The 118,200-nt window shown below is 39.3% G+C and overlaps 1 protein-coding gene across 1 annotated transcript; it reads left to right on the top strand.

Annotated features, from left to right (window-relative positions):
- Positions 1-23,750: 23,750 nt before the first annotated feature.
- ANXA2 (annexin A2) lies at positions 23,751-85,973 on the top strand. The gene is made up of 13 exons (XM_043989626.1): positions 23,751-23,853; positions 37,851-37,909; positions 48,092-48,191; positions 66,233-66,327; positions 70,588-70,701; positions 74,884-74,974; positions 76,699-76,778; positions 79,939-79,998; positions 80,472-80,565; positions 81,770-81,865; positions 82,526-82,584; positions 83,641-83,763; positions 85,592-85,973. Exons 2-13 carry the CDS (start codon positions 37,862-37,864, stop codon positions 85,649-85,651), a joined length of 1,020 nt encoding a protein of 339 aa, XP_043845561.1. The 5' UTR covers positions 23,751-23,853; positions 37,851-37,861; the 3' UTR covers positions 85,652-85,973.
- The last annotated feature ends 32,227 nt before the right edge of the window (positions 85,974-118,200 follow it).

Genomic DNA, 118,200 nt, shown 5'->3' with positions numbered 1-118,200 from the left:
TTCGGATTAACAAACATGGTCAAGCACCTTCTATGTGCAAGGCATGGGGATTCAGAGTTGAAGAATGACAGAGTTCACTCTCAAGAACTTCCAGTGTAACAGGAAGGTACAGCACATTTACAAATATTTATGGGGTCTAAGTTCAGTTTTAACCCATTAAGCTTTTTTTTTTTTTTAATCCATTAAGCTTTAAATCTCCTCTGAGGTTTTCAGGATAGCCTGTATCATACAAAGTAGTGGAAGGAGCACAGGATTTGGAGTTAAGAATCATTTTCAAATCCTGGTTCTTCTTAGGATTACCTATGCAACCTCAAAGAAGTTACTTAATTTTTCTGGGCCTGTTTTGTCATCATATCAGATCTCCTCTAGATATCAAGAGCCAGGCAAAGCACAGAGTCAGGAACGTCATAATGGAATAAGACACATTTTAGTGAGGACTCGAAGGAAGCAGTGGACAACTGGAAATCCCTAGAGTAATGGATGGCATGAGAAATGGGAAATAAGAACAATGTAGTTTGGCTGGATTATAGAATACATAAAGGGAAGTAGTGAGGGGATTAGGTAAATTGGCACAAGATTTTCAATTGCACTGAAACTTTCTTTTGGTGGGTATTGGTTTTTTGAGTGGAAGTGACATGACAAGGAGGAAAGGAAGAACACATTGAATGCTTGTGGTGTGCCATTCACTGGGAGTACAAATAGAAAAGTAAGACAGTCTGTGCTTTTAAGGAGCTCGTGGTTTTTTTGTTGTTGTTTTTTTTTTTGGTTTTTTTGGTGAGGCAATTGGGGTTAAGTGACTTGCCCAGGGTCACACAGCCAGTAAGTGTCAAGTGTCTGAGGCCGGACCTGAACCCAGGTTCTCCTGAATCCAGGGCCAGTGCTCCATCCACTGCACCACCTAGCTGTCCCGGAGCTTGTGTTCTAATGGAAGGACAACACATAGAAACTTTAAGCTGCAACTCAGATGGAAAGGTCTCATGGTCTTTAGGGTATAGCAGCATAGCATGTGGTAATACATCTTTAATGGCCTTTCCACTGAGAAAATTACCAGTTTTGATGTTGGATCGTTCAACAGTACCAAGAACTTTGGTGGCAAAAACTTTTATTTCTGTGTCTTTGATAGATGTGGCCTCAAGCATATACAGAGTTGAAAGGCTGCATCTCCATAGGGTTTGCCATCCAGGATGTTGGCTGTGGGCAGTGGGCTAGAAGCATTGCTATTCTCTTTTCTTTTTTTTTTTTCCTTTGGTGAGGCAATTGGGGTTAAGTGACTTGCTCAGGGTCACACAGCTAGTAAGTGTTAAGTGTCTGAGGCCGGATTTGAACTCAGGTCCTCCTGACTCCAGGGCCCGTGCTCTCTCCACTGTGCCACCTAGCTGCCCAGCATTGCTATTCTCAAGGTTCTTGTGTTTAGGGTCCTAAGATGTCTCCATTGGGGTATGAGGGGAGATGGCTTTCAAAGTAATGATGGTGGTTTGACTTGCCTGGTTTCCCTAGATGATGTCTGTGAATGCTAGGCTGGAAGCTGGACCAGTAATCTGGGGGACGCTACCACTTCAAGAACTCTTGGGCTTGGGGGCAGCTAGGTAGCACAGTAGATAAAGCACCGGCCCTGGATTCAGGAGAACCTGAGTTCAAATCCGACCTCAGACACTTGACACTTACTAGCTGTGTGACCCTGGGCAAGTCAATTAACCCTCATTCCCCCCCCCACACACACACACAAAAAGAACTCAGGCTCATATGCCCATCTGTGGGAGGTGTTCAGTAGAAGTTGCTGATAGTAATGAAAAATATGAGCCCACAATGCTCCCTCCTTGATAGCGGTGCATTAGGTGACTCTGTGTGGTATGGTTTGAAGAGGGGATAGAAAACCTGGAGGTAAGAAGATCTGTCAGAAATCTGTTAAAATAGGGGAGTAGATCTGAACATTTGAGCTACGGTGATTGCAGTGGAACTGGAAAGGACAGAACAGATGTGAGAGAAGGTAGAAATAGCAGCACATGGCACCTGATCTTATGTGTAGGACAAAAAAGGGAGGAATAAGTGATTCCAAAATTGCTTTGTGTGTACTTATGTGTGTATATGTTTGGTTCAGACCTGAAATTTAATTTTGTGGGGAACGCTTGGCTTGGAGACCTTGACCAGTGTAGATGGTTAACTTGTCCATGACAGATTTGCCCAAGGGACTGAAAGGTTGCAACTGAACTTGCCTAAGGTCATAAAGTACCCAGTAGGCCTTCCAGCTTGAAGGCCAGCCCACTGCCATACTGCCTCTCTTTGATGCTAAGGTTATTAGCATTGAGAACTCTAAGAATGGTGATTCAGAAATTAGGTAAGGAGCGGCTTTCCTGGAGGAAGTTGATTTCAGTTTTAAACAAGGTGAGTTGGTGCCAGTGGGTCATAAAGGTGGAATAGATATCCAGTCAACAATTTGAAATAGAAGACTGGAGTTTTGGGAGAAAGTGTAGCAAAAAGATCTGGGAATTCAGAAGGCATCTGTATTAAAGTGGAGCCATGGAGGAGAAAGCCAAAGACTCCTTGATAGAACCTTAGGGAATGCTCATATTTTAGAGGAGGGAAAAAAATTGTATACAATAATTCATAGGGCATTACATACAAAATAACAGGATAGTGACTTGGCTCAGGTCTCATTTCTATCTGAACTCTATTGAGAAAAAATGCAAATGAAATTAAAATAAGAGTAATCATGTACTACAAATATGTATATAAAATAGAACAAAGTATGGTGAGAATATTAGAGATTGTAGTGTACACATGGAAAGCTTTCTCCATTTACAGTTATGCCCCTCACCTAAAATCCAAAAATCTTTTTCATTTAAACTGCTTGTTTACCTATGAAATAAGAAAAAAGTTATTTAATATGGTATTCGAGGCACTCCACAATTTAGCACTACCCTCCTTTTCCTGCCTGCTTTTAGAGAACTCGTCACATCTGCACTTTGAGCATGGCATTCCATCTCCCATGTTTTTGCGTTGGTAAAGGCTGTCCCCCATTTCTGGAATGTTCTCCTCTGCCTCTTGGGATCCCAAGCTTCTTTTAAAGGCCAGCTCAAACACCCCCATATGAAGCCTTTTCCAATTCCCCTCAGTTACTAGTATTCTGTGAGCCCCCAGTGCCATGATCATGGGCAAGTGACTTCTCAGGGCTCAAGGCAGTCCTCTAAGGCTTTCAGTTGCAGAGAGGGGCTAGATATGCATCTACAGATGCAGCATATATGTTGAAGGAGTATCCTCACCTCATAGTTCTTAAACAAATGAAATCAGGTCCAGTCTATTCCCAACACCTAGCTCAGAGCCTCACATAGAGAAGATGCTTTAAAATACTTGTCGATTGATATGTCCTACGATTCTGCCAAACATGACTACTCACTGACTGCTCCCAGATTTTGTCCTTTTTTCCTTTTTATGCCTGGACAGTTTCTTTCATAATTGCCTGTTGACATCTTAACCTCTATGGACTAGTTCAGGTGCCACCTCCTTCATGAATCATACCATTACTTCTTACCCAAAGTCTAGCATTTATTAGGTGCTTAATAAATACGAGTAGTGTGACATAGAGAAAAGCACCAGCCTTGCAAACAGGAAGACCACATTTCATGTCTCATCTCTGACACATACCATCATTGTGATCCTGGGCAAATTACTTAACTACTCAGTGTTCTAGGCAACACTCCAAGACTTTTTTGGGGGGTAGGGGGTAATGAGGGTTAAGTGACTTGCCCAGGGTCACACAGCTAGTAAGTGTCAAGTGTCTGAGACCGGATTTGAACTCAGGTCCTCCTGAATCCAGGGCCGGTGCTTTATCCACTGCGCCACCTAGCTGCCCTCCAAGACTTTAAGTTGCAGAAAAAGTGCAGACCTACATTTGCAGAGAGAGTTCCCTCACCTTATACCAGTGATATCTCTTAGTATATACTGAATTGAATTGGAATTCTCTCTATCCCAATTCTGCCTTGTCCTTTGAGATTCACCTTATGGATCCTTCTCAGATCACTTCAGCCATTGTTCATTTTGATTCCTCTCAAGCCATAACACAGACTATCATTTGGCACTTAAATTATTTCACTTTTTTGTTTGGCATGTGCATGTGTCTAGTCTCCCTGGTGAGATTACAGTAAACACATTGAGTTAAAAATGTTATAGACTCAAAGTATCTCCCCCTCATAACATTTAGAACAACGAATAAACATTTATTAAGTTCCTACTATGTGCCTAATGCTGTGGCAAATAAGTCCTGGACAATTCATAAATGTTTGATAAATTGAACTGACAAATTGTACTATGGAACATGTAATTAACATGTTTTCTGCTTCTCTCCAGGCCTTCCATTTTCATAAATCTACTCTCTCCTTCCTAAGAATTGGATGATGTTTGAGTGTTTTTACAGCTTTGCCCAGTGCATTTTTATGGAATTCCACTTGACTTAGAAACACAATTTTGCATTAAATTTAATAGCTCAGAAATGGCCATCTTTCAGTATTTCTTAAGAACAATATAATAGAAGCTAAAACCCTTTCTGGATAGGAATATATGGTCTGTCATTCTTCATTAGTTAACAGAAATATGCCTATCCCCTACTTAAGGCAAGGGCACACAGGTAAAGCTGCATCCTAGCATTAGCACTTTGGAAAGTAGTTATCTTCTCTGGGGGCAACCCAATACCTTTCAGTCATTGGATTTTTCCTTGTAGCCAAATGCAAAATAAATAAGAATGAAGTAACTTAGATTTCAAACTAGTGTTTAAACCAACCTCTGCCTAACACAGGCTCCTGGAAAAATCCCAATTCACTTTGGTCCAATGTTTGTTTGTTTTTTTAACTTGTCAACTGGAATTTGGGGGCCAATGAATGAGGGCAAATATATAATGAAAGCCCCCCCAAGAAGCATATAGTTCTTTATAATGGGTGTACAAAAATCTTCCAATTTTTATTGGGAGAGGGGAGATAGTGGGGATAGACACTGTAAATAAGCAGATGAATAGGAGAAATGGTCATTTTAATTGAACTGGAAGATTAAAATTAAAAATGCAACTAAGACTCACTGTGTGAACACCTATTTTGTATTTTATATGTTTTGACTATGCAGTTCCCAAGGATGAGCAAACAGCAGTTTTGCTAATATGAAAAATAAATAATTGAACACATTTTGCAAGTATAATGTCTGCCCTCTGCCCCACCACAAGTGATGCAAATTGCAGTTTGTCAAAGGCCCAAAAGTCGTTCTGTGCTGCCAGAAATAGTTTCTGCCCAATTCCAATATGCAGTCTCAGAATTGTGCAATGAGGGTCTTGTGATTTTTAAAAGGAAAAAAAAGGAATTGCAGGGCTTGAGTTTCTTTGTGCACCTTGTGAAGCTAATAAAGTGGTAAGTCAGTCAGTCTCTAATTCATTTTGGCTTCTTTTGTGCAACAGTCTTGCCACAGAAAACTTTCCCTCTTAAGGAGTAACTTAGTAACTGCCGAAGGCTAAAATGTCATTCCACATACAGTAGAGTGCTGAGTCTGCTGTCAGGAGGCTCTCACTGTGTCCCTAAAGGGGACTAGCAGTAGGCATAATTCAAATCCAGAACTAAGGAAATACATGCCTTCAGAATTTTCGGCTGACAGCTGCAGTGTGAGGAGAGGGCTCTGGGAAAGGCAGTACTTTACAGGTTAGCTGGCAAAGAATAGGAAGGTTCCTAGTGTGATCATTGAGTATGAAGGATCTGTCAGGATGGCTAAAGAAGATTTTGTCATCAGAGTTCTCTATGTGGTCTCTCAATTTTAGTGGCTGTCAGTCTGTTATTAAGCCATGCCCAGCAATGACATGAATCCTCATTATTAGTTCAGTCTAACTAAACACAGGAGACTAAGTAGCAGGCTTTAAAACGCTTTGTTTCTGTTTACCAGGTCAGTGGTGTCATCAAACTCAAATAAAAATAGGGGCCACTAAACATAGGGATCACTTAGGGCTACATATTAACTTAGAAAACTACCCATTTATATATTTTGTTAAATATTTTTCAATTACATTTTATTCTGGGTTGGACCGCACTTGAGAGTGTTGTGGACCTCATGCTGCCAACAGACCATGTATTTGATACCTCTGCACCAGATGAAACTAGCTTGCAATAATACAGCCAAGCCAGTGAGATAATATATATTTGGCAAAAGCAATCTTTGGAGCTGCAAAAGAGGAGATGTTACTTGTTATGGTTTAGGTTGAAGCTGTTCTTGGAACTGTAAAAATATATACTCACAAAACCGGTTAAAAAATGACTTCATAAGAATGAGATGTCCCTCAGGGGAAATCCTTTGGGTTTTTGTTTGATGTTTATTTTAATTTCATAATATGTTCTTGAGATGTCTTTAATTTTGAAGGTTCATTTAAAAGAGTGAGAAGTAAGAATCACCAAAAACCTTCTTTGATGAGATGGGAGTTAGAGGGAGAGGAGGCCAATAGGGCACTGGTTATTCTTACTACACCATTTCAATCTGGTTAAAATAAACAGGGATAACCTTACAGGGGAAGGTAATGACAAAAAGATGGTAAGACACAGTAAGTACAGCACGAGAGGTGAATGCTCTAAGGTGAAATGGAATGAGGGCTTTTCTGTTAGAGGATTGGACCAGGATTCAGTGGTTCTCATGCTTTTTGGTCTCAGGACTTTCTTACACTCTTAAAATCTATTGAAACCCCCTCCCCCCCTTACCCCAATCAAAGAGCTTTTTTCATATGTTATATCTAATTCCCACATTAGTCATTGGTTATATTTATCATAATAGAAATTAAAATATCAGCATTACTATGAAAATAGTTTTGACCCCAAGGATCTCCTACAAAGGTCTTTGGTACTTCCGTGGTCCCTACACCATACTTTGAGGACCACTAGGCTAGATGATCTCCGAGTTCCCTTCCACCTCTAAATTCTATCATCATAGTCCCACTCCTGTCACCATCACTGACATGATTGAAGCACTACTTCCAAACTAACCTTCTACACATCTGTATACATGTACACACATGCATACACAGCCCTATTTCCTGTCAGCTCTAGGCATATGATTCTTAGCAGAAGTCTTCACAAAGGCTTGGTGTAGTGCTTCAATTTTATCCTACCTTTTAGATGAGGCTGACACTTCCCAGGACCTCACTTTTCTCACCTTTAACATGAAATACCACTAAGGTCCCTTCCCAATGATCCTATGGTTAGGAGAACTTCTGAATTACAGAATTGCCAGATTCAAGAGTTTGAGAGCATGGAAATTACCTTAGTGAGGCCAACTTTGGCACCCTGAAGTCTGAGTATTTTCAACTGAGGGTTCCATTTACAACGTGCCTTTCCATTCCTCTTATCAGCTCCTTTGGCCAAGGAGTTCCAGATTATTCTACATGTGAAGTAAATTTATCAATTTGTTCAATAATTAGGATATATCTGGCAAGATGACAAGCATGTACCTTTGGGATGTGTTCTTCCTGTTCCGGGTGAGTCATTTTGAACATTTTTACATACATATCTTTAAATCTTTGTAACTAGTTTAGAGTATAACTTTAAAAGAAGTATAAAACAATCATAAAAATTTCCATGGGAGGGAGATAATTTCAAGTCTGGGATTAAAAATATATGTTATAGATAGCATAACATGTATATACATACACACCCATATATATATATATAGTCGATAAATATTTAATAAGCGCCTATGATGTGTCAAGCTCTGTGCTAAGTACTGAGTATACAAAGAAAGGCAAAAGATAATCCCTGCCCTCAAAGAGCTCACAATCTAATGGAGGAGACTACATACAAACAAGTAAAAATTTTTTAAAAGCTACATACAGGATAAATAGGAAATAATTAACAGAGGGAAAGCAATAGAATTAAAAGAGATTGGACAAGGTTTCTTCAGGTAAGTCAGGAGGCATATATGAGGAGGGAGAGCATTCAAGCATGTGGTACATGCAGCCTGTGAAAATTCTTGCAGTTGGAAGATGGAATATATTGTTCAAGGAACAGCAAGGATGCCAGTGTCACTGGATTGACGTGTATATCAGGGGAAGGGAGGGTCAGTGTAATATGTAAGAAGGCTGGGTGGAGGGCAGGAGGAGAGAAGGGACCTAGGTTATGAAAGGTTTTAATGCCAAATAGGATTTTGCATTTGATTGGGAGCCACTGGAATTTCTTGAGAGAGAGAGAGAGAGAGAGAGAGAGAGAGAGTGTGTGTGTGTGTGTGTGTGTGTGTGTGTGTGTGTGTGTGTGTGTGACTTGACTGGATCTGCATTTTAGAAAAAAGCACTTTGGCCGCTGAGTAGAGGATAGACTAGGGTAGGGAGAAATTAATGGCAGGCAGATCAAAAGCCAGATATTCCAATAGTCCAGGTGTGAGGTGATGAGAGCCTAACATCAGGGTGGCAGCAGTATCAGAGGAGAGAGTTGTTCCAGAGGAAAAGTTGACAGGCCTTGGCAACAGATTGGATACAGGCAGTGAGAGACAAGGAGAAGTCAAGGATGACTCCTGCGTTGTGGACCTGAGAGGGAATGGTAGGCCAGCATTATCTTCTGTAGTAACAAAGAAGCTGAGAGGGTGGAATGGTTTGGGTTGGAAAGACAATGAGTTTGGCTTTGGACATGTTATGTTTAAGATGTTTACTAGATACCCAGTTCAAGATGTCTGAAAAGCAGTCAGAGATCCAAGATTGGAGGTCAGCAGAGAGTCTTGGGCAGGATATTTAGTTTTGAGAGTCATCAGCATAAAGATGGTTATTAAATTCTTAGGAGCTGATGAGATCACCAAATAAAATCATATAGAGGGAGAAGAGAAGAGGGCCTGGGTCAGGGCCCTGTGGGATATCCACTTTTAGCAGACATGACCTGGGCCAGCAAAGGAGACCGAAAATGAGTGATCAGATAGGTAGAAGGAGAACCAGGAGAGAGTGGTGACCTGAAAACCTAGAGAGAAGAGAGTATCAAAGAAAAGAGGGTGATCTCCAGTGTCAAAGCATACAAAGAGGGCAAGAAGAATGAGAATACGTACATCTATAGCTTTATATCTCATATGTTTGTGTATATAAGATTATAAAGTAATGAAACTAATCTCCACGTGTGGTTTTTGGAATAGGTCTTGTTCATTTATACATAAAACTTGATTCAGTTTAACAAATATTTATCAAGTACTATTACATGCAAGCTACTGGGGAAGCAAAGATTAAAAAAAAAAAAGATAATTCCTACCTTAAAGAAACTTGCAATCTGGTTAAAGCAATGAGGCAAATACGGAAATAACTACAAAATGCACATTATGATGAGTTGCTAAAGAAAGGTCCAAATGAGGAGCAAAAGGGATTTAAGAAGAGAGATCACTTATAGCAGAGAGAATTAAGCATATGAGACCTGAAATGGCTCTTAATGGAAACAGGATTTCAACAAGAAGAGAAATGGGGAGAAAGCTTTTCCAGTGTGGGGACCACACATTTAGTCTTCGAAAGGACCTTAGTTACCATCTTGTCCATTTTGCAAATGAGAAGACCAAGGCTCAAAGAGGTTTACTTTCCTAAGGTCACATGGGTAATAACTAGCAGAGGCAAGATTCGAATCCAGGCATTTCCCCACCTTGCCACACTGCCTGGCAGAAGAAGACTGGGAATAAGTAGCAACTGGAACATAATGAGTGAAAGAGAGTACTATAAGTTAAGTTTGGTTGAACCAAGATTGTAACAGGCCTTGAATAACAGGACAAGAATTCTTTTATTTTATTCATCCAGCAGTGTCATAGGGTGGTTGTAAGGATCAAATTAAGTAATACTTGTAAAAAGCACTTAGCACAGTGCCTGGCATATAGTAGGTACTATATCAATGCTCATATTCCATTCCACTTGGGCTTATTACCTACCCAGGCCAGTTGGTACACAAAAGGACAACTTGGATAGCTTTCAAACCCTCTTACCTCATTCTTCTCAACTGAATATCCCCAAAACTTATTTCTAGTGAAATTAGGAAAAAACCAACCAAACAAAAAAACAAAATCTAGTGGAATTAGTGTGATAAAATTTTATTCACCTTTTCCCTGCCGTAGGACTCAGGTATTGGGCACACCCTATTGGCATAGCTTTTTGGTTTGGGGGGTGGGGTATAAGCAATATATCTCCTTTCAAAATATTTTCTGTCTAATTTCCTTCATTAGATGTGGGAGAATTGGAACACTAATGCGCTATTGGTGGAGTTGTGAACTGACCCAATCATTCTGGAGTGCAATTTGGAACTTTATAGCCCAAAGGGCCATAAAACTGTGTATACCCTTTGATCCATCAATGCCACTACTAGGTCTGTCTCCCAAAGAGATCATTAGAAAGGGAAAAGGACCCACATGTACAAAAATATTTATAGCAGCTCTTTGTGTTGTGGTAAAGAATTGGAAATTAAGGATACGCTCATAAATTGGGGAATGGCTAAACAAGTTGTGGTATATGAATGTAATAGAATACTGTCATGCTATAACAAATGACAAGCAGGTGGATTTCAGAAAAACATGGAAAGACTTACATGAGCTGACTCTGAGTGAAATGAGCAGAACCAGAACATTGTACACAGTAAAAGCAACATTGTGTAATGATCAGCTATGATAGACTTAGCTTTTCTCAGCAATACAATGATCTAAGACAATTTCAAAAGACTCCTGATGGAAAATGCTATCTACATGCAGAGAAAGAACTATAGAGTCTAAGCGCAGATTGAAGCACACTCTTTTCACTTTATTTTTTGTTTTTTCTTTCTCATGGTTTTCCCCTTTTCTGATTTTTCTTTCACAACATGACTAATGTGGAAATATATTTAACATGATTGTACGTGTATGATCATTATCAGATTGTTTGCTGTCTTGGGAAGGGGGGAGGGAAAGAAAGGAAGGAGGAAAATTTGGAATTCAAAATCTTACAAAAATGAATCTCTAATTTCCTTCTAATTCTCAAATCTTCTCCTTTTCTTAAAGGTCATGCAATTTACTCTCAGGCTCAGAGGAAACTCAAGAAAGCACTTCAGTCAGTCAAGAAGTAATGATGGGGGGTAGCTAGATGGCACAGTGGTTAAAGCACCAGCCCTGGATTCAGGAGTACCTGAGTTCAAGTCCGGCCTCAGACACTTGACACTTACTAGCTGTGTGACCCTGGGCAAGTCACTTAACCCCCATTGCCTGCAAAAAAACCCCCCAAAAACAAACAAACAAAAAATAAGTAATGATGACCCTTATTTCTGTGTGCCAGACTTTGTGGTAAGCACTGCAGATATAAAGAAAGAAAAAACAAACAAGCAAAGCAAATAGTTCCTGCTCTCAAGGAGCCCACAGTCTAAAGAGGGAGACAACATACAAATAACTATGTGCAAACAAGATACATTCTGGATAAATTGGAAGTAGGCAACAGAGAAAAGTCATTAACATTTGAGAAGATTGAGAAAGGCTTCTTGTAGAGGGTGGGATTTTGGCTGTGACTTGAAGGAAGCCAGAGAAAAGAGGCAGAAATAAAGAGAGTGGGAATTCTAGACATAGAGGAGAAAATGTGTGGAGTCAGGAGATGGAGTGTCTTGTGTGAGGAATAGGAAGGAGGGCATAGTCATTGGATCATAATGTACATGGGGATGAGTAAGGTATAAGAAGACTGGAAAGGTTGGGCTGGGGAGAGGTTATAAAGGGCTTTGGATGCTAAATAGAGGATTTTATATTTGATTCTGAAAACAAGAGGAAGCCCCTGGAGTTTACTGAATGAGAGGTGGGGGTGGTAACATAGTCAGACCTGCACTTTAGGAAGATTGACTTGACAGTTGAGTGGGAAGAGACTTGAGGTAAGGAGACGACCCAGTAAGCTACTGTTGTAGTTGAGGCTTGGAATGATGAGGGCCCATACGAGGGTAGAAGCTATGTCAGAGGAGAAACAGGGGTATGTACAAGAGATGTCATGAAGGAAGAGTCAACAGAACCTGCAACAGATTGAATACAACTTGGTGAGAAAGAGTAAGGAATTCAAGGATAACAACTAGGTTTCAGGCTTGGCTTATTGGGAGTGTGGTGGTGACCTTGACACTATTAGAAAACTTAAGAAAAGGGGAGGAAAAATAATGAGTCCAGTTTTGGACATGATGAGTTTAAGATGTCTAGAGGGAAGAAGCAAGACTGGAAACTGCTCTAGGTAACTTTGCCACATTATTCAAGCCTCAAGTCCTGTTACTTGTACATTTATAAAAAGTAATCTTGTGGCAGCTAGGTGGCGCAGTAGATAAAGTAGATAATCCTCCTGGATTCAGGAGGACCTGAATTCAAACCCGGCCTCAGACACTTGACACTTGCTAGCTGTGTAACCCTGGACAAATCACTTAACCCTCATTGCCCTACAAAACAAAAACAAACAAAAAAAAAAACCACAAAAAAACCCCCCAAAAGTAGTCTTGAAAAATATCCCTCATTTGATTCCCCTGCATGTTCTACTCTAGTTGTCTGTTTGTTTCTCCCTCCTATAGTTCTTAGTATCAGGTAGATGTCATTCAGTAGTTCAAGTTGAATGAAGTGACTATGTTATATATGTTTGAAGTTTAGTTTTAGTATTTTAGCCAATACTGCACAATGAGCTATAAAATGAAATATAGTCGTCATCCTCAGCTTTTACATCCATAGACTCACAGGATTATAGATTTAGAGCTAGAAGGGAATACAGAGTATATCTAGCCTACCCCCTTTATATTACAAATTAGAAAGTAAAACCCAGAGAAATTAAGTGATTTACCCAAGGTAACAAGGCAATAAAGCAAAAATAATTGATAATAAATTATTTTGAAATGTCTACTACTTTTCCATTATTAGCATATTACCAAGAATGGATTTTAGAAAAAAAGCATTATACCTATGTATGTAAAGATAGATAATATACAGTTTCTCTTTCATGCTTAAGCAATAATATGAAATAATCATGAAGGCAGCAAGCTAGATTGAAGGTCTAAATGCCTTTCTCAGAGTACATATGTATTTGTTTTGAGCTTTGCCTGATTTATGGGAACTGATAGGTGCTGACATTTCTTGGAGGGAAATTGGTGATCTGGACCCACAGAGATTTCCATCTGTAACCGGAATCAGCATTTTATCCATCCCATAGAAAGTGATTATAAAGCACTTTACAAACAGAAGAGTAGTATGTAATGGTTAAACAGTGCTAAAAGTTACTAGGGTAGAGAAATAGAAATTTCCAAGGCAATAACTGTGTTTGGAAGATTCCCCCCAAAGGACTCTTGGATCTCTTCTGTTCCCTTACAATTCCAGCAGTCTATCTACTCTCATTCCATTTGAGCTACATGTTTGTAGTGGAGACCTCTGTTGCCCCACCCTAGTTGCTATAGCTGATGATTCATAGAAATTGAAGAAGGAAAAGATCTATGAAGTCATCTGGTACATTCCCAAATTAAGAAGTGAGGGCAGCATGGCGACTGTGAAGATTATCTGGTCCCGACTTCATGTTTCAAAAAATAAGGAAAGAAGAAAAAGGATGAAAAAAAAATTTGGCCAGACATGTTTAGAGTAACTCAAGCATCTGGTTTGCCTTTTGTTCATAACATAATCCCAGACCCACCCAGTTAAAAGTACATCAAGCAATGGAATGTAAGACTGGGTCAGGAAATCCAGATGTCTAGGTGTTAGGGAGTTGAACTAAAATTTTGCTGACATAATAACAATGTTGTGTGTATGACTCTTCCACCAACTATTTTAAATGTTTAGATCATAACATAGAATCCTAGAAGGCTAGTGTTCAGAGTGGCCTTAGAGATTATTTAGTTCATTTCCTACATTTTGATAGGGGGAAGGTAGAGGCTCATTGAGGTTAAGTAAATTTCCCAAACTCACATAATTATTTCATGGCAGAACTAGGATGAGAATCCAGGTCTTCTGGCCCATGAGATAGGGTTCTATTATATTGATTTTCCTAGAAGTCCCATGAAATTTTAGATCATCAATCAGAGTTGGAATGGGCATTTTCTTTACATTATTAATTAACTGTAAATTTTTCTTTCCTTGATAGATCATACAAATGTGATTTGAGTAAACCTAGGATGAGGTAAACATAGGTTTAACTATTACAATTCCAAATTAGAGGAATCTCAATTTAATGAGATTAATAATGTAATATGATAGCATACACTTCTAAGAACTGATGTAGAGTAAAATAAGCAGAACTAGGACAACAAAATAAACAATGATCACAATAATGTAAATGAAAATAAGACAAAAATAACTGATTAATTTTAGTGACCAATCTCTATATCAGAGAATGGAGGATGAAATATACCGACCACCTTTTGGTGGAGAGGTGGGAGACTGACTCCATGTGTAGAACATGACATGTGCTTGCAGACATGGTCTCTGTATTATCTTGGCTTACCTTAACTTTTTTCTGCCACAAGATAAGTTTCAATGAGTGAGAATATATCAGGATATGACTATAGTATAAAAGCAAAGGACATTCATAAACCTTTTTTTAAATGTTGATAGCTCCTATTTCTATAGAGCTTTGCAATTTACAAAGTCTCTTTATCATAAAAACTCTGTGAAATGCATAATGTGAGTATTATTATCCCCATTCAATATCCGAAGAGACTCCACTCCAACATGTTCAAATGATGTGTCCAAAGTCATTTGGGTCCAAAGCTAGTGGAACTTTTAACTCCCAATCCAAGGACCATCCACTTTGATGCAGAAATTCTCAGGAAAAAGTTTCCTTTCTCTCTACAAGCTAATTTTCTCTAACCTTTATCCTTAACTTTAGAACTTATGTTCAGAGGCAACTAGGTGGCTCGTTGGATAGAGTGCTGGGCCTAGAATCAGGAATACCTGAATTCAAATCCAGACTCAGACACTTACTAACTGTGTGACCCTGCACAAGTCACTTCATCCTGCTTACCTCAGTTTTTTCACCTGTAAAATGGAATAGTGGTAGCACTTATGTTGAAGGGAGGTGAGGATTAAATGATATATTTGTAAAGCACCTGGCACATACTAGGTGCTATTTTAAAACTTATTCTCTGGGGGCAGATAGGTAGCGCAGTGGATGAAGCACCAGCCCTGGATTCAGGAGGACCTGAGTTCAAATCCAGCCTCAGACACTTGACACTTACTAGCTGTGTGACCCTGGTCAAGTCACTTAACCCCCATTGCCCTGCTTCCTCCCCCCCCCAAAACCCTAACTTATTCCCCACCCATCATGTGTTGTACTTATTTAAAGATACGTTAGGGGGCAGCGAGATGGCACAGTGGATAGAGCACCGGCCCTGGAGTCAGGAGTACCTGAGTTCAAATCTGGCCTCAGACACTTAACACTTACTTGCTGTGTGATCCTGGGCAAGTCACTTAACCCCAATTGCCTCACTAAAAAAAAATAATAATAATAAAAGATATGTTAGAGCACATTTTGATTTCAAGCTTTCTATAAGCAAGTAACAAACTTTCATGTCAATGGGTAATTAGGGAGGTAATTGATATTTTCATTTGTTACATACCTTTGTTCTTTCATGTTAAATTTCAGGGAGAGCAATGTAAAATTATGTTTGTAAAGGGGAAAACATTCCAATTTATACTTATAATAGGTTTGCAACCTTAGAGACTCCTTGATTCTTCCTCCTCTCCCATATCTAATCCTTTGTTAAGTCTTGTCGGTTCTACCTAGACATATCTCTTGCATCCTCCCCTTCTTTCCACTAGCAGAAATTCTGCCCTAGTTCAGGGCCTTTTCCACCCCTAAATTATTGCAGTAGCCTCCTAATTGGTCTTCTAGACGCTCTCCCTTCTAACCCAACCTCTATAGAGCTGCCATGTCACTCACCTACTCAAAAATCTTAATTGCCTCCCTATTGCCTCTAGGATAAAAAACAAAATCCGTTGACGGGTATTTTAAAACCTACACAATATTGGTATCACCTATTCTTCTAGTCTTATTTCAGATTACTCACCTTCATGCACCAAATGGTGCTGCTATTTTCCCAAACATGACATTCCACAGACCATCTTTGTGCCTTACACAAGTGTTCTCCTATATCCAGAATGTGCTCCTTCCTCACCTATAATTCCTGGCTTCCAAATCACAGGCCTTTCTCCCACTTAAAATGACTTTGTATCTATTTATCTATGCACTCACTGTATACCCCTAGTAGAATGTAACCTCCTACAGGGCAGGGCCTATTTAATTTTTGTCTTCATATCTCCAGGACCTAGCATAAAACTTCTCCCCCCACCTCCAATCTGGACCCGTCATTCTCGGGTAGGACTAACTGAGGCCAGTCCAGTGATTCAGGCTCAGGGTTAAAATGCAATGAGATTCTAGTTGACTCTAAAGAACTATAAAGGTGACTTTACTAATAATAAATGATAAAAAGACACAGTTCTTAAAGTTAAAAAGAATATTAATTCAGATACAATGGCTACTACCCTTCAACTTCCCATTCACCACAGCAACAGGCCACACTAGACCAGAAAGGCATATTTACTGGGCAGTAGAGAATCCCTAAAACCTCTAACACCAATTCCCCATGGGTTGGACTTTTTATCCCTCAGGTAGTAAGGAAGCCAAACCAATGATGATCCCAGGAACTGTTCCCCCATCCCCTTCAAGGGAAACCACCCCAACCTACATAAAGCAGGTTCCATTCCTTCTATTAGTATGGGAGAATTCCCATAAGGAAATGCCCTTCGTCAAGCTGATAAGTAACTGTTCTGCAATGTCCTAGTGCTTGAGGCTCTGAGAAGTTAATTGCCAAGTTAAAGTTATGTTCAGTATCATATAGCCAGCATATGTCAAAGGTGGTACTCAAATCCAGATTTTCTTAAATCTGGGGACTTCTTTCTCTTCTGTACACCACTGGTAGCAAACTTAAATAGAAATGGATCCCTGTAGACCTACATTTTGGCTTTAGAAAATCACAAATTAACATCATCCAGGTTGTATTGTATTTTTACTTATTGTATTAAATACTTCTCAATTATATTTAAATGCGGTTCAGACCATACAAGAGATTGACACCTCTGTTCAACCTTATACATAGTAGTTCCTTAATAACAATTTGTTGAATTGAAGTTCAAAACTACTAGTCACAACTCAGGAAAGATCTGGAAATCATTGGAATAAAGAATGCTTTCTGAGCTCTCCACCCAGTGCGGCTAAAATGGTCAATGGAATGCTAGACATCATTACAAGGGATTTTAGAAACCAAAGAGAAGGGCACTGTCCTAGTCTTTTATCAAACCATAGTTTATCCCTGCCTTGAATACTATAGTTTGTCCTTTGTTTTCCAAGAGGAGCAATGACATCACAGGATGATGTCTTGACTTTCATGTGAATTTGATTTAAGTGAGGCAGAGTTGCACTAAGTCACCAGCCTTACTTTTTTCGCCAGAGTCATCAAAGTCCAGTGGCAAGACAAAAGTCAAGACAACTGAAGATGGCCCAAGATGCAGTGAATGACCTTGGCTGCTGCTCTGTCTGACCAAGCACCAAGTGCTCCACAGCACCTACTTTAGCCTCCTTTATAGTCACTGGAACAACTTATTCTCATCCTCCCATTCCATTGGAAAATGTGTTCATGTGCTTGGGGTAGATATCTCCCTAACTCACCAACGGGTTTGAGGCCTAATGCTGGTTTGGTTTTGCTGGGGTGTGTCCTCTGCACATACCACAGCTCCTTAGAGCTACAGGTGAGAGTTGGGTGATAGGTGGACACCAAAGGTGGATGAGCAGCCCCAAAAAAGGGGTGGCCAGGCCCTCACACCAGAGGTGCTGGTCCCCCCTGAATACCCCATAGACCCCCTGGAATACTAAAGAAAGGTTTGATCCCACACTTAAAGCAATTCAACAAATAGAGTATTTAGTGTCTTTTCTATGTCCAGTAAAAAAAAAAAGAACCTGGTTTAACTGTTTACAAAGGATAAACCAAATATATAAAGAATTCTATGAGAAGCAGTTGGACAGACAATTCATTGGATGAAAGCAGACTAGATTGCCTTTAAGAAACTGTACCATGTTTTCAATGATCCTAGCTTCTCCCTGAAGTATAAGCCCATCTTTTAAATATCAATACCCTTCTGGCAATGGCAGAAAATCATGAAATAATACAGTCGCTATAATTACAGGCCATTCAATGGAAAGGTATATGGTGGGTATAATAGTCTAGAGCATCTTTTCAACAAGAAATTGCATAAAGGAATCAACATAGAAGATGCTATCTATTAATTCTATAGTTTTCTTTCAATTTTATTAATATCTCCTTTGATATTCAGGATTTCAAAAGATGCTATCTTAAAAAAATAAATGAGCTATAACAAATAGAAAGTCCATATGCTCCAGTACAAGAATACACCCAGCAGTTGCCTTTAAGAAGGCAGTTTCAACAGGGAGTAGTGAAAGGGATCAGATTTCATGGTATTTAAGAGGGATTGAGGGGTGATAAATTGGAGGCAGCTGAAACAGACCTCTTGTATAAAATATTTCACAGTGAAAGAAAGGAATGTGGGCCAGTAACTGGAGGGGTCGACAGGTTCCAGCAGCGATGGCATTTTGTTTTTTAAGATAAGAGAGCTCTGGATATGTTTGAAATCACACAAGAAGGATGCAGTGTTTGAAGGCTGGGATGGGTACAAGCATGGAAGGGACAGATATCGAAGATACTGGAGAAGGAAAGATAAAAGATTCAGAATGAGAAGAGAGAAAACTGGGGTACAGAGAATGAAGAGCCTTGCCTAGGTTGTAAGGCTAGTAGGCATCTGGGGAGATATTTAAACCCAGGTCTTCTGACTCCAAAGGTAGCCATTGCCCAACATTGCTTCTCAAACATAATTATAATCACATTACCTTACAGGGTTGTGCTGTCCTCTTGTAGTGGTGCAGGTCTACTTTGTGTAGTATCCTTCTCCCCTTTCCATCTCTTGCTAGGGATTGGATCTGAATAGGAAACTCTCTAGCAATGCAGGCTAGCCACTTTTATGTTGTTTATAGGCTTAGTTACGTGGAGCACTGAGGATATGTATAGTGATTTGCTGATGATCATATATCATTTGTGTCAGAAGCAGGACTTGAACCCAGCTCTCTGCTATGCTTAAGTGAAATGTTTCACATATGTTTATCCATCTGATCTTCACCACAACCCTATCATCATCCCTTTTATGTTGATGAAGAAATTGGAGCTGGAAGAGGTTGTTACTTGCCCACTCTAAGTGATTTATCTACTTAATCTGCTAGTGTTTTACCTACTACCTAAGACAAGATTTGAACTCAGGTCTACTTGATTCCAAGTCCAATATTCTTTCCACTGCAACACTTAGCATCTTGCTGGTCTTGAACTAGAGGATCCCTAATGTCCTTTCCAATCCTAAAATTCTCTGATGGATTTCATGAGAGATAATGCATACCAATGAATATAATATGAGGTCTGTTCTACTAAACAACTGTCTACCTCCAGAAAGAAACATAAAACAAAGAGGGATCATGTAGAAGGATTAGATATGTTCAGTTTGGTCCCCAAAGGCATAACCAGGAGCAATAGTTGGATGTTGCAGTCATATTTAGTCTTAATGTCAGGAAGAACTTCCTAACAATCAGAACAAACCAACAGACTGCTTCAAAATGAGGTCTTCATGAAGAGACTGAACGACCCACTTGTTAGGATTTCTTTTGGGGATGGGTTGGAGTAGATCAGTGGTTCCCAATTTTTTTTGTTGTTCTTGTACCCTTCTTAACACCAAGAAAAAGTGTTGTGAACCCACAGGATAATTTAATATACTTTTCATGGTATTCTTTTAGAGTTATCCCTTAAGTACTTATAATAACAATGTTAACTTTTGCCCCCAGGGCTCCAAGTTAAAATTTATATGATATAATTATTTTTAAAAATTTACTCTACCTTTAATTATGAAAGCTCTAAAATTTGAAAACTAATCATAAATAAATAAAATAATTATGAATAGATTCTGTGGTATAGTCTGTAAAAATTAAATTAGGTAATCCAGCAAGACCTCATATGCTTACTATAATATACAAGATTGCATGTTAAATTCATTTATTTTACAACTTTTGTTGGACATAAATTATACTTTACTGAAATAAGAACTTGGAAGATGTTTATAAAAATCAACTTAATTTCAAAACTGGACTTTTTTATTTGAACATATATTTGCAATTATCTCAACAGGAGATAAAGTGTTATATCTTGTTCTGCATTGAGTTTATTTCTGTATTTTGATTTAAAACAAGAATAAAGTAAAAATATTTGCTCATGCAAATGTGTTAGAAAATGGTAGAATAATTTTACAAGCTTTCTTGCTGAGAGACAGAAAAAATAATTTTAACAATTTTTAGCCACCATACCAATTTACGAAAATGAATAGCTAGTTATGATACAAAATATTTACTTTTCTACTGGTTAATAACAAGTGCTATATTAAATGATCAATATATTTAAAGTTCAGTTGCATATATTAGTTTGTTTTTCATAATATAAATCGCATTTAGCTATAAATAATTTAAGCTAACCTTTGTAAGGAAAGACTCTCTTCATACATGACTTCTTTCTCTTCTACCACTGGCATACCAGCTATATATCAGTATAGAAACTCTACTGAATGACTAATATTGCCAACCAAATAATTTGAAAATACACCAGAGAGAAGAATAGTAACAAAAGTAGAGGATAAATTTAAACTGAAAAGCAGCCTTGATACTGTGATGAGAAGCAATCTGGAGTTTATTTCTACAGAACATTTGTGATGGTCCATGATGCTTTCATGCATGCCTAGTGCACACTTTGATTTTCAAAACATTTAACATTTAGCTGTAACAACACAAGCATTCATAACACCTAGATCACATGATGATATAATTTATGATGTGATTATAGGGTAACAGAGCAGAATAAGAGAGCTACTCTGGTGAAATGTACAGAATATAGATGGGGAAATACACATGAGTCTGACCACATCTTGGGAACTGGTTTGTGCTTTTATGGTAGTTTGGAAACAATTTGATGACAGGTTGAGAAACTGAAAAAACACATAGCACTTAGAAGTAGGACAAATTTGATATAATCACTACATGAACAGCAAAATGTATACATGATCATGACAATCTCAAGTAGCTTCAGAAATAAATCTATAATGCTTCAAACACACACATTCTTATTGTTACAAAGAAAAATATTTTTGTGACATAACTGGGCAACAGCCTATTACTTAAGTTTATGTACCATTAAAGAATTTTTAGTACAAACTCCTTCGACAATCACAAACCACTAACAGGGAACCACTGGACTAGATGACTGATTCCTTTCCAAAATTCTATGATTCTATGTTTAAAAAATCCAAGAACTGACATATTGACAGGAACTTCCCAAATTAGTGATGTTAAGTAATATATCTCTATCCCTCCAACTTCAGGTCATCATTGATAAATCAGAGTTTGTTTAATTTGTTACATTTGGCTTTATATTTCAGATGGCCAAGTAAGTATGGATTAGACAAAATAATCAAGATATTATTTTAAGTCTTTGAAGTCTCAATACATGTTATATCTTCTGAATGAAATGCTTTCTTGATAGTACCTATCAACAACGCAATTGGAAGCAAAATTCTTTACCATTCCAAGGGACTAGAAAGGGCCTTGTGTCAGAGAAAGGAGACTCTAAATATCACATGTCTGTTATTTTATGAAAGTGATAGTGGCAGAGAGCTGACAGTCCTTATCTCAACACTACTTTTAGAGTAGGTGCATAAACACAGTCTCTGCCCTAAGGCCTTTCAGTCTAAGTTTCAGAGTAAAAAATGCAGTCCAGGAATTATATTAAAGCTATTCAGGTATCAGAGATGTGATCTTTATGTTTTCTTTTTCTTTATGTCTTTCAGTTAAAGTCTATCACAGATAATACCTCATGGGATATTCTGGAGGGATTTGAAATTTTTTAAAAAGTGGGAACCTTTGATATCTGGATAGAAGAAAAATACTTGAGGCATTAGAAGCCATGTGGGAAAAGACCTAGAAGTAAGAATGGTAAATGAAGACAAGAGACAGGAGGTCTAAATTATATATTAACTATATTAACTAGCTACACTGACCTTGTCCAGGTTACTTCAAGTCTCTCTTTCTGCATCTGTAAAATGAAAGAGTTGTTTTAGACCTTCTCTAAGATCTTTTTCAACTCTGACATTCTGTGATTCTAAGATATGGTTCCAAACTCATCTGTAAAGAAGGAAGGATAGATCTAGGCAAAATATAAGCAAGTAGGAAGGGATGATGAGAATGGAAGATCAAACCTTGAAGAAAAGGAAGAATGGCTTGAATATGAAAAGCTGGAAAGAAAAAAGAAGCATTCAAATGGTGGAGGTTAGTGACAAGACCTTTAATAATTTTACCAGAAGCTTTTTAGATAAATTGAGAAGAAAACTGGCTGGTTGCTAAATCAAACAAAAATGTTGTTTACTCATTGGTTGCCAAGTAAGGAGAAGAGTCCAAACAAAGTATTAATGGTGAGAGATGGTGTTTAGGGAAATGGGGGCAAAGTCAAGGGAGTGGGGATAAATGACTGGGAAATAACAACTGTGTTAAAAAATAAGGGAAAATGAAATCCAACATTGGAACTGGACTGACACTTGACACTAAACCAATGGCCAAATTTCGTAGACAACTTTGCAGGATCAACAGATCCTCCAAGACGCTGTAAATTTCAAGAATACATTGTGCATATATGGATAAAAATTGCTTGCCGAATCCACTGCACATACACAGAACTCAGAAACTTCTCAGGGAGAAGTGGAAATGATGATGAGTAAAACTTACTCTGTAGTAAAGGAGTTGCCTCTCATTTGGAAACTTGGCTTTGAGGTTTCTATTTCCAGTGAGCCAAGAACAGTTCTATTACCCACCCTATTCAAACTCCGGCTGAGTGCTGCAGTGATGTATTTCCAGGGCTTGCCCAAATGTGAAAATCTGACGTTTCTAAGCCTACGACGACTCCTTTCCATGCACTTCTTTATATTAAAGGGAGGGCTGGTATGCCAAGGACCTAGCGCTGCAGCAAGCTCATGGGATCATTCTGACAATGCATCGTGGCTTCTGGGAACTGCCTTGTCTAATGTTAAGCTAATAGATTCAAAGACAGTTATAGAAGAAGGGTGCCAGGAGCCTTAGCTTAGGGGAATAAAGATTTATGTTTCCTGGAACAACCAACCCCATTTTCTGCTTTTAACATTGACAACATCAAAAACATGAACTTATTTCAGCAAGCTGAGGGATAGTTGATTAATTAACAGCAAGCACACCATCCTCCACCCAGACCCCACACCCCCACCCTCTTCCTCCAACACCCCCCACCCCCACCCCTTTCCTCAGGTCTCTAAACTTGATGTGATATTGAACAAGGAAGAGGGTAAAGAAGGGAAGAATGGGTGGGGTATGAAATCCACAGGGTGGACCTTCGAAAAGCAGAAGCAGGAGAAGGGCTCTTCGGGCCTGATGTCTAATAATAGCTAGGAAGGTTTTGCTGGAGGGGTCACAACTTGGGACTCTGCCAGTTAACGTTGGGGCTATGGCTGAACCCCCGGGGAACCCCGCCCTTCTAGCTAAGTTTTTTGCACAATGTTTCCTGCCACGGTGTGTGTGTGTATGAGTCACTATGAATCAGGGGAGGTCCTGGTGAGGGGGAGAAGAGGAGAGGAGAAAGGAGGCGGGGCGGGGAGGGGCGGGGCGGGGACTCTACTACTGAGGATGTGGCACAGGATAAAAACCCCACCCAAGCGGTCCCCGGCTCTGCCTGAAGCCCGACTAGCTTCCTGCTCTTCTAGCGCTTGGCACAGGTAAGGAGTGGCCCTCCCGCTATTCCCGTCCCTCGGCTATAGCGGGGAGGGAGAAGTTCTTGAAAGAAAGAAAAAAGGCCATGGCAGAACCTCTGAGTTGTTTGGGGGCGGAGGGGGGTGACTAGGGAAATGAGCAGCAGAAGAGGGGCTGATCCCGCGCTAGAGGCTCCTTAGGTACGGGGCTCCCTCGCTCCAGTGGCAAGACTTCTAGGGATATCAGTAGTGTGGCTAGCGTTCCATCAGAGCCCCTTAGCCTGTGCGCAGGCCACATAGGTGGGGGTGACCCCCACCTTAAAGCTGCTGTGTGGGGCGAGGGTGATGGAGGTGAACAGCAGGGAGGGAAGGGTTCTTGCATTCCAGGGGCAAGGAATCTGCGGAGGGGAGGTAAGGGCGTGGCACTGATAGATGGCCAAGCCAGCTTCAAGAAGTTTCTAGCAAGTGGGGTTTTCAAAATGTATTCATTTTAAAAGCGCATAGACATTTCCGTAGTCAAATAATTGGCCTGAAATAAGGGTTCTATTAACTCCCTTCATACACCCCCCCCCCTCTCTCTCTTTACTGGAAGTAACTGGGGAGAGCTAGTCTGGTTGCATTACTGCATAATGAGGGAAACCCGACAGCTGGCATAGATTGCTATAGTAGCTTAAAGCATTCTGTTCTTGAGAGTCCTTTTCTTTTCTTTTCTTTTCTTTTCTTTTCTTTTCTTTTCTTTGCTTTTCTTTTCTTTTCTTTTCTTTTCTTTTCGTTTCTTTTGTTTTCTTTTCATTTCTTTTCTTTTCTTTTCCTTTCTTTTCTTTTCTTTTTTTTCCTTTTCTTTCCTTTCCTTTTCTTCTTCTCTTCCTTTCCATATCTTTTCTCTTCCCCTTCTTTCCTTCTATCCCCTTTTCTTCCCCCTTTCTTTCTTCTCCTTTTTCTTTCCACCTTTTTTTCTTCTGCGTGGTCTGTGGGAGTAGGAGGGAGCAGCTTTTATCAATGGATCCCAATATCCCGAGGAGCTCCACATCCATGCCCAGCACAGGCGTGCAGTGGGCAGGGTTGTGACCGATATTCACTGTAACAGGCCTAGTTTTACCTGCAGCCCGACAGGATGTTTCAGATGGCAGTAATGTGGGTAGGAAGTGCTATTGGTTTTAATTCAGTGGGTATATGAATTCAGAGAGGATAGAAAGGGTGTGGCCTTCCAAATAGATTTAGGCCCAAGTGGTTACTTCTGTGATGGTTCAAGTGAATTTATAACAAACCTGTGCTGGATGGATAGAATGGAAAGAGCAATGGACTTAGATTCCAGTAGCATCCACAAAACTTCAAAACAGTGGTTTCTTCATCTGTGAAATGGTGATGAAAATAACTGTTCTCCTTGCCTATTTGCCCTTGTCGTGGCACAATGGAATGAGTGCTACATTTGGAGTCAGAGAACCTGAGTTTAAAATCTGTCTCTGACTCTTAACTCTGAGACCCTAGGACTAGTCACTTCATTTCTTGGACCCTAGTTACCATATCTGGCAAGTGAGACAGTAGTATTAAATCATTTCTAAGGGCCCTTTTATCTCTACATCCTGTGACTTTAAGGTATAGGTTACACATTTTCTTTATGAAAGCACACCCTGAAGTTCATTTATTCTTTAATGGATTGTGAGTTCCTTGAGGACCAAAATTGGAGTTTCTACTTTTAAAAATGTCCATAGTTTTTTTTACAGGGTTGGGCCAAAAAGTTTATTTGTAAATTATCTTAGAAATAGGAATAGATTTCCATGAAGAAATAGCGTTAGAAATTGTGGTTTGGTTCCGAGGCTAGCTCACAAAAAAACATTTAAGTCATAATGTAGCCAAACTACATGTAGTTCTAACAATATTAATGTGACTTTTGACTGCTTGGAGTAGCAACACATTAATTAAAAAAGAAGAAAGAGATGGAAGAATTTCCTTGCCCTGAGCATAATTTTGATATAGGTAAAATTTGTTTCTGATATCTTCTCTTTCATCACCCTCCTGAGATTAATTTCAATTCAGCAAATATTTAAACATCTACAACATATTAGGTGCTGATGATATGTGTGTATATAAATATAAATATATATATTTTATATTATATATGTATGTACAAATGAGAACACAGAGATAAAAATCAAGTAGTCCCTGCTCTCAAGGAGCTTATGAATCCTATCTCCCACACCCCACCCTATTTCTCTTTACCCCTGTACCTTTCACCTTACCTCCTCCCCCCAATATATTTGTGCTACCCATACCTTCTCTCCAAAGTACTCTGGGCCCCCAAATATCCAATTTTCCCTACTCTCCCTTTTCCAAAATTCCTTTTTAAAAAATCTATATAGCTATCTCAGTGGAATAGTTGCAAGAATGCATTTCAAGAGTATAAATTTACACTAAAGTGTGAATGACTGATAACCCTTTAGCTATCAGAAATAGTTACATATTAAAAAATGGATACATATTCCAAATGATTCTCTAACCCACAGACTTTCAGACACTGTAACAAAGTGAAATAAAAATATTCAGGCAGTGTGGGTGATATTTTTGGTATGGGGAACTACCATATAGACTGACCTATTCTGTGAGAGAATCAGTCCTTTAAAAAAAGTTATTATTTTTTTTAAGCAGGCATTCCTGCTTTTCATAGTTTTTGCCCTTTTCTCCACTTATGAATTTAGGAGCTCTGAGGCTGTTTTTCACTGACCCCACTCTGCCCTTCCCTCCCCATGGTGGTAGGGGAAGATCTGTAAAGAGCTTTAGGAAGTTCATTGGAAGAACCAGCATTCAAACCTGAAGTCCTTCAATTTCAGAACAAACGGTTTTTCCACTGCACCATGATGACTCACTTGCCACACCAAGTGTGGGTGTGGCAGGGATAAAGTGGCAGCATGGATTCCTACAAGCTGAGGCCTGCCTGTCTGTACTATCTACCATTTTCTCCTAAAAGGCCTGTCCATAATAAAGGCTCAATATAAGTTGCTCATTGTTCAGGAATTTACATATGGATTGGAAACGCAATGTTAATGCACTGTGTCTTTGTGATACTAAAGCTGTGATTGATTTTTTTTTCCTGTAGTTATGACCCCTGGCTTCCTGTCTGATATTTCTATTAAATAGTCTTTAGGAAATGGTGTAAGGAGGAACAGACATTTCTTCCCTAATTGCTATTGATTTAAGGGGCTATGTGTTTTTCCTCTGGTAATGGATGTAATGGCACTAGTCCATTGGGTACCAGGTCTTCATTCAGGAGGCACAAATCCTCACAAATCTTACAGACCTGCTTTAGATGGTTACAAAGATCATTGTAAATAAGGATCATAGATTTAGAGTTTGAAGCCATCTTATTCCATGTGGGATCTAAAGAGGTCCTGAGATTCCAAACCTAGTACTCTGTAGCAGAACATTACTTAACACATCCCTTAATTAATTTTCTGTCACTGCCATAATTGATATGGAAGTAAAAAATGGGGTAAATGGCTCTTTAAAACAACAAAACTTGGGAGGTGATGGTTATACTGAGGGCTTCCATTTTAAACCAGTCAGATTTCACTGAAATAGCTCAGGTAGCCTGTTGTGGGCTTGTGTTGCTTAAAAGTTACCAGTACTTTGACCTATCTTCTGATGTCATTATCTGATTTAATTCGATAAAAGATTTGCTGTTTCTCCTTTCTATGCGTGGGGATCCCCATTTCCCCTGGTGCTTGAATGCCACCACACCCTGTTCCAGCAGCCTGCCACATCAGAAGGAATCATGCTCACTAAAAACTCCCCTCCTTTTTTTTTTTTTAGTGAGGCAATTGGGGTTAAGTGACTTGCCCAGGGTCACACAGCAGTAAGTGTTAAGTGTCTGAGGCCGGATTTGAACTCAGGTACTCCTGACTCCAGGGCCGGTGCTCTATCCACTGCGCCATCTAGCTGCCCCCAAACTCCCCTCCTTTCAATGAAGTTTCTCCCTTTTTTTCTTCTGAAGTAGAAATTTTGTACCCTCTGGGCAGATAGAGACTAGCTGAGTAGTCAGGAGGTGAACAGTCTTAGGACTTGTGAGCTGTTTTCCCAGAGTAGGCCTGTCTCTCTCCTGGAGAGCACCCTTAGGCAGCCACCCCACTTGCCCTCAGAATGGGCAAATTATTTCACCTCCTTGAGCCTCTGTTTCTCTATCCATAAAAAAGAAGAATTAGACTAGACGGTCTCTAAGGTCCCCTGCAAATTTAAATCCTGTAATCCGTAGTCCTGGCCTCCAAAATTCTCTTTGTTTACTCTGACTCAGTACTAACACTGGCTAATTTGTGGCCTGCCTAGGCTACAGAGAAGGGAGTGGTTGGGACTTTGGCTCTTGGAATCCAAATCCTTTCCCCTCCTTTGCCACTCCCAAGTAGTACACTCTTCCCCACTGATGAGAGGAAGTCCCAAGGCCACTTTAAATCATTTCCCACCAAGCCATTACAGTATTACCTCTAATGTTTCAAGGACCAGTAGGACCACGGCCATGTAATCTCTTCTTTGCTGCAGTGGTTCCCAACTCTTTTTATTCCTCGAATTCCTTTCATCAACTACAAACAAAAGGCTTGTTGTTACAGAGGGAAATATATTTGTAACATAATTGGGCAATTATTTATTGTAGAAGGTGCCATTAATGAATATTCAGCACAAACCACTTGGAACTTCATTGTGAAGTGCCTTTTGAACCATTAAATAGAAACCACTGGAGTGGTGTCCGAAGAGGCTGGTAGTGTCAGGGGCTGAAGAAGTTCTTGTCTTTCTAAACTTTTGTTTGGGGTGAAAAAGGTAGCCATATTGGTACTGAATTTCAATGGGACCATGATTTCTTCTATGTGGGTCTACAGAGGTACAGATTTCATTTCATTCACTCTCATTCTAGTATGGGGTTTGTATCTGCCTCCCCACCAGTTCTACATAGAAGATCTGTCTTTTTAGGGTTGGGGGGCAGGGTGGGGCTTGCTCTCCAGGACTTTTAACATTCCATAAGGTACACTGTAGCCCATGAACCATGTCTGTCTTTGAATCCATTCCTGGCTTGCCTCCTTTTCCATCCATTTTTTTGGATGAAATATTTTTCCTTTCTTTAAAAAAAAAGGGGGGCAATAATTTTCTGATATACTGCCCCACATTGAACCTTCTCTTTTAACAAAAGAAAAACCAATAAGCAAAACCAACCAAAGCTACCAAATCTCAAAGAATATTTTACTTTCCCAACTCATAGTCTCCTACCTTTGTACTGAAAGGCTCTTATATGGGTGTGTGTGTGTATGCATGTTGTATTCTCTGTATTTAGAAAAACACATTCACTAAGTTCTTACTTATTTGGAAAAACACATTCACTAAGTTCTTACTTAAGGAAACAGTTTACTGTAAAGCAGTCTTCCCTATGTGATATGATCATGAAAATATGGTGTATGGCTATAAATTACTAAAATTCAGTTGCCCCCTGAAGCTTTGAACAGCATGAATTCTCCAGTCCAGCACAGAACTGAAAACACAGCTTACTCCTCCAAGCCAGTGAAGTAGTTCCTTCCTGTTGGGTTTCTCCTGGACACCCACTCTAACCCAGTATCTTCTCTGGAAAACTGCAGAGGAATTGAACCAGAAGGGCCCTGACTTGTTCATAAGCTTTAAAAAGAACAAGTCAGAGGAAAACAGGTTATTTTATTTTTAAATGTTCACCCAGTCCTGCTCCTTCAGGGCTGTTTTGGACTTCTGGGAAGGACACATATATGCATATGATATTCATCTGGTGAATCACATGGAGGGCTTTCAACTTAGACTTTAATTAAGAAACTGTGAAACCAAGTAGAAAAGTCTGTACTTTGGAAAGAGATCTGAGTAAGGCTGAATCTTCCCTCTCCCAACTTTTATTGGTGAAAACTCAATAGACTTCATCATCCTGTTCTGACTGATTGGCATGGTGGTTGCTATGGTGTTGTTTTGTGGTAACCCCATCAACATTCCACGTGTAACTGCAATGTGGGGGTGGGGGAGTGGGGGTGAAACTGCTGGCAGGAATTCAAGTTTTGTTCTTTAGACTGGCCTCTTTCAATGTGGTTTTTATTTGCTCTTGAAATAAGCCTTTCTGTTAGTGCTTGGTGCCTTCTAAGACTGTCTAACTAAATCAGCATTATTCAGAGATTGTTGCTGTTGCTTTTTGTCCCCCAGAAGATTAATGTCCTTTGGGTTTAATTTAAAACAAAACAGCAACTTTTGCCCACCTGGTTATTGTTGTGGCTTTTCCTCTTTTTAGGATAATCAAGTTTCAAGTTACCTCTCCTGGAAGGTTTATTATTATTTTTTCTTTTTTTTTTTTTTTTTTTTTGTTGTGGGGCAAGACAAACTCCTCTTCAGAACCAGGATTAGAAAGAAAGGGGGAAAAAACTAACCTCAAACGACTAAATTATCTTTGAGATAATGTTTGTAATTTCTTTAGATAGCTTTCTTCCTCCTAAGAACTGAACAGATTTATGAAGTCTTTACTTTCTAAGCAGTTTGCGTGAATGCCCCTAGCCCATGGCATATGCAGGAGGTGCTTAATAAATTCTTTTTCATTGATTCATTACTAGAAGACTGAGCTTTGGTGGAAAGAGCACTGCATTGGGGAAGTTATGGGATCTTCCAGGCAAGAGCTGATGACTATAGTTCAGTCTAACCCCCCTCCTTTTATAGAAGTTCTGGGTATAAGTCTTAGCCTGTGAGCTAAAGGTAGCAATTTTGGCACCTGGGGCCAAGTAGCACCAAGGGTATTCTCAAAGCAATGTTTTTCTCTTTAAGAGAGATTCACTTGGAAGGGGCAGGGCAAGATTGGGAGAAAGACCTCAAATCTCAGTACAAAAGGCTTTGTAGGGGAGACTGCTGCCAGGAGAGGAAGCAGGAATACCCACCTGAGGGACAGCCAGCTTGAACTGGGGAGAAGTATTCCATCTCCTAGCTTCCTATTTATCTAACTGTTTTGGTTTAATAAGAGCTAAGCTGTTTTTACTTGCTGAGTGAATGCAGGTTTTATCAGCGCCTATTACGTATTGGCACCCTGTGGGAAAGCTCTGATAACCCTGCCTTAGGTACAGCTCTTTATCTCTGTAACTTAATATCTGTGCGACTTTCGGCAAGGCACCAAACATTTCTGAATTTCAGCTTTCTCTTCTTTAAATTGGATTAGATCTAATTGGACAAACCTTTTGGTACCATCCAGTGCAAAGTACTGCATGAAGTCCTAGGGAATTAAAAATGTCTAAATGATTTCCAAGCCCCTCCAGTTATAGTTTTCCCTAGTAAGAGAACTAACAATTTCTTATTGATACTTTGAAGTTCAGAGAAAATCCTCTTCACTTGCCCTGCTTGCATTAATGGTTGGTCGCAAGCCAGTTTTATGTAGGTGTGACTGCTTAGGGGCTAAACTAAATCCAAAGTATTTTTTTTAGACCATGAAAATCTCCGTGTTCTCCATCCGCCCAACCTGTTTCTGGGAACTAAAAGTTCAGAATGTGTCAGAGTGCTTATCAACAGGATGAATTTGCTGAAATGGCTTTCCTAAGCAAGTTGGGTCAAGTCAAGAATCTAGATGAGGTTGAGGGTTTGGAAATACTGAAAGGAAAGTCTCTCCTAGATTCCATGCAATGAGCTTGTAATATCAGGAGGGGAGGATTGGGAAGACCATTTCAGCTCTTAATATTAATGATAACTGTGGCTTTGAGCAAGTGACTCAATCTCCCTGGGGCTCAGTTTCCTCATCTGTAAAATGAGGAAGTTGGACTAGAAGTTTTTTGAGGTCCATTTTAGCCTTAGAGTCATGGTTCTGTGATTCTGTGAATGCAAGTAGTCTGGCAGATAGCGACTCATTCATCCTGCCTAGCCTTTGGACTTGGTTTAAATTTCTCAAAGCAATCATAATACAGCCTGTAGATATAGTCTTTTATGATTTACCAAGCGCTCATAACAAACTTGAAAAGTGGGTAGTACAAGTATTATCCCTATTTATAGATGAGGAAACAGACTCAGAATGTGAAGTAATTTTTGGTTGAGGTGAACACACAGGTCTTGTGACTCGAAATCCAGAACTCATTCCAATCCATTCTTGTCTTCCTCTATATTAAATTTGTAAAATAAAATAAATAAAAAGTTTTAAAAGTTGCAATTTTGGGAGGGGAAATGAATTTCAGTGAGCAAATATCAGTATTAAATCCAAACTCTGTCCAGCTTTTTAAGGTCTTCTGTAGTTGGGTCCCACTCTGCTTGTCTCTTCAACTTTCCTATCTCCTGTATATACTTCAGTCCCTCACTCCACAGCCCTCTCCTCCCTGTCCTCCTCCCTTTCATTAACTCAAATCCTACTTAGCCTTCAGGTTTTCTCTCTCTTCCATTTCTCCTTTTCTCTAACTACTGAATTACAGTAGCTCTTAGCCCTGTTGCTCTTGTGCCTTTAATTGTTCTCTAATTGTTTCACACCTCCGTTTTACCTCCCAGATAGAGTTCAAGTGTCTTGAGGTCAGGAACCTGCTCTTTTTCACCCACCCAAACAGTGTCATGAAAGATAGGAGAGTCTCATTTAATCTTTGTTAGCTGGTTGATAGAATATGTTCTTAGCTTTCTCTACAATTATAGGCTAATTCCAGTTTGTTTTCCTCTTTTGTCTGAAGGAAACTGGTATATGGACATATTCACATCAATCAAATGTACAACATTAAACTAATGTTTTTACAAGTAGCATAAGCAGGAAAGCTGACTCTTTCCCCTGGCAACTAATTAGTCATACAGACAATGGCTTTGTAACACTAGTAGATTTGATGGGAAGAAGAGGGGAAGATCCTGTTTTATTTCTAAGGTGAAAATGAGTTAACCTTTATCCTTAATGGTTTGTGTGTATGCACAGGAAACTAATTTTGGAGGAAGTTTTCCCCTTTCCCACCCTTAAATATGATATTCACCCCCAAATTATCTTTTCTAATTATAAGCATCTTAAAGACTGCCTTTTGTTTCATAAGATCATATATTTAGATCTGGTTTAACCCTCTCTTTTATAGAGGGGTTATCGGGTCTTACTCTCTCTTTTACAGATAAGGAAACTGAGGCCCAGGGAGATGAAATGATTTACCCAGGGTCCCAGAGTGGTAGAAGTAGGATTTATATGGAGTCCTTCTAAACCAACTCCAGGTTGAGTTCTTTTTTTTGTTGTTTTTATGTTTTTTTTAAAATAATATTTTATTTTTCTCTAATTACATGTAAAAGCAATTTTTAACATTCTTTTTTTTTTAAGTTTTGAGATCCAAATTCTCTCTCTCCCTGCCTTCCCTCCTCTGTACTCTCTCTGAGATGCCAAGCAATCTGATGTAGGTTATACATATGCAGTGATGCAAAGCATTTCCATATCAGTCCTGTTGTAGAAGAAAATTCAAACAACAATAAAAAAAGTGAAAAATAGTATGCTTCAGTCTGTATTCAGATGTTCTTTCTCTGGAGGAAGATAGCATTTTTAATCATGAGTCCTTTGGCATTGTTTTAGGTCATTGTATTGCTGAGAATAGCTAAGTCATCCACAGTTGTCCGTCCATACAATATTGCTGTTACCATGTACAGTGTTCTCCTGGTTCTTCTGCTCACTTTACTCTGTATCAGTTTATGTAGGTCTTTTTAGGTTTTTCTGAAATCATCCTGAGCACCATTTCTTATAACACAATAATATTCCATTACATTCATATACCACAACTTGTTCAACTATTCCTCAATCGAAGGGCACAGGATGTGTTCTTCTGAATCATCTTGCTTGTAGTTTCATTAATGATTTAAGTGTCCTGGTTTATAATATTAACAATAACAATAGTATTTATATAGGATTATAAGGTTTGCAAAATATTCTCTCAGTTTATGCTCATAACAACTTTGAGAAGCATGTGCCCCAAATTGCCCCCACTTTACAGATAAGAAAAGGAAGGCAGACAATGGTTAAGTGACTTGCCCAGGGTCAAGCTATTAATTGTGTTAATTAATTTCTGGATTGGAAATGAAGTCTTCTTGACTCCAATTGGGCCTATTGGTGTATCAGCATACCAAGGTGGCTGGGGGGAGCATTAAAAAAAATCCTTAAAAGTTTTATTAATGAAAGTACAAATGTATCACTAGTTTATTCAGGAATATGAATGTGCCTAGCTGTGTTGGTGTATAGTAGCCAGTTACAGGAGATGCAAAGATCAATGAGACAGTTTCTCTGATTCCCAAGAGCTTTCATTTGAATAGGGGAAATAAGACATGAGCAAGAATTGTTCCTGAGCAAGGCATCATAAGCTAACTTGTCTTTGAGTAGCATGAACAAAGTGCTATAGGAGTTGGGAGAGAGACCATTCTAGGCCAGGGTGTCCAGAGAAGGTTTCCTGGAAGGTGGGGCATGTAATGTCAGGGGACCTTTGAAAGTAGAAGAAAACTGGACTGCTATATGGGGGATGGATGGGTTAGAGAAGAGGAAGATGAGCAGGGAAGAGCACCCTTGGGAGAAGGAGCGGCCTGCGCAGTGGCTCAGGGTGTGTTGGAGGAGTAGCTGGTAGGCCAGCTTGACTGAAAAGTAGGTTTCAGTTGAGGAATAATGAGAGATATGTTTGGAAAGATAGTTTTGAGGCAGTTTGTAGAGAGATTTGAATGCAAAGTTAGTTTGGTATTTTTTTAATGCAATAATGAGCCAGTCAAATGACTTTGCACAGAAGAGTGAAAGGATCAGTGGAATGCTTTAGGAAGATTAATTTGATCTAGATTGATATGGTGGAAAATAGAAGAGAGGAGGAACAACAGCATGTATTAAGGCTCAGAACACAAGAAAATAGCATGGTATACACAGTGGAAAGAACACTGAATTTACGGTCAGAAATTCCAGGATTACATCCTGACTCTGCTCAGTGTTGCAGTATGATTTTGGACAAGTCCCTTCACGCCTCTGGATCTCTGTTTCCTTTTCTGTAAAATGGATGTTTAGATAAGGTTAAGCTCTAAGGTCTCTGATTCCATAAGAATGATATTGACTAAAACCCAAAGAGTTATAATTTCCTTTTTCATGTAGTGTGCCCCTTTCATATAATGTAACTTTGGAGAAAACATGTCATAGGAGACTACACTCAATGTACTCAATGTACTCTCATTGTAATTTAATTACTTCTTTAGTACTAGAATGCATATATGTTACATGTTTAGACAGCTGCCTACAAAACATGTGTCAGGGCTTGAAGAGCTCTCCATTTGTCCTTTCTAGCTTAAAAGGAAAGCTCTCTTCTCTTAGCAGATACATCAGAAGCATCACAATTGATTCTTCAGCATTTGATTTCCCAAACAAGTAAACTAATTGAACTCATACTTCTTTGTAAGGAAAGACACATCATTTTACAGTTCAGCTGTCTATCTCTTAGTATTTTCCCTCCCTTTATGTTTGCAGCAGGGAGTAAGTATAACCTGGATTGGAAGGTAAGAGGGTAATTTTGTCCTATTTTTATCCTCTATTGGTGGACAATAATCTAATTCTCTTTGCAAATATGGAGCAGGCTCATAGAGGCATGGCACAATGATTAGGATCTAGATGTTTTGGGAAGTCCATCCAAGATCTTAGTTATACTTTCTCTGAAAATTCCAGAGGAGACTGAATCAATTGTATCACTGCTCTTAGGGATTCTAGACTAGCCCTTTGACATCTGGTTTAGGCTCCTCTGACTATTCAGGCTAATTCTAACGCAGCCCCAAATCTATGGTTTTTTATCATAACTCAGTTGTACCTTACCTCTAGCTCAGATTTCTGTTCATCAGAACTGACTCAGGGTTGAAACTGGGACTAGGTGTTAAAAGGCTTGGGAGGTAATTGCTTTGGGTTCTTTGAAACTCATCTGTATTTGCCACAATTTCATCAGCTTTGGTTGAATAAAATGTGTAAGCCATAAAACAGACCAGGGTTAAGCTTTTACCAAGGTGCATTATTTCCGAGAAATAAGAGTCATCCTATTATCTTATCTCTCTCCCTCATTCCTCCTCCTTTAGATTATACCTGGAATTTGCTCAGTATTTTGTTATAACAAAGCAGGGATGACTTTCTCAAATACTCTTCCAGTTCTGTAATTCATGTCACCATTTTACCAGCAGACTAAAGGACACTGCTGAGTAAAGCAGAGTATTTCATTTGTGGGGGCAGTATTTCTCTGAACAAAGGGGAGTTAGAGAAAGCAAGGAGGGCCTCTGTGGGACCACAGATGGGCTCTGCAGCGACTAAAATGCCATGCTACATTTCAGCTCTCCATCAGAAAGCATGACTGTGTTCCATTTGGCCTTTGTTGGGAGTTTGGACTGAATGAACCCTTATTGCTAGGGATCAGATAAAATTTACTGCTAATTGTATGTCCCTTAGTGGCAGAGGCTGGTAGCATATGTTGTTCCCTAGAACAGTATGATTATAAGATTGGGTTAGCCAAACTTCAGTCTTTAATGTTGCATGCAGCCCAAGTAAGAACATAACTAATTATGAGCAGCTGGCCTGAATTCCAGCCATTTTATGTCTCAACATAAGGAATTTGGTTATTGTTGGTACCAACTTTTAATGTTTCAATGGGGGCTAGTTGCGTTCTGGATTTCTAGCAACCACAGAGGAATTTTTTAAATACTAGAAAAACCCATGGACTATTGTGCTTATGACTAGTTTGTTCACATCTTTGATTGAGGATGGTAATTATTAATAATAAATATGAGTAGTTGCTTAGGAAAATAACTATAAGTTAAGTGGTCTTGATTTGGAGCCACATCCATGCCTTACAAAGCCATTTCCAAAATGTTAATTACATTTTGGAAGCACAGAACAAACCATTTATTGGAAAACTTCATCGCTACTTTTTATGAGGAGCCAGAGACTTAGTTTTGGCAAATGGTTGTGTTGCTTAGATCTGCAGATTTTTTCAGATGCAATTTTGAAGTTTCTATTTTTTTTTTTTAAAAAAGCATGCTTGTAATAAATAATGAATGCAGAAAAGTAAGTGATTTATCAGAGCCTAACCTTTTGTCTTTAAAAAAAAAACCAACAAACTTTATCAATGAGGGGCAGCCTGGCACTGTGAGTAGGGTTTTAGATGTAGAGCCAGGAATTCAAATCGTTTTGACCCATTATTTGTTATTTAACCTCTCTGGGCCTCAATTTCCTCATCTACATAATGGGGATAATAGAACCTGAATTACTTACCCACAGGGCTGTTGTGAGTTTAAAACTGGAAAATGTGAAGCATTGCGAAGCATTGTGAATGTGAAATTGTGAAGCATTTTGCAGATTTGAAGCTCTATATAAGTGTCAGATATTATTAGTGGTAAAATTTAAAATGAAATGTCTCTTAAATAATTATTTGGTTCTCATGTTTAAATTGGGAAGACAGCAGTTGATGATAGGATAGTCTTCTATTTGGAGCTCAGGTTTTTGAAATACAGAACTGACGAGTTGTTGTTTTTTTTAAGATTCATAATTCTTGGGGCAGCTAGGTGGCTCAGTGGATAAAAGCGCTGGCCCTGGATTCAGAAGGACCTGAGTTCAAATCCTGTCTCAGACACTTGACACTTACTACCTGTGTGACCCTGAGCAAGTCACTTAACCCTCATTGCCCTGCAAAAAAAAAAAATTCATGATTCTTGTCAGCCTTGTGATTGATTTTATTGGGCTAGGGCTAGACTTGGACATTTTTCTGGCTTCTCTGTTCACTAATGGTATGTGGTGCAGTTTGTGTCTAAAGGATCCAATAAGATAATGCATGCAAAAAGCATTTTGTAAAGCCTTAAAGCACTTTTATAAATGAGTTGGACTTCTGGGAATGGGGGAAAGAAGGGCAAGGGAGATTTGTGAGCATAGGTGCCTTTCCACACCAAAGGCAGCTTAAAATCAAAATACATAATTGCAAAAAATGACTTAACTTCCTTAAATGAAAATATCCTAATGCACTTGTAACATTAATAAGGGAATCTTTATAAAGTCTTTGTGTATTCCTTTTTTTTGTTTGTTTCCTCAGCTTCTTTCAAGATGTCTACAGTTCACGAAATTTTGTGCAAGCTCAATTTGGAGGGTGATGTAAGTATCTCACTTCAATCTTGTATTATATTTTGAAAGTGGTTCTTTCAAATCCTTGTACTTCTTGCTTTTTCAATTTAATCATCTAGGTGGCACAGTGGATAAAATGTGGGAACTGGTGTCAGGAAGAACTGAGTTCAAATCTAACCATAGACACTTTGCAAGTCCCTTAACCTCTGTTTGCCTCAGTTTCCTCAGGTGTAAAGTAGGGATAATAATACTGGCTATTTCCCAGGATTGTTGAGTGAATCAAAGGAAATAATTTTTGTAGGGGGCTTAGCACAGTGCCTGGCACATAGTAGGCACTTAATAAATGCTTTTTTTCCTTTCTTCCTTCATCACCTCCCACTCCCAGTTCATGAATCTCTACTAGGTGTTCTTAGTGAACTTGTTTGTTTGTTTTTTTGGTGAGGCAATTGGGGGTTAAGTGACTTGCCCAGAGTCACACAGCTGGTAAGTGTTAAGTGTCTGAGGCCAGATTTGAATCCAGGGCCGGTGCTCTATCCACTGCACCACCTAGTTGCCCCAGTGAACTTGTTTTTAAAAAATATTCTGATAACTTTTAATATAATTGCTTTCCTTTGGTAGCCTGTGTATTTTATTTTGTGCATTTAAAAATGTTATTCTGAGAAGACTTCACCAGCCTGCCAGAGAGGTCCAGAATATGAAAAAGGTTCAACACTAGAGGAGCTCAAGTGTTGAATTCAGGTAGATATTTTGACTTCCCTTTCCCCCCATTAATTTCACTAATCCCAGTGGTTCAAAACCAAAGACGTTTTGAGTGATGAACTTCTCCAGTCCTTTTGTCAGGATGGGAAATACTAACAAATAATATTCTTGTGACCCTTCTTGAAGGACTATGTATTTTTTGGCCAAGAACCACCCTAATTAAGAGCAAAGAAACTCATCACTTCAGGGTGAAGAATTTTCTGGCTATGGCAACTCTTAAAGACCAAAGGCTTGGTCATAGAGGAGTTGTAAAATACATCAGTGGAGGGAATGACCATCCCAGCAAAATATCAGACCCTCATAGTATGTCCTCAAAGCAAATACTGTTATGATTAGTAGTCACATACTATATGGTATGTTAGTAATAATCACAATCATTATGTGATTTTTTTTTTGGTTGAGTAGTTTCAGTCATGTCAGACTCTTAGTGAACTCATTTGGGGTTTTCTTAGCAAAGATACTGGAGTGGTTTGCATTTCTTCTCCAGTTCATTTTATAGATGAAGAAACTGAAGCAAAAAGGGTGAAGTGATTTTCCCAGCGTCACGCAGCTAGTAAGTGTCTGAAGCCAGATTTGAACTCAGGAAGAGAAGTCTTTCTGACTTCTCCCACTGAACCACCTAGCTGCCCCCTTCAATATATATATATTTTTAAATTTTTTAAATTTTTTGGTTTTTTTTTGGAGGGGGCAATGGGGGTTAAGTGACTTGCCCAGGGTCACATAGCTGGTAAGTGTCAAGTGTCTGAGGCCGGATTTGAACTCAGGTCCTCCTGACTCCAGGGCCGGTGCTCTATCCACTGCACCACCTAGCTGCCCCCAATATACTTTTTTTTTTTTTGAAGGGCAATTGGGGTTAAGTGGCTTGCCCAGGGTCACACAGCTAGTAAATGTTAAGTGTCTGAGGCCGGATTTGAACTCAGGTACTCCTGACTCCAGGGCCGGTGCTCTATCCACTGCGCCATCTAGCTGCCCCGCCAATATACTTTTAATATGTATCACATCTTGGGGCAGCTAGGTAGTGCAGTGGATAGAGCACCGGCCCCTGGAGTCAGGAGGACCTGAGTTCAAATCCAGCCTCAGACACTTGACACTTACCAGCTGTGTGACCCCTGGGCAAGTCACTTAACCCTCATTGCCCCCCCCAAAAAATATATAAAATATTCCCCTTCTTATGTATAGAATGAGGGACAGATATTGCTCTTTGCTTAGGAGGAAGATAAGATGCTATGGAGATTGTACTTGAACATTAGGGTCTAATGAGATCTGTCCAGACTGTTCCTGAACATTACGGTCTAAGGAAAACTATTAATGGTAATGTGGTTTGCAACTTTATCTTATCTTACACCTAAAAATATATTTCCACTGAAATGATAATAGCAAAAAAAAAATCCACTTAGATGTAATTGACAGCAATTTTAGTATTACACAGAGCCATTGAATACATAATGTTAAAAGTTATAGTATAAAAATACTGGAGGAGAGTGGAAGTAGGTACATTTCACAACGATGGTTAGGGGGAGAATTTTTAATCAAACAAAGGATAGAGGTGATCATAAATAACAGACAATTTTAGCCACAAAAAACCCTAAAAAAGCTTTTGCACAACAAAATCAATAAGAGAAAATGTTCAGTGGAAAAAATTTTTGCATCAAATATTGCTGAATAAAAGTCTGATATCCAAGATAAATAAGAAATTAATATCAGTATACATTACCAAGAGCCATCTTCCAAGAAATAAGTGGTCACAGTATATAGAGTCTTCAAAAGAAGAATTACATCCTATCAATCATCTTATGAAAACATACTTCGAATCACTAGTAAAACAAAGCTGTACTTTCGATCTGTAAATTGGCAAAAATGACCAAAAACTGAAATAGTTGTTGAAGACCCTGTGGAAAGTCAGACACACTAATCTACACTGTTCATGGGGAGCTGTAAAGTGGTCCAATGTTTTTGGGGAAAATTTGGATTACGCAAGAAAAGTAACTAAGCTGTTTATACCCTTTGATCCAGTAATCTTACTACTGGTTTCATAGCCCAAGAAGATAACAAACAGAAAGGTCCAACACACAACAAAATAGTCAAAGGTACTTTTTTTTGGTGGATGTGAAGAACTAGAAAGGAAATGGGTGCCTGTTGATTGGGGAATGCTCTGAACAACTTACAGCATTTGAATGTAAGAGAATATTACTGTGCAGTAACAAATGAAGAATTCTGAGGATCATGGGAAAATTCACATGAACCAATATGTTGTCAGATAAGCAGTTAAATAATAACATACACAATGATCACAACATTGTTAATTAAAAGACCATGGGGGGCAGCTAGATGGCGCAGTGGGGTAAAGCACGGCCCTGGATTCAGGAAGTACCTGAGTTCAAATCCGGCCTCAGACACTTAACACTTACTAGCTGTGTGACCCTGGGCAAGTCACTTAACCCTAATTGACATCACTAAAAAAAAAAAAGTTCAGTCCCTTATTTCAGGGGCAGCTAGGTGGCGCAGTGGATAGAGCACCGGCCCTGGAGTCCGGAGGACTTTAGTTCAAATACGGCCTCAGACACTTGACACTTACTAGCTGTGTGACCCTGGGCAACTCACTTAACCCCAATTGCCTCACTAAAAAACAAAACAAAAAAAAATAAAAAAAGAAAGACCACTAAAAGGATGTTGAATTCTAAATAACAGGATGGACAATGAAAATACTTCCCTTCTAATTGTAGAGAAGTGGAGAACTACTAGGAGAGAATGTTGAATGTATTATGAGTGAGTACTTGTGTTTTTTGCTTATTATTGGTGTTTTTGCTTAATATTTTTCTTTATGTTAAGAGAGCCCTCCGGGGCAGCTAGATGGCTCAGTGAGTTAAAGCAACCGGCCCTGGATCAGGAGTACTGAGTTCAAAATCCAGCCTCAGACACTTGACACTTACTAGCTGTGTGGACCCTGGGCAAGTCACTTAACCCCCATTGCCTGCAAACCCCCCCAAAAAAACAAAAAACAAAAGCAAAACTAAAAAAAGAGGGAGCCTCCAGTGAGGGAGGGGCAGAGTCCAGAAATGATTTCGATAGAAAGACGAAAGGCAATAAAACATTTTTTAAAAAATTGGGCAGAGTACTTTATTACTTTCTATCGGTAACTTTAAAAAATAATGTTATTTGGCATTGGTAGGATTAATATTGTTACAGATTGTATGGTGTAATTAGACTTTTATTTATTTGTTTCAACAAAGTAGCATGTCCTTCCTCACCCTTCCTTACAATGCACTTTTCTGAAAACAGTTAAGCAAAACAATTTAAATAAAAAGAGGGCACACCGTTTTTCACTTTAGTCTTCTACAAATTTGTTAACAGAAGGGAAAGGTATGTACTTAAACGTCATAAATCGTTAGTGACTTTTTTTGTTGCATTTGAACCTTTCCTAATGTTGACCTTTAGCTTGTCTTCCTCTACATGACTGTTCTTATACTGTATATTGTTCTTTTGCCTCTGCTTCCTTCCTTTCCATCACTTAGAACAGACCTTGAGGTAATGCACGCAGGATGCAGAATGACATATTTTTTCTCAGATGTGGCCCCTGTGCAGATTTGGTTTTCTGGGACTATATGTATTTGTTAAAAGGATGGGCTCTTTATTGGGGTAGAGATGGTATAAGGCTGGAAAAAAAGAGCATCAGTGAAACACTTTTAAAATGCACAAAAGCAAATGAAAAAGTTACATAAGGAGATATAGAAAAATGGAGTGGTTTTGTGATTGCCCTGTTAAACCTAACATTAAATATTCTTCTTTTAAATAAATTGTAAATGGGGAGCAGCTAGGTGGCGCAGTGGATAAAGCACTGGCCCTGGATTCAGGAGGACCTGAGTTCAAATCCAGTCTCAGACACTTGACACTTACTAGCTGTGTGACTTTGGGGCAAGTCACTTAAACCCTCATTGCCCCACCGTCCCTCCCCCATGGTAAATGACAAATGTTCATGATACCATCTGCAAGCTTCTTATTCTGTTTTTTGTTGTAGATCAAAATGTTTGAGTTCCAGATAAATTCTGGATAAAAGAAAACAATCCTTGCCAGGTTTTGCTGAAATTCTTTCTATTTATTATTCTATATCGCACAGTCTATTCTGTCACTTTAGTACAACACAGTTTGTTCATCCATTCCCCAATCATTGCCTTTGTAGTTTATTTTCTAGCTCTTTTGCTATCACAAAATCATGCTTTTAGGAATGTTTTCATATATACAGGTCTTTTTTGTTGCTGTTAGCATTAATCTTCTTCGGATACAAACCTAATAGTGGATCTCTGAGCCAAAGGACATAAGCACTTTTGAACATTTTCTTGCATGATTTAAAATTGTTTTCCTACGAGGTCAGATAATAGTTTGTTTTGTTTTAAAAGAAACAGTTCTCAGTCACTGTTGTAATTTATGGGTACTCTGCCCTGCCCTGCCTTGCCCTGCCATTCCCTCCCTGGATCTCTGGAGTCTGATAAAATCATTTTTTACCTTATCTTGCCCCAACTAGATGAGAGTTGGCACCTGTGGTTCCCCTGATTAAAAAGCTAATAATTCACACTAGAGGTACATGCACACACATTGTATGTATACACATATATACATTTGCCCATGCACACACATGTATATGTACACAAACCCACACACCTATATGTGTACATACAATATGCCTATATGTTGTACCCTTCTCTGATTGTCTATGGATGAATCCCTGAAATTGAGTCATAGGCATAGAAATGGAAAGGATCTTAGCAGTCATTTAGTCTAGTGCCCTCCTTTTACAGATGAAAACGACTCAGGCCCAGAGAGATTAGGCTGACTTGTCCCACAGTTAAACAGGTCATTAAATGGCACGACATTAATTTAATCAAGCCCTCTGACTCCATAGTCCGTATTGTTCCATTACACCTTCTCAATTACCTCAGACCACAGGGAACTTCTAAGGAATCTTGGATTTGACTTTACAGCCTATTTTAAAGAAGCGTATCCAGATATTAATGTGCATTTCTGCCCAATTGTTGAATATGGAATTGATTTAAAGGCAGTATAGTGTGTAGCAGAAAGAACTGGACACTTGTAGTTAGGAGACCTAGGTTTGAAATCCTGTTGCTGGAGGTCAGTAGTCATGACCCGAGTTATTTATTTTATTTTTTTTTGTGGGGGCAATGAGGGTTAAGTGACTTGCCCAGGGTCACATAGCTAGTAAGTGTCAAGTGTCTGAGGCGGATTTGAACTCAGGTCCTCCTGAATCCAGGGCCAGTGCTTTTAGCACTGTGCCACCTAGCTGTCCCCTTCTTAACTTTTAAAGCCTCAGTATTCTCTTCTGAAAATGGGGATATTTGCATTCTACTGACTTCTTAGCAAGCATTGTTATTATGAGGAAATTGTTTTGTATGCCTTAAATGCAAGGTAAATGTGAACTCTTTCTTGCCAGGATTGTTAAAAAATATGCATTTCTTAGAGTTTTTCAATCCATTCATTATGATTTGTGATACATTCCTTGATGTGGAAATCCATGCATTCATGATGAGTATTGCATTATGTGTTTACACATACACACATATATGTTCACACACAGAGGCTCAGAGATTAGAGCTAAGTGGGACCTTAAAGGTCATCTATTTCAATCCCCTCATTTTACTAGTGAAAGAAGCTAAGGCTCAGAGGAGTCTGAGTTGTAATGGGATTTACCCCCATTTTAGAGGTAGGAAATATATCTAAGCAAGATGTGACCCCAAGTCTTTGCCTCCAGTTACAGCACACTGTCCACTGCCTCATGCCTCCTCTTGGTAGGTATACCTCTTGTATATGGGAGGATGAAATGGAAAAATCAAGCAGTTAATTGGATGCTTTAAGCAAAAAAAAAAGATGTCCCCCCCAAAAAAAAACCCAACCCAGCTAATTTAGTCAAAAGTGAGTCCCTTCCTCCCCCTGCCTCTGGGGGTTTATAGATAATTGCCTTTGTCTTTTTCTTCTTGCGTGAGTACAGTGACTGTTGACAAAACCTTTTTTGGAAAGAACATGCAGAATCTGAAAAAATAAGCCCTGTGAGATATAATTCCACTCTTGATTTCTGATGGTCTTTGCACATAGAAATAAATGGCAGTCTGGGTAACATCTAGGAAAAAAACATTTTCCTTTAACATTCTCGTCCTCTTTGGGGCAGCACACACGTTAAGGAATCATAGTTCAGGGATCCAGGATTTGGGGGATGTGGGTACACCTTTCCCTGATATACATTGCAACCCTTCTATGACTTAGTGGATATGCTTAGAGAGTTAATGAAGGGGCAGCTAGGTGGCGCAGTGGATAAAGCACCGGCCCTGGATTCAGGAAGACCTGAGTTCAAATCCGGCCTCAGACACTTGACACTTACTAGCTGTGTGACCCTGGGCAAGTCACTTAACCCCTGTTGCCCCACAAAAAAAAGAAGAGAGAGGTTAATGAAGCTGAAAAATTTACCCACGCTAGTAATAAGTCTCTCTGAAACTTAACTCAGCTAAATGAACAGACATAGAGTGTATCACTATGCCTGTACTTAAGCCTTTCCAGTTTGGTAGGGCCCGCTACACTTGCATGTCTCTGGCATTACAATCCAGACCCACACTAATAATGAGAAGTAACAGTAGGGTTTTAGTGGAGGTGCTTAGGAAATACAGACTTCAAAATAGCACTTAGTCTTCAACTTGGGAGAAATTCTTCACAATTTCCACCAAATGAGGAATCTTATCGAGTGGCCTTTACTGAAACATCAGAGCTATAAAAACCCAGTGGTTAGTACCTGGGCAATTCATTTGTGATTTTCAAGAGTTATAATTATTTCCTAATAACTATTTCTGGCCCCACCTTTTACAAATATTATATATATGCATATATGTATGTGCATATGCGTATATACACACCTACATATTCCTCCTGAGATCAAAATATGCTTCTCCTTCTGTTATGGGAACTGAGAAGCAGCAGGTGTAATAGAGAGCTGCCTTTGAAGACTAAGTTCAAGAAACTCTGCCTCTGATACATATGGCTGTGTGATCCAGAGCAAGTCACTTAACTTCTCTGTGTTCCATGCAATTCTCCAGGATGATAAATTGCAGAGGACATTTCCTCACCTGGGATTCTTTATTCCCATGTAACCCTAAGTCTAGTCACTCACCATTCCTGTCCATCTTGGTAAGCATGAAAAATGGCATCTCATCTCAATAACGTATTTGGATAATTCCTTGCTGATAACCAAGTAGCGTGGGAGCATTGGTCTTGTCAGCTATGTAGACAGAGTTAAGTCAGAGCACTCAGATCTCCTGATTCTACATACAAATGGGGCAAAGGCAACATTACCACATTATGAGTAATGGCTGTGGAATTTGCTCACTGGGGGAACTCAGGGTGGGGAGAGTTTGAAGGAAAGTAGGAAAGACTATTGCTCTCTCCCCAAAGTGTACTGTGCTTTTCTACTGTCCTTTCTTCTGCTGTCCTTTCTTCTCCTGTCCCTCCCCTGTATGCTTTTGAGGCTCAGTGGAGAGTAAGGGAGAAGAGAGAAAGAGAGGAGAAATTCTGAGGAGACTTACAAGGAAAACAACAATAATAGTTAACCTTTTCATAGTGCTTTAAGTTTTTGGAAACTGTTTCACTGATGTGAACTCATTTGAGCCTCATGACAACTCTACTATATTATTCCCATTTTACAGATGAGGAAACTGAAGCTCAGAACAGTAGAATCGTTCACTTGTTCAAAAGTGGGCTGGTGGGGGCAGCTAGATGGCACGGTGGATAGAACACTGGCCCTGGATTCAGGAGGACCTGAGTTCAAGTCTGGCCTCAGACACTTGACACTAGCTATGTGACCTTGGGCAAGTCACTTACCCCTCATTGCCCCACCAAAAAAAAAAGTGGGCTGGTGGTAAAGATTTAAATCAGGATCTTAAAGGAGAACAGGCTAGCAGCCCTGTCCATTCTCTTCCTTCCTCTGACCTCAAGCTAGGGTGAAGATGGAATGATGGAGAGAGGATATGGATTCACTTCAAGGAAAAGAAAAGACGACTAGGCATTTTAAAACAGTGGGAAAGGAAAAGTATACAAGAAAAATGCAATAGGAAAAGCTGAGTGCTGTCCAGAGAAAGCACAAAAGAATCTAGAGTAAGAAGGAGGAAAAGAACCAATTTGGCAAGGACAGTGGTAAAGCATAAAGAGGATGTGGATGGTATTGCTACATACCTTGATGCTGCTCTGGTGGCCCAAGCCAGTGTCTTTGTTGTTGAGGAGTATGCCTTTACTTTATTTTCTAGATGACCAGAGATAAAACCACTTAGGATTATCGCATTTTCTTTCCCAGTTGTGATCTCAGACATATAGATCTGATCTCAACTCACTGTGCCTGCAATAGGTTGTTTGACCCAAGAAGGACTTTGGATCTGTTCTGGGAAGTTCAGGTTATCTTACTGTTTCTCACAGTGCTGATGTATGGTTTGCAGGTTTGAGTCCTTATTTCCCCATCCCCTCTATTTACAAAGTTTCCCTAGAACAATAAAATTTTTAAAATTTTCTTCTTTCTTCCTTTCTTCCTTTCTTCCTTCCTTCCTTCCTTCCTTCCTTCCTTCCTTCCTTCCTTCCTTCCTTCCTTCCTTCCTTCCTTCCTTCCTTCCTTCCTTCCTTCCTTCCTTCCTTCCTTCCTTCCCTTTCCTTTCCTTTCCTTTCCTTTCCTTTCCTTTCCTTTCCTTTCCTTTCCTTTCCTTTCCTTTCCTTTCCTTTCCTTTCCTTTCCTTTCCTTTCCTTTCCTTTCCTTTCCTTTCCTTTCCTTTCCTTTCCTTTCCTTTCCTTTCCTTTCCTTTCCTTTCTTTCCTTTCTTTCCTTTCTTTCTTTCCTTTCTTTCTTTTGAGGGTTTAAGTGACTTTGCCCAGAATCACACAGCTAGTAAGTGTCAAGTGTCTAAAGCTGGATTTGAACTCAGGTTCTCCTGAATCCAGGGATGGTGATTTATCCACTGTACCACCCAGCTGCCCCCCAAATTTTTAATTTTCAAAATTATATATGTCTCATACCCTGGACTTTTGAAGAATAAAGTTCTGGGTTTACTTAATTGAATAACAGGCCCAAACTAATTATTGATTTTGTTTTCATTGGCCTACAACATTTAACATGTTTGGAGGCCATTTTGAGAATGTGGCATAGTAGATAGAGGATTAGTCCTAGAGTCAGGGGAACCTGGGTTCAAGTCCTGCCCCTGATACATACTGCTGTTGTGACCTTGGGCAAGTCACTTAAAGCTTTTTATGCCCCAGACAATGCTCTGAGACTTTGTTACAGAAGAGCAGCTTGATCTGTTCAAGGAAGAAAATTTCTATGCCAGGAATTCCTCACATAGGTTGAAATCGTAAGTCTGCATAAAAAGACTTTTTAACTGTTCAAGATGGCAGAGCTCTAATTTTTAACTTTTTTTAACCCCAGCATTCTACACCTGCAAGTGCGTATGGCTCTGTCAAGGCTTATAACAACTTTGATGCCGAGAGGGATGCTCTAAACATTGAGGCAGCCATCAAGACCAAAGGTAAGCTATATTTCCATTCCCTTCTCAGTGGTCACTTCCTGACTTTTTGCCATTGGGTTTACATTTGGTAGAAACAGATCGTCCCCCTTTTCCCTTTTGTTTTTGGAAAGAATGGTGAAAAGGGACTGAAGAATGGTATCCTTGTAGAAAGTATGGGTTTGGTAGCGGGTTGGGACACCAGTGTAGATCATCTGAAAAGAGCTATCACCAGAAGTTTGGCGATAGGACATACGTGAGAAGGGGGTGATGATCTACATCCGAGGAGAAATTACTTGCACAGAGGAAATCATGGATCCTGAAAGGATGAAAGCCTTTCCACCCATGAATCGAATCTCATTTCAATGAAAGGAAAACAGAGCATAATGGATAGGGCACTTGAATCAGAAGGATCTGGGTTCAAATCCTACCTTAGATGTTTGCTAGTTGAGTGACTCAGTTTTATGAAGGAATTGAACTCGATGGCCTCTAAGGTCCCTTTTGACTTTAAATCATAAATCTCCTTTGAACAAGCATTTATTTTTATTGTTTATTGTTTTGTTTTGTTTTTTGGGTTTTATTGCAGGGCAATGAGGGTTAAGTGACTTGCCCAGGATCACAGAGTTAGTTAAGTATCAAGTGTCTGAGGCTGGATTTGAACTCAGGTCCTCCTGAATCCAAGGCCAGTGCTTTATCCACTGCGCCACCTAGCTGCCTCCCAAGCATTTATTTATTTATTTTTTTGTTTTGTTTTGTTTTTGTTTTTTTGAGGGGCAATTGGGGTTAAGTGACTTGCCCAGGGTCACACAGCTAGTAAGTGTTAAGTGTCTGAGGCCGGATTTGAACTCAGGTACTCCTGAATCCAGGGCCAGTGCTCTATCCACTGCGCCATCTAGCTGCCCCTCCAAGCATTTATTTTTAAATGATTGATTTGTAAAACATTTACGATTGCATGTGAAAATTTGTAGCAAAATTAAGTAAGGAATGCCTGGAAAATCTTTCCTCTTGAGTCTGCTCTTTGGTGATTTAATGATGGAAAAATCCAGGCAGATTTTAGCTTGAATGAAGGAAACCAGGAATGTTGTTCATTTGCCTTTGGGCCCTAAAACAGGAAGAACTGTCAGGAGATTTCTTAGAGATCCAGGATTATTAAGAGATGACCATGGGGCCTGTAAACCTTCTTTTTGAAACAAAACTAAATATTAATGAATGATTTACAAGTTTTTTACTGTTGCCTGTCACAGTATCTGATAATTAGGAAAGGAGAGATTTCAACATCGTATGAAACTTTTGTGATAAAATGAAGCAGGGCTTTTTGGCATTTCTCCAAGTCCCCAGATTCCTTACAGAAACTCTTCCCCTGTTGTGAAACATAGTTCAATATTCATAAACTTCCCCATTTGAGATTTTGATATGCTTCAGACATCACCCAGACAAAGAAAGGACCATTGCTGTAGAGAAGCATTATAATTTTATGTAATTTATATTATAATCTTATATTATGATGAAAGTATTATACTTTTTTAATTAGGTTTGTAGAAATAACACGTAGAGGCAGTTTTCTGATGAAGAAATCAAAGCTATCTATTGCCATATGAAAAAATGCTGTAATTGATTAGAGAAATGCAAATTAAAACAACTCTGAGGTACCACCTCATACCTATCAGATTGGCTAATATGACAAAAAAGGAAAATAATAAATGTTGGAGAAGCTGTGGGAAAATTGGAACACTAATGCATTGTTGGTGGAGCTGTGAACTGATCCAACCATTCTGGAGCGCAATCTGGAAGTATGCCCAAAGGGCTATAAAGCTATTCATACCCTTTGACCCAGCAATACCACTATTAGGTCTTTTTCCCAAAGAGATCATAAAAAAGGGAAAAGGACCCAGATGTACAAAAATATTTATAGCTGCTCTTTTTGTGGTGGCAAGGAATTGGAAATTGAGGGGATGCTGGGGAATGGCTGAACAAGTTGTGGTATATGAGTGTAATGGAATACTATTGTGCTGTAAGAAACAATGAGCAGGCATATTTCAGAGAAACCTGGAAGAAACCTGGAATTTACATGAACTGATGCTGAGTGAGATGAGCAGAACCAGGAGAACATTGCACACAGTTTCAACAACATTGTGGGTTGATCAACTGTGATAGATTTGACTCTTCTCAGCAATATAGTGGTCCAAGATAGTTCCAAAGGACTTATGATGGAAAGTGCTCTCCAAAATCCAGAAAAAAAGAACTATGGAATCCAGATGCAGGTTGAACCATACTATTTCTTTTTTTTTTCTTTTCTGAGGTTTTTCCTTTTTGCTCTGATTCTTCTTTCACAGCATGACTAATGCAGAAATATGTTTAACGTGATTGTACATATATAACCTATATCAGATTGCTTGCTGTCTTGGGGAAGGGGGAGGGAGAGGAGGAAGGGAGAAAAATTTGAAACTAGAAATCTTATAAAAACAAATGTTGAAAACTAACTCTACATGTAACTGGAAAATAATAAAATGCCTTTATGAAAAAAAATAATAAGATGTAGAGCTCACATAGGTTTTACCAAGAACCATTGTATAATACCTGGAAATTTTGGCTACTGAAAGCTTATGTTCCTTTCAAAGACTTGGTATGACCATAAGCTTACCTCTTCTCCTTCCATGTAGTTCTATTCAATAAGCCTTTGTTGAGGGACCCCCTTAGTGCAGTGCATAGAGGGCTGGTCTTGGAGTGAAGAAGGGCTAATTCAAGTACTCCCTCTGACTCATACTGGGGATGTGACCCTGGGATAGTCAACTTAACTCACCTCTTGGTGTTCAGGCAACCTTTTAAGACTTGCAGAGAAGGTTCTAAAAAGTGCGTCATTTGGCAGTAAGTCCCCTATCTCAATGAAATCCCAGGTCTATTCTCTGTTCATAAGTGTTTATTAAGCAGTATTGAGGGTCAAGCACTGGGCTGGCCACTGGGGATAAAAAGGCAAAAATGAAATAAACCTTGCCCTGAAGGGAGGATGGGGGAAAACCTTGATAATTAGCCTAGAAATGTTCCTGTTTGTAGCATTTTAGTTTCAGAGACTCTGATATTGGTTTCCTTTGGTCAAAGCCCATTTGAGCATAAATCCATAAAGAATGGAATTCTTTGAGTTGACCAGGAGTCACCATTTTCCCATTTATGGAAGATTCAAGGATGCCTTCATGCCCTGCCCCAGCTGTAGTTTCCACACACATTAATTAGGCAGTGTTTCTTCCTGTTAGTTAGGCCCTCTGAGGAATTAGAAAATACAGTTATTCCTATCCATAAATGGGAGATGTTTGACAGAGTGATGATGATTGCCAGAAATCTCTTTCCTTGACTTTATTTGATGGTGTTGTAATCTGACAAGGCCCTGACCATATCATCAGTAGATAATCATTTATTGAGGCCCTCTTCTGTTCTGGGTACTCTGCCAAGCACCAGGAATCCAAATATAAAAAAGACAGTCCCTGCCCTCAAGAAACTTACAGTCAAATAGGGGAAAATTACATCAAGGGAAGCTGAAAAGGGGGAAGGGTGAGAGGTACAAGAAATCCACAGGAGGGGGCAGCTAGGTGATACAGTGGATAAAGCACCAGCCCTAGATTCAGGAGGACCTGAGTTCAAATTCGGCCTCAGATACTTGACACTAGCTGTGTGACCCTGGGCAAGTCACTTAACCCTCATTGCCCCGCACAAAAAAAACCCCTCCAAAAACAAAAGAAATCCACAGGAGTGTAGTGGTAGTAAATGAAGACATGGCTGGCTGGGGCTCCCCTCCTTCAGGGGAGCTTCTTCCAGCTTCGAGGGTACTGTGGGTACTGAGAAAGCCCCAGCATCCAGACATCTCTAACTTCTCACTTTCTCCCTATAGGCACTGACCCTCCCCTCAAAATGATGGCCTGTTACTCTGCTTAAGAAAGTAAAATCAGAGAATTGTAAATCAAGTCCAGTCCCCTCGAGTTACAGATTTTACAAACTGAGAATGAAACAGGGGAAGTGATTTACTCTGGGTCATAATGCTGGTAAATTTTTGAGGCAGGAGTCTAACTCTGGTCTTTTTGACTCCAATTCTAGCATTCCATTGCCTACATCTCTTAGCTGTCTAAATGAGCTGCCAAAAGTTGTTTCAACGACTGTAAGCTTCTAATTTTTGATGCTTTAAACCTCCACCCCTCTCCCTCCAATCTTGCTCATATAAATTAGGGCAGGGCATATGCCCTTAGACACCAATGAGGAAATTGAACTGGATTCCAGAAGGCTTGTCTCATAACTCTCCTAACGGCTAGTTCTCTTTCTGTGAGAAACAAAGAAAGGGTGTGGCCTGCTTTCCTGAAACTGTACACCCAGCCCCCCTCCCCACCCCACTCTAGGACCTGGGTGTGCCTGGAGCTCTGTGGTTTGCCAACATGCCAATGCAGAAACATGCTCGGCGTCTAACAGTTAACTCATCCAAAAGACACACAGCTTTCAGTAAGCCTGGAACAAAGCCTCCTTTTATCCCTGCATGAGAAACCTTTTAGTGCATCGGAATGTGAAGATTCCATAAAACCACCCTAGTCAGCACAGAAATTCTCATGGTACCTTTTCTTACCCACTCTGAATTAACAGGAAATAATCAAAGAGTCTTCCTCCTAGAAAGTCTGGATAGCTAGGCTCTGGACCAAGAACTTCAGCTTTATTCCAGAGCAGCTGATGTTTCCTACCTGCTTTTTGTAATCGGAAGGAACTTTAAGCCATGAGAAATCTAAGCCTAAACAATCTTTTGGCGATGATTGTGTGGACAGCTGTAACTTCTCAAATTCAGTTGCAGACCCTGCAGCCACCAGGGCCATTGGTGGGTTCTAGTTAGAGGCCCCAGGGCTCTGCAGAGACGGCTTGTTTTTGGAACACTAGTCTGCAAAGTTAGCTTTCCCTGTAAAAGATTCTGTCCATTCAAGAACATTAAGCATCTACTTATGCAGTCTGAGAGTCAGGATGACTTAGTGGATAGACTTGGCCCTGGACCTGACTCTGATGCCCTTCTGGCTGAGTGACTCATGTAATTCCTTATTGTCCTAGGAGAACAGTGGCTAACCTGCCTTGGTGGAGGGAGTTCACAGAATCAAAAATAGAAGAAGTGGAAGTGACCCCAGGGGCTATCCAGTCCAATCCATATACAAAAGTAATCTCTGTACTAACATGATTACCAAGTGGTCATCACTGGGAACTCCCTACATGGATGAAATCACAAGTCTGGTCCAGAAAGAAAAAAATGTACGGCCCTATTATTATACAAGGATGGGGAAGATACATAAGCTGTAGTTCCTGCCCTAAGGGATATTTTTAATTTGGCAAAGGGAGAGCACATGGACACAGAGAGACCGTTCTCCAAAGTAAATGGATTAAGTGCCTAGCAAGAGCACAAAGTGAGCAGAACACTCCTTTCTTGTAGGATTTACTTCATCCAGAAACCTGAGATGATGTCAGTGACACTCTTATTAAAACTCCCTAATGGAAAGTCACAGGTGCTGTGGAAACAAACAGAATGTCTGGAAGAGAGGAGACTTCTATTAAATGTAACATTTTTTTTTTAAGTTAGTGAGGCCTATTTGGAGACTCACAATAACTTGTTTGTCTAGTTTTTTTTTTTTCCTGTGGGAAAGGTAGCCAGTCTAAATCTAGAATGAACATTTTGCAGTTTCAGATTTTCACATGATTAAGACTAGAAAATTGTGTTCACTAAGTTTGCAGTACTCTTTTAAAAGATTTTTTATTGATCTTTTCTTTTTACTTTTACATTGTCTAGATTTTACCCTTGTATCTCTCCCAGAGAGTCTATAATACTCTTTTGTGTGTGTGTGGGGGGGTGGCAATGAGGGTTAAATAACTTGCCCAGGGTCTCACAGCTAGTGTCAAGTGTCTGAGGCCGAATTTGAACTCAGGTCCTCCTGAATACAGGGCTGGTGCTTTATCTACTGCACTACCTAGCTGCCCCCTATAATACTCTTTTAAAAGTCTATTTGTATATCTTTATTTGGAATGTGGTTTTTTTCCAATTATATGTAAAGACAATTTTTAGCATTCATTTTAATGAAATTTTGAGTTTCAATATTTTTCCCTTCCTCTCACCCCTTCCCTCTTCCTAAAACAGTAAGCAAATTGATAATAGGTTTTATATGTGCAATCATATAAACATATTTCCATATTAGTCACTATAAGAATCTTTTAAAAAAAAGTTTTCCCTCTAATTACATGTAAAAACAATGGATAACACTCTTAGTAGAGGCATCCTGGCACAGTACATAATCAGGAAGCTATAGGTTGCAGCCCTGCCTCTGACACATATTGGCTGTGTGACCTGACTCTGGGTAAAGCACTAACCAACTCAATGCCCCAAGCAATTCTCTAAGACTGTAGGCAACAGGACAGCTGCTGACCTGCCTCTGGTTGTGGGAGCTTCCACTCTGGAAATTCTCTACATTAATGAAATTGTAGTTCTGAACAGTAAAGCCCCTCTACTCTTAATAGATGATGCAATATGATCCTGAGCAGCCAGGAAATATCTTTTGGTGTTTGTCAAACAACATTTCTAAATGCACCCAGTTGTCATAAGTGTTAACTGTGATGGAAAAGCCAGTTTCATCTCTGTCCTCTATAAAGTCATTGGTTATCATCTGAAAAACTTTTTTTGGTTTCACTTTCCAATACTCTATTCTTTTTCCTTGTATATATCGTCCCATATAACCAATTTGAAAAATGATTAGATTCAAATCTCACCCTCTCCAGAAAACTTTCCCTGTAAGTATATGTGGGAACAAATTCCACACTTTATTTGTCTATTCCTCCCCAACCCTCCTTTCTCCCTGATTCTAGGAAACTAGTCTCTTTGGCATGGGGGCATGGCATACTAGCTGGTCTTCTGGTATTATCCAACATAATGATAAAAATTACAGGTTTGCAAAGCTCTTTGACAAATATGACCTCATTTCATTAGTACAACAATGGAGGTAGGTGCTATTATTATTCCTATAAAATTGAGGTATACAAATTAAGTGACTTTCCCAAGGTGGCACAGCTAGTGTTGGGAGGTGAACTTGACTCCAAGCCCAGCACTAGCCACTGTGCCACCTAGCTGCCTCTGGGAGAATCGCAACTGGGGGAGAGAGAGGATGATGGATGATCAGGAGAAGGGAATACATGACTGATTATAGAACTGGTAAAATTGGCGGAGTTGGGGTTTTGAACCTGGGTCTTCTGACTACAAAGAAGGTGTTCTTTTGACTCTACCACATGACCTTCAGAAATGCTAAAAGGGCAGAAAAGGCCATAAAAAAGATAAATATCATGGTTTCAACCCCTCTTCGCATCCTTTCCTTAAGGACAATGTTGGCCTGGGTACATGCTGCTCTGTTTTATAATGCTATTGCTCGTTAAGTTGTTATAATAGAAATCCAACTGTTGTGGATTGATCCTCCAGAACTGTAACTGTGAGCAGGATCTGTGATACCAGTAGAGGATGAACTGAGACAACCAAGGCTGGGGTATGTGGGGGTGGTAAGTGGGCAGCAGTCTGAGAGCACAGTTAAATAGGGATCCAAGAAAAGTGGGGGACAGCAATGGTGTTGAACTCAAATAGAAACAGCCATGTGGAAGGATCCCTGTTGACTTAGAAAACTACATATTGACATTACCTATGTTCTATTGCATTTTTTATTCTTTTTTATCAAATATTTCCTGATAACATTTTAATCTAGTTTGGATCCCTGGAAGAACATAAAGATTCTATGAGCGACCACTGAGGAGGGAGTGTATTCTAGGCTTCAAGGATTCATGATTGAGGAATTCCCATTTCATCATAGACCCCTAGGGACCCAACTGATATCTTCTGAATAATAAAAACTTAGAGGATATCCTTTCCCATTCAAACCAAAAGCTCCTATTCTAAATTCCAGGAGTGGGTGACTTTTCTTCACCTGCAGAAAGGAAACTGCTGTATCAAAAGTAGCTCGATTTTTGAATTGAAAAGCAGTCACCTAACACCATTCTCACTACATACCTGCTTGGGAGATTCTGAGATTCGAATAATTGGTACTTAATTAGGAAATAATTGTGGTTGATCCTTTTACCTCTTTAATTGTGGCTTGCCTGGAGGCAAACCAAACCTGGAGAAGGGATGACTTGGAGCTTGCTGGTGAGACTAGGTTAGTGAATGCACCTGTGTTGATGTTGAAGTGGGTTGGGCAGCCACTGAAGACAGAATCTGCATCCAAATGGGCCCCTCAGAGGGTTGGATCCTTTTTTATAGAAAGGAATTCAGTTTTTGCTATTTGGTTCCCAATTTGGGGGACCTCTTTTTTGGGGGGGGATGTTTATGGTACTTAAAAAGTTTTATTGAAAAAGCTAGATAGTAATGCATATGTTCTCTCCTTTAGATAAACTGTACTGCTCCTAGCCTTAATTTATCTACTTAGAAATAGAGTAAAGCCTTGCAAAAGTATTATTATTGTCTAATTAACAAGAGGCTCCTTAGGCTTAAAGCTGTAGGAGTTTCACGGTCTAAATTGGCCTGGGGTTAAATATATACTATGCAGGATACAACACAGCTGTGGATGGTTTACCATATGGGTCGAAAAAACTAGAAAGGAAAGTCAGCTAAATGAGTAAAGGATGAATCTAGACTACACAAAATAGATTGTAATTAGCAGCAACACAACCCCGGAGTTACTTTAAGTGCCAATCAATGAATACAGCTTTGGTTTCTTTCTGGAATGCTAGGATAATGAGTGGTCCTATTATTGCCAGTTTTGATTTTAGCAGGATTTGTGCTCTCCGGAAAGGATGCAAAAATCAGCCGATGTTCTTTCTGAGCATGAGCAGAGAATAACTGCAGTGAGTTTCTGTGCTTATCTAGTGTTTTTTTTTCTTTTTCTTTTTGTGAATCCTTTAAAAATGGAACCAATCAAAGCATACCCTAAATGACCAAAACTCTCTCCTAACCTAAAGGAAGTTATTACACATATTGTTGGCATAGTATCTGGACCTGGAGCTAATTCAAATTGAGCAGAGTGGCTTGGAATATCTTTTTTAAAAAAAATGAATAATAGTAATAACAATAATTAATAAGACAGAAAAAGGCATAACCTGACATGGGATTATTTGCCATTGATGGTGTACTCTAGGAAGAGCAGGGACCAATCTTTCTGAAAAAAATTAACCAAGCTGTGGCGAGAATGTCAACAAGAAAAATCTCTTTGCACCCATTGGCTTGAAGCCTAGAGCTTTAACAAGGACAGTCTCCCTCTCAGATGGCATTGCTAATGGAAGGGAGTGGGTCGGAGCCCAGTTGCTGAGAACATGCCCCATTGTGTTATGGTTACTTTAGAGTTCTCATCTTACATTGATGCCAGGAGCAAGAGAATCGAACCATGAATCATGGCCACATTTGCACTAGGAGTACAGATTTCGTGGGTGATTGTGGGTTTATTGTGTACGTGACAGTGCTGAATGCCAAAACACTGGGCCAAGTATGCTAACACGGTTGGGTAAGGGAATCCACAGTGCCTTTCTAGTTGTAGGTTTCAGTTTTAACATCCTTCTTCCCTTACCACCCCGACTCTTTTCCTAGACTGCTTGGTAAACTTTTTTCTTTGTTCAAGATCTGAAATCCCAGTGGCTTCCAGGGACCACCAAAATAAGGTGGCCATTATTTATCATCCTAGTTGATGGGACTACAAGAAACAGCCTCCCCACTGCCAGTTAAGAGATAAATTTGAGTTTGGGAAAGGGTGTGTTGATTCTTCTTGCACCATTTAAAGTTTTGTTTTGTTTTGGTGGGGGCAATGAGGGTTAAGTGACTTGCCTAGGGTCACACAGCTAGAAAGTGTCAAGTGTCTGAGGCTGGATTTGAACTCAGGTCCTCCTGAATCCAGGGCTGGTGCTTTATCCACTGCACCACCTAGCTGCCCCCCATTTAAAGTTTTGATTTCCTCTTGTATCCTGGTCTTGCATTTGTCAGGATGATAAGTGGTTTATGCGTCCTGTTTCTGTGCAGAATCACCTTTGTTGTTTTGCTAATTTTGATTTAGGAGTGAACATCAAGTTACTATTGGTGCCTTTTGGTCTCCTAGGAGCTCTGTTTTATATGTTTAGATACAGCATGGTTTTGTGCATAAAGCCATGGACTGGATGTCAAGAAAGACCTGTGTTCAAATCCTGCCTAAGACATTTCATAGCTGTGGGATCATGGATGGGCAAATCGTTTAGCCTTAGCTTCCTTATTTGTAAAACAGAAGTAAAGGTATCTGTAGCACCTACAAGTGTTACAGGGCTTTTGAGGGGGTCAGATTAAGTAATATGGGTACTTGGCCTCTTAGGCCAAACCACCCTTTGATGCTCCCTACACTAGACACCCATCTCCTAGACTTTGCCTTCCAAAACCTGCTCTTTGGGGACCTCACTGCTTCGTTACTTATTTGATGTATATTTTCCAGATAATTATCTGGGAAAAGCCCAGATGCTCTTTCTTCCTCTCTCAGGTAACAGAAATGTTTTAACAATTGACTTAACCATTACCCCACCTTTGTTGTTAAATCTTATGAAATGATTCTAAATGGGAATTTTAGGCCAAGTGGGGAGAGTACTGGGGAGATGGGGACAAATATGGCCTGGACATCTTCCTTAAATTCATACAGTATAGATAATAAATAGGATGCCTAATTTTTAGATGACTGTGACTTGTTCTTGTCACAGCAGTCTTCTTTGGGGAAGAATAGGCCCTTTCACCCTTATAAATAAAATTATGAATCACACTCGTCTCTGCCACTGAACTCTGACCTCTTAATTTCTTGGTGGTTTTCATTTTATAGCCTCATGCTTTTGTTTCCGTTAGACATTCTTTCAGTTGTTTTCCAAGAGGAAAAGCATAATTGGCTTCACTGCCTCAAATCCCTCCCTTCTCCCAACCATCTTCCATCTAGCTGTCAAAGTGAGTTTTCTAAAGTGTAGATCTGATCTTCCCTACTTAATAAACTTCAGCAGTTCACTATTCCTGCAAGGCATAGGTAATCCTGTCCTTTGATTGGATCTGTGATTTCATTGATATAAGAAACTCCTAGATGAGAAGAACTCTCTCTTCCAATGTTGCTTGGTACCATTTTGGAAGCTTATAGTCTTAGAGTTCCCCAAAGCACTCAAAATTAAGGGACTTGCCCAGATCAAATATAAATTATTTTGTTGGGCAGTTAAAGCTCTCTACAACCTGGTCCCTAGTTCAGTGCCTGGTACACAGTATGTGCTCAATAAATGCTTATTGATTGATTGATAATTGTTTTTTTCCATTTAGTGAAACTAACACATTTTAATTTTAGAGCTACCCTAGTAGAGAAGCAGGAAACACCAAAAAAAATAATAAAATGTACACACACACACACACACACACACACACACACACACATTTTTTGACCACTGTTTACTTATGTTGGTACAAAGATTATACTTTCCAAATTCCTGGTACACATCTAACCAGGAACCATAATTGTCCTATAATCTAGATAAGGAGAGATTGTGAGTATAGGACATTGGCCAGGCCTTTGCCCCACAGCAAGTACTGCTCCCCCACCTCCAAGTCCCTCTTGGACTCTCTAGTGAACAGAAGTGAGATTCGTTTTCTTTGTATCATCAGTGTATCTGGGGAGATGTGAGTCAGCATCCTGTTCAGAATGGCCTGCTCATTCTTTGCCACAGAAAATAGACACACATTTTCCATAAAATACCAGACCCGGTTTGGGATTTCCATCCACAAAGCTGAGCAGGAAACACCAGCAGCCTAATTTTGTGGGATTTGTATCATGTTGTGGAAAAAAAGATATTAAGCTTAGGAACATCTTTACTTCTAAAAAACTTTGGAGGCTGATTAAGGATGGGATGGAGCTGGAGAGGCATGGTCACTCATTGATCTTCAAGGCTGAAAAAACGTATAATGGCCTGGCATGGGCTCTTAACTCAGAATGTTTAAAAAAACCCAAAACCCAAGGTTCTGATGTAGCAGATTTGTTGCCTTGGTGTTGGCTCAGTTAAATTGAATGAACATTTATTAAACATTTACTATGTGTCAGGCTGATGCGATTACTACAATGATGTAATCACGGGATCTGATCAGAAGAGAAAACTATATCAGCTGCTAAAGCTACAAAGACAAACATGAAATGGGATCTCCCCAGCCTCCCCTAAGGTGCTTAAATTCTACTGGGGTAGGGGAGTGAGAATAAAATGTACATAGATAAGTAAATGCAAGGTAATTTTGCGGGGGGGGGGGCATGGGTGAGAAGAGAACTAACAACTGAGAGGATCAAGCAAGACCCTCATGTAGTATGTGACCCTCGAGCTGAACCTTGAAGAAAGGTGGAGATGAAGGGGAGCATTTAGGCATGGCAGGAGTGAGAGATGGAATACTGTATAAGGGAATCTGGATCTAGGCTTCTGAATCCCTGGAAGACAGTGTTGAGTTAAAATTTTTCTCTTAGTTGGTGCATGAATATTTCAGTTCAAGGAGAAAAAACTTTGAAGAACTCCATCTTATAGTCTCCTTTAAGATGGCAAGTAAAGAGTGTGTCTACCTTCTTAGGCATTCTAAAACAAAACAAAACAAAACAAACAAACGAAAAAGCAAGAACATCAACTTTGCAAAAGAGATTTCAGGAATTCTACTTGCTTCACAAAGTTTGCATCCATCTTGGTGCCATATCTTTTTGGATGACTTTACTTAGTCTCTTTCTACTCAGATGAGAAAACTGAAGCAGTTGCTTGAAATGTGTCTGTACTAGGAATTTATGTCCATGATAACCAACTGAAAAATGGATTCTAAATGAATATATATATATATATATGTGCGTGTATATATTCTTATGTTCATTTGATTGATATATTTTGTTTTTGTCACCTTACTTACCAAATATATTCCTCTCCCTCTCATCCTGAGTGACCATTCCTTGTTACTGTGAGAACCAGGGTGCCACCCCCCTGCCGAGAAATATAAAAAAGATAGAGGAGGGGGATAAAGTGCTTGCCCTGGATTCAGGAGGACCTGAGTTCAAATCCAGCCTCAGACATGTGACACTTACTAGCTGTATGATTCTGGGCAAGTCACTTAACCCTCATTGCCCCACAAAGGAAAAAAAAAGAATAGAGGGAAAAAAACCCACAATTCAGCAAAACTAACCAACATAGCAATGGAGTCTGACAGTCATATAGTGTCCTACACCTTGTAATTCTTACCTCTCTAAAAAAGAGAAGGACACTTTTTTCATCATTGCTTCTAGGGGATAAGCTCAGTGTTTACAATTATATGGCATTCGGAGTTTTTTGATTATTTGCTAGCTTGTTTTTCATTTCTACTGCTGTAGTCTTTGTGTAGATTGTTTTGTTTTGTTTTTGGCTTCTGTTTACTTCCCTTTATATCAATTCATATGCCTTCCCATGCTTCTACAGATTCTCCAAATTTATTTTTTCTTATGGTTTATTATTTCATTACATTCACGTCCTATAATTTTTTTCAGTCATTACCTCATTAGTGGATATCAACCTTGTTTTCAGTTCTTTGCTCCTACAAAACTCATTGCTCCAACTTTCCAAAAGAATGTATATTAATTCAGCCTGCTGTCTTTCCTTTGGGCTTCTCTCTTCCTCCAATTCTTTTTTTTTTTTTAATTTTTTTTTTTTTTTTAGTGAGGCAGTTGGGGTTAAGTGACTTGCCCAGGGTCACACAGCTAGTAAGTGTTAAGTGTCTGAGGTTGGATTTGAACTCAGGTCCTCCTGACTCCAGGGCTGGTGCTCTATCCACTGCGCCAACTAGCTGCCCCCTCTTCCTCCAATTCTAATAAGCTCCAGACATAGGCCATGACATATTGGTACAGCAAGATACTATTCTGAACCTGATTTAACACTGAATAGCTTCCTTTGAATTGGAAGTTGAGTTGTGAGGGAGTGAAAGTCAAAGTGCTTCATAAGGCCCTGAGGCTCAGTTTTCATTTCTCTTAAATGGGGACAATAATATAAACACTGCCTGTTGTCACATAGTTGTTGGGAAATTAAAGTGTTTTATCAGTTTATGATTTTTGTCAGTGTAGTAAGCCTCTCCAACATAAATAGATGCAACTTAGCTATGACCTAGTTAAGTAAGTTCCAGGGAGTTGCCTGAGGTATGTAATGGTTAAGTGACTTGCCTGAACAAGTAAGTTCTGGGGAGGAAGAATCAGAGATTGGATTTGAACCTAGGTCTTTGTGCCCTCTCAGCTCAGCACTCTATCCTGACAAGCTTCCCCTGCTTTGGAGTCAGCATGTAACATTAGAAAGAACACAGACTGGATCTGAAATTAGAGACCCTAATCGTAGCATAATAGATCAAGATCTCCGAGGCCATCTAGCAAGGAAGGGAGGGAAGAAAGGATTGATGGATGGATGGAAGGAAGGAAGGGAGGGAGGAAGGAAGGAAGGAAGGAAGGAAGGAAGGAAGGAAGGAAGGAAGGAAGGAAGGAAGGAAGGAAAGGAAGGAAGGAAGGAAGGAAGGAAGGGGAGGAAGGAAGGAAGGAAGGAAGGAAGGAAGGAAGGAAGGAAGGAAGGAAGGAAGGAAGGAAGGAAGGAAGGAAGGAAGGGGAGGAAGGAAGGAAGGAAGGAAGGAAGGAAGGAAGGAAGGAAGGAAGGAAAGGGAGGAAGGAAGGAAGGAAGGAAGGAAAGGGAGGAAGGAAGGAAGGAAGGAAGGAAGGAAGGAAGGAAGGAAGGAAGGAAGGAAGGAAGGAAGGAAGGAAGAAAATGAACATTTATGTGCTAAGCATTTTACAAATATTATCTAGTTCGATCTGGTCCAATCTGCTCATTTTACAGATGATGAAATGGAAACACAGACAGATAAAATGAATTACTCAAGATCACACAAATGTTATTAGTGGAAGAATTTAAACCTAAGTCCTCTGACTCCTGAACCACTGTTTTTTCCCCATTTTACTAGATAACTTATGTGACCTTGGCTATGTCCTTTATCGTCTTCTCCACTGTAAAATTAGAGTGTTGGACCAGTTGACCTTTGACATCCCTTGCAGCTCTAAATCTATGTCCCTCTATAAAGCCAGATTCTTATTATTCCAGTTCTACAGTTTGGCAATTTTAAGTCCACATTTTCTGGTTCCATGCACATTAGGAATTAGATGGGCAGGGATCAAGTCAAGGTAGAAGCTTCTCCCATATCCGCCATTAACTTGGCCCTCACTCAGCACTGTTGACAATGAATGTGATGATCTGCAGGAAAAAAAAAATTATGTTCAGTCCTGCCTTCTTCAGCTGCATCCTGGGCTGGGGTGATGAGCCACCAGAAGACCCTTGCAACTTCAACCTGTTCTGAACAATTTTCCACAGGAATAAGCTGCCTCACAAATTATGGATGGCAAGTGGAAAGGAAGCAGCAGGTCACTGAAGATAAGATGGTTATGTTGCCCAGGCAGCCATGTGCATATTTGGCTCTTCTTATGAAAGAATGACTCTCTATGCTAAATGAATCAGACTTAGCAGTCTGGTACCTCCATTTTAAATTTTTTTCATTCCAGTTCAATTTAAAACGTGCAGACAATGAACGTGCCTGAGAAAAAGCTGATGCAAGGCCAAGTGCCCTGGGAGCTTCTACTTGCAGAAATAGACTCTATTTAATTGTCTTTGTAGTCAGTGACATTAGCATTTAGGTAATGGATCATATTGTTCCCTTGTAAACTGTCCCAGTGTGTCAGTTGCTGCATCTCAGCAGGACGTTTGCTTGGTAAATAATTTAAGGGAAATGCATTTAGATTGTTTCAGGCTATAGTTGTTGCTGATGAACCTCCGGTGGTGTTTTAGTAGGTTGACCCACTGAGATATTGAATTCTGACCATTGATCAATAGTGAGAAGCTAGGAAAGAAAAAGCAAGGTCTAGACCAATCCCCATTTTTGAACATGGGAAGTGCATGTTACTTAGTATGGACTGCAACTGGGAGAATTAGTTCAGCTGTGAATCTTTCCTTTTAGGCCTCATTGCTCAGCTGGAGAGATTCAGGCAAAGGCTGCCCCTCTTCCCTGACAGACTGTTGTAGAAAGTGCAGCCCAGAGAAATAGCCTTGAGTCATGGTTCTTGGTGACTTTCTCATGTTCCAACTTCCAAAGACTTTTCAATCTTTCCTACGCCTGGCTAGGCATGTGTGTGAACTACCTGCTTCTCTTTCCTGTGGGGTAAGAGGGATGGGGAGGGGGATGGATGAGGGGATGGGTGAATGTTTGTGATACATATATAGTCCTCTGGCTGGGCTGGAACAATGGGTTCAGGCTCTTGCCTGGTCCCCCTTTTTATCTTTGGGAAGAGTTTTTGCTGAACCAAGGAGTTCAAATACAACCTGGAATTCTTCGTGCAGTGAACTTTCTTTCTATAATTTAGGTACACTTAATTGTCAAAATATTAGTAGGAAGTAGTCTATTAACAGCATCCTTGCAGATAATAGGATTTTAAAAAATTTCCCAACAACTTTTATTGATGCTTTTTGGTTTTACCCTCCTCCCAGAAATCTCCCTTTGAACAAAGCAGAAAGGGCTAAGCAAAATCAATCAATACACTGACTGTATTCGACAGCACATATGACATCTCATACCCATAGTCCCCTACTCCTCCAAGAGGAGGAAAGTGACAAAGATGCAAGACTTTAAAAAAGCTCTTTGCTCTGGCTACTTGAAAAATAAGAGCTAATTTGATAATAAAACAATAAAAACAATGCACTGATGAGTCCTTTTAGGAAACTTACTCTGAAATGTTACTGTGCCATTTTTATATTCTCTAGCTCATTCTATTTTTGTTCCTTGTGAACTTTATAATTAAAGATCACATCATACCTTCTCTTTACTCTGTGACTCTTGAAATAAATGGCCTTTGGCCAAAACCAATAAAATTCTGACAGATGGATTTATTTTTTTTTTTAAAGAGAGAAGTACCAGTGTTTTTCCTTCAGAGAAAACTTTTGAGTTCCATCCTATTTTACATAGGCATGTGCCCCTCGACATAATAATTTTAACTCATCTGGTTTGTACAACTACATGATAAGGCAGGGCAAGTCATGACAAAGATTCCCTGTCTCCCCCATTGCCACCATTTTTATGAAGCAAGTCCATAGTCAATCAGGAGAGGTCTTTCACTTCCTGAATTCTTGAGTTCATGTGTTCTTAAAGTTAATGGCATCTTGGTGCCATTTCTCATTATATAAAATTGGAAGCTCTCAGATGCAGGGAGGCATTGCTTATCTTTGTAAATACACATGTTCCAATTAAAATAGGTACTAAAATATTTTGGTGGCACTTCAGAACTCCCAATTTAGATTTCATTTAGATTAAGGCACTTATTCTTTTTAATAAAGTTATAAAATTGATTATTAAAATTGCCTATTGAAGATTAAAACCAGTGGAACATTTATTTCCCTCACAAAACAATTTAGTCTTCACTAAGTGTGATTTTAATAATCAATTATGCTATTAAAATACAACTACCATATCGAATCTAAGACTCATTTGTCATAACAGTTGCTCTAATTATAGAAATTATACCTAGCTGCTTGTCTAGCTATAAACCTGTAATAAATATAAATAATTGTCTCCATTAATTCAGCTTGCAGCTACTGTTCTATTAATCTCACTGTTAAGAGGTAATTTGGGGATCTTCATTTAAAATGCCACTGCATCTTTCTTGTTCTGTCCGACTGCTAGAGCCTCACAAATGCACCTCCTACTGTTGATTCCAGAAAGCAATTTCCGAGTAAAACCGTTTCTCCCCATGAGTAATTAAAATGTGTCTTTAGATGTGAGGTTTGAGGCTATCAGAAAAGATGGGAATAAAAAGGGTTCGAATTGGACAAGGAAGTACATGGAAGATAAGGAACAAATATTAATGTCCTGGTGTTTCAAGCAACTGAAGAACTATGACATTTTCATTAGAAAAGCTCAATTTGAAATTCTCCAGATGAGACAATTGATGCAGTGTGAGCACCGACCAATGAATGATCTCCAATTTGTGTTTCTACAGGGGTGGATGAAGTTACCATCGTCAACATTCTGACCAATCGCAGCAATGAACAGAGGCAGGACATTGCCTTTGCTTATCAGAGAAGGACCAAAAAGGTATTAAAGATTTTGTGTGTAGCCAGTGGTCTGATTCTGGGAGTGTGGATGGCATGGGATCACTTTTCTTGAAAAGAGTTTTGAATCTCATTCAAAGTTTCAAACAAAGGGGTCATATATGATTGCTGTTAGACTGTAGTTTGTCCAAAGCAGCAGCATTTGGAGATAGGTGTATTCCTTCTTTTATATTATTGTAACCATCTAAACAGACCCTAAAGGACCTGAATTCCCTCCTAATTAAAGTATACAAAAAAATAATTTCTAGTGCTTTGGGAGGGAAGGCTTGTAAATTTTTGCTTGTGGGATGGGAATTTAGTATTATTTGCCTATGCATAGAAGTACATGGTAGGGGCAGCTAGATGGCGCAGTGGATAGAGCACTGGCCCTGGAGTCAGGAGTACCTGAGTTCAAATCCGGCCTCAGACACTTAACACTTACTAGCTGTGTGACCCTGGGCAAGTCACTTAACCCCAATTGCCTCACTAAAAAAAAAAAAGAAGTACATGGTAGGTTTTAGAGCAGAAAAGGATCTTAGAGTCCATCAAGTCCAACCCCCTCATTTTACAGATGAGGAAACTGAGGCTGAAAAAAGTTAAATGATGTATTCATGGGCAAGTAGGTAATAAATGACAGAATTAAGATTTGAACCCAGGACCTTGGACTCCCAAACCAGTGTTTTTCCCAGTGCACCATGATAACTTACTCAGCACAAAACACCTCAAAATGGCATTTTGTCCCCCAAAAGACCTAGTAGGTTATTTGTAAGTTTTTCATTAAATCATGTACAGAGCTAGCCATTTGATCCACCAGGGTGCTTTTAACAGGGAAGAGATCCATAGGGTATACATCCCACTGGTTAAGGTGTTTTGTGTATTTTTGTCTGTAGTTTTGGAACAACCAAGTGCTTATTCACCTTTTACTTTGTTATAGTGTTGGCGGTTTTTATTTTTAACGGCTTGCTGTTTTATTTTTAACTTCTTGTTATTTAAAGGACCTGATTTATTCTTGGGCAGGGTAGTAAATGCAGCTTCCTGCAGCTCACCCTTGACTTCTCCCAGGCTGGCTTTCACTCCGAACAGTGGTCTAAATGAAGTGGAGGAACCTGTGCTTGGATGCAGGGGAAATCAAGCGTCTGGGGCCCTGTGGGGTCGAGGAAAGACTGGGGCTGATGTGACTCTGAGATACCTTTGGGAAGTAGCCAAGTCATAATAACACTCCCTCCTCCTGGAGTAGTTGAAAGTGGCATAAACAGGGGAACTGGCTTCCTTCATCCTCTATTAAAAGTCCTTCTGGAGCTAGGCTTTTATTAATTTGCCCTGGTGCAGTCTGGGTGCATGTTTTCTTTCTCCAGCTCCCTGAGAGGATCTGTGAGAAAGTCTCAGTTGAAGGAGAGAACCTCTCTCTTCAGAAAACGTCCTTGCAATTGCTCTCTTTGGCCGTCACCTTAAAAATATTATTCTGGGCCACGCCTTCTTAATCTGTTTCCTTTTCTTTGTGTATATGCATGTGGCACATAAAAGATCTGTAGGTCCAAATTTCCAATCAGATGACTGGCTGAATGGAGAGAGCAGGTTTGCCGAGCCCCACATGGAGGAAGGCATCATGGGGTCATAGAGCTAGAGCTGAGAGACCCTCTAGCATAATGCCCTTATCACTGTAGACCCTAGCTTCTTACTTTTTTTGTGTGGGGGGCAATGAGGGTTAAGTGACTTGCCCAGGGTCACACAGCTAGTAAGTGTCAAGTATCTGAGGCCAGATTTGAACTCAGGTCCTTCTGAATCCAGGGCTGGTGCTTTATCCACTGTGCCACCTAGCTGCCCTCACTAGACCCTAGCTTCTTCTTTTTTTGTTTTTTTGTTTTGGTGAGGCAATTGGGGTTAAGTGACTTGCCCAGGGTCACACAGCTAGTAAGTGTTAAGTGTCTGAGGCCGAATTTGAACTCGGGTCCTCCTGACTCTAGGGCCGGTGCTCTATCCACTGCGCCATTTAGCTGCCCCTAGACCCTAGCTTCTTAATCTGTGGGTCTCGACCTCATATGGGGTCTCATGACTGAATGTGGGGGTCATGAAAAAATTGGCAACAGTAATAGGCTATACACACACACACACACACACACACACACACACACACACACACTCCCCTATTTTATATGCCCATATACCCAGGGTCACATAAAAATTTCTTGGGTGAAAAGGGGTCACAAGTGAAAAAAATTGAAGAAGCCTATAGACAGATGTACTCATTGACCCCAGAGATGTCACTTTGTATAGGGCCAGCTTACTATTAGCAACACACACATAGTCTTATTGATTGTCAGTTCTCTTAGTACTAGGTCAGGTAAACCTCCTTGATCATGGCAGGATTATTTACCAGTCTTTTAGATACCTGTGAGTAGCTGCTTACTGCTAAAGAGGCAGATTTAAGTCAGTCTCCCTCCCTCTCTCAGTTGCCTTTCTCATGACTGAGGAAACTTTTCATCTTTGATGAAAAGGATAACAAACACTTTGAAACAATTTCTGGAGGGCGTAAGTACTGGGAACAAAACCATAGTGTATCAAATTGGTATCAAACCAAGGGAAAAAAAGAAAGGACCCTACAATATAGAGAGACTTCTGTGAGAATGCATCCTGTAAAGGTGACAGGATTAATAAATATGTCTATAGTTATAGAAGTAGAGATGGTGGCAGGCAAAAGAAGGGGAGGGTAGTATGAGAATAGAGTAGGGGGGAAATACCACCTAAGTGTAAGTTTTATTATTCCCCAGAGAAGATTATGCCAATTATAAGGACTTGGTGTTAGAAAGCCAAAAAAATAAAAATTAAAAATCTTTAAAACAATAATTTGCTCCTCACTCTTTACTGATTTGCATGCAGCAGAATCGAAAGAACACTCAATTTGGAGTCAGGGAATCCAGGTTCAAATCCTAGTTTCTACCTCTTATTATCTGTATGATCTTGGACAAATGGGAAGGGAAAGCTTTCCTCAGAATTCTTCTAATTGTCTGATTAGAAACCTGGCCATGGGCTGCTGTATGTGTCTAGGAGCCTCTGTAAAATGAAGGAATTAGACCAGATTAAGTGGGACAAAATAATGTCTAACTGTTTCACTGAATGCTATTGGTAGGACTAAGGCGTGGGCAGGAGAGAAGGAGGAAAGGAAGAGGAAGGACCAGACTCATTTAAAGAAAGGAACTTCTTTCAAGTTTTTAGCGGGACAGTGCCAATATCATTGTCTTCACTTACTTCTCTAAGCTACATGCCCCAAATAGCTTTCCTCTTCAATTAAGCTTATCCTTGAGACCCAGTCTTTTTAAAAGGGCATCTTTAGTCATAGTCCTTTCATCCCTTTAGAAGAGCAGGGGATTGCTCTTCATTGCTGGGAGGTTTCATTTGTAATTCCCCAGGTAAGGCAGGAGCAAGAGCTTCCTGAGTTTGATTCTCTTCTTATTAGGCAGTTGTTGCAGTGGACACCCAGTCTGATGTGGTCTCACAGCAAAACAACATCTGCTGACTTTTGGACCTTGAGGGCACAGAGCCTGGGATGACATCTGATGCTCTCTAGCACAGCTGTAGCTTTGGGCTGCCCTAATTGAGTGAATGGTGTCAGGCACCTGGGCTGATGTCACTCTCCTGTCTGATAGAGCTAAGACTTCCCATATGAGGCATCAAAGAATGTGAAATGGATCTTTATTCTTCAGGATGAACAGGGTCTCAGAGAAAAGATCCATTGACAAATCTTTATAGTCTCCTGGCCAGAAAGCATTACAGGATCATAGACCTAGAATAGGAGCCTTTGTTATAAAGGGGTTCTCTAATCCAGTTAGCCTGATTAGCAAAGATACTTGAACTTCAGGAAATAATAAGGCTTCAGTGATGTTATTACAACTTTCAAGAATGAAATAAAATCTCCCCATTCCTTTATTGACAAGGAGGAAAACAGTGTGCCACATACTCTCTCTCTCTTTACACCTTCCCCTTTGGATTTTGAGGAACATTTTTAAAAGAAAGGTCTGTCTGGTGTTTGGGTTTCTAGCATCTGGCTATGTTGAACAGAAGTTGAGAAGTGGAAAATCCTTCCAGCCATGACACCTCAGAGCAGAAATGATATTATAACAAATGTTTGTGTGTGTCATTTAGAGATAATAACCTGCCTTAAAAATGGATTCATCTTTCCATTTTTTAAAAATCATAAGTTTGAAAAGTAAAGCTTGCTGTTAACCTGAAGTTCACCATCATTTTCTCCCCTCTCCATCCCCAAAAGGAACTTGCATCAGCACTGAAATCTGCCTTATCTGGACACCTGGAGACTGTGATTTTGGGCCTTTTGAAGACACCTGCTCAGTATGATGCTTCGGAGCTGAAAGCCTCCATGAAGGTAAACAAGCAGATTTAATCTAAATCAAAGTGTACCATTAATATTGGGAATTACTTTTTTTTTCCCTCCTTAGTGTAATTAGGTGATTTTCAGTTTTGTTGAATTCTCCCATTTGGAACCTTTTTTTCTTGAATGAACTGAAGATATAGGCCTGGGATTTGTACCAAAAATATTTCAATTCCTTTTTTTAAACGCTAAAGAAATTTCATGATGCTGAGAAGTCAGTTACCAGCTGCTACTGCTTGGCACCTGGGCAATTGCTCTACCATTTGCAAAACTACTTCCTTGATTGCACTTCCTCCTTTAAAAAATGTTTTGTGATTTTAAAGTAAAAAATGTTAAACACATAGGAGGTCCTCAGTGAGGCTAAAAAATTCTGCCTTAGAATTTCATAGATTCACTATCCACAGTTCCCTGCTGGTGAAAAAAAAATTAGAACATAGATTGTTAGAACTAGAAGGAACTTTAGAGATAATCTATATGGAACTCCTCATTTTCAAGAGGAAACTGAGAACTAGAAAGGACAAGTGACTTGACCAGAATTACATTTTATTTGACAGAAGAGACCAGGAAGAGAGTAGGAATAAGGATTCTTCTAAATTCATTCTATTCATTTATTCCTTCATTCTATCAACATTTATTAAGGGGCAGGCATTGTGTTATGTGCCTGAGATATGAAGACAAAGGAGAAATAGTCCCTGCCTGTTAGGAATTTATATTCTGTAGTGGGAAACAACATAGATAGGAAAATACAAATGAAAACAGGATAAACACAAAATAGTCACTGGGGAGAGGGCACTAGTCCATGGCCATGTGGTGAGACTCAGGAAGCATCTCACATAAGTGACATTTGGATGAAATTTTGAAGGAAGCTATGGTTTCTTAAAGGGTGAAGGTCAGGAGGAAGTAAAACCAGGCAAGGGGAACAGCTCAGGCAAAGGAGATGAAATGTTATGTATGAAGAACAGTAAATAGGCCAGTTTGGTGTAAATTTGGAGTGTGTGGAAAGTAATGAGCAATAAGGTTGGAGGAGAAGGCCTTTAAATGCCAAAGAAAAGAGTTTTTGCTTTAAGGGCATCATGGAGCCACTGGCCCTTCTGTGGCTGGGGATTTCAGGTCATGGATATACCACAGCTTGAATTATCTGTGTGATTTTTTTTTTTTCCCCTTGAGAGTTCAGACAAAATCTTTCTGAATTTCTGACATCATTTTACATCAAATTTATTATAGGTATCTTATCAAAAGAGATAATAATTGAGGCAGCTAGGTGGCGCAGTGGATAGAGCACCAGCCCTGGAATCAGGAGTATCTGAGTTCAAATCTAGCCTCAGAAACTTAACACTTACTAGCTATGTGACCCTGGGCAAGTCACTTAAACCCAATTGCCTCACTAAAAAAAAAAAGAGAGAGAGAGAGAGAGAGAGAGAGAGAGAGAGAGAGAGAGAGAATAATTGTAAAGTTCTTAGGACAGTGCCTGGAACATAGTAAGCTCTAAAGAAATGTTAGCTGTTTATCATATATCATCATCGATTTATGCAACTTATAACAATTACTTTTTGGTACCTTTTGCTAAACAATTATTAGAAGCTTGTCTAGGAATTGTACCAAGAATCATCATAGTTTACATTAATGAAAAAATATTTTTATTTCTGCGTGTGTGTTTGTGTGTAGTGTATATGTATTGTATACATGAGGTTACCATAGGGTCTGAGTAACCACAAGGCTTTTGGATAATCAAATGCTGCCCTCTGCTGCTATAAGTAGATATAACTTGTACAGTTCAAGGAAAAGCACATTTCTTATTTTATTCTGTGCTCTACTGCTTTTGCTGGGCTTTTAATATTCCTGAATTGCCAAGAGGCCCACCTGCAGGCCTGTCACCCGAGCTGTGGCCAGTGTCACAGTTCAATCCTTTTCTCGGGAGAGTAAACTAGAGTGTGAGTCAGCATGCTTAGGGAAGGTACATTTTTGGGGGACCAAAGCCTAAAAAAAACCCAAACCCACTATAAATAATTGTTAAATTCCTTCTTCCTTATGCTGAAACTCAGCTCAGGTATCTGTCTCCTAATTTCCCTCCCTCTCTTCCTGTTTTTCTCCCTTTCATTCTTTCTCTCCCTCTTCCTTCTCTGCTTCCTCTCCTCTGCCCTTCTCTCTCTCCTTTGGCCCTCTCTCCCTGTTTTTTCCCCTTTATCTCTCTCACCTATTTCCCCTTCTCATTCTCCTCTCCCTTCTTTCCTCTCTACTTACCCTTTCCTCTGTATAGTATCTTCTACATTTTCTAATTAGTCTAAAATTCATCAAAATGACTTAAGGCAGTGAAATTTCAACAAGATTTAATGATCCTTCTTGATAAATATCATCCCTGAAATTGGAGCCAGGAAAAACAGAGAGGAACAGAAGATTTAGCCTTATGGAGGGTTTTTTTTTTTAACCATCAGCACATTCAGCTGTTCATACTGAATCTTTTCATCATGAATTCATTTTGCTGATACTCATTCTTAGCTGAGGTTGGGAACTAGACACTAGTGGCTGGAACAGGCAGGACTCAGGACTTATTAGAGTTGGCTTCAGTCATTTTTGTAATCTCTCAAAGACACTGAAGGCCAGTGAAAAGCAGCACTGAGTGAAAAATCTTTGACCCCTTTCCAGCTCTTTCATTAGTTGTTGTGGCTGAGCCCCACACTGAAAACTTTGAAATTTGAAATGATGATGTTGGCTGAATTAACTTTAAGAACAGTCTACTTTGCCTTCTGGAAACAACAATACCACCAGTGTGTCACTGTCAACATTGCCCCCGCAGTAGGTATCGTGGGCAGCCTTGTGAACAACCCAAGCTGTTATTTAGTTTTTGAAGTATTCCAAGTTAACCCAAGACATATAAACTCTATTGATGTTCCAGAAACATTTCAACCTTGAGAGTTCAGAGACTGCACAGGTTAAGTCCAAATAATAGAGACAAACAAGTACCTTGTAAGGTCCTTGCTTTTCTCTCAACCGTAAGACCTTAGCAAACTTACAATGGTAAAGGGCTTCATTGTTTCAGTGCACATGGGAATGAAAAAATACTATCCTAATATGTGTCCTGAGTCACTTGATCCTCATTCTTCACTATTCATTTGTGTAGAGGTAGGAATGTTTTGTGAAAGAGAAATGGTAGTTTACCTAGTGCCCTTTCAGTTGGCATGGAATTTTAGGAAAGAATTTTTTGCTTTACCAAATGTCAGAACCTTAATAAGACATCTTGAAATCCTGTAGGTAGAGGTGTTAGTTGGTGAAACAGATTAAGTTCAAAATTTAAAATTAACCATTGACCAATTGCCCAAGGCTTAGCACAGGGTACTTGAGCGTATCTGGGGGGCAGCTGAACTCTAATAGAGTTTAATTAATAGCTGACACTCTTTTCATGTGGATAAGTAATTTTCTTATTGTATTAACGCCTTATAATTGATTTACATTTTCAACAGTGCTCATTCTGTGTAGTTCAAAGCAATACTTCTATATTCAGTTTTACTTTAGCTTCACAGAATGGCAAGTATTCAAGGACCTGATTATTAAATCTTGACTTTGATCACAAAGCAGGCTTTGAAATACATGTTTCATCATGTCCTTTCAACCAGTCTGCCTAAATCAAAAGTGTATGTATTAAATTTGAATACATCATCTTTCCAATTCTTACTCTTTAATAAAATGTTGGTGTCTGGCTTTATTTGACACTTCATTATTTCTTTTTGCTCCTCTAAAATGCCTGAAGAGTGCCTAATAATTAAGGGGAAGAGGCAATGAAAGTATAACATTTTTAACATTCATCCAATCTTTTCATTTAAAGCTCGTTTTATCATATACCTTTTCCTGGAATGAAGGTTTATTTGGCTCTAACAGGCTGGCTGTGGGTGACACCATAACATCACCTGTGTTTCTTTTGCTTCTGATGAGTGAAAACACTTTTTAAGACATGGAGGATAACGTGAATATCAGAGCAAAATTATCCAGATTCTCTCTTGGAAAGATGGGAAAAAAAATGGGGAGGGAGATAATGGGGTTGGTGTAGGTTTCTCTTACTAAGGCCATGTGATTCACAAGTATGGGTGTGGAAGGACACAGAAATAACTATATAATTATGGGTACTTAGACCATGATGGCTTCTCAATACCACTCCTTCCTAATTTTGATCTGCTGTTACAGGGCCTGGGTACTGATGAAGATTCCCTCATTGAGATCATCTGTTCACGGACAAACCAGGAGCTCTATGAAATTAACAAAGTCTACAGAGAAAGTAAGTGGGTTCTCCCTTTCTGTAATTAAGTTAAACCCTTTCAGCCCAATTTTCCTGAATATATAATAGAAAAGTGGGACAGTGGGGTGGCTGGAATGAAGTTTTGCTCAATGGTCCATGCCTTTGGTTATTATGCTGGGGAGGAATTTTCAAAGTGTATTTGTTTTGTTTCTAATTTATTATTTTTTTAATTTAAAAAAAATTTTTGGGGGGTGGGGCATTGAGGGTTAAGTAACTTGCCCAGGGTCACACAGCTAGTAAGTGTCAAGTGTCTGAGGTCGGATATGAACTCAGGTCCTCCTGAATTCAGGGCCGGTGCTTTATCCACTACACCATCTAGCTGCCCCCCTTTTAATTAAAATTTTTTTTTCTAAAATTATCCAAGCATTTTGTCCCTGCCCCATTTTCTGACTTTTGGGCATTTCTCTTCATGTCTTGAGGAGGGTAGGCAGAAGGGAAAGCAGATAAGAAACAATTGATTAATTTTGCATGTTATTAGTAGTTGTATCAGAGGCAGCAGGGCGTAGTGGATATTAGCCTCACAATCAAAAGACCTGGATTCAAATCCTGCCTTTGATACACAGTGGTTCCATGAACAAGTTACTTAATTTCTCAGCCATGCTCTAAGCAAAATTCTAAGAATTTAAGATAAGTTGTAGAAGGGAAGCTAGGTGGTTCAGTGCATAGAATGCCAGGCCTGGCGTCAGGAGGATCTGAGTTCAAATCCAGCCTCCGTTACTTATTACTTGTGTGACCCTGGGCAAATCACTTAACCCTGTGTGCCTCAATTTCCTCATTTGTAAAATGAGCTGGAGAAGGAAACAGGAAACTACTCCAGTATCTTTGCCAAGAAAATCCCAAAAGAGGTCAGGGAGAGTTGGTCATGACTGAAAAAGAGTAAGCAACAACAAGAAGAAAAATTGTAGAGAAGGGGCCAACCTGAATTGGTGGAGAGAACTCTCATCTAGGAGTTCACAGTACCAAAGAAATCATAGCCCCTATCCCTTTCCCTATTAGTATTAAGATTTGTTGGTGGTGACTGGTGGCACAGTAGATAGAGCACCAGCCCTGGAGTCAGGAGGACCTACATTTAAATCTGTCTTATGCTTTGACCCTGGGCAAGTCACTTAACCTTATTACCTCAAAAAAAAATTAAGGATTTGGTGGTGAGGAAATTTAAACTTGGATGAATTAATGTTTTGTGGTATATGAAAATTACACTTGCTGGGGCTATCTAGTTTCCCATGCCACAGATAATTCAAACTTGACTGTTTAGAATAAGCTTGTTGATCTCAAATTTGACCCAACCCTGTCAGCCTTTTGTTACTAAAAGTGACAAGCTGGTTCTGAGTCCAAGAGGATAAAAGGCTTCTTTCTTAATGATTAAGTATTGATTTAAGGGGCAGCTAGGTGGCGAAGTGGATAAAGCGCCGGCCCTGGATTCAGGAGTACCTGAGTTCAAATCCGCCGCAGACACTTGACACTTACTGGCTGTGTGACCCTGGGCAAGTCACTTAACCCCCATTGCCCCGCAAAAAACCCAAAAAACCAACAAAAAAAAAAGTATTGATTTAGGGGTAGGGGACACTGGCATACCTGATATGTTCATTATTCAGGGTAAGTCAGGCATGTCAAAGCCTTGGCACGAGTCAGAACAACAGGGGTTGGTAGGAGGGCAGGTGAGGGGGCAGGCAATGTAAAAACCTATTGACTTTCTTTTCAAGTGTACAAGACAGAGTTGGAGAAGGACATTATTTCGGACACATCTGGTGACTTCCGCAAATTGATGGTTGCCCTGGCAAAGGTTAGTTTCTTTCAGTATATTTCTCTGCCCTTGTTCCTCTAACTCCCTTGGCCGGTTCCGTGCCTCATTTCGTGACTGGGAGTGAATTAACTAAATCCTTCAGGGCCTGCAGCTTTCCTGACAGTAGGTTTATACTGTCACTGCAGAGTTGTCATTTTCATATAATAGGATTTCTTATCCTGAGAAACAGCCTGGGCTGGTGGACTTGGGGAATAGAAAGGGAATAAGTAACTCCTGAGGCCCAACTGAGCCTTGCCAGCCCTTGCAGGGTGACTTTAGGAAGGTCACTTTGCCTTTCTCCAGGTGGGCTCCCAAAGCCCACTCACAGGGTTGTTCACTCTCAGACAGTTCACCTGAACTCACTTTTTAGGAGAAAAAGGAACAACCAGACACATCTGGGAGGCTTTGCACATGTGGTCCTGTGCTTAGTGTTGTTGGTTGTTGTAAATCATTTTGAAAATGCAAGTACAAGGCATTGTTGAAATGCAAAGTATTATCACCTATAAGCCTGAATTGTGTTGAGAATGCAATTTAAATGCCTAAGAATCAGTGGAGGGAATTGAAGTTAGTTTCCCTGGGACCTTCAGAATAGAATGATTAGTGCACTCCATTTTGGACCCTAGTATAGGTCCTTATCATCTCCAAACAGTCCCCTAGTCTCCTATCTATACTTCATCCCATGTATCAGACTAATCTTTCTCAGATGTTACTTTTGTCATATCACGACTCTGCTCAAGAAATGACATCCTCAAACCTACATGCAAACCTACACAATCAACATTAAAGTCAGACTCTTTTCTTTCCCTCCTCTTCTCTCCAGACTCTCCACAACCTGATCCCTCCCATCTTATCCATCCCTGTTCCCCAACATTTATTACTCCAGACAGTATATTGAGAAGCAGTGTAGTTTAGTGGGTAAAGTTAGCCTTGGAGTCGGGAAGACTTCATGTCTCTGACAGATAGTGTTTATGTGTCCCTGGGCCAGTTACTCTAACTTCTTAGTGTTTCAGGAAATTCTCTAAGACTATAGGTTGCAGAGCAGGTTCCTGTTTACATTAGTAGAGGGAATCTCCTTATTATGAGTGTAGCACTAAAAATTACAGATCTGGTTCAAAACATTACTTATGGGAGCCTGGTCTCATCACTATGATAACATGCTCAGACCTACTTTATCTTGCTCTTCCTTCCTGTTCTGTCCATCCTTTAGCATATAACACCCTGCCCACCTTGGCCCCCATCCTAATTCCCATATATTTACTTACCCGCTATTATGTGTTAGGTCCTTAGGATACTTGAATATGTTATAGATCTGTAATTGCTTTAAATATTCCCTTCACTGTAGCAAATCATAACCTTCTTAATATTTTACAGGCAACTTTTGAAAGTTGCTGAAAAAGGGGCAGCTAGGTGGCACAGTGGAGAGAGTACTGGCCCTGGAGTCAGAAGTACCTGAGTTCAAATCTGACCTCAGCCACTTACTAGCTCTGTGACCCTGGGCAAGTCACTTGACCTCGATTGCTTCCCTTCCACCAAAAAAAAAAAATGTTGCTGAAAAATCTGTTTTCTTGGACCAGCCTTGTAATAAGCCTCTGGGGTTTCAGAAATGAAAAGTGGATAGTCTCTGTCTTCAAAGAGATTATAGTATAGTGGGGAGGGAGAGTTTTAAACATTCACAAATAACTGGAATACAAATTAGAACGTTATAAATGTATAGACAAGGTCAAACAGAGAAGGGTGAGAGATTGGAGAGATATCACAGCTAACTGAGAATTAATCAGAGAAGGTTTCATAAAATAGATGATACCTGGTGGTATGCTGATAAATATTTAACAACTGGCTCTCTGGGAGGAAAAAAATTACCCATGACACACTTAAGTTTAATCTGCATTATTAATATTTTTTCCATAGCTTTTTAAGTCTAAAAAATCAAGAAACTAAATAATTCAAGCCCTGATTTGTAGCATTTGCTAATTTCCAAGATATGAATGCTCACACTGTAAAATTAGCAGTTGGCTCTTAGAGCTGGCTCCAGCACACCTCTTACTAACACTTGAGTTACATTTTGAAGAAAGATAAAATATTTCAGCAGTCAGTGACACGGATGGGAGTCTGTTACAGGAATGGGCATTTGGTAATACAAATGCATTCAGATAGAGGAAGGCAAGACAAGATCAGAGAATGGCTAGTAAATTAATTTGGCTAGGATGTAGGAAGTATAGAAAGAAGTGGCATGGAATGAAAATGGAATGATATGTTGGAACCATATTGAGATTCCAAGTTAGGACGTTTATATTTTATCCTGTGAGCAATGGAGAACTCCTTAGTCTTTGAGCACGGAGAATGACATTATATGGCTTTATATTCATAACGCTAATTTTTAATTAGGATGCTAGCTTTGGCAGCTTTGTAAATGATAGGAGAGGTCCTGATAGACTGATAGACAAATGATAGACTGAAAAGGGGAAATGGAGTTCAGGGAGACTAGTCAGGAATCTATGACCATAGTCAACTTGCAATGAAGCCTTCCTTGTTTGCTCCATCCTACAATGATTTCTCTCTTCTCTGGAATTCTTTGTATTTCCTGAACACGCAAATTATTTTGCACTTAAATAGTCTCCTTTTGTTTTTCTTAGAGTAGAGGCTACTTAAAAGCACCAACCATATCTCATGAGGCAGTGTGGTGTAGTGGAAAGAACAAAAATTTTAGAATCAGGAGAACTGGGTTCAAATTCAGATTCTTCTACTTAATGACCTTGGACAAGTCATCTTAACTCCTCTGGGCCTCAACTTTTTTATCTGAGAAATGAAGGGGGATGGACTAGTTGACTCCTTAACATTCCTTCTTGCCTTCACTTAGGTGAAGCTCCTTTTTGCTTATCATTGGTGAATGTTTGTTAATTAATGTCGGAGAGATCAGGAAATAGTACCTTTCAAGATGTGTTCTCTTAGCATCTCCTTGTCGCCACTTCCCCCCAATATTTTTTAAAGTACTGCTTGTAGAGAGTGTCTTTTGCTTGAACTTCAAAATGTAGATAGCACTTATTCAAAGTCAGTGTTTAATCAGCACACATAAACTTATGGGAACCATGGGGGAATTGTCATTGGTCTTAAGTTAATGATAAAAAATTATGTTTATTTCATATATGGTTTTTTTTTACAGGGAAGAAGGGCAGAGGATGGTTCTGTGATTGATTATGAGCTAATTGACCAAGATGCTCGGGTAAGTGACACTATAGCCAATAATGGCATCTTTTTTGCTAGGAGTGCCTTATTAAAGTGTATTTGCTCATGTAATAATAAAAATAACTAGCATTTCTATAGTGCTTTAGGTTTGCAAAATAGCATGTAGCTATTTTGAGGGTAAGGAGCTGACAAAACGGTTGGGACTGGTAACAGTTTTTCCTGGGGAATATTACTCTTATTTCAAAGCTGGTCACAGAATTCTTTAAAACACAAAAGGGGTTCATTTCTCCTTAAAAATTAAATACATGACATAAATCATTCTTAGGAGAGGGTGGGAAAGAGAAGAAGGGTTAGATGTTTTAAAAATAGTAATAGGGTATTGTGTTTTCTTGTAGGTATTCAGGTAGATAATATTATATAAGTTTTTAGTTTGTAAATGATCTGTATTAGGTTATTATATTGCTTTTCCTAGTGAGACTTGAATTATATCTGCCTTGATTGTGCCTACAGGAACTCTATGATGCAGGTGTGAAGAGGAAGGGAACCGATGTCCCTAAATGGATCAGTATTATGACCGAAAGGAGTGTGTGCCACCTCCAGAAAGGTATTGTGCCCAAGGCCTATATCACATATGATCATGATGCCAGGGTTTAAGAGAATGCCATGGTGAGGCATGGCCTTCTCTAGCTGTTCACTCTCACTAGTCAATCATCAAACACTTATTTTACATAATTGCACATGTATAACCTATACTGATTGCTTGCAACCTTGTTGAGGGAGGAGGGAGGGAGGGAGGGAGGGAATGAGAGAGTGATAGAATTTGGAACTCAAAACTTTAATTGAATAAATAAATGTACTATAAAATCATCACACTTATTAGGCACCTAGCATCTATTCCCATCAGCCCCACCATTTTTGGCCTTTTCCACCTCAAAATATGTTGGGGGTCAGAGTTACTTTGGCCTCTTTTCCCTTTCTTCTTTCCACTTTTCTATTTTTAGCACCTTGAATAAAACATTCAGTCCATAAATCATCAATTTTTACACTACAAAGAAATAAATGAAAACACATTGGCTAGACATTATCAGAGAGAAGCAGCCTGTCCAAGTGGATAAAGGACTGACGCTGAAGCTTGGAATCATGTGGGTTTAAATCCAGCACCTGACATGGACTAGTTGTAGAAGTCTGGGCAAGTTACTTAACCTCCGTGAAACTCTGTTTCCTCATTTATCAAATGAGGAATTTGGACTGGATGACTTCTGAGACATCTTTAAGCCCTGACTATGATCCTCTGATTGTTTTCTTTCACCTACCTATGCATATTGTTGTTTTTTTTTTATAGAAGGGAAATGAGTGAGCAAGTTTTTAAAATCATAAATGATATGAGCCCTTTCTGATAGCACCTTTTGGGGAATCTGTACCTGTGTCTTCATCAGTATAGGGGACTCCCTCCCCTGTGTGGGAACCCTCTCCATACATACAGGTCTTTAACTTCCCTGTAACTTAGAGTTTCCTGGGATGCTAAGGGCTAAAGCGGTCATTCACCTACTAAATATCAAGGGTGGGTGTTGAACCCAGTTGTCCCTCAGTCCACTACTCAGCTGAATGTAAACACTTGGAAGGCAAGAACTGTTTTTGTCTTTCTGTCGCCAGCACCTTGCCCAGTGTCTGGTACGTGGTAAGTGCTTGATACTTGTTGAATAAATGCCCCATGCTGCCTCTCTGCCCCGAGGATGTGACAGACTGATAATTTTGGTTTGACATGTCGACAGCTTCTGGTCTTCTAATTCCTTTTGTCCTTTCTGTAGTATTTGAAAGGTACAAGAGCTACAGCCCTTATGACATGTTGGAGAGTATCAAGAAAGAGGTCAAAGGAGACCTTGAAAATGCTTTCCTCAATCTGGGTAAGCAAATATGTGTTACGTGGCACCATCTTCGCTTTCCCCAAACAGTCCTAAAGTCTTAATACTTCATCAGCCCTGCCTATTTACATGGAGAACTGGAAGTTCTTATTCTGAATGTGAATAATTTGGGCACTGAAGAAAGAGAAAGGAGCTATGATTTAGGAGCTTTCTCCACTGTGGCTTTGTATAATCAACATCATCATACCACCTTATGTTATATGGAGTGCTTCTCATCCCTTAAAGCACTTTTATACCCATTATCTCAATTTATGGATATTATGTAAGGAAATCAAACTGAAAGAAGCTTGTTATAGTAGGACCAGAAAGTGTGAAGATGGGGGAGGGGAGTGGAGGACGAGGAGAAGGATGATGCTTAAAGAAGAGAAGACCCTCATATTGAAAGAGATTTTCACTGTCTCTACATCATCTGTATCCCTGGATTTTGGGCATCTTTGGCGATTAGTGTCAGTCTTGGGATAAACGTACAATTTTCTGATTCCCATCAGACACTCCTACTCTAAAATATATTTTAATAAAGCAAACCTATTTTGTAATATAATCCTTTCTAGTTTACTCTGCAGGGATAAGACCATTTCACTCTTAGGTTTTGTAGATAGATAAGCAGTTGAATCAAAAGTCTGACGTTTTTTCTTTCTGTAGTCCAGTGCATTCAGAACAAGCCCCTGTATTTTGCTGACCGACTTTATGATTCCATGAAGGTAAGAGCAACTGGTTACTCAGTTCAGAGTTCTGCTGCATGGCCTCTCTTCTTTTGATTTAAAAATAAAAATATTTTGAGCAGTGTAGTGTTTGTATGAAAATACTTCGAAAGTGCACATGAACGAGGGGACGTATTCTGTTGATCATTATTCCCCTGCCTCCCTATTGCTTACAGAGTAAAGTACAAATTCCTTATCTTGGTGTTCAAGGTCCTCTACCATAAGGCCCCAACTTTTTAGTTTTATCTTTCACCCATGCCTTACAGGGCATGAACCTTTTGTTTCATTCAGTCTGCTCTATTTGCTCTTCTCTAGATTGTCTTACACTTTCTTACACTTTTGCTGTTCTTTTAGCTTGGATTGTCTACACTTCCATTTCTGCATATCCAAATCCCCCCCATCATCATCTGAAACCTATATCCACTCACACCTCTTCCTTAAAGCTTTCACTTATCACTTTAGAATATCATTTAGACAGAAGTGAAGTCTTTTTCTGGGCTTCTCCAACATTTACTGTTGGTTCTACTCATATAACCCATCTTATAACTTGTATGTGTGTATATCTTATCTTCCCTATTAATTAGTGGGTAGACCCAAGGCAGAGACAATGTCTTATGTTTCTTTGTGTCTTTCATGTTCCACAACATCACACCTCTATAATTGCTCAGTCATTTAAAAAAAAATCAGTGCATTAATAGGAGCAGCTAGATGATGCAGTGGATAGAGCACTGGTCCTGGGATCAGGAGGACTTGAGTTTAAATGTGGGTGCAGACACTTACTGGCTATGTGACCCTGAACAAGTCACTTAACCCCAGTGGCCTCGAAAAGAAATCACACTGAATGAATGAGTGCAGCAGGTTTTTGAATCCATTGAATCCTGGGATTCTTGAATTTCCAAGGAGCTCATTTTTCTTTGTAAATTGATTTTGCTGTTATATTTGTCTCCTCTTAGAGGGCAGTCTTTTAAGGGACCTGGCACCCTTTCATCTGCAGAAACTGCTTTTTGATTATAATGTTTCAGTGAATTGTAACTTTTGATGTTAATTTGACTGTAGGGCAAGGGGACCCGCGACAAGGTCCTGATCAGGATTATGGTTTCCCGAAGTGAGGTGGACATGTTGAAAATTAGATCTGAATTCAAGAGGAAGTATGGAAAATCTCTGTATCACTTCATCCAGGTAAGTCTGGAAGCGTGTACCTCTGACCCACTTTGTGTACTTGCTGAGAGCCCTTTTCTTCTGGATTATCGGATGGGCTGCCTAGGAATGCTATTGTACTTTATACATCGGAGGAAATTGTTTGTTATCTCTATCCCCCCTCTTCTTACACATGAACAATTGTCTTTGTGGGTCTTAAAGTTCTTCCCTGACAAGGTCTCATAGAAAATACAATAAATTCTGCTTTTTATAAAAAATACAAAAAACTTAAAGGTTGAAATCTTTTTTGTATAGTCCACATTCTAATTCTTTGAGAACCAGACAAGTGACAATTAATTTTCCCTTGTGGACTTAGGTAACAACAGCAACAATAACGACAAAAGAACCAAACCACCTTGGAGGGTGTGCCATTACGGTAGCATAGATTTGGTCATATCTCTGGTGCTTTGCAATGATGATTGATTTTGATAGTGATGGGCTTGGAGGCTTTTTAAGCTGCTCAGATGCCTTCTGGATCATCAAAGACAGATTTGTTACATTTTGTTTTAAATATGTTTTTATTATTTTCCATTGATTTGGAAATTAGTAATACCGTATGGCATTGACAACTCTCATTTAACCAAAACATCAGTCACCTACAATATCCTATTCTCAAGGCAAATTGAAACATACCTCATTATTCTGAATGAATGGGAATTTAATATATAGAGGAATAATATCCTTGTGCCATGGTGGTACTGAGATCAACTTTGCAAGTGCTCTTCCTGGAGGACTCAGTAATTTTTTTTAGTAAAATAGGGATTAATACAGAGGAATTTGGACATGGATAGTATACCCAGGTCTTCCATTAGAGGTGCTGTAAAATTTGTCACTTGAACCTAGGAAGAGATTGGAGAATTAGTGACCATCAGTTTATCCCAGAAATGACTGGGAATCCACCTTCAGGCACAATTAAGAGAGAGAAAAAAGGTCTCTATTTGTGGCCCTTAAGTTCAGATAAAGGAAAACGCCATCATCATCAGCTTGGCTTGGCTGCCCTAGGAACAAGGCATTTATTTTTCCTGCTCCATGAGCTCATTTAACCACATTCATTCTCAGTCTGCAGCACTCACTTTTTTTTGGGGGGGTGGGGCAGGGCAATGAGGGTTAAGTGACTTGCCCAGGGTCACACAGCTAGTAAGTGTCAAGCATCTGAGGTCGGATTTGAACTCAGGTCCTCCCGAATCCAGGGCCGGTGCTTTATCCACTGCGCCACCTAGCTGCCCTAGCACTCACTTTTACTAGTGTGTTATGGAATGGATCCCAAGGCAAAAGGACCATGTTGTATTGGCCTTTAAAGAGTATAGTTATGACCAGACCCCAGGACCTAACTCACAAGTCATAGTGTCCATGTCAGTCACCCCACCAGTGTTCAAGACAAAAGTCCACAGTTCTGTTTCATCCCCTGCTAACTTCTGATTCATTTATCTTGGGCATAATAATCTCTATGACCTGGTTAAATGCTGCTAGATTGTGAAACACATATTTAAAGAAAAGTTCCTCTGACCTTAGATTATATTTATTTTCCAGTCTTTATTCCTTAAGGTCTTTAAATGCTTAATTGTCCCTTTCAGTCACTCTCTTTTATCAGCAATGCCTGGAATTGAATAATGCTGTGTAGAATAGGGCTGGGCTCATCCTTACTTCCCTGAATCTAAGTTCCTTATTTGAGTTTCTCATTTGTATGATTCCTGGCCTTGCTTTAGCTGTGTGGTGGGGACAGTTTATCTCTAGGGCATTTTGATGGCATTTTACGGGTCCTTTATTGTGTCCTAATATCTCCTTTTCCTTCTCTTTCATGACATTGTAGCAAGACACCAAAGGAGACTATCAGAAGGCTCTCCTGTATCTGTGTGGAGGAGATGACTAAAAGCCTTGCAGAAAGAAATGACCAAAGCAGTTGTAATAGCCAGAAACAATGCTTTCTGCTCTTCCCCCTTGTAATTTTAGAAAATCAACTTGTGGTAACTTGCAACTAACAGTGACTCGTATTAGTCCTTATTAGGGAGATGTTATTTGCTTTCTTGTACTTTTCTAGTCATGTATGCTTTGCTTGGCTTTCCTCAAGTTTTCTCCTTAGCTAAAGGAATGAACATTCCAAGGGGATATAAGTGAAATCTCTGATGTGAAACATTTGGCTTCTTGTGTATTGTGTTGTCAAAAGATAAATAAACTGAATTTTTACTTTAAAAGCTAATCTTGTTGCCTTTGCTTTCAAATAGAATTAAAACGAATAGGTCACCTTTTGAAAGGGATTATTGAGGAATCCTGTGGACACAGGCTTAGCAGGAAGAAAGGCCTTCCCATGAAGGGTGATGACTAAGGAAGGCCAAATCATTGTCAGCCACAACACTCCTGTTTTTGCATAAAGTGAAATCTAGTATAAATGAACTTCAAGGACAGTCGTGAAAGGGAAACGATGTTAGAAAACTTGGATATGTGCCTGGGAACCGGATGTGGAATTGGAAAAGGGCCAACTCACCTTCTTTACCTTGATGATACTGGGATGTTGTACTTGTGGGCTAATTGTATGTATTGGAATCTTGAGTTCCTTCCTTTGTGTGTGCTCTCTATCTACCTGCCTATATGTCTCTTACTCTTTCCCCTACTTTTCATTCTTTCTCTTTCCCTTCCTTTTCTTTCCCCTCCTTCCCTTCTTCCTCCCTTCCCTCCCTTCTTCCCTTCCTTTGCTCTCCCTTCCTCCCTCCTTTTGTCCCTTTTTTTTTGTTTTGGTGAGGCAATTGGGGTTAAGTGACTTGCCCAGGGTCACACAGCTAGTAAGTGTCAAGTGTCTGAGGCCGGATTTGAACTCAGGTCTTCCTGAATCCAGGGCCAGTGCTTTATCCACTGCACCACCTAGCTGCCCCTGTCCTTTCTTTCTTTCCTCCTTTTCTTTACTCCTTTCTTCCTTCCTTATCTCCCTCTGCTCTTCCTCCCTCCCTCTCTCTTCTTCCCTCCCTCCCTTCCTTCCTTTCTTTTTTTGCTCTTCTCTCCCTTTCATTACCTAAAATGACCCCAAATCACAAAAATTAAAAAAAACCCCTATTGATTAAAGTATAAAATACTATTGGGGGGTGGGGGAAGGGTTGGACAAATTACTTCTTTAGACTTCTCTTTCTGCAGTGGAATGAATATGGGTACATAGTTTGGCCATCATCATAATAGCTTATATTTCTGTAGCTCTTTATGCTTCATATAACAACAATACCATACACTTATACATTAAGGTTTGTGACACCCTCTTTTCTGACAATGCCCTTGCAGAATGTTTATGTCCTTTAATGGAATTGTGATCCCATTATAGTGGATACTTCCTCTAATGATGCAGACCACAGTCCATTTTGGCATTTTCATTCTGTGCAACTCTTGGCTGTATTCTCCAGTAAATCCTTCAATGAAGTTGGGAGTTCCACCTAATTTTCTGGGGGATTTGGCCTAGATCTATAGCATCTAATTCATCTAAAAGATATACATATGAATCGTATTTTGTGTTCAAACTTTGAAAAAACATCCCCATTTTCTGCCCTTGCCAACAGTGGTGAGGCCAGACTCATTAGGAAGAAAAATGATCTGGGGGCAGAAGGCTTTTAAGCCCGTCTTTGGTCTTAAAATGACTCTGACTCTCTTTTGACAAAGTGCTTTGGCTTTTTATTCACATTGGTTTATTTGACTATTTTCCCATCCAAAAGGAAAGCCCTACTGAGACAGTGCAGTTTCCAATGTCTCCTAGCAATGAGGCAGAACATGCCATAGCCATTGAGTTCTTGTTGGTCATTCTGTTTATTGAAAAAGGCTTGTAGCCTGATTTCTTTTATGTGACTACATTTGAGCAAGCAAAGTTTATAGAGATGACTTATCTCATTACATTAGAAGAGTGATTTGCTATCTCAGCATCTGTAAGCAATTTCAACAGACGTTTCTGGATGAAGAAAAGCTTTTGTAAATACGTGCGAATGACACGACTTCATCAAGCATTAAATTGGAGGTGCCCCAGAAAAATATTACATTTGTGCATTCAATTAGCTTGATTGTGGCTGAATTTTGTCTACCGAAGACAGCATTTCTGTAGGAAAACAGAAGCATTCTCTATGTCAGCAGGTTTCCTTGAACAGAAAGACAGACTAATTTTATTTTTTTTTCTTCTCAGGTCCTGACTCTTTTTCATTTGTTCTGGTACTCAGCTTTGGAGTTCTAATCATTCCTCTAAGATTGGGTCTCCATGCTAGGGTGAGGGTGAGGTAGAGAATTGGCTGTTAGCCACTTTATTTGGACCAGATAGCAAAATGCAAATTGCTTACCTATAATTCAAATGCATATAGGGTAGATCAGGTAGCAACATTTCATTTTGGGGATTCATAGCCCTTCTTTTCTTATGCTATGTATTTTTAGTATGTTATTTACTCTTCCCCCCCTCCCCCACCTACCCCCCATCTCCTTTTAGGGACCTGTTGCTTTTATGTGGCGTCCTTAACAAGATCTAGGATCAGGTAAGCTTTGTGATCAGCTGTTTATAACTTTGAGTATGTCACAGTGTTATCTCTTCCTGGGGCTTTTACTTTATAAGGAGTAAATTAGAGGAAACTTAAGTATTGGTGAGCATTTACAAGATATTCCTGAATATGTATAGGGTTCCTTAAGTCCTAGAAATCACATCAGGTAGGTAACTGTCTACACTGCTTACATATAAAGACAGCCTAGTCTAAATGATTGAGATAAGGATAGTCCTTCCATTCACTTGGCATTCATTGTATAGGCCTGCTTTAAATTTTAACTCCAGTCAAGACATGTCAGGTAGGACATTGTCACCTGTTATTTTGAGGACATGTAAGAAAACATGGGAAACATCTTAGATTATGATGAAGTCTGGGACATATATTTTTCCTTATAAAAAAATTTCCCCTTAAATATGCTTTGAAATGAAGCACCATGATATTGTGGGAAAACTACTCAATTTGGAATCAGGAGACCTAGCTTCAGATCCTGGCTGTGCATCTTAACATCTGTTTGACTTAGGGCAAATTTAATAATGTTTCTAGGCCTCAGTTTCATTATCTATAAAAAAAGTGTCGGACTAGATAATTTCTAGGTTCTCTTTCAACTCCACACTGGATTTTTTTTTTCTGGACCATGTCGTTGGGGAATCTTTTCAGAAACTTCAAAACATTTTAAGAACCCAATATTTTCAAGACACCTATCTCCATGGTATTCTCCCTGTGGTTACTCACAGTATTGCAATAGAACTTACTGTGAGGGCCAAATTTAATATATGGAGAGTTGAGTGGCTCACCATAATATTGGGGTCCCGGATATTATGAGGGACCTCTAGGTCCAAAGCTCCCTCCCCTCAGAACTGCCTTTTTAGATATTTCTCCCAGGCCAATAAGAAAGGAGCCTAACAGCCTCTTTTCCACAAACGAATCAGGTTTTTATTAGTGGGAATAAAATAAACAGCAAAGGTAAAATTAATAAAAGCAAAGACAAAGGAATAGGGAAAAAGAAATACAGATAATCCTCCTAACTCTAACCTAAGTCTACACAATTCCCAAACTTACTTCCAGTTCAGCTAATTCAAAAGAGCAGGGCTCATATGTTAACTCACCAACTGGGGTTCGTAGCTTCAATGGAAAAAAAAACAACAAAATAGCTTACAGCCAGGGCCCGAAGGGCTCAGGGCTCGTCTGCTCCTGCTGCTGCTCATGCCATAGGGAGGAAAGAGACTCTAGAAAAGAGCAAGCTCTCCTCACCGAGTATTTACTTTTCCTCCCCCAAAAGGGGAGGTCCTTCAAAACAGCCTGTGGAGAGTGGTTTCTCCTCCTGACATCAGCAGCATGCATCACTTCAGGGCAGGCCAGATGTGGCGCCTCCCAATGAGTCAGCCAAATTCCAATAATCTTACCACATCCCCCCTTTGTTTCTTTGAGGAACACGGGGTATTTCCTTGATGAAACATTAGGAAACTGAAAAAAACCAAACAAACAAAAACCTCAGTATTTTCTACGTGTTCCTGAAGGTTTAGACAAAGAATTCAGCTAGAACCATTATCCAGGTCCCCATATAATGAAAAGCTAGAATAGTTAAACTTTGAAGGATTTAAAAGTTTAGAGTTTTCTACCTGTACCTGTTTTCCCAATTTGCCTTTTCTCATTATGAAACTAATTTCTATAAAGGACCTTTGAAGAAGAAGACACTGTCGAATTTTTAAAAGTATGTAGGATAAATACGTAAGTGAATTCTATTTTTGATACTTTAACTTGAAATTAGGCTTATCAGACTACTGGGAAAATACAAATATATAAATAAATACACAATATACACATGTATATATGCATGTATACGCACCAACACACATGTATCTATACATACATGTGTGTATATTTATATTTACATATATATTTTACATATATATGTTTTGCCATTCACTGACTTTTTTTTCTACTCTTAGAATTTATAGCTACTACCTGGGTACAATTTAACTCATACAATAAACAGTTATTGAGAGCCTAAAATGTGTTAAGCAGTGCTCCAGGGAGCTCAAAAACATGGTCCATGCCCTCAAGGAAATTAGGATTGAGTAGGAGAAATAAGATTTAAGATTAAAATAATCACAGTGCAAGATAGTATATAGCACCAGCCATATAAATGATACAGAAGAAATGGAGTTCAGAAGAGAAAGATCACTTCTTTTCTCCTCCTGTATCTGAAATTCTCATTATTTGTATCACCTTTTTGGGTTGAGGCAGAGGTTCTTAACTGTTTGTGTGTGTGTGTGTGTGTGTGTGTGTGTGTGTGTGTGTGTGTGTGTGTGTGTGAAACAGGCAGAGATGGATAGACTCCTTTGAAAGTCCAGTGAAGTTTCTTAGAAAAAATGCTTTTAAATGCATAAAATAAAGTATAAAGGATCTCCAGGGAAGCCAATGATTTTGACCTATAGTTACCAAAATTATATAAAAAAACTTCATAGACCCTACATCAAGGAATTGCCTCCTAAGGGGGTCCCAGTTAAAATGCAAATCTTATTTATTAGGGAGGACTAACCATTAACACCCATTATTATTTTTAGGCTGAATTTGCTTATCAGTTCACAGGGAATATGACCAGAAGGGAATGGGGCACAAGATAGGGAAGCTTTGGAAGGGGCAGGGGAGAGGAATCAGGAAAGTTGAAGCATCTGGCACTTTTGGGGTGGGTGGATCTAGATGATGGGGATGGGTGACTTGGCATGAGACTCCAGCTATATCAAATGCAGTACATTCTTCTTTCTCATTTCAATCTAGTGCTTTCCTGAAATGCCAACACCACATAGCTCTGACATTGCAAAAGGGTACACAAAAAGAGTCATGTCTCTAAATGAACATGTTAGAAAATTTGAAAAGGGTAAGGGTTGCACCCTAAGAAATAGTTGGTATAGTCAATGGGACTTGAAATCCAAAGATCTGGGTTTATTTTCAAGTTCAAGTTCTGCCAATTACTAGTTATGTGGCTGTGGGCAAGTCAATTGAATCTCATTTTCTCTGTCTATAAAATGCAGATAATAAATCTCGCATTACTTATATCCAGGGTTATTGTCAATGATTAAATGCTCTATATCTAGAATTTCTATTATTCAGAAATTTCGTTTGAGGTCTGGAGCATTTAAATATATTCCATTGACTCTAGCATGATCAGACAGGGAAAACAGAACAGTGGAAAATCAGTTACAGAATCTGAGAGTTGGGTTTGGGCAAAGTGATCTTTAAGATGCCTTCTAGCTCCCAAATGTCAACATAACTTTTATTGGACTTGAGAACTATTTGTAATAGGTATTTAATCAGAGTCATAGCTTGTAGGTCTCGTTTCAAAGGTCTAACAGGCCAAGCTATAATTTAAGGAAAAATCTTTAAAAATGAGGTCAAAGAAATTTTGACTTCTAATAATCAATGAATTTAAGAAATTGAAGGAATCTCAGAGGTTATTTGGCCCAATGTACATTTAAAGTATGAAACCCCCCTATAACATTCTCAGCAATTTGTCATCCAGTCTGCTTAAAGTGATAAAAAAAAAAAAAAAACTAGTTTAGGGTGAGGACAACCCTGATCAATAGGAAAGAGAGGCAGCATGGTGTTATTGGGTAGATGACCAGATTTGGAGTCAGGTTCAAGTCCCGCCTTGACAAAGTACTAGCCCTTTGACTCTGAATAAGTTACTTAACTTTTTAGTGTCCTAAGAAACTTTCTTAAGATTATAAAATAATGCCAAATTGCTGATCTCTATTGATGGAGAAACTGTCCTGGCTGAAAGTACCTCATACCAATAAAATCACAGGTCAGGACCTCCTCTACTGCTAACCAAAAAAAGCAGTAAGAGTTGTATTTTTAAACGTTTGTATTTTTTTTCTTTTCTTTTCTTTTTTTTTTTGGTGAGGCAATGAGGGTTAAGTGACTTGCCCAAGGTCACATAGCTAGTATGTATCATGTCTGAGGCTGGATTTGAACTCAGGTCCTCCCAAATCCAGAGCCAGTGCTTTATCCACTGCACCACCTAGCTGCCCCCATTTGCATTTTTTTCAATTAACAAAATATTTTCCCCTCCTCAACTTCCCTGGACCATCAAAAAAAAGAAAGAAAAACATTATTATCAAACTGAAATCTGACTCCCTATAACATTTCATTGACCCTAATTCTGCCCTCTGGGATCATAAAACTTCAGTCCTGACTTAGAGATACTGTGTTAATTAAATGATAAGGAAGAGTGTTTCAGTTGTTTGACTACTGGGTGAGCTTATTTCTTCAGAGTAGAAACCTAAATAGCTTCTCAAAGCAGATATGTTACCCAAAAACCTTATACCCCTCAAAAGAAAAGAAAAGCAACCAATAGGCTATTGTAGGTAATTTGGTTGTAAAAGGAATTTCCCAGGCCTCTTGTGCTCCCTATCATAATGTGCAAGTAATCTGTTTTTTTTTTTTTTTTTGTTATTGTTGTAGTTTGTTTTTGAGGAACTACGGCTATGCTTAATAATGTCATTGCTTTGGGGATTTTTCAGAAAGCCAAGTCAAGCTCAAACCTGAGTTCTGTGATAGGCTGGGGCACAGGGATTCCTTGTGTACCCTCACTTGGTGGAGCGAGCCGGCACTCAGGTTTTCCACGCGGGGTGTGGTACACACAAGGCTTGAGTGCCCGGGGACCGGAGGCGGAGGAAGCCAGGGTGCACCCGAGGCTTTCTAATATTAGCCAAAGACAGGATCCCGAATGGCAATCAATTCTTACAAGGTCCTCCTACCTTCAGGTTCACTGCTCCATCCACTTTATCACCTAGATGCCCCTCTCATGTATTATTAACTTTTGAATGTATGTATGAGAGGCAGGTAGGTGATGCAGTGGATTCAGCACTGAGCCTGGAATCAGGAAAACCTGAGTTGAAATCTGGCCTCAGACACTTAATAAGTGTGTGACCCTGGGCAAGTCATTTAACTTCCGTTTGCCTCAATTTCCTCAACTGTAAAATGGGGATAATAATAGCACCTACCTCCCAGAGTTGTAAAGATTGAATGAGATAATATTTGTAAAGCGCTTAGCACAGTGCCTAGCAAATAGTAGGCACTGTATAAATGCTTATTCCTCAATATGTCGATGGAACAAAGCACAAACTTATTTAGAAATGTTGCAGAAGTGATAGTTGATTTTGGCTACTAAGTATTTTTCAATCGATGTATACTAGTAGTACTTTGCAAACTTCATAATGCTAGATCCATTTTGTAATTTCCACTGAATCTAACACAATACCCTCTTAAACATGGGAGATGTCCAACAGATGCATATTGTATATGTGGAGTAATATACCAGTGATATGTAAAAGCTAGAAGTATAAGGTTATCCTCAAAAGAAGCAGAATAGAGGAAAGGTTAATCTATTGCCTATAGTGGCCATGAATTCCAAGATTTTGTGTTCTATTCTGCTTGGGCTCATTGGGATACTCTAAAATGTAGTATTCCAAAAGACCTTTAAAGGGTCAGTGATGTGTAATGGCTGGAGTTCCCTATGGACAGACAGAGAACCTGAGGGTGAATCTCAGCTCTTACCACTTCTTTGACCTTGAGTAAGTCACTTATGCTCCTCTGAGCCCTTTTTTGTTTTTCTGTAAAATGAGGGTAGGGGGGTTATACTCTAAGCACCCTTTAAATCTCAATCCTATTTATTCTTTCTAATTTCAAGGAAATTGTAGTAAATGAAACTCATTTTCTTTTTTTCGGTCAGAAAAATCACCTTTTAGGACTAGGCTGTGTGTTACTGAGAATGATCTTAGGATCATAGATTTTGAGCTAAAAAAGACCTTAGAGGTCATCTAGTCCAATCCCTTTTCTTTTGCAAATGAAGAAACTGAGGCCCAGATAAGTTAAATAACTTGACCAAGGTCACACTGTGATAGCACTAGGGTTTGAGCCTAGGTCCTTTTTTATCCTTTGTAAAGTCTCAAGAGTACATTTTACTTTTGTTTCAGTGTCCCTACATGTTTGGTCCTCTTTCTACAACATTTTTGGGATCTCTCTCCTTAGTTTATTTGACTTTCTCCTTGTTAAATATTTGTATTCAGATGTGCCTTTTGTCTCCTTTCCTTCCCTCCAAGATGAAATTTCCAGGGATGGTTTTTAAAAAAAAAAAAGACTATCTGGGAAATATATAGAATATTTTGAACATAATTCAGGTGCGTGTATGCCCCTGAATCTCCTATAAAGCCAATATTGCTCATATTCTTTTGTTTGTTTGTTTGTTTTTGGTGATGCAATTGGGGTTAAGTGACTTGCCCAGGGTCACACAGCTAGTAAGTGTCAAGTGTCTGAGGTCAGATTTTAACTCGGTCCTCCTGAATTCAGGGTCTTTGCTTTATTCACTGAGCCACTTAGCTGCCCTGTTCATTTCTTAATATTGACACAGTAGGGTATTGAAAAATTTTTATTAGCTTTGGAATATTCAATCAAGTAGATTGATATGCATGGCATGAAGGTGATTAGTAAATGGTATTTCATAATTTTCCCTTTTTGTTAATTTAGTCATTTTCTCTCACATCTGACTCTCTGTGACCCCATTTGGGGTTTTCTTGGCAAAGTTACTGGAGTGGTTTGCCATTTCCTTCTCCTGCTCATTGTTTTTTTCTTTCTGCTGGGGAATGAGGGTTAAGTGACTTGCCCAGGGTCACACAGCTAGTAAGTGTCAAGTGTCTGAGGCTGGATTTGAACTCAGGTACTCCTGAATCCAGGGCTGGTGCTTTATCCACTGTGCCACCTAGCTGCCCCTCTCCCGCTCATTTTTACAAAAGAGGAAACGGAGGCAAAGGGTGTTAAGTGACTTGCCCATAGTCACATAGCTAGTAAATGTCTGAGACCAGATTTGAACTAAAAAAGGTGAGTCTTCCTGACTCCAGGCTGAGCACTCTATCCACTGTGCCACATAACTCTCCAATAATTGCCCATGCCTATCAGTTATTAGGGGCACATTAGGGAGGTATAATGCTCATTGGAAAAGAGCACTAGAATTAGAGACTTGGGCATGAATCCTGGTTTTGCTAATGACTATAATAATTCTGAGACATTATAGTCTTAGAGAGTTGCCTGGGGCACTGAAAGTTTAAGGGTCTTGCCAAGGGTGATAGTGCCAGTGTGGAGAAGAAATAGAACTGACTGTACTTGGAGTCACGGGACCTGAATTTGAACCCTGACTTTTATTTTTTAACCTGCATGACCTTAGGTAAGTCACTTAACTTGTCTAGTTAAAATGAGAGGTTTGGATTAGACTTTCTTTACGGTTCCTTCTAATTCTAATTCTAATTCTAATTCTAGAATCCTATGATCCTATAGATCATTCTTATTCTTTACCTCATTATTATAATAGCATTAAATGAAAGTAAGTTAAAAGAGGAAACATAAGAGAACATCCCAAACTACTAAACCTCTGGGGGTCATTTGGTCACACTGATATAGAAAACATATTGAACATAAGACTTTTAGAACCAGAACTTGACTTCAGGATTATTTTGCCTAACTGAATCATTTCAAATTTGAAAAAAATGGAAACCTAGACAATTTAAGGGATTCATCCATGGCCACAGAGCAAGTTAATGGTAGTGAATGAACAACAAAAAGAGTCAGATTTCTTTTCTTTTGTTGTGTGTTTGAGGCAATTGGGGTTAAGTGACCTGCCCAGGATCACACAGCTAGTAACTGTTAAGTGTCTGAAGCCAGATTTGAACTCAGGTCCTCCTGACTCCAGGGCCAGTGCTCTATCCACTGCACCACCTAGCTGCCCCAGCTTTCTTAACTGTTTACATTTCTTCTGTTGCTCATGATTTCTCTCCTTACCCATTTGTGTTGCTCCCCAAATTCTAGGAAGCTGGAGAATTGCTAAGACAATACTCTCTTCTTATCCCTGGTTGTCTGATTAACCAAACTAAAGTTAGAAAAAAGCAGGTACTTAGGAGGTACTTAGGTGCTTAGCAGGTACTTAGCAGGTAGAAGAAACCCATTTGAAAATTTATAGGGACAGGCACATAAAATCAATGAAAATAGGAGAAAGGTGCAAACATAAAATTTCTTACCCAACTTGTTTTGTAGAGAAGATCAGAAGATTGAAGGGTTTGGCACCCCCTTTTGTGGTTGCCAAAAGGGGCGAGTAAAATTATGTGTGGTTGCCTTATTCCTGTTCCAAGTTTAGGGAAAATTAGCTGGGGTTTCTTATATAGTTGTTACTTATTAATTAGAAGATTTAGCAACAGTTTTGGGACATTAAGCATTTATTAAAGTATATTAGATATTAGTAGAGAACCTGTGGGTCAGAAAGTTAAGAAAAAGGCTTATCTACCCTAGAGGAGAGAATAGAGACACTAAGAGCAGCTGAGAGAGTCCAACCTAGAGTAACTGTGTGTGGAAGCTTTTTATGGGTCCAGAGGAAAGGTGGTCCTTACACAATGCTTCAAGCTCATTGGCTAGCATCAACCAAATCCACTGGTTCACTGGACTTGAGGGTGGTTGAATGTTGAGGTAAGAGTTCATACCCTTTGAGAACATGCCTTCTTGAGGGCTAGGCAGGTGTGGTTTTAATTGAATTAACTTTAAGTGAGTTAATCAGTGAAGTCAGTCAATCCAATCAATCCCCAAACCCTACTATTTCCTCACACCATTCCACAGAAAGTGATGTCCCACATGGAAGGGAGCATGGTATAGTGTAAAGTATTAGACATTGATTCAGAAGGGACCTGAATTTGAATACTGCCTCTGGTACTAGTAGGGCAAGTTTAGTTTTCTGAGTCCCAGTTTCTTAATCTACATAATGGGTATAATAATATCTGGGATATAGTGGTTCTTAAACTTTTTTTTTTTCTCACAACACAGTATGATTGTTTGCTGGCACTCTCTGGGAGAATTCAGATACTCAGACATGTGTATGTGATCGCAAGTATAACCACTATATAATTCTGGGTACATGGCAAACCTTACTGTGTACTTGTATACCAGGCACACCCTTTGAGAATCACTGCTGTATTACCAACAGCCCAAGGTTGTAGTAAGCATCAAAAAGAGTTAATGTATGTAAATCACTTTGAAAAGCTTAATTGAACTCCATGAAAATCAGCATTATCATAGTCATATATACAGAGAAGTCAGGTGCTAACACCTGAGCATACCTGACCGATGTTCTCTACAAATCTGTTTTTTATTTTATTTTATTTTATTTTATTTTATTTTATTTTATTTATTTATTTTTAAGTGAGGCAATGAGGGTTAAGTGACTTGCCCAGGGTCACACAGCTAGTAAGTGTCAAGTGTCTGAGGCTGGATTTGAACTCAGGTACTCCTGAATCCAGGGCCAGTGCTTTATCCACGGCGCCACCTAGCTGCCCCCACAAATCTGTTTTTTTAAAATATAAATCAGAACTTTTTTGTTTCATTTCAACATAAATCAGAGATTACATGCTGCAGTATTGCATTGTGGGTAGAATGGAGTCAGGAAAACCTGCATTTTAATTCTACCTCTGACATTACCTATTGACCAGTCACTTAATCTATCTGAGTTTAAGGAATCTCCCTAGGAGCAGGAATTCCAGACTGGTTGAGATCTGTGTAGGTGGACATAAAATGGTACCCTATGAATGTATGCTGCTAACCAGCTTTGATTTTTTAAAACTATGATTCAGAGTTGCTGTGCCTTTAGTGGAACCAGCACAGTGGAGAAACAAATTCATCACCAATGCCAAATTCTACTATGAACCTCAAGGGGATGCCACAAAGGGAGGAAAGCATTTCCTTGTTCTTTACATATTTGTCTCCTTAACACTGAGTTCGAGTTATTCTCCCTAATGTCCTAGTGTCCTCAAGGCAAGTATGCTCTGTTTTGGATTGAATGTTTTACACCAAATGTGCTTGCTATATCTTCTAAGTAAATCCATTTTCTAAAAGCAAATTGCGTTGGGCTGGCATGATTGAGGGAACATCAGGGGAATTATTAAACCCAGTGTTACCAGAAAAAAACCCCGAGAGAAGAAATAACCCTCTGGGGACCCCATGTACAAGTGCAAGCATCAGTTGGGGAAAGGACCATAAAAAGAGATCTATATTTACAATAGTGTAGATCACTGATAATCAAAATGGTGGTCCTGAGGCATTATACAATCTTCCAGATTTTATCTTCAGAATCTTAGAGTTTAAAAGGAGCCTGAGGGCTGATTTATACTTTCATTCAGTGTTTGAATTTTCACTATAGTATCTATGACATCTTTTTCTTGAACACTACTTACTAGTAACAGGGAACTCATGACCTTGTAAAACAGCCAGTCCAGTTGTCGAGTATCATATTAGGAATCTCTTCATGTTGAATTTATACTGGCTTTCCTTTAACTTTTGTGTATTGACTCTAGTTCTGGTTTTGGGAGCACAGAAAGTAATTCTAAGTCTCTTCCAGGTGAATTCCTTTCAAATGTGTGAAGTTACTGCTTTATCATATATATCATCTTGAGCTTAAACATTTCAGATTAATTCAGTTCAATTCAATTCAATTAGCATCTACTAAGCATTCACCATGTGCAAGCATTGTATTAGGAACTGGGGAAGGAAAGAAAAACAAAGCAATGCCTACTCTCAAGAAGCTTATGTGCTACAGAGATGAGAGTACATAGAAAAGACAGAACCGGGGCAGCTAGATGGCGCAGTGGTTAAAAGCACCGACCCTGGACTCAGGAGTACCTGAGTTCAAATCCGGCCTCAGACACTTGATACTTACTAGCTGTGTGACCGTGGGCAAGTCACTTAACCCCCATTGCCTATAAAAAAAAAAAAGACAGAACCTTAAGGGGCACTCATAACTGGATGGGCAGGAGAGGGATGATCCATCAAGGGACATGGAAAAGTTGTCAAGTGAGTGGTGAAAAAACTACGGGAGGAGTAGGTATCTGGGAGGAGGGAGCCAGAATCTGAAGACAGGTTGAAGTAGAATGAGGACTGAGCCAAAACTACTGGAGTTAGCAGCTAAGAGATCCTTGATGATCTTGGAGAGAGTAGATTCAATCAAAGGGTGGGATCTGAAGCTAGATTGCAAAGGGTTGAGAAATGAGTGAGAGGTGAAGCAATGGATGCAAAGATTGCAGGTGACCAGTTTGTTGTGTTTTGTGTTTTTTTGTCAAAGATCCTTCAAGTGTTGCTCTTATGACTTCGAGAGAAAGATTCATTTGTTTTCACTATTCTACTTACTAGAGAAGGAAAGTAGCAATTTACAAGGGGTTTCAACACAATAGTTAAATCAGGGATCTCTAGTGATTAGATAAAAATTATTAGTTTTTAAAGTTGCATGTGCTAGATTGCCACCTTATTTCCATTTTCTTTTTTGTTTGTTTTGTTTTGGCAATGAGGGTTAAGTGACTTGCCCAGGGTCACACAGCTAGTGTCAAGTGTCTGAGGTCGAATTTGAACTCAGGTCCTCCTGATTCCAGGGCTGGTGCTCTATGCACTGCGCCATCTAGCTGCCCCCACCACGTTATTTCTATCTCTCTCCATAATGATGTCTTCTCAGAAGTCTGACCATGATTCTCATTTTGGAGGAAAGCAGAGCCATTAATCAGTGCCTACTTCTTCCTCCTGTTTAGGGAATTTCCTTTATTCATCCCCCTGTACCCCCCCCAGCTTTGTCCATCTTTCTAGTGCTCAATGATTTATAGTAAATGAGAAATAGCTGTGACTCACAAAAAGTTGGTGAACTCTAGGTTAAAACAGAGAAAGATACTACTTAGCCATCAATGAATGAGAATATTTAAACAATTAGCCAGAATGTCCCTGCTCTAAGCACTCCACTCAACTCAAGTTTTCCTACAATATGGCAATATCCCACAAATATTATTTTATTCAAATGTCTAGAAAGAACATTCTACATCTTTATATTTAGTAAATTTTACATTCAGGGTCATCTCCAGGCATCCTGATGTATATCTTGCCACTGGATCCAGATAGCTCTGGAGGAGAGAGAGAGGGGCTGGTGACTTTGCACAGCCCTCCCTCACTCTCATTTAATTCACTGCAAGTCATGACATCACCTCCTGGTGTCATGGTCCTTTTCAAGAATGATGGAGAAACAACAACACACAATAGTAAATTCTAATATACAGCATAAAGATAAATCAACTTTGGGGTATATAGTTGGAAATAACCACACCCTTTATTGCCCCTATTTGAATTCCTTCTAACTACAGGGAATTTGGCTAGCCCCACAGGAGGGGGTGCTAGAGGAAAGTGACTTTCTTTCACTCAAGAATGCCAACAGCTGAGGTCTGTGTTCCACTGAGAAAACATATCCCCCTTACAGATGGATACACTTGACATCATAGCATTTCCAGGGATTTCAGGCAGTGATGAGTGACACTGCGCACCCAGCTAGCAGCTGCTAATTTAGGTAAACCAGGCATCATTATCTCATTAACTAGCCATGGTGCTGAGAAAAGGAAAAAAAAGAGGAGAAACCCATTCTTACTAATACCAACATTTTGAATATTTAGGAATTGGAATCTTTCTTTATGCAAGTTTAGGAAAGAGTAAAATGATGGAATGTAAGTTCCTTGAAGACAAGGCTGGAACATATGTAACCTTATACATAGTAAATGCTTGCTGATTTGGACCATGTTGTTAAATCATCCTTATTTCTTTACAGGGCTCGGTACAGTTCTTAATGAGTGATTTTCCTTTCATCCCCTCACTCACTCATTCTTTAGAGGAGGAATTTAATTATCTTCTTTAGGGGAAGTTATATGACTGCATTTCTAAGTGTTTCAGAGAAGACAGTATTCCAAATCCCACAGTATTGGGAGAGTGACCAGTATGTGTTGACAAGATTGGATCACAAGAGGGCGCTCTAACAAAGCTCCTAGCGCTCTGCTGCAAAATCTGGTTCTTTGGCTCTCCATAAACGTAAATATTCTGAGAATTCTGACTGATCCCCCGAAAAGTGTAATTTTAAAACAAAATACCTGTGCCTCCCCAAATCACTTCAGTTTCATTTAAAAAAGGCTTTGGCGGGGGGGGGGGGGAGGAATTTGAATACAAGTAGATCTATTTTTTGCTTTTTTATTTTGGGTGATGAAAATTCCTTTATCAGAGTGGATCAATTACAGAGGTAGAAACAAGGTATTTGATCATATAAATACCTTTATATGTACTCTGCATGTACTGAATTTTTTTTAGCCACAACTACTGTCAAAGGCCTCCTACTAAGTCACAGAGGGGTTTCAATCTATCTTTTGCCTGAGAACTAAGCTAAGTCAGACAGAGGTTAAGTTATTTGCCCAGGGTCACATAGCCAGTAAGTGTCCGAGGGTGGGTTTGAACTCAGGTCTTCCAGACTCTAAGGCTTTATCCATTTTACTACCTGGCTGCCTCTAGATATTTGCAGTATTGAAATAGAAGTAACATTTCCATTTCCAAAATCGGGCTTTTACTAATACACCTTAAGAAGGACATTTTCAAGCTGTATGTAAGAGGCTACCCCGCGTTCTCCCACTCAATCAATCCTGGTGCTACTGACAAAAATGAGTTGATCTTAAACAAAGGGATGCCTCCCTTCATACACACACACACACACAGAGACACACACACACACACATACAATACATATACATGCACATACATACATATATGTATATACACATACACTTTATAAAGAGGGAGGGAATGCTCCCCATTTCTGTCTCAGAGGTAAATTAAAGATCCCAGCTTGCATTTTTCCTGGTATTCAGATTAACACTTGAGGGCTTAATTGCTAACAGTTGAACATCCTTTTCATGGAAACAATCTTTACTGAAAATAAAATAATTAGAATAATTTATGTGCATATATGCTATTATGAAAGAGGCTTTGCTAAAGAAGATATTGCTAGTTATTCAGGGGTATTAAGGGCTCCCCCCCCCTTTCTCCAGTGACATGTTTATACTCAGGAACACTTTTAAATTTTTAATAGAGAGGAAGAGAATTCATTTAATTAGGTAGAGTGACTTGTTTATGTGCAGGTTATACATTTATGAGTTTTAATGAAGAAGGGAAAATACCCATTGAGCTGCTTTTGAAGTTTAGCTTGTTTAGGATAATTGTATCACTAGGGCTTAATGGGAAATCGGGTCACAATTCAATCTGGTGGCAGAGATGGTAGATTATGGGGAGGAAGCCCAGGTAAGTTCATTACACAAATTGGGCTTGGATCACGGGGATGCTTGATAGATTTTTACCCCAAAGCAAAGTCCTCTGGCTTCCTCTCAATTGCAATGTTTAAATTAAACCGTGGGCAAAAATTCTAAGGCTCTAGGAAGTCAGTTTCTCCCCCCCCCCCAAGACCACCATTTAATAATGAAATTTTGGAAGAGCAGATTAAAAAAAAAACACATTTTTTCTTGCATGAGTTTGATGGAGCATATTTTGCCTATAAAATAGTTGCAGATATTGATTTTCATGTTAATAAGTGCTTTTTTTTCAATTATTAAGCTTAATGTGAGGAAATAAGAGGTTCAATTTTTTTTCTTGAACTCCTTCCATGGAAGCTCTGAATTTCTATGCATCCCTAACATAATAAATATAAAAGGTCTACCTTTAATTGATGGTTTCCCCTGTATTAATGTATTGTAATGAACCACAAAGCTCAGTAGGACTTAGAAATCTCAGCTGTTTTTAAGCAGTCTTCATTTGCAACACCTCATGTTTACAGGGAATAAGCACTCCAAATTTATTTAGTCAAAGAATAAAAGATAAACAATCTGTCCTTAGCTGCTGAGTACCTTCCTCTTTATATGTGCATGTGATGCAACAGATGAAATTAAACTTTGATAAAGGTTAAAAAATAATATGTTAAAGGTTTCTTTCCTATCACTGTTTATAGGTTTCTTTTTAAATTGCAGTTATCATCTGGAACAAGTCCAGTTCCCTAAGCTTGAATAATAATGTAATTCCCAGTGGAACTCCTCTTATGGGAGGGAGTAGGGTAAATGGGATGTTACATACAAGTTCCTGACAACAGATCCATCTTGATATCATCCCAACTGATGGATTGTTACAAGACTGTTGCCAGGCCTTGATTTTTGCCACCCTAAGTTTATGTTACAATTATAGCCAAAAGGAGAAAAGTATTAAATATAGTTTGAATCCTTTCCTAATTGCAAAACCACCCAAATAACAAAAAACAAAACAAAAAGCCCCACCCAAGTAATTTTTCTTTCCTAACCATTAATACATTTCCCATCATCACTGAATCATAGGCTCTAGAACCAAAAGGCTCTAGACCTTAAAAGGCATCTGAGCTAACTTTCTCTTTTCATAGATAGGAAAACTGACCATCTGAGAGGCTAAGTGGTGTAGTGGTATACTCAACGTCAGATAACAGCAGACAGCAGAGCTAGGATCCCAAGCCTTGCATAAATTAGGTTCTCAAGAAATAGTTGCTGATTGATTGAAGGCTATTATTATTGATTAGTGTTGGACTAGGGTGACTGGAGAGAACAGAAATGGAGGCATAAAAGAAAACAGATTGCTCTTGTGATTGTTGGACAATATTTAGGGTTCTTGAATAAGCATTTAAAAAACCACTCATCATCCTTTCTTTCTCCTGTGTATTTAGTATCTTTATTTTCATAGGAAAATGGTGTTCCCCCCATTCTGAGCTGGTATTATAAAGCTGAGATCTTATATGGTGTGGGTTTAGCAGCAAATAGGATCTAATCAGATGGGATTTGGTTTTTTATTGATCTTGTTATTGCTTGGTTACAGCAGAGTAGATGAGAAGTGATGGAGAGGAATTAGAGAGACAAGTACTTCAGAGTGAGTCTGTTCCCTTACTAACAAGGGATGATGGCACCAGCTAGGAATTTAAGTGTAAGGGATAGTAAATGGAAAGAACCAAGAGGCTCAAAATAGTGAGATGAACTCAAGTATTGACCAAAATGTAAGTGAATTCAAGGGAAAATACATCAAATTAAATCAAACACTATAAATGAAGGTGTTGGATTAACTGATTTCTAAGATCCCTTCCCACTCTAATTCTTAAGATCCTAACTCCATAAAAAGATTTGGGTTGAACTTCACAGATGAGATGGCTAACACCTTTAATTAGTATTGGTCAAAGCTACTTCATTTATCTTGATATAAGGAATGAAGGAAATGGGGTTGAGCTTACTAATCTTTTGGTGGAGGAATATGAATAGTCTGCATGTAATAAATAGCAAAGGAGTCTGGGTCTTTGAAAAAATATGTTAATATAAAAGTTTAAAAAAATGTAGTGATTTAGTTGGGGTGGGGGACAGACAAAAAGAGAAATGGGAATATTTGAAAACAGATTAAACTGGCTACCAGGAAACCCAGAAAATGTAGGGGAATAAACTGGATGAAGGAAAAAAGTTGTTGTTGTTTTGTAATAGCAAATGAATTACTCTCGTTCAGTTCTGCAAATAGAACTGAACTAAACAAACAGCCATGGTGTTATTAGATAACTTAATTGTACCAGGCAACATAAAAAGATCTATCTTCCCATTAGGGTAAACAACACAGGCTTAGGATTCTTCTTTAAGTAGACTTATAGTGCTGCCTAAGCAGAATTTTTAAAAATTTCGTTATTTTATAAAATTACCATAGCAAGCTTGGGGGGGGGGGAGTCAAAGAGTGATGTATTCTTCCTGCCTGTCCTCTTTTAGTGTTTTAGAAAAGCTGGGTGAAATGAGGGGGAAAAATGGCGCAGAAGGGAGTAACCATTACAAGTGAAATATTACAGATGACACTCTTACTCCCAACACAGAGCAGACTTTGGGAATCTCTTTAGCAAAGTATTTACAGGTGCAATATTTCTATCCCTCTCCACCACCCCTCATTCGATGCTGCCCCAGTCATGTTCAAATGATCTTTAAGTTGTAAATTTTTTTTTTCCAGAGGGAAAGAAAATGATGTGCTTTGTATATCTTAGCCAAGATGAGGGAAATGCCAGATTAAATTTCTCCCTTTTAAAGGAATAGTGTTTTTTCCCCAACCTATCAAATGCTGTACCTTTAGTCTGCTTAACTCTCATTTCTGTCATGTACACCTGACTGTGCTGGTACGGAGGAACTCAAGAGTCTAGATGAGAGAGGAATGGTATATAGAAACATCACTGGGACCCTTTATCTGGGAAAGGGAGAAAACTTCCATAGAAAATCATGAAAAAGCAAGAGTCCTTAACCTGGGCTCCTTGAATTTGTTTTAAAAAAATATTTTGAAAACTGTATTTCAACATAATACCTTTCCTTTGTAGTCCTATATATTTTATTTAATGCATTGAAAAACATTCTAAGTGGGGTCTGTGGGCTTTGCCAGACTCCCAAATGGGCCCATAATATGGAAAAGGTTAAAACTTCTGCTTTAGAGGCAGTCTTTGAGATGAAACAAGTTAACCAGAATGCCTCTAGAGGGAAATGGTATTTGGAGGCAGTTCAGTAATTCCAAATATAAACTGAGATATAATGACTGTACAACTGTTTGTTTTAACAGCATCTTCATGAGCTTAGAAAGAGTTAAAAATATAGACTACTGAAAATCTTGTGTTGAGGTCAAACTTCCCCAAATACAAAGACCAAAGGGCCTTGGACAAATGTGTTCAGGCTTTTAGGGCCCAACTGTTAGCAATTCAAGTTCTTAGTATCTAAGAACTGAATGCTATCGTCCATAGGTAAGGACTCTATTTAACTCCCCATTTTTGACCAGATAATGGCTGAGTCCAGACTTTTCTTCTTGACCTGGTGGTTCAGCACGGATTTACACCCCAGTGATAAATTAATCTGAAAGGGGAAACCACCCACTAGCTGTGTCAGGAGGTCAGGGCCTTAGAGAAACTTCGAAGGGGATGGAGGGATTGGAGCTCCCAGCAGCTCGGCACCTGCTGCTCTGATTGATCTGACTCCCTCCTCTTAAGTTCCAGACCAGGTAATGCAAGGCAGGAGGGGAAGGAAGCAGAAATCCAAGGATCAAAGGAGAAAGTGTCAAGCTCTCTAGAATAAGATAAAGAATGCAGAGAGGGGAAAATGGGAAGCTTTAATCCCCCTACTCTTTGATAGGTAAGATGTCTTGAAAATACATTTTTATTGATATCTTTTGTTTTTATATTACCAAGGTTTCCTATTATCTTTTTCCTTCAGTTCCTCCCAGAGAACCATCCCTTATGATAAAAATAATGCTTAAAAAAAAAAAGGCTGTGTGTAGGGGAGTTCTACAAAACTAATCAATATATCAAAAAAGTCTGATGTCATTGCTGAGGACCACACCCGTGGTTCTCTACCTCTGCAAAGAAGACAGGAGAAGTTTCTTTCCATATATCTTTTTTTTGGGGACCAAGCTTGGTCATTATAAATCTGTAGCTTTCAGTTTCATTTGTTCTGTGGTTATTGTTGTGGTCATAGTTGTTTTCTTGGTTCTGCTTGTTTAATTTTGCATCTGTTCATATAAGTCTTTCCATAGTGTTAGGTACTTTCTAATAAGAATGGAACTTTTAAAAAAAATTTGAAAAGAACAAATTTCTTTATATCAAGTTTCCCATCAGAATTTTTTGTGGTGGTCTTAATTTTTTTTCTCAGAAGGCTTTAAAAACTTCACTTAATTTTACAGTGTGCTCCATGGCTTAAATGAAATCACTCACAGACACACATTACAGAGTTGTCTCATATGTGTATCTCTGAATTCTGTCATTTCTCCTCAAGTTAAAGGAGGCCCAGTTTCAAAGGGAGTTTTGATATCCCACAGCCACACAGGCTCCGCCTTGCTCCTAGCTCTTATTGAAGTAGACAGAAAATTTGCTTGATTCCATTTTAAAGTTTTTATAATGAATTAAGGGAATAGAAAATTAGTTTTCATAAGATAGCTCAAGTTATCCAGCAATGTTTAAAAAGCAGTCCTTCATGCTTTATTCAAAGACTTTATTCAAAGGCTTTCACTCAGAATCTTTAATTCAGTGTTTACTCATAAGTATCAGAAAAAGTTCTGGGGAGGACTTATTGACTTTGCACATGGATTTGTTGATGTGAGACATTCCAGTTTTTGATTTGCAAAGTTGTCATATGGTCTGATAGCAAATGATACAGATGACAGGAGGTGGAATAAAACTATTCTGTAGAATAGGGCTCAGCTGGTGAAAAATATTGGCGCTTCCTAATCTACAAAATTGAGAAGATGTTTTTGGCTTGTTCATCAATTGGGGTGTCTAATGAAATTAGATACATGACATGTGTAAGAGGGATATTTGTTCACAAAAAAATATGTAGCTATATTTTTTAAAAAATTACTCAAGTGAGCATTAACATGCTATTTGTTGGTGGGTCTTCAAAAAAATCAAGGGAAGACTTGGGATTTTTATCCAGTTTCAGGTATAGAAAGTAATTTAAAACCAAATATTCTTCTTTCCAAAATACCTTAGACTCACCTTGGATTTTTTCCCCCACAAATTGATTATAAGTTAGTTGTTTTTTTTCCACATTGTTGCAGACCTGCAATTATCTTGGAATATGGAAGTCCTGGTTAGGAACCTCAGCAACTTATTCAAGGACCCATAATCAGTATTCCTTGGACTCAGGCTTTGCTGATTCTCAGTCTGGCTCTCTCCTCTCTTACAGGCTGGCTCTCAAATTAAGTTTTAAAAATCATACCCATAATTTCACTGGTGTAGGAAACTTGTGTGGAAAACCCTTCCACCAATGCAGATCATTAGTGACTGTTCCTTTAAGTTAGTTTAACTTTCACAGTTGCTTGGAGTTACTAAGAATTTAGGTATTTTCTAGAGTGACAAACCTACTATTTGTTAAAGGCAGGATTTGAACCCAGGACTTCCTGACTCCAAGGTTGGCTCTCTAGCCATTATTGCTGATGTTTTTCCCTTAATATAAATGGTAACAATAATTAGAGTTGGTAGATGGTGCCTTAAGGTTTGCAGGGCACTTTGCACATATGTCGTGAGATCTTCCCAACCATCCTGTGAGGTTAAGACCTGTTATTTTTCGTGTTTTAGATGAGAAAATTGAGACTGAGCAGCTATGTGGCCTGATGTAATATAGTCTTCTGTAAGCAAAAAAGCAAATTTTGAATTACTACAGGTTATATATTATACATATGTACCTATCCATACAAACACACACATAATATCATGCATATGTCTGTGTGTGTACTTTTGGATAGTGTAGAATATAATCATACCTTCAAGAAGTTAGGAAATGTTATAATTAAAGTGATTTGTTTAGCAATAGCATCTCTAATAATAATTGCATTTGTATACGTAGTGCTTTAAAGTTTGCAAAACCCTTAAAATATATTTTTTTGGGGGCAGCTAGGTGGAACAGTAGATAGAGCACTGGCCCTGGATTCAGGAGGACCTGGGTTCAAATGCGACCTCAGACACTTCACACTTACTAGCTGTGTGACCCTGGGCACTTAACTAATCCTCACTGCCCCACCAAAAAAAAAAAAATCTCATTTGGGCTGCACAATAACCTTGTGAAGTAGGTATTGCAGGTATTATTATCCCCATTTTGCAGATCATGAAACTGAGGTTTAGAAAGGTGAGGTAACTTGCACATGAACAGATAGCTAGTAAGTGAAATATATTTCAAACACAAATACTTCTGACTCCAAATTCACCACTTGATTCCACACTATATTTCCTGGTTTCCATTTGTTTTTTTGGGGTTTTTTTGCGGGGCAATGGAGGTTAAGTGACTTGCCCAGGGTCACACAGCTAGTAAGTGTCAAGTGTCTGAGGTTGGATTTGAACTCAGGTCTTCCTGAATCCAGGGCCAGTACTCTATCCAGGGCCTGTGCTTTATCCACTGCGCCACCTAGCCACCCCCATTTGTTTTTCTAATTTTTTTTTTCGGGGCAATGGGGGTTAAGTGACTTGCCCAGGGTCACACAGCTAGTAAGTGTCAACTGTCTGAGGCCGGATTTGAACTCAGGTACTCCTGAATCCAGGGCCGGTGCTTTATCCACTGTGCCACCTAGCCGCTCCCTTTCTAATTTTTTTTTATCCCTTTCCCCTATAAGTAAATTAGAGATAGGGACTGGACATGTGATTCAATGGTATAAGCAACTCACTGCTGAGAAAACTTCCTTTACCAATGCAGGCCAGCACCTTCTCTGCCAGTTATATTATTAAAAATACATAGAACATTTAAAAGTTAAGTGACTTACCCAGGGTCACACAACCAGTACAGTTAAGAGTAGAAAGATGTTGAATCCAGGTCTTCCTAGCTTCAAGCCCAGCTCTCTATCCACCATGCCCCCTCACCTTTCTCTCTGGTCCCACTGCACCCACCAGTAGGGAAAAGGCAAACTCCTATACTGGAGTGGAAGCTTCTCCATAGAATTGCTTCTACATGGTTCATCTCTGATGGGTTCAGGCCCTTGTTATTTTCTTAGTTTTATTAGGTGTTCAACAAATGTTTCTCAAATGAAATTTGAGTAGTTTAGGGGAAGGGATTTTATTAAGTCATTGTTTTGTTGTTTGTTTTTTTTCTTGTTTAAAAGAAAAACTGTGCTTATGTTGGGATGGGAAAGCTGGGTCCAATGGTTAACCTTCAAATAGAGTTTAGAAACCTCTCATTTCTCAGTGGCAAGGGTTGGGGGTGGGAGTTGTCTCTTTCAGGGAGTGTCAAACTCGCATCTCTGTTACCACTGCTAAAACCTTTGCTTAAAATTTATTGTCATTTAGTGCAAAAATTGATGAGAACATAACCTCTGTAAGGTTTTTAAGTTTTATTGGCCATAAAAGATAAAATATGGAGTATAAGGAAGTAAAATAGTATTTTGTTAGGCTGGGAGATGGATTTATGCTTTAACAAAGTGATAGAATAATCAGTGGGTCATAAAGATCAGAGTGTCTGTCTCCTATCTCTTCTTTTTTATGTATGTATTCAACAAGCTTCTCTTTGTGATTGTCAAGCCCATGGGAGCTCACCAAAACACCAGGCCTCTTTTGTCCGAGGGTATTAACTCAGCTGTTTAGATCAAGAAGAATATAGTGGAGGCTTCTGTTGCAGACATTAAGCAATTGGGATAAGTCTAAATGAAATCAGATACTTGACATGTGCAAATGGGATGTTTGTTCACAAGGGACTCTGGGGCTACATTATGTCTTGAATGAACAGGCAAAAACAAAGTGTTTAAGTTCAATTGAATTTTGAGAGAAACACAAAAAAGATACTGATCTTTGGGAATGGGGGGTTGGGGGAGAATGACCAAGGGATGCTGGGAAGAAATGGAAAAAGTGAAATAAATGGATCTTTAGGAAGGAAGCTTTGCATCGTAGATAGAGAGGTAGTTAGGAAACTAGAGAAAAAGCTGTTTGGGTTTCATTTCTGCCACATAATGATTGTGTGTCCCTGGGCAAGTCACTCAACTTCTCAGGGCTCTATATAACTCTCTAAGACTCTAAGGTGCAGAGGTAGAGAGAATTTTCTTATCTGTGAGTTCCCTGTAGCAGTAGCATGACAGGTTCAGTCCCAAATATCTATTTCTATCCCTTTGGAAGGAAATGATTTAAAATATGAACATGAGAATACTCGTCTGCAGTAAATATATGGGGGGGGATAGAAAAGATCTCTTTGAGGGCATCCCTCCCCTTAATAAGCCAATTGACATGTTGATGACTCTTTTCCATCATTTCCATCACCACCATCACTTTTTCCAGGGACCTCTGGAAAAAGTTCAGAAAGAAGTGTTAACTCTTTAGAAAGGTGGTTTAGCAGGGTGTCAGGCAATAGTTGGTGTTCTTTGCTGTTAAGACCTGTTTTTTTCAGAACTGGCACTCTGGGACATGATAGGGGAATAAGATGTGTGTTGACCTCAAAGATTTGTAATTGTTTGCAGAATTTGTTCTGCCTATGTGAACACTGAGTTAAATGCTGATGAGGTGAATACTTTCTCAGTTCATCTGGGAGAAAGATGTTTTAGAAATCTTCTTCCCTTTACTCCACAGCCTCAGGACTATTGACTGAGGCTTAATTAAGAGAGAATCTCCAAGAATCTCCTGGCATAGTGCCCTCTTTGGGAGAAGTAGGATGATAAAGAAAATAAGGAGATAGATAGTAACAGGGAGACTGTGACACAGGGGATTAACTATCCCCTCTCCCACCCCTTTTTTCTACCTGTAAAACTCTAATATTGATTCAAGTGAACTCCAACTGTTTCTAGGCACATCTGTGGTCTTTGAGGGTTTTTCCTTCCCTCTTTCCCATTTTGTTGTTGTTGTGAGAACTAGATCATTAGCATTTCTTGAACAAATGGGCATTCAAGTCTACCTAGAATATTCTTGTCCTTAAATTTTACCCCTTTATTTAGAAAGTTTTTCTTTATCCAGAATATATAGACAACTTTTCTATCTATCTATCTCTCCATCCATCCATCCAACCAACCAAAAACCAATTCCTGGTCAAAGGATAGAAACAAACAGTTCTCAAGAGTTGCAAATGATTAAAAACCATATGAAAGAGTGCTCCAAATCACCAGTAAGAAGAAAAATGCAAATCAAAAATCATCCTGTGGTCTTATCTTGTACCCTGAAAATTGGCAAAGATGGAAAAACATGAGAATAATCAGTGTTTAAAGTGTTGTGGGAAGAGAAGCACAATAGTACATTATTGGTGGAACTTCTAACAAGTAAACCATTTTGAAAAATTATTTGTAATTATGAAAATAAAGTGACCAAAATAACCTTATCTTTTGATCAAGAGGTTTTACCACTAGTTTTATAGCCCCAGGAGGTCATTGATAAGAAAAAAGTTTCAATATATGCCAAAATATTTATAACACCAAAAAAATTTCTAGAATCAAAGAATTAGAAACAAAGTAGATATCCATTAATTATTTGGAAATGACTAAACAAATTGTACATGAGTCTAATAGAATATTAGTGTGCTATAATAAATTATGAATATGATGAGAACAAGGAAGTCTATAAAGATTTACACGATCTGATAAACAGTGAAATAAACAAAGCCAAGACAATAATATATACAATGACTACAAAAATGTGAGTGGAAAGAGCAATCACAAAGCAGTCAAAAGTAGATATTACAAGGTTACAACCATAGCCCCAAAGAAGAGAACTGGGAAGACATCCTACTCTACTACTTTGCAGAGGTAGGAGGTCCACAGATGTGATACATTGCATATATTTTCACAGTCAGTTATATTGGATTTTTTTCCCCTCTTCTTCCTATTTTTATTTTCTTTAAACATATTTATTTATTTTATGGAATGGCTTTCAGGGAGAGAAGAGAGGGAGGATACTGGGAGAAATTCTTGTGATTTATAAAACAAAAGGTAGCAATAAAAATTTATTTTTAAAAAGTTATCCTCAGGTTAAATTAACCAACCAACAGGCATTTATTAAGTTCCTCCAATGTGCTAGGCACTATGATAGGTGCTGAAATAAAAATATAATAAAGAACTAATCTCTACTTTCTTTTTTTTTTTTTCTTTTTTGGGGCAATGAGGGTTAAGTGACTCGCCTGGGGTCACACACCTAGTGTCAAGTGTCTGAGGCCGGATTTGAACTCAGGTTCTCCTGAATCCTGGGTCGGTGCTTTATGCACTGTGCCACCTAGCTGCCGCCTGATCTCTACTTTCAAGGAGCTCACATTTTAATGGGAGAAAATATTTTGCCTCCAGCAGAAAGCTGTAGCAGATAAAAATGCTAGTTTGGCTCCTAAGATTGTAATCCAGTCCTGAAGCTCCAAAAGTATAAGACTCTCTCCTCATTGGTGGGGATAAAAGCCCTGCCCTGTATGAGGGGTGGGACAAAGTTGGTAAGAGCAAGAAAGCTTCACTTTTTTTTGGTTTCCTTTGAGTTATTTTTAAATTTCTCTTTAAGCCTGCAGTTCTTTGGGATGTTTCTGGCTTACAGTTTCAAGAGAAAAGATAGAGGAGGCCAACGCCACTCCAGGTTGCTAAAGGAAAGTATCTTGGGAAGATATGAGAGCAATTTCTGTTGTTTTTCAATCTTTTCAGTCTACTCTTTGTGACCCCATTTGGGATTTTCTTGGTAAAGATACTGGAGTAATTTGCCATTTCCTTCTCCAGGTCATTTTATAGATGAGGAAACTGAGGCAAACAGGGTTAAGTGACTTGCCCAGAGTCACACAGCTAGTAAGTGTTAAGTGTCTGAGGTCGGATTTGAACTTGGGACCTCCTGAATCCAGGGCCGGTGCTCTATCTGCCGTGCCATCTAGCTGCCCCAACATTCATCTTTTTTTTTTTTTAATTTTTTTTTTTAGTGAGGCAATTGGGGTTAAGTGACTTGCCCAGGGTCACACAGCTAGTAAGTGTTAAGTGTCTGAGGCCGGATTTGAACTCAGGTACTCCTGACTCCAGGGCCGGTGCTCTATCCACTGCGCCACCTAGCTGCCCCCCAACATTCCTCTTTAACAGAAGACTTCAATGTTTCAGTCTAAAGGAGTGCCTCTAATGCCAGAAACTTGGTACCATAATACGTTGAAGAGGGACTTAATTGGGAGCAAATGGATCTTTGGATACCCTTCAAGTCACCATCTTTTATGGATCTGTATGGATATACCATTAATATTTTTGTTTAGATGAAATCATACAGATATCAAGGGGACTTCTCAGATATTTTCTCCTATCCAAGATGCACCAAAACCAAATCTGGTATCAAAGTTTGAAATTATTTTTCTGAACCCCAAGCCCCACTTGGAGGCCACTATTCATAAGGATTTTGCGTATAAAAATGAATAAAGGCATAGTGCTTATCCCCAAGGAGCTCCAAAGTAATGAGGGTATAATTAGATTTGACACATACATCTATAAGTAGATAGGGCTGAATAACTTTGCCTCATGTTAGTTTTCTGGAAGTGACATGGTAGACTATGACATAGTAATGCCCTGGTAGAATATAATTGGGCCAAAGGTGGAAGCCAAAATGTACTTCTAGGTAGGAGAATAGAGCCAGGTAAGGCTTTATTGAAGAAGTACCCCATGAAATGAGTTTTGATAAGAAAGGTAGCTTTTAATAGGCAGAGATATAGTACTGTGTTCTTGGCATGGAGAATGATCTGCAGCAATTATTGGAGAGGGGAATGAAGGATAGATTGGGAAATAGCCACATGACCAAAAAATTGGTAGACTATACTTTTTCTTCAGTTACCATTAACTTTCAAAAAGAGGAATTATGTACCAGATGAATAACAATTACAGTCAAATCCATAGGATATTAAGATGAAAATACCAGAAAGGTAATTGTCTTATGAATTAACATTGGAGAACATTACTCCTTAAAGCACTCATTTATTAGTACCCCTCTGCCACAAGTCTCCACAAACCAACCCAAGGACTTGTGCTTAGGTCCCAAATAGAGATTCTCCTGCTGATGCAATGACTGCTGGAAAACCCTATCTTTCCCTTACCTTTAAAAGCAAACACTGATTCAGTCTAGTCACCTGAGGGGAAGAGAAAGCATATTATCTTATGCCTGAGGTGGCCCCAAGGTTAAGGTTCCCATAGATATTCTGTCTATAACACCCCACCTTATGCAAGTCCTGCAGAAAAAAAAACCCAAAATAAAACAAAACCCAAATAGCAAATGTTGATTAAATCCAGCCAAAGATAGAAAGGAAAAAAAAAAGTGTGTGTGTGTGGGGAACTTGGGCAAGGAGCCATTATGAATTGCTACACCTGACCTAAAGGACAGGGTCTAAAATTCGGATAGTCCCCCCAAGAAGCTACTTCAGGCAGGGATATGGGCCAATGAAATGTCAACATCCCCTGCATCCCTAAATATGGGAAGATTCAGCAGGGTTGTTCCCAACCTAAAAGGGTGTGTGTGTGTGTGTGTGTGTGTGTATGTGTGTGTACAAGTGAGAAAGTGAAGAGTAAGAAAGAAACAAAGTCTAAAACAAAAAAGATTTCAAAAGGAAGAAAACTCAACTAAAAACCTAACATACAAAGTAAGTGAAAAAAGATCCTAGAAACAGCAGGAAGGTTACTACTAAATCCTTAAGGAGAGTACAAAGCTCTCAGATAGACATGACAAAGGACAGTGAACTATTCACAGATGAAACAGAAAACATGGAACAATATTAAGAAATTTTCAAATGATTCAAAAGGAAAATGACATTGATAAAGAGAAGAAATTAGTGTGAAACAAATTAGCATTCTCTTTGGCATGAAAGTAAAGTACATGAAGGAGAGTAAAATGAAACAGGCAGAAAGATGGTTGGGAGCCAGATTATGAAGGGCTTTAACTGCCATGATAAAAAAGTTTTGTAGTGGGGGAAAAAAGTGTTTGTTTTTGGAATATGTGGAGCTGAATTTAAATACTAGTTTTACTGCTAGAACAGCTAAGTGGTGCAGTAGATAGAGTGTAGGGCCTGGAGTCAGTAGGACCTGAGTTCAAATATGGCCTCAGATACTTCCTAGCTGTGTGACTGTGGGCAAGTCATTTAATCCTATTTGCCTCAGTTTCCTCATTTGTAAAATGAGCTGGAGAAGAAAATGGCAAGCCACTTCAGTAGCTTTACCAAGAAAACCTTAAATGTAGTCATGGAGAATCAGATGCAACTGAAACAAATCAACAAAAACAAATTTACTGCTTTTGTTTCCTGTGTGACCTTGGGAAAGTCAACATTTCTGGGGTCAGATTCTTTATCTGTAAAATGAAGGGGTTTTTTTGACTTGATAATTTCTAAACTTCTTTCCATCTCCAATCCCAGGATCCTACAGGCAATAGGTAGCCACTATTGTTTGTTTGTTTTTTTAAAGCCGGAAAATGACACGGTCAGACCTATCAAATGGTTAAGTAAAAAGTAGCTGTGGGACCCTGGAAAGTAATTTAAAATCATTGAGTCTCAATTTCCTTATCTGTAAAATAGGATTTGAATATCTGTAGTACTTACCTCAAAGGGTTGCATGGATTAAATAAGATAATATATGTAAAAACACTTTGAAAATTTTAAAGCACTCTACAGGGTATCCTAAAAGTAGCTTAAAGCTGCCCTATAGGCCTTTTGGGGTATACCTTGTTGAAAGAACAAATAATTGTAATTTCATATGATTCTTTTTTTCTTTCTTTCTTTCTTTTTTTTTTGGTGAGGCAATTGGGGTTAAGTGACTTGCCTAGGGTCACACAACTAGTAAGTGTTAAGTGTCTGAGGCCGGATTTGAACCTAGGTACTCCTGACTCCAGGGCCGGTGCTCTATCCACTGCGCCACCTAGCTGCCATAATTTCATATGATTCTACGACCAGAAGATTAACTCTCTAATTTTACTGATGAGGAAACTGAGCCTCAGAAATAAAAAGTGGCTTGCTCAAGGCCATAGAGAGAGGAAGTATCCTAGGCTGGACTTGAACTCATGCCTTCTATCATCAAATCTAGGGCTCTTTTCATGATGCCATACTGTCCCTCTACTATGAACTCTGGTATAGGAGATTTATGAATACAGTTATTTTTACAAGTTTTTTTTTTGGGGGGGGGCAATTGGGGTTAAGTGACTTTCCCAAGGTCACACAGTTAGTATCTGAGGCCAGATTTGAACTCAGGTCCTCCTGACTGCCAGCCCGTGCTCTATCTATTGCATCACCTAGTTGCCCTACAAGTTCTTGATGGATGTAAATAGCGAATGCTGCAATGGAAGTCAGAAATCCATTGCATTTATTCATTGAATAAACATCTATTAAATACTTTGCTCTGCTTAGTACTGTGGTAAACACAAAAATAATTAAAACATGCTTCCTGTCTTCATGATACTTATAATGGATTTCCTCAGCAAATATAGTGGAGTGGTTGATGTCATTTCATTCTCCGGCTCATTTTACAGATGAGGAACTGAGGCAAATGGGATTAAGTGACTTGTCCAGGGTCACACAGCTAATAAGTTTCTGAAGCTGGATTTGAACTCATAAAGATGAATGTTTTTTACTCCTGGCCTGGCACTCTATCTGCTGTGCCACCTAGCTGCCCCAGGACCTGAACTAGGACTATTGAATTAAAAATCAAACATGCTAACCATTACCTCTCAGAATCCCAATCCTATTTTTATTTTCAGATGAGGAATCTGAGAGTCAGGCAGGTAAATGAGCTCATGAAACTAGTTAGTGGTAGACCTTACACTCCATTTCTTCTGACTTTTCCCTCTCTGATTAAAAATCCTTTTTGCTTTGCTCTAAATCTGGGAAGTGAGACAAAGACTCTTGTCTAATAACATGGGCATGACATCTGATGTTCTTTGAAGGGGCAAGTTAGGTAATGAAAAAATAGACTTGGTTACAACATGGAAGCCACAATCATCTGTACAGGGACCTCCCTTACTGTGAAAGCAAACAGGAAGCTCAGCTTTCCTGCAGGCCAGAATCTGCTGAGCCTGCAGAACCCTGGTCAGAATGAAAGAGATTGAATTGCAATGGATTGACTCTGCCAGTAATGCCCTGTACTCATCAGATGTCTTCCCTTGTACCTACAGGCAGGGATCACCCAGAGGAGAAAGTGATGGCAGAGTGCCAGATGTAAATAATGAATAGCGCCCACATTTACATCCGTCTCTAGTGCAGCCAGTTTGTGTTCAGCATCATGGACTCAACGAGCCCAAGGAAATGTGACTTCCAGGCAAACTCTGGTTCCATCATTCCAGTGTGCCTAGCTCAGGAAAAGGCAGGGGCTGTTCCAAGCAGGCCATCTGGCCTTCTTGAATGTGCTTATTAGTAATAGTGGAGGTGGGTCTATTAGCCTGGGACAAGAACTCAGAAACAGATGCTTTGTTTATGTGTAAAATATGGCTCCCAGCCAAAGCGCTAATCATGATTGCCTCTGAAGTGGGCCTAATCATCTGTATGAGGCGGCATCGGCTCTTATGTTGTTTGTACAAGCTGGTAGTTTAGAGGTGTTGTGTACAAGATATTTGTAGTCATAATTTCTCCAAACA

Source organism: Dromiciops gliroides, chromosome 2, assembly GCF_019393635.1.
Source record: "Dromiciops gliroides isolate mDroGli1 chromosome 2, mDroGli1.pri, whole genome shotgun sequence".
Taxonomy (NCBI): Eukaryota; Metazoa; Chordata; class Mammalia; order Microbiotheria; family Microbiotheriidae; genus Dromiciops; species Dromiciops gliroides.
The sequence above is the reverse complement of the archived record's forward strand: the minus strand, read 5'-3'. Positions and strand labels throughout refer to the sequence as shown.

Excerpts from the sequence above, each read along its gene's own strand:
- ANXA2 (XM_043989626.1), top strand. The coding sequence starts at position 37,862 with ATGTCTACAGTTCACGAAATTTTGTGCAAGCTCAATTTGGAGGGTGAT. Across the intron at positions 37,910-48,091 it reads AGCTCAATTTGGAGGGTGAT|CATTCTACACCTGCAAGTGC; the intron begins GTAAGTATCTCA and ends TTTTAACCCCAG. Across the intron at positions 74,975-76,698 it reads TAACAAAGTCTACAGAGAAA|TGTACAAGACAGAGTTGGAG; the intron begins GTAAGTGGGTTC and ends TTTCTTTTCAAG.